The sequence below is a fragment of the Somniosus microcephalus genome, chromosome 2, assembly GCF_052327205.1.
Source record: "Somniosus microcephalus isolate GS21.2 chromosome 2, FLI_Smic_1.0, whole genome shotgun sequence".
In the NCBI taxonomy this organism is placed as follows: Eukaryota; Metazoa; Chordata; class Chondrichthyes; order Squaliformes; family Somniosidae; genus Somniosus; species Somniosus microcephalus.
The window spans coordinates 109,051,006-109,195,184 of record NC_140988.1 but is presented as its reverse complement, the minus strand read 5'-3'; positions in this window follow the sequence as shown (position 1 = coordinate 109,195,184).

The window sequence follows — 144,179 nt, the reverse complement described above, 5'->3', positions numbered from 1 at the left end:
CATTGGTCAATGCACCACACCCCCATCACTCACCTACCAACAGTCTCTACCAAACACGACTCGTATCTTACATTCATAGCTTCACCTCACCCGCACACACTTATCACTGCTGGAAGCCTCACACCCACATCTCACAGCTTGAACACACTGTCAGCTATTCAATCATGACAGGCATATCAACCAAACACTTTGCATCGCACTCACTGACACACTTCCCTTTCTCTTGCAGGAGAAGGTGGCTCATAACAGGAGACAGCAGATCTTAACCAGTGGGGGACAGGCTCGTCTGCATCACCTCACCCCCTTGGAGGAGGTAGTGCTGGCCATTCTTGGCAGGGGCATGGCTGAGGTGTAAGCATGCACCTCTTGCTTTCCACGCCTCCCCTCACCACAACCCTATGCCTGTGCCTTGCTCATTTCAGACACCCAAGAAATCCAGCCTGCCTTGCAAGAGGTTGAACAACAAGAGGGAGAGGAGAGTCAAGAAGAAGAAGAAGAAACACAGTCACTCGATTTCACACTCCCAGCCAGCAGCTCAGATACTGACACACCGCGTACTTTAGAGGATAGATTAGACACAGGATCTGCATATGGTGAGACACCGGGCATGAGTGGGCTGCAGCCAGGGCAGGGGGAAAGGGTAGCTTAGGTGCCAGCTCCCTGAAGGGTGTGGTCGCACATGAGTTCTGCTGCACAGGACTCAGATGAAGACCTCAATGGGGCGGCCTACAGAAGAATGCTGATGTGTATGCACAAGGAAATGCTTGGTGTATTGGCAGGCCTTCCAGAAAGCCTGAGTGCAATGTCAACACCCATGGAGGCGTCCAGCTCCAGCCTTGCTCAGGGCTTTGGGCAGAACTTGGAGCCCATCCTTTCCAGCGTGGAAGGGCTGGGCAGATCCATTAACACACTTGTGGACCCAACCATCATGCTGTGTTTGATGGCCGAAGTCTCAGCTTCCATTGCAGCACAGGCAGAAGCCACCCCACGTCTGAGTGTTGCAGTGGAAGCTCAGACCATCTGGTTCACTGTTGTCCTTTAGGGAAGGAGACCTGCCATCCTTACCTGGTCTGGCCTATATGTGACTCCAGACCCACAGCAATGTGGTTGACTCTTAACTGCCCTCTGAAATGGCCTAGCAAGTTACTCATTTGTACACAACCGCTACAAAACACAATAATAAGAATAAAACCAGACAGATTACCTGGCATTGACCTCGGCACTGGCTTCGGACAAGATAACAGCACACCCAGCCCAGTCGACCCTGCAAAAATCCTCCTCACTAACACCTGGGAACTTGTTCCAAAATTGGGACAGCTGTCTCACAGACTAGCTAAGCAACAGCCTGACATAATCATACTCACACAATCATACCTTTCAGCCAATGTCCCAGATTCCTCCATCACCATCCCTGGGTATGTCCTGTCCCACTGGCAGCACAGACCCACCATGGGTTGTGGCACAGTGGTATACAGTCGGGAGGGAGTGGCCCTGGGAGTCCTCAACATTGACTCCAGACCCTATGAAGTCTCATGGCTTCAGGTCAAGCATGGGCAAGGAAACCTCCTGTGATTACCACCTACCGCCCTCCCTCAGCTGATGAATCAGTACTCCTACATGTTGAACACCATTTGGAAGAAGCACTGAGGGTAGCAAGGGCACAGAATGTGCTCTGGGTGGGGGACTTCAACTTCCATCACCAAAAGTGGCTCGGTAAAACCACTACTGACCGAGCTGCCAGTGTCCTGAAGGACAAAGCTGCCAGACTAGGACTGCGGCAGGTGGTGAGAGAACCAACACGAGGGAAAAACCTACTTGACCTCGTCCTCAGCAATCTACCTGTCGCAGATGCACCTGTCCATGACAGTATTGGCAGCAGTGACCACTGCACAGCCCTTGATGAAATCTCATCTTCACACTGAGGACACCCTCCATCGTGTTGTGTGGCACTACCACCGTGCTAAATGAGATAGATTTAGGATAGATCTAGCAGCTCAAAACTGGGCATCCATGAGGTGCTGTGGGCCATCAGCAGCAGCAGAATTGTATTCCACCACAATCTATAAACCCATTGTAAAGTCCGTGCCTCAATAATACACGGACTTCGGGAGAACAGTTTAACAGGTACTTTACTGAACAAGAGGCAGCTTGAAACTGAAACTACAGAAGCCTGCTAGGGCTTTTTATACAGGGGTGGTCACTGCCGGTACTGCAGTCTAAGACCAGTTATCCCCTTAAAGGTACATACACAACAATTCCTCCCCTTTTAGATAAACAGTACATAACGTTCATTTAACAACTAAATAATAACTAATTACAATTACAATTTTCTCAGTAATATATACACCACCTGAAATAGTCATTTATAAGTTCAGTCTTTGAGGAGGCTTCCTGATCTGGACTGGATAGCGCCTTTCTCAAGTATCCTGTTCTGGCGGTGGAGTCAATTCTGGCTCATTGTCATTGGTTGGTTCGTCAGCTTCCAATACCCCTGCTTCTGAGGTAGACGCAATCTGTACTTCGGGCTCATTACCAGGTGCACATGCTTGTGGTACAGGTTTGGCTTGTTCCTGGGACTTTAGAATCTGGTCAGCATGACGTCTCATGATGCTCTCTCCAACGTCCACTGTGTACATTAGTGGTCCCTGCTGTGTGCATATCGTGCCTGGCTGCCATTTTTCTGTTCGGTAGTCGCGGGCCAAGACTGGTTGCCCTATCTTGAAGCTCCTGGTTGGCTTCTCGTTTATGTGCTGGAACTGCTTACCTTCAACATCTCGTCTTATGTTTGGTTTGAGCAAATCCAAGCGACATCTTAGTCTCCGGTTAAAAAACAGTACGGCTGGAGTTTGGTTGGTTACTGCATGTGTCGCATTCCGGTAAGCAAACAGGAAGTTATCCACCTTGTGTTGCAGTGGTATGTCGTCATTATACATTGCCTTTATGGCCTTTTTAAAGGTCTGAACAAACCTCTCAGCCAATCTATTTGTGGCTGGATGATATGGGGCAGATGTGTAATGTTTCACCCCATTATTCTTCAGGAACCTCCGGAAATCCTCAGACACAAACTGTGGGCCATTGTCGGAACAGATCTGTTCTGGCAACCCATTCCTGGCGAAGATGGTCCTTAGGACTGCAATAGTTTTCTCCGTGGTGGTGGAGGACATTTTAATGACCTCTGGCCATTTCGAATGGGCGTCCACAGCGATTAGAAACATTGAGTCCATAAATGGACCAGCAAAATCAATGTGTACCCGTTGCCATGGAGATGAGGGCCACTCCCATGGATGTAGCGGGGCCTGTGGTGGAGCGTTTTGGACCTTGTGGCATCCTGTGCATCTCTTGGTCATATCCTCGATTTCTTTATCGATTCCTGGCCACCACACAAACGCTCTGGCTAGGCTCTTCATTTTTACCCCTCCCAGATGACCCTCGTGAAGCTCATTGAGTACTCTATCTCTCAACTTGGGTGGAATTACCACTCGGGATCCACACATCAAGGTTCCCCGGCACACTGACAGCTGTTCCCTCCTTGGCAAGAATGCTGGCAACAGTGAGTCGCCATATGCTGGCCATCCCTTCACCGTCAAATCATAGACCCGAGAGAGTGTTGAGTCATTTCAGGTTTCCTTCTCAATACTTGCGTTTGTAACAGGCAAACATTCGACTATGGTCGCATGGAATATCTCCACTGGGTCCACTGCAGATGCTTCTTCCGCAGTAGGCAACAGTAGGCGTGACAGCCCATCAGCGTTTCCATGTTGTTTCGTACCTTTGTACTCTATGTCATACTGATGTGCCCCTAGAAAAAGTGACCATCTTTGCAGCCGTTGCGCCGTCATCACCGGAACGTCCTTCTTTGGGTTAAAAATTGAGACCAGGGGTTGATGATCAGTCAGTAGGGTGAATTTCTGCCCGTGCAGATAGTGATTGAACTTCTTCACCCCCCACACCAGGCTGAGGGCCTCCCTGTCAATCTGGGCGTAGTTACGCTCGGCTGAGGTTAGCGAGCGCGATGCAAAGGCTATTGGCCTCTCTGAACCGTCAAGGAATTTGTGTGACAGCACCGCTCCAATGCCGTAAGGTGACGCATCACATGCCAACCGAATCGGTAGTGTTGGGTTGTAGTGGGCCAATACTTCTTTTGAAGTGATTTGGCATTTACATTCCTGAAAGGCACGCTTACCCTCATCACTCCATTTCCATGTTACACCAGTTTGAAGGAGGGCGTTCAGTGGGTGCAGAATTGTAGATAAATTCGGCAAGAACTTATGGTAGTAGTTCACCAACCCGAGGAACGACCTCAGTTGCGACACATTTTCTGGTGCTGGAGCCTTGACTACAGCCTCAATCTTGTCCGGCGACTTATGCAACCCTTCCTCATCAATCATGTGGCCACAATACGAGATTTGTCTCCTGAAGAACTCGCATTTGGGACGGTTGGCTCGTAGCCCATATTCCTGCAATCTCGTGAGCACCTGTTCCAGGTTGGCAAGGTGTTCATTGTCATTTTCGCCTGTAACCAGGATGTCGTCCAAATAACACTGGGTCCCCGGGATCCCTTGCAGGACTTGTTCCATTGCCCTCTGCCACATAGCCGGGGCCGATGCTACCCCAAATACCAGTTGATTGTACTGGTAAAGGCCTTTGTGAGTGTTTATCGTGAGGTATTTCCTAGATGCTTCTTCCACCTCCATTTGTAGATACGCTTGAGCCAGGTCAATCTTTGTAAAACGTTTCCCTCCAGATAGTGAGGCGAAAATATCTTCTATCCGCGGAAGCGGATACTGTACTGTGTGCAGGACTGGGTTCACAGTCACCTTGAAGTCCCCACAGATGCGACCCTTCCTTGGCTCCCCAGGCGTGCTGCTCAATGCTTTCTTCATTACAGGAACGATGGGTGTGGCCCACTCGCTGCAGTCCACCTTAGACAGCACCCCCGAACGCTCCAGACTCTCCAGTTCAGCTTCCACAGCTGGGCGTATCGCGTATGGCACCGGTCTGGCTGTGAAAAATTTTGGGGTTGCATTATCCTCAATCTTTATGGTTGCCTTTACTCCTTTTAGAGTCCCAAGTCCTTGTTGGAACACCTCTTCCGCGTCAGATAGAATTTGTGACAGGCGTCCAGGTGCGACATCATCTTCTTTTTTGTCAGTCACAGTTAGTGCCTGAATGGAATGCCAATCCAATTGTAGTCTTCGGATCCATTCACGTCCCAATAATGGTGGTCCTCCATCTCGTAGTATATACATGTATAGTTTCTGTGTTTCCTTTCCGTTATATTCAACTGGCACCCTTATTTTTCCTCTGGGGTAGACCTTTTGCCCCGTGTATGTCTTCAATACAATGGACGTGTCCTTTAAGGGTATGTGTGAGAATAGCCGCTCATAGTCTCGTTGATTCATGACAGTTAGGGCTGATCCTGTGTCCAATTCCATCTTCACTGGGGACCCTGCTATCATGAGGGTGACCCAAATGGTTCGGTGATCTTCTTTTGCGATCACGTTGTGTAACTTTAAACAACTTAGTCGCCTGCTCCCGGAGTCCTTATCACTCTCCTGATCTTCTGAACTTCTATCTGTCAGTTTCTTTACTTTCCTGTACTGTTCCTTAGTAGTTCTTGTCGTGTTGGTCTTCTTTCCCGACCTGCAGACTCTTGCTATATGTGCCATTTTCCCGCATTGCCTGCATATTTTGTCTTTAAACCAGCAGTCCTTCTGCTCATGGGTTGTTCTGCCGCAGCGATAGCACTTTTCGGCTCCATACGCCATTTCGTTAGCGCTGTATTCTTGTGGTTTCTGTTGTATTTCCGCAGCTCCCCGTGCTGCTGCTTCGTAGGATACTGCCACGCTGAAAGCCTGTTCTAGCGTCAGGTCCTTTTTTGAAAGTAGTCGTTTCTGGGTTCCTTCGCTCTGGAGCCCGCAGACAAACTTATCCCGTAAGGTGTCTGCCAGTCCTGCTCCGAACTGGCAGTGCTTCGATAACTTGCGTAGTTCCGTAAGATAGTCAGCATTGCTCTCATCTTTGTGCTGGTTTCTTTTATGGAACTTGAATCTTTCTGCTATCAGCAGTGGTGTAGGGCTTAGATGTTCCTGTAAGATATGAACAATCGCCTCAAAACTTTTCTCCATTGGTTTAGCTGGGGTAATTAAATTCCGCAATAGGCCATACGTACTCGCACCCATCAGATTTAATAATACCGACGCCCTCTTTCCATCAGCCACCTCATTTGCCTTGCAGTACACTTCAATTCTTTCCACATACGTGGTCCAGTCTTCTACCTCGTTGTCAAAAGCAGTGATACTGCCACTTTTCGGCATCTTGGGCGATTTAAAATGGCGCCTCCCGCGCTTTTGCTTCTTCCCCAATGGAATAAAATGGCGCCTCCCGCGCTTTTGCTTCTTCCCCAACGAGATAAAATGGTGCCTCCCGTGCTTTTGCTTCTTCCCCTTACTGCCACGCTGCTCCTAGCGTTCTACGGGGTAATGGCGGCGACCCGCAGCTTCGGCACGTCTCGCTTTCCTTCCCCCTCGTTTAGTTTCTCTCCGCTGTCCTGTTCTCGAGCACCGACGTGCCCTGTGCGTTCCACCCTCTCTCTTGTTTTCTTTTCCCGGCGACGCTGCGCGGCCCGATTTGTAGAGCCGCTCGATCGAGCTTGAGCCCGCCGCAGTCCGGAAGGGTCAGCGCGCTACCTGCTACCAGCACGATTCGCTGGAACCACAGTCTCTCCCGCAATTCTCCAAACACCGATGGATTCTTTGGGCGGTTGCCCTCGGTCGACACCCGTTGCTCAGACTACGACCTTCCAGGACCTTCCTTTCAGGCGAGATCCCCGTGAGATGATGCCACACTGCAGGTGAGTTCGAACTTACTCGTCGCCACTGTAAAGTCCGCGCCTCAATAATACACGGACTTCGGGAGAACAGTTTAACAGGTACTTTACTGAACAAGAGGCAGCTTGAAACTGAAACTACAGAAGCCTGCTAGGGCCTTTTATACAGGGGTGGTCACTGCCGGTACTGCAGTCTAAGACCAGTTATTCCCTTAAAGGTACATACACAACACCCATGGCCCGGCATATCCCTCACCCTACCATTACCATCAAGCCAAAAAATCAACCCTGTTTCAAAGAGGGCTGCAGGAGAGCATGCCAGAAGCAGCACCAAGTGTACCTAAAAATGAGGTGCCACCTGGGGAAGCTGCAACACATGCATGCTAAACAGTGGAAGCAGCATGCTATAGACAAAGCTAAGCAATCCCACAATCAACAGTTGAGATCAAAGCTCTGCAGTCCTGCCACATCCAGTCATGAATGGTGGTGGACAATTAAACAACTAACGGAAGGAGGAGGCTCCAGGAATATCCCCATCCCCAATGATGACGGAGCCCAGCACACGAGTGCAAAAGACAAGGCTGAAGCGTTTGCAATAATCATCAGCCCGAAGTGCCGAGTGGATGATCCATATCGGCCTATTCCTGAGGTCCCCACCATCACAGAGGCCAGTCTTCAGCCAATTCGATTCACTCCACGTGATTTCAAGAAATGGCTGAGCGCCCTGGATACATCAAACGCTATGGGCCCCGACAACATCCTGGCTGTCGTGCTGAAGACTTGTGCTCCAGAACTAGCCACGCCTCTAGCCAAGTTGTTCCAGTATAGCTACAACACTGGCATCTACCCGACAATGTGGAAAACTGCCCAGGGACGTCCTGTCCACAAAAAGCAGGACAAATCCAATCCATCCAATTACCACCCCATCAGTCTACACTCACTCATCAGCAAAGTGATGGAAGGTGTCGTCGACAGTGCTATCAAGCAGCACTTACTCACCAATAACCTGCTCACTGATGACCAGTTTGGGTTCCACCAGGACCACCTGACTCCAGACCTCATTACAGCCTTGGTCGAAACATGGACAAAAGAGTTGAATTCCAGAGGTGAGGTGAGAGTGACTGCCCTGGACAGCATGTATAATGAGAAAGGGCTAATCAATAATCTTGTGGTAAAGGGGCCTTTAGGGACAAGTGACCATAATATGATTGAATTTTACATTAAGTTTGAGAGTGATGTAGCCCAATCTGAAACTAAGGTCTTCAATCTAAACAGAGGAAACTACAAGGGTATGAGGGACAAGTTGGACATGGTACATTGGGAGACTACACTAAAAGGTAAGAAGGTGGACATACAATGGCTGATATTCAAGGAAATAATGCATAATTTGCAACAAACATATATTCCTCTAGGGCAAAAAAAACAAAAAAGAAAAATGATCCAACCATGGCTAACAAAAGAAATTAAAGCTAGTATTAAGTCAAAGGAGGAAGCTTATAAAGTTGCCAGAAAAAGCGGTCAGCCTGAGGATTAGGATCTTTTTAGAAATCAGCAAAGGGGGACCAAGAAATTGATAAAGAAAGGGAAAATGGAATATGAGCACAAACTAGCAAAAAATATAAAAATGAATTGTAAAAGCTTCTATAGGTATGTGAAAAGGAAAAGACTGGCGAAGGTAAATGTAGGTCCTTTACAGTCAGAGACGGGAGAATTTATAATGGGGAATGAGGAAATGCCAGTGAAATTAAATAAATACTTTGTTTCTGTCTTCACGGAAAAAAACTTACAAAAATATGAGAAAACCAAGGGTGTGACGAGAATGAGGAACTTAAAGAAATTATTATTAGTAAAAAAACAGTACTAGCAAAATTAATGGGACTAAAAGTCAATAAATCCCAAGGACTGGATGATCTACATTCTAGGGGTTTGAAAGAGGTGGCCATTGGGATAGTGGACACATTGGGTCATCTTCCAAAATTCTATAGATTCTGGAATGGTTCCTGCAGATTGGAGGATGTAACATTTGCATACTGAATTATCATTGGCCCGCAGGCATCTGTAAGGAATACCTATTATATTCACATGTGATCACATGCTGAGTTGTCATTGGCCTGCAGGCATCTGTAAGGGGTCCTGACTCCATCTCGTCTCCACTGTGCTGTATGATTGAAATCACAGACCTGATGCTTCATAAAAGAGTTTAAACTGTAATACTGCGCTGTCCTGCAAGTTATTATTTTTGTACAAAGTGTGCAAAACAAGACAGAGGATAGCAAATGTAACCCCGCTATTTAAGAAAGGAGGGAGAGAGAAAACGGGGAACTACAGACCTGTTAGCCTCACATCAGTAGTTGGGGAAATGCTGGAATCTATTATAAAGGATGCAGTAACTGGGCACTTAGAAACTAATAGTAAGATTGGGCAGAGTCAACATGGATTTATGAAAGGGAAATCCTGTTTAACAAACCTATTGGAGTTCTTTGAGGATGTAACTAGTGGAGTAGACAAAGGGGAAGTAGTAGATGTGGTATATTTGGATTTTCAGAAGGCCTTCGATAAGGTCCCACATAAGAGGTTGGTAAACAAAATTAGGGCACATGGAATTGGGGGTAATATACTAGCATGGATTGAGAATTGGTTAATAGACAGAAAACAAAGAGATGGGATAAACGGGTCTTTTTCAGGATGGCAGGCTCTGACTAGTGGGGTACTGCAAGGATCGGTGCTTGGGCCCCAGCTATTCACAATCTATATCAATGATTTGGATGAGGGGACTAAATGTAACATTTCCAAATTTGCTGATGATACAAAGCTAGGTGGCAGTGTCAGTTGCGATGAGGATGTGAAGAGGCTTCAAGGGGAGCTCGACAGGCTCAGTGAGTGGGCGAGAACATGGCAGGTGGATTATAATGTGGATAAATGTGAAGTTATCCACTTTGGTAGAAAAAACAGAAAGGCAGAGTATTTCCTAAATGGTGAAAGATTGGGGAATGCAGATGCTCAGAGGGACCTGGGTGTCCTTGTACGTGAGTCACTGAAAGTGAATGTGCAGGTGCAGCAAGCCATTAGGAAGGCAAATGGTATGCTGGCCTTCATTACAAAAGGATTTGAGTACAGGAATAAAAAAGTCTTACTCCAATTATATAGGGCCTTGGTGAGACCACACCTGGAGTACTGTGTACAATTTTGGTCTCCTTACCTAAGGAAGGATATACTTGCCATAGAGGGAATGCAATGAAGGTTCGTGAGATTGATTCCTGGGATGGCGGGACTGTTGTATGAGAAGAGATTGAGTAAACTAGGCCTGTATTCTCTTGAATTCAGAAGAATGAGAGGGGATCTCATTGAAGCATACAAAATTATTACAGGGCTTGATAGGATGGATGCTGGGAGAATGTTTCCCTTGGCTGGGGAGTCTAGAACCAGGGGCCACAGCCTCAGGATAAAGGGTAGGCCATTCAGGACTGAGATGAGAAGAAATTTCTTCACACAGAGGGTGGTGAATCTTTGGAATTCTCTATCCCAGAGGGCTGTGGCGGCTCAGTCATTGGGTATAATCAAAACAGAAATCGATAGATTTCTGACTAGTTAGGGCATCAAGGGATATGGCGATAAGGCCGGTGAATGGAGTTGAGGCAGAAGATCAGCCATGATCTCATTGAATGGCGGCGCAGGCTCGAAGGGCCGAATGGCCTACTCCTGCTCCTATTTCTTATGTTCTTATTTGACTGAGTGCGGCATCAAGGAGCCCTAGTAAAATTGAAGTCAATCGGAATCAGGGGAAAAATTCTCCGCTGGCTGGAATCATACCTAGCACAAAGGAAGATGGTTGTGGTCATTGGAGGTCAATCATCTCAGCCTCAGGACATCATGGCAGTATTTCCTCAGAGCAGTGTCCTAGGCCCAACCATCTTCAGCTGCTTCATCAATGACATGCCCTCCAACATAAGGTCAGAAATGAGGATGTTCGCTGATGATTGCACAGTCTTCAGTTCCATTCGCAACTCCTCAGATAATGAAGCAGTCCATGCCTGAATGCAGCAAGACCTGGATGACATTCAGGCTTGGGCTGATAAGTGGCAAGTAACATTCGCGGCACACAAGTGCCAGGCAATGACTATCTCTAACAAGTGAAACTCTAATCACTGCCCCTTGACATTCAACGGTATTACCATCGCAAAATCACCATTGACCAGAAACTTAACTGGACCAGCCACATAAATACAGTGGCTACAAGAGCAGGTCAGAGGCTAGGTATTCTGCAGCGAGTGTCTCACCTCCTGACTCCCCAAAGCCTTTCCACCATCTACAAGGCAGGAGTGTGATGGAATACTCTTCACTTGCCTGGATGAGTGCAGCTCCAACAACATTCAAGAAGCTCAACACCATCCAGGACAAAGCAGCCCGCTTGATTGTTACCCGATCCACCACCTTAAACATTCACTCCCTCCACCACCGGTGGACCGTGGCTGCAGTGTGTACCATCTACAAGATGCACTGCAGCAACTCACCAAGGCTTCTTTGGCAACACCTCCCGAACCCACGACCTCTTCCACCTAGAAGGACAAGGGCAGCAGACGCATGGGAACATCATCACCTGCAAGCTCCCCTCCAAGTTGCACACCATCCTGACTTGGACATATACCGCCTATACTTCATCGTCGCGGTGTCAAAATCCTGGAACTTCCTCCCTAACAGCACTGTGGGAGTACCTTCACCACAAGGATTCCACCACCTTCTCAAGGACAATTAGGGATGGGCAATAATTGCTGGCCTTGCCAGCGATGCCCAAATCCCAGGAACGAATAAAAAAAAAAAGTAATGCAAGCACAGACTGCTGCCATCATGGCTGGGTTCATCAGTGTTGAATGGGGCTTGCAGGGTGTTGCAGCAGACCTGCCGTCTGTACTCCAGCAGATTATTAGGATTACTGAGGCGCTGCCTCTGGGGAGTGGCAATGGATCCATGGAGGATGACCCTGTTGTGCTCTCTCAAGATGACAGCTTTCGTCCTCCCACCACTGCCACACTGCCAGTGCCCTTGCTATTGCCTGTCAGCCAGCCAGCCTAGATTGCTGCCACCCATGCCGAGGTGGTGCAGTCGAAAGCCGGGCCTACTAGGCCTAGAGCTCCTCGAGGTTGTCCTGCAAGGCCATCTGCAGTCTCCCCCACTGAAAGTCAGCAGCCTTACACCAGCCATGCTGCAGCCACTGGGGTAGCACTGCTTAGAAGCACTAGCATAGGCAAAGACACATGCAAGGCAGTCAGTAAGGGAATGCACAAGGGTGATTAGTGGAACTTTTCATTAAATATTGGATGGATAAAGTTTGATTGGAAAGTTTGCTTTGTGGTGGCTTTTATTTCATTACTGTGGTCAAGTGACAGGATCGGACAAAGTCAACGTGGATTTACAAAAGGTAAATCATGCTTGACTAATCTACTGGAATTTTTTGAGGATTTAACTGGTAGAATAGATAAGGGAGAACCAGTGGATGTGGTGTATTTGGACTTTCAGAAGGCTTTCGATAAGGTCCCGCATAAGAGATTAGCGTGCAAAGTTAAGGCACATGGGATTGGGGGCAAGGTACTGACCTGGATAGAGAACTGATTGGCAGACAGGAAGCAAAGAGTTGGAATAAACGGGTCTTTTTCCGAGTGGCAGGCAGTGACTAGTGGGGTACCGCAGGGATCGGTCCTACGACCCCAGCTATTCACAATATATATTAATGATCTAGATGAGGGAACTAGATGTAATATCTCCAAGTTTGCAGATAACACAAAGCTGGGTGGGCGTGTGTGCTATGAGGAGGATGCCGAGAAACTCCAGTATGATTTGGACAGGTTGGGTGATTGGGCAGATGCATGTCAGATGCAGTATAATGTGGATAAATGCGAGGTTATCCACTTTGGTGGCAAAAACAGGAAGGCAGATTATTATCTGAACGGCAATAGATTGGGAGAAGGGGAAGTGCAACGAGACTTGTGTGTCCTTGTGCACCAGTCGCTGAAGGTAAGCATGCAGGTGCAGCAGGCGGTTAAGAAGGCAAATGGTATGTTGGCCTTCATAGCGAGAGGGTTCGAGTACAGGAACGAGGATGTCTTGCTGCAGTTGTACAGGGCCTTGGTGAGACCACACCTTGAGTATTGTGTGCAGTTTTGGTCACCTTATCTGAGGAAGGATGTTCTTGCCATGGAGGGAGTGCAGCGAAGATTCACCAGACTGATACCTAGGATGGCAGGAATAACGTATGAGGAGAGATTAGGTCGATTGGGCTTATACTCGCTGGAGTTTAGAAGAATGAGAGGGGATCTCATTGAAACTTATAAAATTCTAACAGGACTAGACAGACTAGATGCAGGAAGGATGTTCCAGATGGCGGGGGAGTCCAGAACCAGGGGTCACAGTCTAAAGATAAGGGGTAAGCCATTTAGGACAGAGATGAGGAGGAATTTCTTCACCCAGAGAGTGGTGAACCTATGGAATTCTTTACCACCGAAGGCAGTTGAGGCCAATTCATTAAATATATTCAGGAAGGAGTTGGATATATTTCTTAAGGCTAAAGGGATCAAGGGATATGGGGAGAAGGCAGGGACAGGGTACTGAGTTTGGATGATGAGCCATGATCCCATTGAATGGCAGAGCAGGCTTGAGGGGCCGAATGGCCTACTCCTGCTCCTATCTTCTATGTTTCTATGTTTCTATGTTTCTAAGTTGACACTGTGATAGTCAGTAACAGAGGGAATGTAATGTGTGGGACTAATGTTGAATGGGGAATTGCGATTGTGTTCACTGGTACCACAGGCAGATGATTCGATTCTGGATATCCCGGCGAGAAAGTGGCTGCCTCCTTCCTTTCGCTTCTGCTTCCTCCTCTTCTACCTCCTCCTCCTGCTCCTGAACTGGTGGCCATATCCCTGGTGGCAAGGGCTGTGCAGTCATGATGGCCAGTTTGTGGAGGATACAGCAGACCACGATGAATTGGGACACAGACTCCGGTGAGTACTGCAGGGTTCCTCCAGAGAGGTCCAGGCAGCGGAAGCGTTTAAGGACGCCAGCAGTCTGCTCTATGATGTTTCATGTGGCTGCATGGCTCTCGTTGTACGCATTCTGGCCACATGTGGTTGGGCTGCGAAGTGTAGTCGTCAGCCAGCTGGTTAAGGGATTGCCCTTGTCACCCAGTAGCCACCCTCTGGTTTGTCATGGTGGCTCAAAGACTGAGGGAGCAGCGGGCTGGTGCAGAATAAAAGCATCATGACTGCTGCCAGGATACTGGGCATTCACCGTCATGATATGCTGAGCATTGTCACACACCAACTGTACATTCAGCGAGTGGTAACCTTTGCGATTGCGGTACATCTCATCATTTATATACGGTGCCCGCAAAGCCACGTGCGTGCAGTCGATTGTCCCCTGCACCATGGGGAAGTCCGCTCTCCTGGCAAAGTCTCGTGCATGCTCCGCCTGCTTCTCTCTGGTCAGAGAGAAGACAATGAAGTCCTCTCTCCTGGCACAAAGAGCGTCTGTCACCTCACTTATGCAGCAGTGGATGGTGAACTGTGAGATGTTACAGATGTTGCCTGTTCCAGTCTCGAAGGATCCTGATGCAAAGAAATTCATGGCCACGGTTACCTTCACAGCCACTGGCTGCGCTGTCCTTGCCCTGGAGTGAGGCTGCAGGCCTGGTTGCAAGAGGTGGCAGAGTTCTGTGAGCACCTCCTTTGTAAAGTGCAGACATCTTACACACTGCTCCTGGCTCAGGCTGAGGTAAGAGAATTGCTCTCGGAAGACCCTAGGTGGGTAAGGCCTCCCGCTGAGAGCCCTTCTCCCCCTCCTCCTCCTCCCTCTGCGAGCAGCTTGTTCTCTTCTTTGCTGCCTCTGCTCCATCTCCCTGTCATGCTGCCGGCCAAGGGGGATGACAACTAGAGCACCCATGACTGGGAGCAAGTGGTCTGACCAGAACCCTTGAAGTCAGAAGCAAGGCCTTCTCCACTTTTAGCACCACTACCTGTCAACTCACCAACTTTAAACAATTCTAGAAAGCTCCAAACAGTTCCACAAACTTACACAGAGCCAGTAGAAATCAAAAAGCAAGTTAGCTGAAAGTTGTTGATGATCCCTTTAAATATGGCTGGTGGGGTGTCTTTCCTGCTAATGAATGCATGTTCAGCTATAACAGGTTATGAGAGGGTGTTTGCTCCAGCGATGATGACGAAAATGGCAGCACTGACAGCAAATCAGCGTCACAATCTGCCTACTTACCATAGCTCTTGTGCACGCTCCTAACGACCACCCTAACACACTCACCAAGATGACGTTTGACTCGGCTTGCACTAGATGTGTGCGCTGCTGCTCGGACGCCATTTTGGTCTCAATTCGGCAACCGTAGCGCCCAAACAACGGGCTCTCTCAAACTGAATTTCTAGGTGAAAATCTCTGATGCATTTGGGTTTTTACAGTAATGCAGCATCTTTCACAATCATTTTTGAGAAGCTAGTCTACGAATTACCAGATTTATTGAATTAATTTTACAGTTAATGATGGTGGGATTTGAACTTATGACCGCTGGGTTGTTAGTCTGAGGGATGTACTAATGTGCTGTATGAAATCCCAGTATTACTTTCAAATTCAAGTGAGTAAATTCAGATTTGAAATTAGTATTGGGGATATCAGTGAGTATGCAATGCTCACTTGACGCCCGATCTCCCATCTTCCTTTTGGCCTTCGAACTTACCGGCTGGAGAAAGCAACGACAGGTAGAGCTGGCGTGCAGCAGCAGGAAGCCGGCTCCAGCAATGATACTTATCCTCACCAATCACTCGCACCTGACAGGGGTTTGAGGTTTGAGTGGCTGTGTGCTACTTCCTGCTACTGCAAGAATTTTCTTTAGCCATTTCAAGGTTATTTGGTATCAGGGAGTTTTCTGGTAAGTACAAAACTGTCTCATTATTTTTGAAATGCTTCAAATTACAACACTTGTTAGAAGTCATGGAGGCTGTACTGGCAGTCGACCTCGCCCTCCAGGATCTACGGCTGAGGGAGCGGAGGCAGGGAGAAAGATGGGAACAAGTGCACAGAAGGAGGAGGGCCAGGAGGGCTCTCAACAGGAGGCCTTACCCTCCTAGGGTCTTCCGACATCACTTATCCTCCCTTCAATTAAGCGAGGAGCAGTGTATTAGGTGGCTTCGCTTCACCAAGGAGGTGGTCACAGAACTCTGCCACCTCCTGCAACCAGACCTCGAACCTCAGATCAGGATGACCACAGCTCTCCCAGTAGCAGCCAAGGTCACCGTTGCCCTCAATATCTTCACCAGCGGATCCTTCCAGTCTGCAGCAGGAGACATAGCTAACATCTCACAGTTCGGTGTCCATTGCTGCATCTGGAAGATCACTGAGGCTTTCTACACCAGGAGAAGGGACTACATTAGCTTCCCGATCACCAGAGAGAAGCAGGTCAAGCATGCATGTGGCTTTGCCAGGATAGCAGGCTTTTCCATGTTGCAAGGCGCCATCGACTGCACCCATGTGGCTTTGCGGGCACCACATAACCATCCTGAGATGTTCTGTAACTGCAAAGGCTACCACTCACTAATGTGCAGTTGGTGTGTGACCACAGACAGCGAATCCTCAATGTCAATGCCCACTATCCTGGTGGCAGCCATGATGCCTTCATCCTGCACCAGACTGGTGTGCCAGCACTCTTCCAGCCACCATGTCAAGCTCGAGGGTGGCTGCTCGGAGACAAGGGCTATCCGCTCTCCACCTGGCTCATGACTCCCCTCCGCAAACCCAACACTCATGCCCAACACTCATATAATGAGAGCCATGCTGCCGCCAAGGATGTTTTGCTACAGTTGTACAGGGCCTTGGTGAGACCACACCTTGAGTATTGTGTGAAGTTTTGGTCACCTTATCTGAGGAAGGATGTTCTTGCCATGGAAGGAGTTCAGCGAAGATTCACCAGGCTGATACCTGGGATGGCAGGAATAACGTATGAGGAGAGATTGGGTCGATTGGGCTTGTACTCGCTGGAGTTTAGAAGAATGAGAGGGGATCTCATCGAAACTTATAAAATTCTGACAGGACTAGACAGACTAGATGCTGGAAGGATGTTCCCGATGGTCGGGGAGTCCAGAACCAGGGGCACAGTCTAAGGATAAGGGGTAAGCCATTTAGGACAGAGATGAGGAGGAATTTCTTCACCCAGAGAGTGGTGAATCTGTGGAATTCTCTGCCAAAGAAAGCAGTAGAGGCTAATTCATTAAATATATTCAAGAAGGAGTTGGATATATTTCTTAAGGCTAAAGGGATCAAGGGATATGGAGAGAAGGCAGGAACATGGATGATCAGCCATGATCTCATTGAATGGCGGAGCAGGCTCGAGGGGCCGAATGGCCTACTCCTGCTCCTATCTTCTATGTTTTTAATTTTTATTTGTAAAATTCTAAGTTAAATTCAAAATGTTAAACTAAATTTCACTTTCTACAGCTTGTACTCAGCCAGACTCACCCAGTACTTACCAGAGACTTCTGCTCTTTCCAAATTCCCAACTTTAACACTCTGTTTAGAAGCACTGCATTTAAAATCACTCTATGCAGACAAGGAACTGTTGTTGGACAACCTCGATGAGGTTCCTCGTGGCAGCATGGCTATCATTATATGGTTGTTGGCCATGAGTGGTGAGGATACGGAAGAGTGTCATCAGCCAGGTGTAGAGCGGTTAGCCCTTGTCACTGAGCAGCCACCTTCGTGTTTGACGTGGTGGCTGGAAGATTGCTTGTACAGCGGTCTGGCACAGGATGAAGTCAGCATGACTGCTGCCAGGATACTGTGCATTCACCATCATGATGTGCTGGGTGTGGTCACACAACAACTGCACATGAAGAGAGTGGTAGCCTTTGTAGTTATGGTACATCTCAGCATTGATATGCGGCGCCTTCAAAGCCACGTGTGTGCAGTCAATGGTGCCCTGCACCATGAGAAAGCCCGATATCCTGGCAAAGCCACATGCGCGCGCCTCCTGTTTCGCTCTTTTCAAAGAGAAGACAATGAAGTCCCTTCTCCTAGAGAACAGAGCCTCTGTGACCTCCCAGATGTAGCGATGGACGCCGAACTGGGAGATTTTAACTATGTTGCTTGCTACAGCCTGGAAGGATCTGCTGGCGAAAAAATTGAGGGCCGTGGTCACCTTGAGGGCCACTGGCAGAGCCGTCATCGCTCTGACCTGAGGCTGCAGGTCTGGCTCCAAGAGGTGGCAGAATTCTGTGACCACCTCCTTGGTGAAGCGGAGCATCTGAATACACTGCTCCTAGCTTAGGTGCAGGTAGGAGAAGTTCTCCCTGAAGACCCTAGGTGGGTAAGACTTCCTACTGAGAGCCCTCCTCCCCCTCCTCCTCCCTCTGCAAGCAGCTTGTCTTTGCTGTCTCTGCTCCATCTGCCTGTCATGCTGCAGCATGAGGGGGACTGCAAGTAGAGCTCCCATGACTGGGAAAAAGTGGTGTAGTAAGAGGCCTGCCTTTAAGAGCCAACGCCTTCCCAATGTCCTGCCGCACTCCCTGCACTCTCTGCACACTTTAACAACTTTTGAAATGTCTTACACCAAGCCACTTCTCAAATAAACTATACAGGAACCAGTACAAAAGCAAAAAGCAACTTACCTCAAAGTTGCATGTGTCACTTTAAGTAGCGCTGGGGGGAGGGCCCGTCATGCAGCTGAACACAGGGTCAGCTGTGCGTGTTTAGGAGAGGGCGTACAGTGGAGTGGCAACGTCCAAAATGGCAGGTCTTGCATCAAATCAGCGTTACACGCTGATTGACATCACGATCTGCCTCATTTGATTTCTTCTCGTGTACGCAGGCAACACTATTGCCCTTCCCAAGATGGCGACCAGTGTGGGCCACGCTGGAAGTCGGCAGAAGCGTGGCGAGCGTCATTTTGTGCTTCAAACCGGCCATAACAGCCGGCACTAAGGTGCCGAATTTCCTGGCCCTAAAGTTTAAAACAATTTGAAGTCCTACAGCTAAATCTGAATAAACAGCTGCCAAAACATCTGGCCTGCATTGCAACTCCTGATGCAAGTATTTGTCCCCGCCCTTCTGAAAATATTAGTGCATGACAGGACACCTACATCTACTGCACAGGGTCACCCTTGTTCAACTCCAGATCCAATTCTTTTGAGGCTTGTAGGGGGTGGCGGGTGTGGTGCGTGCGCCCAGTCAGTTATGCCCCTGACTGTTGATGAGCGGTTCGAATCGCTCCCACGCCCCTGGGTTCTAGACACCGGACTTAGGTACAGGCGGCGATACAGAAAGACTCGAGTAGACAGGTGGTTTGGATGTAAAAAAACCAAGATTTTATTAAACAGAAAATAAAACAGTCTTATGAGAAGTCACTAGTATAAAAATACAGGCAAATTACAAAATAACTATACTTATACAGGGAATGGGGAACACACAGCACATCGAGGGAAAAACAATTACTTTAACAATCCCCTTAATCCTTATCCCACCCCTATACCTATCTAGATTAAGCTATGAGGGGCCAGAATTCATGCTCACCAATCCAAAACAAAGCCAACTGTTTGATGAATGCAGATTTTGAGGTTTGGTCTTTTGTCCTCTTAGGTACCCCGTCGCCACGTGGTCTCAGGGTGCGGTGCTGGAGCTGCTGCTGCGACACACCTTCTTCTCCTCCGCTGCCGTTGTCGACTCATTGCGATGGGTTCTCCTCTTCTTCTCCCTTGGACGGTCGTCGGCGGTAACGTTACATCAATGAGACAATTAACAGTTTTTACTGCTTAGATTTTACTACCCAAGCTTAGAACGCCAGCATATTCGTCATGGCGTGGACACCTGCGTTTATTCGCAATGTTCAACGAGAGGCTTGCCCCCAAGCACCAACTTAGTTGCAGGGTTTGCCCAACCAACTTCGTCTCACTGTCCTCAGATACTTTCTTCCCTGAGCGTCAGCTTATAACTCGGCGCTCGGGTTTTTAATTAATACGTCTTCTGCTGCCCTTCTCTGCTCTTTGTCGGGTCTACCTTACTCTTCGTCTCGATTCGTCTCGTCTCGTTCGGTTACTGTGCAAGCCCTGGGCTGCCCACTCAGTTTTGTCTAGCCCCTCTTTGTGGCCTGGGTGTCCTGGTTCCCCTCCCCTGCAATTGGTATGGTGTCCTTAGCTGTTGAAACTCTGCTACGGGGAGTGAGGGGAGAACCCGCCACGAGGCCAGGGCACGAGTACAGGCAGCCCAAGAGGCTGGAGCCACGAGAGCAGGAGCAAGGGCAAGAGCAAAAGAGAGATTGCAACCCGGGGCCTGCAGTTATACTCCTCTCGATAGCCCCTTATCTGCGCACCAAATCAGGTTAGTTCATTGTTTTAATTTTGGCGGGCTATTTTAAATGATTATAGCAATCTAAGTTAACTGGATTTAGATGGCCGTTTATCGCACCTAATGGACTGTATTGTTATTATTGCATTCTAATCGGCCTGGCCAGCCTTGATGGCTTCCATAAGCTGTTTCCGATTATTTATGCAGACAACTTGATGGCCTCAAGTATAGGCCTAACTGGTTTTGATCTGTCTACGATCTGGCTTAATGCATATTCAATGTTTGCTGTCTGTTTTACAAAACACAAAGTCCTATTTCACAGAAACTGCATTTTAGGTTTCGATTTCCCCCAAAAGCTGCTTGTGCTGCCACAGAGTCCAAGCTTTTAAAATCTTGCAGGCTTTTGGTCACAAGGTGCGGACGCCATCTTTGGGTACCCTTTTTAAAATGTCCATAGGGTCCCTTTTATTAATAACCTTGGGAGAATGTGGAAATTTTGCGAATCTTACAGGCTTCAAGTATACGTGCTACTTGACACTACAAAGACAGTAGGCAGCCCTAGCCAGCCTCAGAAGAAAGACATTCAGATAATCATCTAAAGGCAGACAATATTGCAACTGAAAATGAATGTTCTGCTGTCCAGATGTTATTTAGCAGACTCTGAAGATGGGACGTGAATGTTCCCATGGCCTTGATAATACAGTACTCACTTAAGGCCCTGAATTGTGAAAAGTTAAGCCGCAACATTCTAATGGTTCAAATTTTAGAAAAGGAATATTCTAAGACCTTTCAGTGTGCCGTGGAGTCAGGTTTGGAGGCGTGCGGGGGGTTAAATCCCCAAAATTGGGGGTCCCGACCCCATCCCGCCCCCAACCCACCTCCATGCCAGTTTCAAAGGAGGCGGGTACCCGCCCCGCACTGGGACCCGCCTACCCGAGGCGGGAAAGGATTAGTGCCAATTAACTGTCTGTTAACAGGTAGTTAACAGGCAGTTTTTAGCCTAATCCCTATTTTTAAGCTTGACCTGTGGGATTCCCGACGGCTCCAAACCACGCCAAGTTGGAGGAGTTGGGCCGTCGGGGTGAAGGGCTTGGAGGGGTCGAGATGTCGGTGTTCAGGTGAGTGATGTGCGCATGAGTGCAAAGGTAAGTGTGTTTGGTGTGTCTGAAGTGATTAAATAAGTTTTACATACATTTTCTTACCTTTTCAGCCTTCCTTCCTTTAGGCCCCGGGGGTCCGTCATCTCACCGGCACAGAAAGCAGAATGGCTGCGAACTGTCAAAAGTGACAGCCTTCAGCTTTCTGTGCAGGAGAGATTTCTAACTGAGTCTGTGGAGAAGAACTCAGGTTAGAAGTAAGACTGTCAGTGTTTGACAGCTTCAAACAGCTGTGAAACACTGATATTTCATCTGTCAAAACATCTTGACAGATGACATTTCAGTCTGTGATGTCACCTGTTGCCGGGTGGCCCTTAATTGGCCTGCTGAGCCCGCTGGGCGGGCTCAACAAGGTCAATCAAGTTAAAATCGCATGGATTGGCCACATCTCGATGGAGGCGGGACTACAACCCCAAAAGTTGTAGTCCCGCCTCCAACCCGACTTCTGAATGAAAATCCAGCCCTTATAGTCCCAAAACTCTTAGGCCTAGAAATTCATTGTAGCCACTTTTGGGGCGGTAAAGTCGGGCGGCCGCTAAAGTTTGCGCCCGCCGCCAAATCGAGGCCACTTCTCCGATATTCATTAGCTTCGCCCTAAGAGTTTGCTCGAGCGCTAAAACTGGCGCTGGACGCCTCTCTTTAGGCGCTAAGCCGGAGGTGCTGAGCGAGAGCGCCGAGGCCGGGCGCAGCGCAGGTGCGGCCATCTCGTGATTGACAGCAGACACCCTGGCGCCGGCCAGCTCTTAAGGGGGAAGGGTCGACTTGGTCTGCTGCCACGCCCTGGATAGTGGAGCCCTGCAGCTAGGCCTGAACACTGCTGCTGGACCCAAATAGCTCCTGAAGCCATGCAGAAGGCCCGTGAACGAGCGCAGCGCTTCTCAGAGCGTGATCTGAGTGTGCTGGTTGGTGGTGTGGAGAAGAGGCGCCATCTTTTGTACCCGGACAATGGCAGGAAGGCGCCGGTCCGCGTCTACCGGAGAGCCTGGAGGCATGTCGCCAGCAAGGTGTCAGCCAACAGCGAGGTCCCCAGGACCGGTGTCCAATGCCGCAAAAAGTTTAATGACCTCACTCGGATTGTCAGGGTGAGTACCCTTTCCAGTGTCCTCCTCATCCTTGCATGTGCACCTCACATTATGGGCAAAGAGACCTGAAAGCCCTAATGGCCAACCCTCATCCAGCAGCTATGGGACAGGCATGAACATCAATTGCAGATTCTGCACTTAACACACTGGCCAAGCTATTCCACCATGGGAGGCAGTGCACACAAGATCAGGGCTACACACTGGCCAAGCTATTCCACCATGGGAGGCAGTGCACACAAGATCAGGGCTACACACTGGCCAAGCTATTCCACCATGGGAGGCAGTGCACACAAGATCAGGGCGACACACTGGCCAGGCTATTCCACCATGGGAGGCAGTGCACACAAGATCAGGGCGACACACTGGCCAGGCTATTCCACCATGGGAGGCAGTGCACACAAGATCAGGGCTACACACTGTACTTAGAGGCCGTCCTTTCTCTTGCAGGCCAAGCTGGCCAATAATAGGAAGAGCCGGACTGCGACCGGGGGAGGCCGACCCCAGATCCAGCCGCTCACCGAGCTGCAACATCGCGTGGAGCGCATCATGGGTGGCCGGGTGATTGGCCCCGTTGCATGTGGAGATACCGACCCTGTTCTGGGCACCAATGGTAAGGACATCAACGTTTTGACCTCTCTCGTCCCACTTGCGCATCAGATCTACATCCTTTGCCACTGTCCGACCAATGCGCTGAATGCCACCACTCATGCATCCCTCGCTGACGCCCTCTCCTCACTCTAAAGCTACTCTTGTGCCTTCCTGCTTTCAGATGGTGAGGAGGAGGTCCCTGAAGTTGCCAGTGACAGCCCCTCAGAAGAGGAGGAGGAGGAGCAAGAGGAAGGCGGCCCATCAGGGGAACCCTCAGCCGTGGCAACCCATGCCAATGTAGGGGACACGTCTTCCCTGGAGGGGAGCGTGGCGGAAGTGTCAGAGGGGAGGGGAGCTCATGGGACCTGCGGCCTGCAGAAACGCGGGAGGGGGGTGCCAGCTCGGCGGCCTTCTCCCCAGAGGGGGGAAGGGTCGGAGGGGAGTCCAATTGCTGGGCCCAGCGGCGTCCAGCAATGCAGGAAGGGTCTGCCAGCTCGGCGGCCTTCTCCCCAGAGGGCGAGTCCGGCCTCCAGTCCGGAGGTGGTCTTCGCCGAGGAGATGGAACGCCTCGAGGACTTGTCCGCGGACTCGGAGCGCCAGCACACGGAGCTCATGGGGGTAGTGGCACGGTTGCCTGAGGCCATCGAGTCCCTCTCTCGGAGTGTCACCGACGTCGGGGCCTCACAGGCCATCAGTTTGCCGGAATTCGGGGCAGAGCAGGCAGCGAGTTGGGCGGCATTCGGGGCAGCTCAGGCAGCGAGTGGGCAGCTGATCAGTGGTGCCGTGCAGTCACTGGGTGCTCTGTTGAGGTCACTGAACAGGTCAACACGGGCACTCACTGCTGCCACACTTGCTGTGTCAGCCAGGCATCGCCAGGGCACCCGGCGTGCTGCAGCAGCACAGCGGTCTGTCCCTCGGCAGATTGGTGCGCATGCTGCAGTGCTGGCCCGGGCGAGTGCCAGTGTCTCAGGTGACCAGCGAGCGCCTGCCATCCGCCAGCTTGCCCCCATTCCTCCAGCCGCCACTGCCACTCCCCCAGTGGAGCTGCCAGGTGCTGCTGCAGTGACTGATGCTGGCCAGCCACAGCTGCAGCATTCAACAGCCACCCGCTCGACGGCCAGGCCTCGACTAGGCCGACCCCCAAGGGCATCTGCCGTCACGACATGTGCCCCTCTGGAGCCTGCCCCCAGCCTTGCAGCAGCCAATGGCCTTACTTTGAGGAGGAGCAGCAGGGCGGGCAGGGGCCACACAAAGATGGCCAAGGCATCGCCCTAGCGGGCCAAAAAGTCGAATGTGTGGTCAGTTGTGTTTGTTTTTTGAGGCCGAGAATTGGATGTTTGTTTTTTGAAGGCCGAGAATTGGATGTTTGTTTTTTGAAGGCCGAGGATGTGATGTTTGTTTTTTACGAAGGCCGAGGATGACGGCCATTTTAGTTGCACTGTTTTGTTAATCCTCTCCAGGTTGTGGGAGCGAGTAATGTGTTTGAGTGTTTTTTGGGGGTTTCGTCTGTTTTTGGTTTTCATGTGGGAAGGGCCCTGAGTTTGTACAATAAAGCATTTTATTTATTAACATTGTCCATGTTTGATCTTTGAAGTGTTTGTTGCCTTAACCGGCTGAGGGCTTGCGGAGCGGCTGCAATCATGTTCTTTCATTGGCACAAGCCATTCCCTGACAGGGGGCCTAGAAGTGACGTTCAATAAGCCGCCGACGGGCGGCCCTTGGACCTTCTGCCTCCCTCCTGGGCTGGTACTCCTCCTCCTCCTCCTCCTCATGCTCCTCCTGCTCCTCCTCCTGAGGTGGGGGTCCAACGTGAGGTGGCAGTGCCTGAGTCCTGCGGATAGCCAGGTTGTGCAGCATGCAGCAAACGACGACGAATTGGCCTGCGAATACTGGAGGGCTCCCCCGGAGCGATCGAGACAGCGGAACCGTTGCTTGAGGACGCCGATTGTTTGTTCTATGATGTTCCTAGTCGCTTGATGGCTCTCGTTGTATGCCTCTTCAGCAGGGGTCGTGGGCGCGCGGAGCGGGGTCATGAGCCAGGTACACAAAGGATAGCCTTTGTCTCCGATAAGCCATCCTCTTGGGTGAGGCTGTGCCTGGAACATGTCAGCCACAGTTGTCTGTCGCAGGATAAAGGCATCGTGGCTGCTGCCTGGAAAGCGGGCATTGACAGCTAGGATGCGCTGCCTGTGGTCACACACCGGCTGTACGTTGAGGGAATGGTAGCCCTTCCGGTTGCGGTAATCCTCGGCATGCTCCAGAGGTGCCCGCAAAGCCACATGCGTGCAGTCAATGGCGCCCTGCACCATGGGGAAGCCCGCTATTCTTGCAAGTTCCACTGCACGCTGCTGCTGCTTGTTCAGGATCATGGGGAAGGAGATGAATTGATGTCTCCTTGTGAAAAGGGCTTCGGTCACCTGGCAGATGCAGCAATGCACGGCGAACTGAGAGATGTTAGCGATGTCCCCAGCAGCGGATTGGAAGGAGCCGGTGGCATAGAAGTTGAGAGCCACCGTCACCTTCACTGCCACCGACAGAGACATCCTGCGCATCAGCTGTGGCTGCAGATCTCTGTGAAGCAGCTGGCAGATGTCTGCAACCACCTCCCTTCTGAATCGCAGCCTCCTTACACACATCGCGGCAGACATGGTCAGATAGGAGGACTGCTGGCGGTATACCCTGGGTGGGTAAGGCCTCAGTTGGCGACGCCTGTTGCCCGCTCTGCGTCTAGCCAGGGCTGCCACTCTCTCACGGCGTCTGTAAGCCCTTCTGGCATAAGGCAGAAAGTCAGCGTTGGCACCCAATGCAGCCCCCATTATATGCTGGCAAACACTGAGCCCTCAATGAAGGCAAAGATAATTGCTAAGCTCTGGCCTGAGCCAAAAATACCTAGTGTTGGTCCAAACCAGTAAGCTCTCCTCCTTGGTCTCTCTCCAAAAAACCATTGCACAAGAGTGAATGCTGCAAAATGGCTGGCCTTTATAGTGCAGGGTAAGTGCCCTTTAATTAGCGCTCCCCGCGGCCCGCCTCGGCTGTGTACCGTTCCACTTCACAGTCGTTAGGGCTGCCTGGCGCACAATGGGCCGGCGCGAGTGAAGTTCCGGTTTGGGGCGCACAAAGGGCGTTGCACTAGTAAATGACGTCATGATCTGCGCGCGCAGCAGGGCGCGCGCTAAGACTTTGCGCCGGCGCTAAATGTGTACTGAAGTTGGGGCGAGGCGCAGATCGCGCTGCGCCCGGGCGCTAAGCGCCTAGCGCTCGAGATCTACTCCTCCTAAGGCGCTAACGGCTGGCGCGCCCAACTGAATTTCTAGGCCTTATAGTCCCAATGCTGCAAGATTGCAACTGGGACATAACAGTGTTGTTCACTTAATCCCACTAGATAATGCAAAGATTTCATAGGATTTTATTCTATTCAAATTAAATAGGCAAGCTCTCAGGGCAGCAGCTATTAAAGGATAAAACTAAACGTTCAAAGTGAAAATTCAATTCTGACCCAATCCAACTAAATTTACCACATAAGAACAGCCAAAAAGATTCAAACTTCCTCGACCGGTGGAAGAGGAAGTAAACGGGGTTTGTTGCTATTCCATTTGGTTCAGTTTTAAAACCACACATTTGTGCTGTTGCACTATTTTTGTACAACGGTAATGCACAAATTCTACATTAAGGGACATAAAATTCAAACATTAGCTCATTCATATTAGCTAGTTTGAGTTTTCTGGGTCAGCTTGATATTCGTGACCAACAGGCTTCAATTTCTATTACAGTAATACCAATATTATAAAACGCTTTGATGCACCAGTTTTTTTATTTTAAATATAAGTACTAATTTGGAATCCCTAATTAATAAAAAGAATAAACAATGCATCATTATAATTTCTCCTTTATTGCACTGCTTTTTCACTTTAAGGCTCTTAAATGCAGTCAAATTACAGATTAGTGCAATTCACTGTTCATTATGCATCTTATTTAAGTTAGAAGTGTGTGGGTGTGCATTACATTAGATTTCTGAGGAACTGTGATTGATGTTCATGCTGATTGATGAAAGTATTGGAATCTTCAATAGCCTAAAGTCATTGCACTTAGTCATTCCTTATATAATCTGTAATATTTTAACAATTTCATTTCTGGGAAGGATTTTTCATTATTTTTCTTTTTTACCATGCACTTCAATTTATTAGTTCATTCTTTTAACAACAACAGCTTGCACTTATGTTGTGCCTTTAATGTAGAAAATGTGCCACAGTGCTTTACAGAGGGGGGGAGATAAATAAAGAGAGATAAAGGAACTGATGTCGAGCCACAGTGTGAGCATTAGGACAAGTGACCAAAAGCTGGGCCAAAGAGATGGGATTTTGAGAATTGGAGAGATGGAGGGGTTTAGGGAGGAATCCCAGAGAGTAGGGCTGAGGCAGCTGAAGGCTCTGCTACCAACGGGATGCATAACGTGCCAGAGTTCGAGAACTGAAGGGTGTGGGGGGCGGGTATAAGGCTGAAGGAGTTAGCAGAGATAGGATGGGATGAGGCCATTGAAGGATTTGAGATGAGAACTGAGGATTTTTTATCTAATGGAGGTCATTTTCAACTTTTCCACTTTGGCAATAACCTGGCAGACTGGATTACCCACCTGTTGTAGAACCCGCCTGACTTCTAGTACATTGCTCCCCCAGGTGGCAAAGTTGAAAATTATCCCCAATGTGCTGGGAACCAATGTAGGTCAGCGAATGCGAGGTTAAAGGGTATGGGGAACTTAGCATAGGATAGGATATGAGAGGGTACGTTTTGGACAAGTTAGAGCTTATGGAGGGTGGCGGATTGGAGGCTGGTAAGGAGGACAGTGGAATAAATTGAGTCTAAAAGTTACAAAAGCATGGATAAGACTTTCAATAGTGATGGGGCTAAGGTAGAGGCAGAGGTGGGTGATGGGCCAAATGGCCCTCTTCTCTGCTCGCTACTGGGCTGACAGGCACAGCCACCTGTTCGGTGGGTTCAATGAGATTGACAGAAAGAACTTCTTTAGTTCTATTAAATATTTGAAGAAGAGGAAGATACAGGTCTATGGAGAGAGAGTGGGGCAGCAAGAGTAGTTTTGGATTGCTCTAGGAAAGAGCCGGCAATGACAAGATGAGGTGAACGTCCTCCTTCTCTGCTGTAAATTCCTAAGGTTGTAGGAGATGGAGACAGAAATAAGCAGTCTTAGTAATGGATGAAATGTGGGTTTTGAACAGCGCTCCAAGTTTTCACATGGACCGGTTCAACCATAGTGAATGACCAGGGAGGGGAATAGAGCCAGTGGCAAGGAAATTGATATTATGGTGGGGATGAAAGTGATAGCTTTAGACTTCCCAATGTTCAGTTGGAGGAAATTTTTACTTATCCTTGACTTAATTTTACTTGACTCTCCATTCACCGCTGGGCTGACTTTGATCTGCTCCCGCTAGCTCCTATCCTGTTCCTATCCCTGCTGTTGAATGATCTCTGACCTGCCACTCCCTGCTCACATCCCATGACCGCTGACACTGCTATGTTCAGCTCTCCCTTCAGGACTTCTCCATCACCCTTCACTGGACTGACTTGGATTGCCTCCTCAGGATCCTGCTGCTGCTCCTGGCCCCATGTATTCCTTTCCATTCTACAGCTGTTCTTCGGACCATCTTCCTCATCCAAGTTGTTCTCCCTTCCCATGACTCCCCAATCATTGCTGCTCTTGGTTCCTTGTTTGCCATTGCTCCATGCCTGGTCTACTGGACCCAGTGTGACTGATAACACTCGAGGCTGCTCTTGCTGAACTCAGCCGTTGCCGCCTGCTACATAGGAACAGGAATAGACCATTCAACCCATTGAGCCTGTTCTGCCATTCAATTACATTATGGCTGATCTGCATCTTAACTCCATCTACCCGCCTTGGTTCTGTAACCCTTATTACCCTTGCCTAACAAAAATCTATTAATCTCAGTTTTGAAAATTTCAATTTACCTATCCTTAACTGATTTTTTGGGAGAGATTTCCAGATTTCTACTACCCTTTGTGTGAAGAAATTCTTGCTGACATCATCCCTGAATAGCCTAGCACCAATTTTAATGTTATGCCCCTTGTTCTGGATTCCCCACCAGAGGAAATAGTTTCTCTCCGTCTACCCTATCAAATCCTTTAATCATCTTAAACACCTCAATTAGATCACCCCTTAATCTATATGTATAAAAGGATAGTTCTGTCTGTCTGTCTGTACGCTCTATAACTTTTGAGTGATGCCCGGACAGACAGACAGACAGACAGAAATATCCTTTTATATATATAGATATCAAAAGAAAGCTTATGATTAGGGGAGTCTACTAGGCATCTTTACTTTTTGGTCGGACAAAAATTGTTCGGACAGTAGACAAAAAACGTTCAAAAAACGGAAAAAAAATCAGCTCATTAGCGGTTGACCAATCCTACCGCTCATTAGCATTGAGTGACGTGATGGTTGACCAATCCTACAGTTCAGTGACCTGATGGTTGACCAATCGGTGTGTCACGGGGGGCATTTCATGGCATTTGTGGGCGGGGCCTAATCCTTCAAACTGCTGTTACTGAGGTGAGTGGCGGCCATTACAGACCGGCCGGGCCTGAAGCTTAAAACATTTCTCTCTCTCTCTCTCCTTCCCCCCCACTCTCTCTCTCTCTCCTCTTCCCTCTCTCTCTCTCTCCTTCCCTCTCTCTCTCTCTCTCCTTCCCCCTCTCTCTCTTGCCATGAGTGCAGGACCGGGAAAACTGAGGCTTTCACACGAGCCATCCCCGACCAATATCGGACACGGGAGTCCGGAGCTAGAGGCGTTCCACTGCCGCCTGGCCAACCGGGTCCAAAGGCCCGCCGCGTTAACTATGAGGAACCCTGGGCTCGCTTCGGAGCGATGGGCACCCGGACTCCCGGTGTCGGATATGCTCCGTTCTGGTACTGTGGTGAGTCGGAGGGAGAGGAGAGGGAGAGAGAGGGGAGAGGGGAGGGAGGGAGAGAGAGGGAGGGAGAGAGAGTAGGGAGGGAGGGGGAGAGAGAGAGGGGCAGGGAGAGAGAGGGGCGGGGAGAGAGAGAGGGGAGAGACAGGGGCAGGGAGAGAGAGGGGGCGGGAGAGAGAGGGGAAGGGAGAGAGAGAGGGTGAGGGAACTTCCCGCCGACCTCACAAAATGGCGGCCGCCCTTCTTCACCCACAGTCTCTCTCTCTCTCTCTCCCCCCAGTCTCTCTCTCTCTCCCCCCCCAGTCTCTCTCTTCTCCCCCCCAGTCTCTCTCTCTCTCTCTTTCCCCCCAGTCTCTCTCTCCCCCCCAGTCTCTCTCTCTCTCTCCCCCCCAGTCGCTCTCTCCCTCCAAGTCTCTCTCTCTCCCCCCCCATCTCTCTCTTCTCCCCCCAGTCTCTCTCTCGATCCCCAGGGATCTCTCCCCCCCAGTCTCTCTCTCTCTCTCTTTCCCTCTCTCTCTCTCTCTCCTTCCCACACAGACAGACAGACAGACAAACTCATTTATATATATATAAAAATTATTTCTACTTTTTTCATAACAACATGCCCTCAAAAAACCCTCGGCACCGCCGGGCACTCCAGCTAGTCTTCTATATTCAAAGGAATACAAGCCTAGTCTATCCAACCTGTCCTTATAATTTAACCCTTTTAGTCCCGGTACCATTCTGATTAATCTATGCTACACACCCTCCAAGGCCAACATTTTGTGCCTGAGGTGCCACGTATCTTCCACCCCTTTAGATTCCAGCACCCTTATGATAAAGGCCAAAATTCCATTAGTCTTTTAAATTATTTTTTGTACCTGTCCACTAATTTTTAGTGATTTCTGTACTTGGACCCCGAAGTCTCTCTGCTCACCCACAGTTCCTCGCTTCTCAACATTTAGAAAATACTCTGATCTTTCTTTCTTGGGTCCAAAGTAGATGACCTCACACTTTCCCACATTGAACTCCAGTTGCCACAGTTTTTCCCACTCATTTAATTTGCCATTGCAACTTTCTGCTTCCATCTACATTATTTACTGTGCCACCTAACTTAGTGCTGGTCAACTCTACTCCACAGCAGCTCTCTGAATCCACCTCTTCAGATTTAACTTTTACCAGCATCTCAGCTGATACTCTGCTCCTCCAGTGGCCCCTTGATTCACCCACTCTTCTCTACTGATACCGAACCTAGGTAACGCTGCTTATTGTTTGGTGGCTGCTTGAAGCTGCCTCCACCTTGTCTACAAATGGGTTTAATTCCATTACAGCCTGTTGATGCTCAGACTATAATTCTGGACTTTTTCATATTGTCTCCTCCCTGTCTTTGGGGCTTAATACAATTACTGTATGTCTCAATTAACCTCTGGCACATGTATAGGAGCATTGGAACATACCAACATTATGAACATGAGTAGGTCATTCAGACCCTCAGGCCTGCTCCACCATTCAAGAGATCATGGCTGATCTGCACCTCAACTCCATTTTTCCAGCTTTGTTCCATATCCCTTGATAGCCTTACCTAACAAAAACCTATTTCAGTCTTGAAAGCTTCAATTGTCCTAGCATTTTGTGCGAGAGAGTTCCAAATTTCTACTACCCTTTGTATGAAAAAGTACTTCCTGATTTTGCTCTTGAATGGCCTAGCTCTAATTTTAAGATTATGTCCCCTTGTTCTTGATTCCCCCATCAGAGGAAATAGTTTCTCATTATCTACCTTATAGAATCCTTTTAACATTTGAAAAACCTTGATCAGATCATGCCTCAATATTCTATACTCCAGGGAATAAAAGCCAAATTTACGCAACCTGTCCTCATAATTTAATCCTCTGAGCACTTGTATCATTCTGGTGAATCTGCGCTGCATCCCGTCCAAGGCCAATACATCCTTCCTGAAGTGCGGTACCCAGAACTGAACGCAGTACTCCAGGTGGGGTCTGACCAAGGGTCTATACAACTGAAGCATAGCTTCCTCCCCTTTTTATTCCAGCCCCCTGGAGATAAAGGCCAACATTTCATTAGCCTTTATGATCGCATTTTGTACCTGTCTACTAGCTTTTATGCAACCCAGAAGACCCTTTGTGTCCAATCGCGTGCACGTTTTGACTACCACTCCAGACCTGAGACTATTACTTCTATTTCCCTTTTCCGGCCCTTGTCAGGCCCCACTCTCCTCTCCTCCTCTTCCTGTCACTCAGCCAGGATGTTTTTTATCACTCCACTTTCAGGTATTTTCCCCTTCTTAATTCCCCACCCCAACAATCACTACTCCTTGGCTTGCTTTCGCTCTTGTCACTGTCCCAGGCTTGAAACCCCTTCGAACACTCCAGAGTTACCGTCTTTGCCTCTCTCAATATTTTCCAATGGACCCGTAATGGCAGCTAGCCCTGCAACCCAAACTGCCGCATCCTCCACTCTCAAAACCTTCCTGCCCAGCATGTTCATTTGGGGCTAAAGTCATTTAGCTATCTTGTCTTACTTACCCCAAGCCACCATGATGGCAGGTTGTGCCTTATCACCTAGGCCTTTGCCCTACTCCTCTGGCATCCTCGAGCACTGACTATGACTTGTTCCACCCCTTTCACTTCTCATTTAAAATCCTTATCATCTATTGTCCACTTCTTGTAATGATCAGTAACCTGTCATTCTAGAATGGTACACTAGGTGGAGCTGTATGTTGCTGTATGTTTAGCTGTATATATAAGAGTGGACTACCCATGATGCACTAGGCTACCCAGAAGGCAGTAGTCAAGATGGATGCTGTACAGAAGTCCACATGGCATGAATAAAGTGACTAGCTAGAAGCTAGCTGTTCATAATGAAAACGATTAGTTATTAATGAACATAACATGGTACCAGGAGTGGTAAAATCTGCTGAATATTGTGAAACACGACATGGAGCAGTTGAAGCCACCGGAGGGTTTGAAACTCACGGGGAATGTTGACTGCAATTGGCGGACTTTCAAACAACGATTCGAACTCTACATTGCTGCCATCGGGTTCGGTACGATGCCAGACGCAAGGAAAATAGCGTTGCAGGCCCACAGGTGATAGAGGTATTTAATACATTTGTATTTAATCAAGAGGAGGACAGAGAAAAACTGGACGATGTGCTAAAGAAATTTGATACACATTGTTCTCCCAAAAAGAACGAGGCCTATGAGAGATACGTGTTCCGTTCATGGACACAGCAGCAAAATAAGACTTTTGATAGCTTTGTGACCGATCTGAAACTGAAAGCACAGATGTGTAATTTCTCTGATCTGAAATCATCCATGATTCGTGACCAGATTGTGTTTGGTATTCATGATAAAAAGGTCAGGGAACATCTGTTGAGAGAAACCGAACTAACATTGGAGAATGCTGTGAAAATATGCCATGCCAGTGAGCTAGCTCAGAAGCACGCGAAGACTTTCAGTGAAATTAATAATAATGCGACTGAAATGAGTGACTGTGCTGCTGTCGGTGCTGTGTCCTACAAAGGGAAGGAACGTGGACAGAACAGAAATGAAAAGCAATCGGAGGAAGGAATTCTTAATTGTAAATGCTGTCGTTATAAACACCAGTCAAGACAATGCCCAGCATTTGGAAAAATGTGCACAAAATGTCATGGAAAGAATCACTTTGCCAAACAATGCTTTCCAAAAGTAAAAACAAAGAAAGGGCAACAAGTCCAAGTCAATGTGATTGAGGACACTGATTTAAGTGAGACATTTTCTGTAGGAATGGTGTCATGTGACAATATCAAAAAGGATACACAAAATGTGCAGCCCTCAGGAATGGACAATGCTGAACATAAAGTTAATGCAGTAAAAGAGGACAAATGGATAATGCCACTGCAGGTAAATGGAGCATTAGTCACATTGAAACTAGACACTGGGGCAAAAGCAAACTTAATCAGTATGAGTGACATTAAATATATGAAAGAAAAGCCCAAAATACAGAAAAAGTCAGTACTACTGAAGAACTATAATGGACAGAAAATAGATAGCTTAGGTGTATGCAGACTTAAAGTCACAGTCAAAGACAAAGTGCATCATCTCATGTTTTCTGTTGTGGCTGAAGGACTTGATTCACTACTAGGTGAAAAAGCTTGTGAGGACTTAGAACTGGTCAAGAGAGTCTACCGTATAAACTGTGCCATAAGCAGACCAGATGACTCGGTGGATTCTGTAGTAGTAATTTCCAGGATGTGTTCAAAGGATTTGGAGTTCTACCATTCACTTACAAGATCCAGCTAAAGGAGGATGCTCAGCCAGTGGTACATGCTCCACGGAGAGTTCCAGCACCCCTGCGTGACCGGCTCAAGAATGAACTGGACAGAATGACCACACTAGGAGTCATCAAGAAGGTCGAAGAGCCAACAGACTGGGTTAACTCCATGGTCTGTGTAAAGAAAAAGAACAATGATCTAAGAATATGCATGGATCCAAAGGACTTAAATGCAAACATAAAACGTGAACACTACCAGATTCCCAAGCGAGAAGAAGTCACCAGTGAAATGTCAGGTGCCAGATACTTCCCTCACAAGGATTTTGGCAACTAAAACTGGATGAAGAGAGCACAAAATACTGTACCTTCAACACACCATTTGGCAGGTATTGTTTCCTCAGAATGCCTTTCGGGATAATATCTGCATCTGAAATCTTTCATAGAGCGATGGAACACTTAATTGAAGGTCTGGAAGGAGTTCAGGTCTATGTTGATGACATCATCACCTGGGGCTCCACACTGAAAGAACACAATGAGAGACTGACTAAAGTGCTACAGAGCATACGCCAGAATGGATTGAAGCGCAACAAAGCCAAGTGTAAGTTTGGCATCCAGGAAGTCACTTTCCTAGGAGATAATCTATCTGGTAAAGGAATAGAGCCAGATATGGAAAAAGTAAACACCATACTCAACATGCCCCGACCCACTGACAAAAAAGGAGTGCTATGCATCATGGGGATGATAAACTTCATTGGAAAGTTCATTCCTAACTTGTCAGCCAAGACAGCCTGTCTGCGAGATCTGCTACGTAAAACAAATGAGTTCGCATGGACAGAAAGACATGAACAAGAGTGGATGAATCTCAAAACAGTGCTGACAACCACACCTGTACTCACCTTCTTTGACCCAACAAAGAGAATCAAAGTGTCAACGGATGCATCAAAAGATGGCCTAGGCACGGTCTTGCTACAAGCAGAGGGTGAAGATTGGAAGCCTGTTGCCTATGCCTCCAGGTCTATGACTGATTCTGAGTGTCGATACGCCCAAATTGAAAAGGAATGTCTAGGCTTGGTAGTAGGACTAGAAAAGTTCCATGGCTACATATATGGACTTCCCACCTTCACAGTTGAGACAGACCACTGCCCACTGGTTGCCATCATAAAAAAAAATCTGAATGAGATGTGTCCAAGGATTCAACGACTCATGATGAAGCTGCAAAGATATGACTTTGAACTGATCTACACACCAGGCAAACACATAGGCCTAGAAATTGAGTTTTGGCTTAGCCAGGGCTTTAGCGCCGGAAGTTAGTGCCGGCGCTAAGTCCCCCTGCACGCGCCAAAAATTCAGCAGGGCCGCGCCCAAACGGCTGCCGGTGCTACTGAAGGGTCTTTGCGGCGGTAAATCGGCGCTAACTGCCGTTTCGCGCCGCAATTCCGGCGCTGCGGCACCCGATGCGGTGCGGCAGGCTCGGGAAGTGCAGGCCTCCTCCTTCCCTTAAGGAGGAGCTGCCTGCACCCGATCGCGGCCCGCGAAAATCTTTTAAAAAATGAGCCCGGCACCTCGGACAAGTGCCGGGCTTGCTTCTGTTCCGGGGGGGGTGGGGGGAAGTCCGGGGAGGGAGCTGCGGCCAGGCGGCCGGCGGGAAAGCGGCCGGCCGCCGCGGGGCCTTTAATGCGCCGGCGCAAAGACTCGTAAGACTCTGTTGCCAGAGTCTTAGTTGCGGCTGTCACAGGCGAGGCGGCCGCAACTGAATTTCGGCGCTGGGGCCCGTCGGCATGGCAACCGGGACGCTGCGCACACCGATGACGTCATCGGTGCCGGCGCAGCGCTACCGGTCTACCGCGGCGTAAGGGCCCCAGGCAATTTCGGCGCCGGCGCCAAATGCAGCGCTAGGCCCTCTAGCGCCGCAAAATCGGCGCTAAGGGCACTCAATTTCTAGGCCATAGTGTTAGCAGATGCACTATCCCGAGCACCCACAATGAGTCATGTGAACTGTACTGAAGAAGACGTGGATGTTCATGTGAGTATGGTCACTGCTGCGCTGCCCGTGTCAGACACAAAATCAAAGCAAATAGCAGAAGAAACAGTAAAAGATACAGTGTTACAAACAGTAATAGAGAACATTCATCATGGTTGGCCAAAAGGTTCCTGTCCAAAGTACTTTCACATCAGGTCAGAATTGAGTGTTGCAAGTGGACTATTACTAAAACAGAACAGAATAGTCATTCCACAGGCTCTACGTCAAGACATGCTCAAAAGGATTCATGAGGGACACCTCGGAATTGAAAAATGCAAAAGGAGAGCAAGAGACTGTTTATTGGCCTGGCATAAATAAGGACATTGAGAACATGATAGGCAAATGTGAGACACGTCAGAAACACCAAAACAAACAAGCAAAGGAACCAATGATAGTAGCTGACTTACCAACAGCACCATGGCAAAAGGTTGGTATGGACCTTTTTCATTTGAATGGTAAAGAATATCTAATAGTGATTGGCTACTATTCTAACTATCCTGAGATGGCGCTGCTCTCAAGCACCACAGCAAGCAGTGTCATAATGCATGCTAAATCCATCTTCACCAGACATGGAATTCCCAGGATTGCCGTTAGCGACAGTGGTCCGTGCTTCAACTGTAAGGAGTGGCAACAGTTTGCAGCACATTATGACATTCAACACATCACATCCAGTCCTTTGTATGCTCAGTCGAATGGTAAGGCAGAGAAAGGTGTTCAAGTTCTCAAACAGCTACTGAAGAAAGCAACAGAAAGCAAGTCTGATCCTTATCTCGGCCTGCTGAGCTACCGAGCCTCCCCTTTAGACTATGGTTCTTCACCTGCTGAACTCCTAATGGGTCGCAAGTTGCACACCATGCTACCCTGCTGTGCAAAAGAAAAGCAGAGTAAGGAACTGAGACAGAGACTTCAATTGTAATAGCTGAAACAGAAATCATACTATGATAAGTCATCCAAAACCCTAAAACCATTGACAAGGGATGATGTTGTCAGGATTGAGGATCCAGATGCATGGAACAGGAAAGCTACAGTTCTTGAGGAAGTAGGACCAAGGTCATACACTGTTAGAACTGAGGAAGGACAGATTCTCAGGAGGAACCGCCGTTCCCTCCTGAAAACACAAGAAACTATCCAAGAGCAAATCGATGACAATGCCGAAACTGAATCTTGTCACTCACCACCAGAACAGAAAACACAAGAAACTATCCAAGAGCAAATCGATGACAATGCCGAAACTGAATCTTGTCACTCACCACCAGAACAATCTAACACAAACATACATACAGGCTCTCATGAAAACATATCAGACTTACCTGTGCTGAGAAGATCCACACGTGAAGTAAAAAAGCCTGATAGACTTAATCTTTGAGTATAAAGTAAAGCTTTGAAAATGTGTTGACTGTTGTGAAAATGTTTATGTTTATAGAGCACTAACAAAAGTGTTACTGATATCATCTTTATCGTGTTTCTTGAAAGTTGATTGATATTGATTGATATTGATTTTGTTTAACCTCAAAGAAAGGGGGATGTAATGATCAGTAACCTGTCATTCTAGAATGGTACACTAGGTGGAACTGTATGTTGCTGTATGTTTAGCTGTATATATAAGAGTGGACTACCCACAATGCACTAGGCTACCCAGAAGGCAGTAGTCAAGATGGATGCTGTACAGAAGTCCACATGGCATGAATAAAGTGACTAGCTAGAAGCTAGCTGTTCATAATGAAAATGACTAGTTATTAATGAACATAACACTTCTGATGCCACTGGCCTTCTAAGGCCATGAACTAGCTTATCTGGGCCGCAACCTGATTTCCAGGCCTTCCTGCATACTCCCACATGAGTTTCAGTACGAATGCGCTAGAATGGAGAAGACTGAAGCCGTCATCCTCAGTTTACACAACAATTCCTCTTTCTAACCACTGAGCCCATCCCCTTCCCCAGCCACTGCCTCAAACTGAACTATACTATTTGCAGCCTCAGCATCCTGCTCAAGTAAGGACTCAGCTTCTGGCCCCATATCCTCTCCATCCAAAGACTGCCTGCTTCCACCTCTGTAATATCATCAGCCTCTGCCCCATCTCAGCCCATGTGATGCTGAAACCCTCATTCATGTCTTTACCTTCAAACTCAATTACTAAAATGCTCACCTTGCTGGCCTCCCATCCTCCAACCTGCATAAATTCCAGCCCATCCAAAATTCTGCTTCTTATTTTCTATCCCACAACTACTTGCCCAACACTGGTGTCCTCATTGAACTACATTGCTCCCAGTGCCCCAAATTTAAATCTTGCCCTTGTTTTTAAATGCCTCCATGGTCTCAGCCCTCCCTATTGCTGTAGCTAATTCCAACCCTATAACATCACCCACAAAACTCTTCATTGTACATCCCCCCTCCTATTGTCCCACCATTGGCAGGCATGACATCAGCTGCGAAGCATCCACTCTCTATAATTCCCATCTTAAACCTTTCCACTACTTAACCTCCCTTTCCTGCTTTAAGATAATCCTTAAAACCTATCTCTTCCTAATCTCTCCGTTGACTTGGCATCTATTTTCCCCATACCTCTGTGAAGTGCCTTGGGATGTTTTTCTATATTAATGCTGCCATGTAAATACTTAAGAACATAAGAAATAAAAGCTGGAGTAGGCCATTTGGCCCTTCAAGCCTGCTCCGCCATTCAACAAGATCATGGCTGATCTTCTATCTCAATTCCACCTTCCCGCACTATCGCCATATCCTTTAATTCCCCTCATTCCCAAATATTTATCGATCTCTGTCTTGAATACACTCAACGACTGAGCATCCACAGCTCTCTGGGGTAGAGAATTCCAAAGATTCACAACCCTCTGAGTGAAGAACTTTCTCCTCATCTCAGTCCTAAATGGCCGACCCCTTATTCTGAGACTGTGACCCCTGGTTCTAGACTCCCCAGCCAGGGGAAACATTTTCCCAGCATTAACCCAGTCAAGCCCCTTAAGAATTTTATATGTTTCAATTAGATCACCTCCCATTCTTCTAAACTCTAGGGAATATAGGCCTAGACTACTCAATTTCTCCTCATAGGACAATCCCCTCATTCCAGTCTAGCGAACCTTTGCTGCACTCCCTCTAAGACAAGTATGTCTTTCCTTAGTTAAGGAGACCAGAATTGTACACAGTACTCCAGGTGTGGCCTCAACAATGCTCTGCATAATTGTAGTAAGACTTCTTTATTCTTATATACTCTAATCCCTTTGTAACAAAAGCTAACATACCATTTGCTTTCCTAATTGCTTGCTGTAACTGCATGTTAACTTTCTGTGATTCATGTACAAGGACACCCAAGTCCCTCTGAGTGCAAACATTTCCCAGCCTCTCACCATTCAAAAAATATTCTGCTTTTTTGTTTTTCCTACCAAAGTGGATAACTTCACACTTCCCCACATTGTATTCCATTTGCCATGCTCTTGTCCACTCAGTCAACCTGTCTATATCTCTCTGCAGCCTCTTTGCATCCTCCTCACAGCTTACTTTCCCACCTAACTTTGTATCATCAGCATCTTGGATACATTACACTCAGTCCCTTCATCTAAGTCATTAATATAGATTGTAAATAGCTGAGGCCCAAGCACTGATCCTTGCGGTAGCCCACTAGTTACAACCTGCCAACCTGAAAAAGTCTCGTTTATTCCTACTTTCTGTTTTCTGTCCATGAACCAATCCTCAATCCATGCTAATATATTACCCCCAATCCCATGAGTCCTAATTTTGTTTAATAAACTCTTGTGTGGCACCTTATCAAATGCTTTTTGATAATCCAAATACACTACATCCACTGGTTCCCCATTATCCATCCTACTAGTTACATCTTCAAAGAGCACTAACAGATTTGTCAAACCTGATTTTCCTTTCATAAAACCATGTTGACTCTGCCTAATCATATTATGATTTCCTAAGTGCCTAATGCAACGTCCCTAATAATAGATTCTAGCATTCTCCCTAATACTGATGTCAGGCTAACTGGCTTATAGTTCCCTGTTTTTTCTCTTCCTCCTTTCTTAAATAGCGGGGTTATGTTTGCTACCTTCCAATCCTTGGGGACTGTTCTAGAATCTAGGGATTTCTGGAAGATTAATACTAATGTATCCACTATCTCTGCAGCTACCGCTTTTAAAACCCTAGGATGCCGGTCATTAGGACCAGGGGATTTATCGCCACTTAGTCCCATTAATTTCTCCAATCTTTACTTATGCTGATTTCTTTAAGTTCCTCATTCTCTCTAAGCCCTTGGTTCCCCATTATTTCTGGAATGTTTTTTGTGTCTTCTACCATGAAGACAGATACAAAGTATTTGTTTAATGTCTCAACCATTTCCTTATTGCCCATTATAATTTATCCTGTCTCTGCCTCTAATGGGCCCACATTTACTTTCACTAATCTCTTCCTATTTACATATCTATAGAAACATTTACAATCTGTTTTTATGTCTCTTGCTAATTTACTCTCATATTCTTTTTTCTCTTTCCTTATCAATTTCTTGGTCCTCCTTTGCGGAATTCTAAAATCCTACCAATCCTCAGGCTTACTACTCATTTTGACAACATTATAAACCTCTTCCTTTGGTCTGATACTGTCTTTAACTTCTCTTGTTAGCCACGGTTGGACCACTTTCCCTGTGGGGTTTTTCTGCCTTAAAGCAATGTATATTTGTTGTAAATTATGTATTATTTCTTTAAATGCTAGCCATTGTTTGTCTACCGTCATACCTTTTAATGTAGTTTCCCAATCTACCTTAGCCAATTCTCCCCTCATACCTACATAGTTTGCTTTGTTTAGATTCAAGACCCTAGTTTTGGATTTCATTTTCAAACTCAATATAAAATTCTAACATATTATGGCCACTCTTCCTTTAAGGCCCCTTAATTAACCCTTTCTCATTGAACAATACTAGATCTAAAACAGTCTTTTCCCTAACTGGTTCCTCAGCATACTGATCTAGAAAACTATCTTGTATACATTCCATGAATTCGTCCTCCACACTAGAAATATAGAAATGTAGAAGATAGGAGCAGGAGTAGGACATTCGGCCCCTCGAGCCTGCTCCGCCATTCAATGCGATCATGGCTGATCATCCAAATTCAGTACCCAGTCCCTGCTTTCTCCCCATACCCCTTGATCCCTTTAGCCTTAAGAAATATAGCCAACACCTTCTTGAATATATTTAATGAACTGGCCTCCACCGCCTTCTGTGGTAGTGAGTTCCACAGGTTCACCACTCTCTGGGTGAAGAAATTCCTCCTCATTTCTGTCCTAAATGGCCTACCCTTTATCCTTAGACTGTGTCCCCTGGTTCTGGACTCCCCGACCATCGGGAACATCCTTCCTGCATCTAGTCTGTCCAGTCCTGTCAGAATTTTATCAGTTTCAATGAGATCCCCTCTCATTCTTCTAAACTCCAGCGAGTACAAGCCCAATCGACCCAATCCCTCTTCATACGTCATTCCTGCCATCCCAGGTCAGCCTGGTGAATCTTCGCTGAACTCCTTCCATGGCAAGAACATCCTTCCTCAGATAAGGCGACCAAAACTGCACACAATACTCAAGATGTGGTCTCACCAAGGCCCTGTACAACTGCAGCAAGACATCCTTGTTCCTGTACTCAAACCCTCTCGCTACGAAGGCCAACATGCCATTTGCCTTCTTAACCGCCTGCTGCACCTGCATGCTTACCTTCAGCGACTGGTGCACAAGGACACCCAGGTCTCGTTGCACTTCTCCTTCTCCCAATCTATTGCCATTTAGATAATAATCTGCCTTTCTGTTTTTGCCACCAAAGTGGATAACCTCACATTTATCCTCGTTATATTGCATCTGCCATGTTTCTGCCCAATCACCCAACATGTCCAAGTCATCCTGGAGTTTCTCGACATCCTCCTCACAGCACACACGCCCACCCAGGTTTGTGTCGTCTGCAAATTTGGAAATATTACATCTAGTTCCCTTGTCTAGATCATTAATATATAGTGTGAATAGCTGGGGTCTAAGGACCGATCCCTGTGGTACCCCACTAGTCCCTGCCTGCCACTCGGAAAAAGACCCGTTTATTCCAACTCTTTGCTTTCTGTCTGCCAACCAGTTCTCTATCCAAGTCAATACCTTGACCCCCAACCCCATGTGCCTTAACTTTACATGCTTATCTCTTATGCGGGACCTTATCGAAAGCCTTCTGAAAGTCCAAATACACCACATCCACTGGTTCTCCCTTATCTATTTTACCAGTTACATCCTCAAAAAATTCCAGTAGATTAGTCAAGCACGATTTACCTTTTGTGAATCCATGTTGACTTTGTCCGATCCTGTCACTGTTTTCCAAGTGCTCTGCTATTACATCTTTTATAATGGACTCTAGCATTTTCCCCACTACCGATGTCAGGCTTACTGGTCTGTAATTCCCCGTTTTCTCTCTACCACCTTTTTTGAATAGTGGGGTAACATTAGCTGCCCTGCAATCCATGGGTACTGTTCCAGATTCCATCGAATGTTGGAAGATGATCAGCAATGCATCTACTATTTCTAGGGCCACTTCCTTAAGTACCCTAAGATGTAGATTATCAGGCCCTGGGGATTTATTGGCCTTCAATCCCGTCAATTTCCCTAACACCATTTCCCTACAAATACTGATTTCTTTCAGTTCCTCCCTTTCATCAGGCAGTATGTTCCCCGGCATCACTGGGAGGTTTTTTGTGTCCTCCTTTGTGAAGACAGAACCAAAATATGTATTTAGTTGGTCCACCACTTCTTTGTTCCCCATTATAAATTCCCCTGATTCTGACTGCAAGGGACCTATGCTTGACTTCACCAATCTTTTTCTCTTCACATATCTATAAAAGCTTTTACAGTCAGTTTTTATGTTCCCTGAAAGCTTACTCTCATATTCTATTTTCCCCTTCTTAATTAATCCCTTTGTCCTCCTTTGTTGAATCCTAAACTGCTCCCAATCCTCAGGATTACTGCTTTTTCTGGCCAATTTATATGTCCTCTCCTTGGATCTTATGCTATCCCTAATTTCCCTTGTTAGCCACGGTTGAGTCACCTTTTTTGTTTTATTTTTATGCCAAACTGGGATGAACAAATTCTGTAGCTCACCCATGTGGTCTTTGAATGTTTGCCATTGCCCATCCACCGTCAACCCTTTGAGTGACATTCCCAAATCAATCCTACCCAACTCACGCCTCAGACCATCATAGTTTCCTTTATTTAAATTTAGGACCCTAGTCTCTGAGTCAACAACTTCATTCTCCATCTTAGTGAAGAATTCGATCATATTATGATCGCTCCGACCGAAGGGGCCTCGTACAATAAGATTGCTAATTAATCCTTTCTCATTACATAATACCCAGTCTAAGATGGCCTGATCTCTGGTTGGTTCCTCGACATATTGGTCCAGGAAACCATCCCGTAAACACTGCAGGAATTCCTCCTCCACAGTATTGGTACTAATTTGGTTAGCCAATCTATATGTAGATTAAAGTCACCCATGATGACTGCCGTACCCTTATTACACGCTTCTTTAATTTCCCTCTTAATGCCATCCCCAACCTCCACATTACTGTTTGGAGGTCTATATACCACTCCCACTAACGTTTTCTGCCCCTTGGTATTTCTCAGTTCTACCTATACAGATTCCACATCATCAGAGCTAATATCCTTCCTTACAATTGTATTAATCCCTTCTTTAACCATTAATGCTGCCCCACCTCCCTTTCCTTTTTGCCTATCTTTCCTGAATATCAAATACCCCTGGATGTTGATTTCCCAGCCTTGGCCATCCTGGAGCCATGTTTCCGTAATCCCAACCAAATATTTACTGTGGCCATGTTTGATTTAAACCATTGATTTCTCTGACTGCCACTTTTGTTTTTCTCCTTCCTTTCTTTTGCTTTTATCCTTGTTTCCCTTTCCTCTGTCCCCCTGCTCAGTTTCCCAACCCCCTGCCATCTTAGTTTAAACCCTCCCCCAGAGCACTAGCAAACACTCCCCCTAGGACATCGGTTCCAGCCCTGCCCAGGTGCAAACCGTCCGGTTTGAACTGGTCCCATCTCCCCCAGAACCAGTTCCAATGTCCCAGAAACTTGAATCCCTCCCCGTTGCACCATTCCTCTAGCCACCTATTCATCTGAAATATCCTTCTATTTCTACTCTGACTAGCACGTGGCACTGGTAGCAATCCTGAGATTACTACCTTTGAGGTCCTATTTTTTAATTCACCTCCTAACTTCCTATATTCAGCTTTTAGGATCTCATCCCGGTTTTTACCTATGTCGTTGGTACCTATATGCACCATGACAACTGGCTGTTCATCCTCCCCTTCCAAAATGTTCTGCAGCCGCTCTGAGACGTCCTTGACCCTTGCACCAGGGAGGCAACACACCATCCTGGAGTCTCATTTGCGGCCGCAGAAATGCCTATCTATTCCCCTTACAATAGAATCCCTCATTACTATAGCTCTTCCACTCTTTTTCCTCCCATCCTGTGCAGCAGAGCCACCCCTGGTGCCAGGAAGTTGGCTGCTGCTGCCTTCCTCTGATAAGCCATCCCCCCCAACAGTACTCAAAGTGGTGCATCTGTTTGAGAGGGGGATGTCCACAGGGGACCCCTGCACTACCTGCCTGCGCCTAGTACCCAGCCTGTTGGTCACCCATTCCCTTCCTCCTGTCCAACCTCTACCTGTGGTGTGTCCAACTCCTTAAACGTGCTATTCACGACATCCTCAGCATTGCGAACACTTCAGAATGCATCCAATCGCAGCTCCAGCGCCGCAATGCGGTCTGTCAGTAGCTGCAGCTGGACACACTTCCTGCACACATAGTTGTCAGGGACACAGGAAGTGTCCCTGAGTTCCCACATATTGCAGGAGGAGCATACCACATGGCCGGGCTGTCCTGCCATGACTTACCCTTTAATTAATTGAAATTAAATTAAATCAAATCAATCCCACCAATTACACTACAGTTAAATGGTTTACCAACAGTCCCTGCTACACCACAGAGACCTTAGCAACTATAAACCACAGAGTTACAGTTTAAAAAGAGAGAAATACTCACCAACCAATCACTTACTTGCTTTCTGGTGATGTCACACTTCGATTACTTTTTACTTCTCTCCCTCCCTCTGAGCTCGGAGACTGCAGATTAGTAAGTCTACCTGGTCTTGGAGCCGCTTTTTAAACCGCCGCCTCGGTCGGCTCGTTCCCCGCAGGTCCGCCTGCCTGCCGCCACTGCTCTGAGGCATACCTGGTCTCGGAGCCGCTTTTTAAACCGCCGCCTCGGTCGCCTCATACCCCGCAGGTCTGCCTGCCTGCCGCCGGTGCTCTGAGGCCTACCTGGTCTCGGAGCCGCTTTTTAAACTGCCGCCTCCATCGCCTCGTTCCCCGCAGGTCTGCCTGCCTGCCACCGCTGCACTATTACTGCAAATTTGGTTTGCCCATTCTTTAGGTAGATTAAAGACCCCCATGATTACTGTATTACCCTTGTTACATGTGCCTCTAATTTCCTGATTTATACTCTGCCCTACATTACCACTATTGTTTGGGGGCCTATAAACAACTCCCACCAATGTTTTCTTCCCCTTGCTGTTTCTTAGCTCCACCCAAACTGATTCTACTTTTTGATTTTCGGAGCTAAAATCCTTTCTCTCTGCTGTCTTTATCCCATCCTTTATTATCAGGGCTACCCCTCCTCCATTTCCATTTTGCCTATCTCTTCTAAAAGTTAAGTATCCTGGATTATTTCGTTCCCAACCTTAGCCACTTTGCAACCACGTCTCCATAATGGCTATTAGTTCAAACCTATTAATTCATCTATTTTGTTGCAAATGCTTCGCGCATTCAAATATAGTGCCCTTAGCTTTGACTTTTTTCTATTTTTCCCTGATGTCACCTTAGTCGCTGATGCCCTATTACCTTTATTACTCTCTCTGTCCCTTCCTGACCCACTCTGCTTATTTTTACCCAAAACTCTACTCTGCTCTAGAGCCTTGACATTTCTCTTGCTGCTTTTAAATTTACTCTTTCCTGAATCCTCCCATCCCCTGTCTACTGCCCTAGTTATTCGATTTGCCAGGACACTGGTCCCAGCCCGGTTTAAGTGGAGCCTGTCCCAATAGAACAGCTCCCTCTTTCCTCAGTACTGGTGACAGTGCCCCATGAACTGAAACCCCCTCCTCCCACACCACTCTTTGAGCCACGCATTTAAACCGCTAATCTGTTTGTCCCTATGCCAATTTGCACATGGCTCAGGTAACAATTCAGAAATTATTACCTTTGAGGTTCTGCTTTTTAATTTGAATCCTAGCTCCTCAAACTACCTCAGCAGAACCTCATTCCTAGTTCTACCTATTTTGTTGGTTCCTACGTGGACCACGACTACTGGATCCTCCCTCTCCCACTCCAAGTTCTTCTCCAGTGGCGACGATATATCCTTAACCCTGGCATCGGGCAGGCAACACGACCATTGGAACTCCCGGTCGCAGCTGCAGAGAACAGTATCTATTCACCTGACTATACTGTTCCCTACCACAACTACATTCTTTTTCACTCCTCCCACTTGAATGGCCTCCTGCACCACAGTGCCATGGTCAGTTTGCTCATCCACCCTGCAGTCCTTGTTCTCATCCACACAGGTAGCAAGTACCTCATACCTTTTGGTCAAAGACAAGGGCTGAGGCTCCTCCATCACTGCATCCTGGGTCCCCATACCTTCCTGACTCGCAGTCACACTCTCCTGTCCCTGACCATTGACGAACTCTAAAGTACTACTTAATCTAAGAGGTGTGACTGCCTCATGGAACAAAGTGTCCAAGTAACTCTCCCCCTCCCTGATGCCCCACAATGTCTGCACTTCAGACTTCAGCTCAACAACTTTGAGCTGAAGTTGTTGTTGTTTGGTGCTGCAGCATGAAAAATGGGCAGCTTTACCTAATTGTTTGTCAAATAGTGATGTGATACTTTGTTTCCTGCTCTGTGGTTTTCAAAGCAATGATAATACCCAGAATAGTGTTGATATTGGTTACTGATTCCTACGCCAGATTATAATACACAAGATTTGGTGTATCATTGTGATCACTTTTGCACATAGATTATTAGTCCCATAATCTGATATATAGGGGGAAAAATTCGGTATCGACCATTTTGTGGCGCTAACTTTGGTCGGCGGCAAACATTAGCACCCGGCGCAAATTAGCGCAAAATTCATCTCCAGAGCCCCTGGAGGTGATTGGAGTGCTAAATCAAGCGCTACACACTTCTCTTAGGGTGCTAACATTGGGGAGCGGGGCGCTACCTCAGGCGCTGTCAATTACAAGTACTCAGACAGACTGGCGCCTTCCAGTTCTTAAAGGGGAGGTTCATTCATGCTGCACAGCCTCACCCTGATCATTGCTGCTTGTGACCTGGGCCTGGAAGGAGGTGCAATTCTTGAACCAGGAATATCATGGCTGCTCAGAGGCCCAGGGAGAGAGCTCGCCGGTTCAACGACCAGGCATTGGAGGCTCTGGTTGTGGCTGTGGAACGCCGATGGGCAGTGCTGTTCCCAGACACTGGCAGGAGGCCATTGCCCCAGGAGTTCACAAGGATGTGGAGGGAGGTGGACCATTATGTCACATCCAGAAGCCTGATCCAAAGGACTCACACCCAGTGCCGCAAGAAGTTCAACGACCTCATTCGGGTGGTCAGGGTGAGTAGATGCTTGAAATACCTCTACATCCCACCATCTCAACCTCACTCTGTGCGCAAAAGTGCCAAATCCCCAACACTCACCCAACAACTATGCCGATCTATTAAAAGTCACATCCACATCTCACACATTGCAGACATTAACGACTATTCAACTATGGTAGGGACATCTGCCAAACACATGGCTGCACACTCACTCACACGCTGTCCTTATTCTAGCAGGCCAAGCTTGCTCATAAAAGGAGGGAGCAACAATGCATGGAAAGAGGTCAGATGGAGCTGCACCCTCTCACACAGCTGGAGGAGTGAGTGCACAGAATAATCATGAGCCATGTCGTGGGCACTGTGGCAGTCAGAGAGGTCGACCCCCTTGGGGACAGCAATGGTATGTTCATCATCTCTCTCTCCTCTCTCATACCACTTCCCCCTCACAACACCAGCCCTTCCCACTTTCCATCTAAGTATATTGCCTCCATTCCTTGCTCCCTTCCTGTCACCCCTCCCCTCACATTAAACCCACTCTTGTGCTTTCCTGCTTTCAGATATTGAGCCACCATCTGAACAGCCTGTTCCTCAGCCTCCCAGTGGCAGCAACACGGGAGAGGAGGAGGAACACCAAGCCGGAGCCTCACCGCCTGCGTCTCCCGAGGGTGACACATCGGATACTGGGACCATGTGGTCACTGGAGGGGAGCAGAGGATTTGGCTCTGATGTGGGACCCAGCGGGCTGCAGCAACACCATGGGGAAAGGGAAGCTCAGGGGCCATCTCCCCAGAGGGTGAGTGCGCGCACGAGTTCTGCAGCAGAGGACTCGGATGAGGACCTCGATATCGCGGTGATGACCACACAGGCGATCAGCATGCATACTGAGCTCATGGGTGCAATGGCAAGGGTGCCCGAGAGCTTGGAAGCACTGGCTAAGAGTGTGGAGGAGTCCACCGCCAGTACAGCTGTCATCTGTGTGCAAACCCTCGAGCCCATCCTTGCCTCTTTGCAGAGGATGGTTGACTTGCAGGGAGAGCGTGGGAACCCAGAGCCCATGCCATGTGTAGTGGCAGCATCCATTGCAGCACAGGCCGAGGCAACGCAATGGCTTAGTGCTGGAATCGAGTCATTGTTTGGTGCCATCCTTTGCGGAAAACCTCTGAATTGTGATGAGGTGCCCGCAATGCCACATGTGTGCAGCCAATGGCGCCCTGAACCATGGGGAAGCCCGCTATCCTCGCGAAGCCATATGCGCGATCATGCTGTTTGTCTCGGGTCATGGGGAATGAGATGTACTCCCTTCTCCTTCTGTAGAGAACATTTGTGACCTCCCGGATGCAGCAATGGACAGCGAACGGGGCGATGTTCGCAATATCCCCTGTTGAAGCCTGGAAGGATCCATTGACGTAGAAATTGAGAGCCACTGTGACCTTCACTGCCACCGACAGAGACATCCTGAGCTGAGGCTGGAGCTCTGGTTGCAGAAGGTGGCAGAGCTCTGTGGCCACCTCCTTGCTGAAGTGGAGCCTTCTAAAATACTGCTCCTCTGACAGATGAATGTAGGAGAATTGCTCCCGGAATACCCTGGGAGGGTAAGGTCTCCTGTGCAAAGCTCTGTTGGCCCTCTTCCCTCTGGCCATGTTTTCCACTCTCTCTCTCTGTCTCTGCTGCCTCCGGCGGTGAAGCTGGAGGGCGAGGCCCCATGCCAGTACAGCCCCCCATTAACTCTTCTAAATGTGGTAATACTAAAGGTTACAGAAATGGGAACCTGACAAGTCCTGATGACGAGCAAAGCTCCTTCAAGTTGGAAACAGTGAAATCCCTCCAAACGCCTCTCTCCCTCTCTCAACCTGCGTAGGCAGAATTGATTGCCGACAGGAAAAAACAGGAAGTGCACGCCTTTAAATAGCACTCTCCCAGCTCCCAGCCGACTGCAAACCGTCCCCTTCTACCTGTTGTTCCTAGCGGCAGGCGCTGAGGCAGGGGGCGAGAATCAATTTCCGGTCCGGTGCGCTACCGGGCTGAAGTGCGCTTGGATGACGTCACGATCTCTGGGCACAGGAGATCGTGGTGGTAGAGTTTAGCACTACTGCAAACTGCCAGTTGAATTTTGTGGGCGGCGCTAAAATTGCCACGTTCGGGTGGTAAGTCGTTAGCGCCCCATTAGCGCCCCCCTGAAGGTGTTAATGGGAGGCGTTAACCAACCGAATTTCCCCCCATAATTTTTCACTTATTGTTATAGAACTGCTTATCCAACAGAGACTATTAATTTCAAAGTTGTTCTTTCACTCTATAACAGGATGACATTCAAAAATGCTCATTGATCATACTTATTCCCAGAGTACGAGATGGACAATTGGTTTGAAGGTGACCCAATAAAGGACAAATATGCTGTAGGCATGCAGCTGCTCCATTTGCCAATGATAGAATAAATAACACTTCTTTTACCTCTTTTCAGTAAGAACACTTTTATGTTTAACAGCTTGTTGTGCTTTGGATTATGAACAACTAATGTTGGCTGGTATAAAATTGCAGGACTATAAGTAATAAATTAATCTATTTTATTCTAAATTATTCTAAAATAGAATAGGATTTGAACCTATCAAGAGGTTTATTTTTCAGTCAATCCTACAATCTTTGCAAAAGCAAAGCTAGCAAATGACATCGTGTTGAGCTCTGAGACTGTTAGCTCAACAAGCGTGAAGTCCTTCACTTCAACGGTTGTCATTTGAACTGGAAGATGAACTGAAGAACAATCAAAGGCAGAGAAAAGGAAACCTGCTCTTCTGATTCTATCACTTCCACTGTTGATGTCAGAATTGCCTCCCTATGCTAAGTAACTACTGACATGACTATTGTGAGCAGCAATTCATCCAGAACCAGACTGTTTGCAACCTCGGTGTCCTATTTGATCCTGAGCTGAGCTTCCGATCCCATATCCTCTCCATCACCAAGACCGCTTACTTCCACCTCTGTAACATTGCCCGACTCTGCCCCTGCCTCAGCTCATTGGTGCTGAAACCCTTGTCCGTGCCTTTGTTACCTCCAGACCTGACTATTCCAGTGCTCTCCGGGCCAGCTTCCCATCTTCCACCCTACATAAACTTACGCTCATCCAAAACTCAACTACCCATATCTTAACTCGTACCAAGTCCTGTTCACCCATCACCCCTGTACTTGCTGACCTGCATTGGCTCCCGGTCCACCAGCGCCTCAATTTTAAAATTCTCATCCTTATGTTCACATCCCTCCATGACCTCGTCCCATCCTATCTCTGCAACCCCCTCCAGCCCTACAACCCTCTGAGAACTCCAATTCTAGCATCTTGTGAATCCCGCACTTCCTTCACCCTACTATTGGCAGCCGTGCCTTCAGCAAGCTAAATCCTAAGCTCGGGAATTACCTCTCCACCTCTTTCTCCTCCTTTAAGACGCTCCTTAAAACCTACCTCTTTGACCAAGCTTCTGGTCATCTGTCCTGTGGTCTCCTTCTTTGGCTCGGTGTCAATTTTTATCTGATTACACTCCTGTAAAGCACCATGGACATTTTTATTATATTAAAAGGTGTTATATAAATGCCATTTGTTGTTTTTATTGTTATCCTAATCCTTGTCATCCTCACCATTCCGATCTAGTCTAGCTGGATGGGAATACTGCAGGTTCTATATTAAAGTGTTTGTTTGCAAATTACCTTTCTCCATGTCAATTAACATTTGTGATATGAGAAGTCAACTTTCAGTTTGGATTTTGATGTTTAGGAATTTGCTCGATGATAGCACCCCACCCACCCGCCCCTTCAACCACCGTCTGCCCCACCTGTGACAGAGACTGTAGGTCCCGCATTGGACTCATCAGTCACCTGAGAACTCATTTTTAGTGTGGAAGCAAGTCATCCTCGGTTCTGAGGGACTGCCTAAGAAGAGGGGAGATGATAGGCCAACACTAATGGAATTGGTGTTAGCAGGAGTGAAAATAGTCTTTTTGACAGAAAAGTACTGTGGCTGACTTTCATAAAAAGTAAGAGGCCTCAAAGTTAGTTATCTCAGGAAAACAGCCATTAGTACTGCTGTAAGCAGCGAACACAGGCCCCAAGTTCATTTCAGACTTTTTGAATGATTGTTACCAACAGCCTGTTTGGAGAAGATGGGAGGGGCCCAGGTGTTCGTGTACAGGAGATTCCAGCCAGGCCTACAAACTAATTATGGGAGAATTTCTAGGCAGACAGAATTCTCTGGGAAGACAATGGGCCTGGGCTAGGTGCTCATAGAGTGACGAGCACCTAGATGAGATAGCCCCGAAGGTGGGAACCGGACAAAAGAAGGCCATTGTAAATTAATGGGAAGCCACTTAACCCAGGATCAGGTGAGAAGTGTGGCCCATCATCTGCCATTAACACAAGCACCTAGATGGGATAGCCCAAAAAGGCGGGAAACCAGACAAAGAAGACAAAGAAAGGTGATTAAAAAGACATCACTGCAACTACACAGACCAGAGTGAACTTTTAGGATATAGAGAAGGCAGCTTTGCCATTTTCTCTCTCTCTCTCTCTCTCACTTGCTTGAAACCACCATGAGCGACAAGAGCCTCGCCTTGCTCTTCGACTGTAGGAACGAACCTCGAAACTGGGACTTGGATACTGCATCGGCGATACGGAACCAGGAGACACGTTCTACACGGGAGCAGCGAGCAAGAAAACGGACAATCGGGGTGAGCATTGTCCAAGCCCACGCATCCTTAAGACCACCGGTACTGTGTGAGGGGGTGTTGTGTGTCCCAACCAAGCCAGAGGGGTTTAGTGGGGAGGTTCTGTGTGTATTATATAGTGTATGTTCCGGGGTTTGTGGGAAAGTCCATGTTATGCTCTGTATTACAACACAGTGTGATTTTAGGTGTATTAATACGAGACAGGGGCCTGTTCGATGAGCCAAATTGTATTGTTGTACTGTTTTGTTTTACGCCACCAGGCATTTTACGTACTGGAGACGGGTGTGTGTGTTAACCTTATTAAACACCATATGGTTGAGTCTGAAAAGCTTGTCTGTGTCCCAATCCTGTTCACCATAATTCCTGTCAGATAGAACTAAGTAGGAGGGGTCGGGAAACCCGGGAGGCCAGGTTTCCTGCAGGCCCCAACGACTTTAACAGCAGGGCCTGATTTGCATGTGAGGCCTCGGCTTTCTGCCCACAGCCAGACAGATTGAGAGGCTGGCTGGCTGCGGGCGGGGGTAGGCCTTCGACTGGACAGAGGAGGGAAGGCGGATTCGCGTGCAGGCCGGGCCGTTAAAAGGATCGGAGGGAGGGGGGGGAGAGAGGACCGGGGGTCAAGTAGACAATCGGGGTGGGGTGGGGGGTGGAGAGAGGGAGGACTGGGGATTGGGTGAGGGAAAGAATCGGGAGGGGAGGGGGGCAGCCCATTGGGGGGGCAGGGGGGAAAGCTGATCGGGGCCAGATGATCGGGGTGGCTGAAGAGGAGATCGGGGTGGCTGAAGAGGAGATCGGGGCCAGCACCTGCCCCTTCCCCTTTTTGTCTCGTGGTGCCGGCCGCAATTGCTCAGCCTGGCACAACTCTTGAGTGCCAGGCTGTTTTCACGGAATCCCGCTACCCAGTGATCTAGCAAGGCCCCATTGCGCGAAGCACTAGGCCACTGCCTTTTAATCAAGGGAGGAGGCCTGCAATGATGCTGCACTATGTGCCGACACACGTGGCGCTGTTGCACGTAGCGTCACGATTTTCAGTAGCGCTCCACCTCCTGCTTGGGGTGCTACTAATGAATTTCCAGCTGAGGGGTGCTAATTTTAGCGCCCCGGCAATGTTAGCGTCCCAAAAGGGGCGCTACCCAATTCCCCCCCACCCCGCAGGTTATAAGGAGCGTCTTAAAGAAGGAAAGAGAGGTAGAGAGATGGAAAGGTTTAGGGAGGGAATTCAAGAGCTTAGGGCCCAGGCAGCTGAAGGCACAGCCACATAGAAAAACATAGAAAACATAGAAGATAGGAGCAGGAGTAGGCCATTCGGCCCCTCGAGCCTGCTCCGCCATTCAATGCGATCATGGCTGATCATCCAAATTCATTACCCGGTCCCTGCTTTCTCCCCATACCCCTTGATCCCTTTAGCCTCGAGAAATATATCCAACTCCTTCTTGAATATATTTAATGAATTGGCCTCTACTGCCTCCTGTGGTAGAGAATTCCACAGGTTCACCACTCTCTGGGTGAAGAAATTCCTCCTCATTTCTGTCCTAAATGGCCTACCCCTTATCCTTAGACTGTGACCCCTGGTTCTGGACTCCCCGACCATCGGGAACATCCTTCCAGCATCTAGTCTGTCTATTCCTGTTAGAATTTTATAAGTTTTGATGAGATCCCCGCTCATTCTTCTAAACTCCAGCGAGTACAAGCCCAATCGACCCAATCCCTCCTCATATGTCATTCCTGCCATCCCAGGTATCAGCCTGGTGAATCTTCGCTGAACTCCTTCCATGGCAAGAACATCCTTCCTCAGATAAGGCGACCAAAACTGCACACAATACTCAAAATGTGGTCTCAGCAAGGCCCTGTACAACTGCAGCAAGACATCCTTGTTCCTGTACTCAAACCCTCTCGCGACGAAGGCCAACATACCATTTGCCTTCTTAGCCGCCTGCTGCACCTGCATGCTTACCTTCAGCGACTGGTGCACAAGGACAGCCAGGTCTCGTTGCACTTCTCCTTCTCCCAATCTATTGCCATTCAGATAATAATCTGCCTTCCTGTTTTTGCCACCAAAGTGGATAACCTCACATTTATCCACGTTATATTGCATCTGCCATGCTTCTGCCCAATCACCCAACCTGTCCAAATCATCCTGGAGTTTCTCGGCATCCTCCTCACAGCACACACGCCCACCCAGCTTTGTGTCGTCTGCAAATTTGGAGATATTACATCTAGTTCCCCTGTCTAGATCATTAATATATATTGTGAATAGCTGGGGTCCAAGAGCCGATCCCTGCGGTACCCCACTAGTCACTGCCTACCACTCGGAAAAAGACCCGTTTATTCCAACTCTTTGCTTTCTGTCTGCCAACCAGTTCTCTATCCAAGTCAATACCTTGCCCCCAATCCCATGTGCCTTAACTTTACATGCTAATCTCTTATGCGGGACCTTATCGAAAGCCTTCTGAAAGTCTGAAATAAAGAATAGATTTGTCTTTCTAATCTAGGCTTTATTAACTTAAAAGTCCTGTAGCACATCTTTCAACACCCAATCCCAACTAAAGGCTGGAAAGAACTGAATTTAAGATGGCCACCACAAATCACATGACATCAATTACCAATGAGATTACAGCATATATCCCAAGGCAGGAAACAAACAACCAATCACAATACTTCTTACTAAACATAAAGAATAATCACCACATTCACCCCTCCTTTTAAAATATACTCCAACCTAAATAACCTTTACAATTTATAATTAATTATTTACAACTAAAACTATGCACAGACAAAATAAAACTATTCAACATGACACAATACTAAGTGAGCAACAACAAATAGTAACATTGCACATAAGTATTAAGTATCTCTCAACTAAAACAATATAATATAATATTTCAACAATTTTAAAACATTACTATCAATTTAAAAGTCCATTTTCAATCGGTCGACCGGATATCTTGTTCGTGTCGACCTTCTTAACCTTGGTGAAATTCCTTGCCCTCCCACGCCAGGAGACACAGAAGTATCTTCTGCAGGAAGGCTATCCATATCCCGATTTTCAACGGTTTCCGGATTAGAAATCCCATCAGGAGGTAAACTGGGACGGTCATGAACATCCATCGAGGGCTGACTAATAGAAGTATAATTATCTGCAGTCGGATTGGAAATATTCATAGTATCTGTAACAGCATCCACATTATCTGAATCATGACTATTGTTAATATCCTCAGAAGAGGGCTGGCCACCACAAGGAGCCAAGTCTTTAATTGAAACGGTACTTTCTTTCCCATCTTGGAATCGAATATGAGCATATTGGGAATTTGCCTCCAACAGCTCCACCTCCTCCACTAAAGGATCATATTTTGACAATCTAACATGGCGTCGAAGCAGCACAGGTCCCTGCATAGTAAGCCATGAAGGTACCGAATATCCCGTAGTAGATCTCCGTGGATAGTTAAAGAGCCTTTCATGGGGGGTCACATTAGTAGCCGTTGAAAGCAATGATCTAATGGAATGCAGGGCATCAGGCAGTACCATTTCCCACTGTGTATTCTTAAGGTTCCGGGATGTCAAAGCCAACATAACTGCCTTCCAGATCACCCCATTGTATCGTTCGCACTGTCCATTACCCTGGGGATTATACGGGGTAGTTCTGCTAGTAGAAATTCCCCGACTCTGAAGGTATTCCTTCAACTGGGAAGACATAAAAGAACTTCCCTGATCCGAATTGATATACGCAGGCATCCCAAAGATGACAAAAAGTTGAGTCAGACATTTGATAACTGTAGCAGCTGATACATCTGCGCAAGGAAAAGCAAAAGGGAACCTTGAAAACTCATCCATAACAGTAAACATATATCGATTTTGAGTAGTTGAAGGAAGAGGCCCCTTAAAATCGACGCTCAAACGTTCAAAAGGAGAAGTAGCCTTTATAAGATGAGCTCGTTGAGGCTTAAAGAAATTCGGTTTACACCGAGCACAGATAGAACATGATGAAGTCATCCGCTTGACGTCTTCAACTGAAAAGGGAAAATTCTTACTGCGTACGAAATGTATCATCCTCGTAACCCCAGGATGGCATAAGGCATTGTGAAGATTAATAAGCGTATCTCCGTGAATCACAGAACAATAAGCCCTCGACAACGCATCAGCAGCAACATTATCCTTCCCCGGACGATAAACTATATCAAAATGGTAACATGCCAACTCAATCCTCCACCTCATTATTTTATCATTCTTAATCTTTCCAAAATGTTTGACATCAAACATAAAGGACACAGACTTTTGATCAGTTACCAACGTAAAATGTCGCCCCGATAAATAATGTCTCCATTTACGCAGTGCTTCTACTATTGCATACGCCTCTTTCTCTATTGAAGAATGCCTTTTTTCACTATTGTTCAAGGTACGTGAGAAAAAGGCCACAGGTTTTCCATTTTGTTTCAGAGTAGCCCCAATTGCAAAATCAGAAGCGTCCGTCTCAATCACAAAAGGAACCTGCTCATCAATAGAATGCACAACTGCTCCAAGGATATCCTTTTTAAAATTATCAAAACACGTCCTGGCCTCCCATGATAGAGGATATGTCGTAACCCGAATAAGAGGCCGGATCTTCTGTGAAAAATTTACAATCCAATTAGAATAGTAAGAAAACAGTCCAACAACTCGTTGCAAAGCCTTAGAATTAGTAGGACAAGGTAAATCAATCAATGGTCGCAGACGTTCTGGGTCTGGTTTAATCTTGTTTCCCGAGATAATATACCCCAGTAGATTTACCTCAGTGGTCGAAAAGGTACACTTCTCTTTATTAAAAGTTAAATCAACTTTTTCCGCAGCTTGAAGGAATCTTTCTAAATTAGAATCATGCTCCACCCTTGATTTGCCACACACCGTGATGTCATCTAAGTATGAAAAGGTGTCAGAGAGAGAGTTATCACTTATAAAAGCATCCATTGCCCGTTGAAAATAAGCAACACCATTAGTAACACCAAATGGTATTCGGCAAAACTGATACAGCTTTCCACCAGCCTCAAAGGCCGTATATGGTTGATCCTTCTTAACAATAGGAACCTGATGATAAGCACTCTTTAGGTCAATAGTGCTAAAAACCTTATACTGAGATACTTTATTGATAAGCTCATCAATCTTAGGCAAAGGGTACGCATCTAATTGAGTATACCTATTAATAGTTTGAGAATAGTCTATCACCATTCATTTCTTATGTCTCTCGTTAGTCGTGACAACTACCTGTGCCCGCCAAGGCGAACAACTAGGTTCAATGATTCCTTCCAATAAGAGACGTTGAACTTCAGAATTAATAAATTCTCTATCCTGACTGCTATACCTTCTTGACTTGGTAGCAATTGGCTTACAATCCGGCATCAAATTGGAAAAAAGTGATAATGGAGAAATGGATAAAGAGGTTAATCCACAAATAGATAAAGGTGGCTTAGTCCCTCCAAATGAAAGACTGAGAGACTCGTGTAACTGAAGCACATCATGACCAATCAAAATATCCGCACAGAGATTAGGCAAAACAGATAGGCGTATATCAGTATACGTATTACCTAGAAGAATCAATTTCACAAGGCAACAACCAGCTACTTGTGAAGTGAGAGTCGTCTGAGCCATACACACCTGATAGGAAACAGGCAAAATTTTCAAATGCTTCTCCTTTGCAAACTGAAGACATATAAAACTCTCGGTACTGCTCGTATCTATAAGGGCCTTCACTTCCAACCCATTAACTTGGGCCGTAACTATAGCTTTGTTTAGGCCATGAGCAAATGCAGCAGAAATTGATGCAATAAACGCCCTATCTAAAGGCTGAATAGTCACAGAGGAGGTAATTGAACCTGATGATTTACACACACGTGCGTAATGACCTCTCTTGCCGCATTTACTACACAGCCTCCTGAGCAGGACACTTCAGACGAGGGTGCCGGACGTTCCCACAAAAATAACACTTCTGAATCCTAGAGGCAACAGCCGCTGAAGTAGAAACTGTTTCAGAATCTAGTAAACCACTCCTATTAAGTCCACATAATTCCTTTTCATCCGGAACTGCCGAAACCACAGTCACAGGCCGATTAAAAAGAGCATAAGAATCTGAACTTCTCTGAGCCACATCCAATGTAGAAGCTTGCTCAAAAGCACTCTTAAGATCCAAAGTCTTATTTTCTAACAACCGCTGACGAATTGATCTAGACAGTAATCCATTAATAAAAGCATCCCGTACCGATTCTTCCTTATATTCTTCAGCCGTCACGGCCTTATAATTACAGTTAACACTAAGGCACCGAAGTGCTTGTAAATAAGTATCCAAAGATTCTCCCACCTGCTGCCTACGGGCAGATAGAAGGTGACGTGCAAATACCTCATTCTTTGGTTTAACAAAAATCTTTTCCAATGTAGAAATAACCACTTTGTAAGTTTTACAGTCCAAAATATACTTATACACATCCGGAGCAATGTAGTTGATCAGCATATTCAGCTTATTTAGAGACTCTTGATCCAACATGCCCAAAAAGTTTTTAAATGTACAATACCAGTGTTTCCATTTATCATCCACTCCTGCAGAATTAGGGTCAGCATTGAATCGTTCTGGTTGAAGATATCACTCCATTCTGACATAAAGTTAATAAATTGAAATAAAGAATAGATTTGCCTTTCTAATCTAGGCTTTATTAACTTAAAAATTCCGTAGCACATCTTTCAACACCCAGTCCCAACTAAAGGCTGGAAAGAACTGAATTTAAGATGGCCACCACAAATCACATGACATCAACTACCAATGAGATTACAGCATATATCCCAAGGCAGGAAACAAACAACCAATCACAATACTTCTTACTAAACATAAAGAATAATCACCACAAAGTCCAAATACACCACATCTACTGGTTCTCCCTTATCTATTTTACCAGTTACATCTTCAAAAAATTCCAGTAGATTAGTCAAGCACGATTTGCCCTTTGTAAATCCATGTTGACTTTATCCGATCCTGTCACTGTTTTCCAAGTGCTCTGCTATTACATCTTTTATAAAGGACTCTAGCGTTTTCCCCACTATCAATGTCAGGCTTACCGGTCTGTAATTCCCCATTTTCTCTCTACCACCTTTTTTGAATAGTGGGGTAACATTAGCTACCCTCCAATCCATGGGTACTGTTCCAGATTCCATCGAATGTTGGAAGATGATCAGCAATGCATCTACTATTTCTAGGGCCACTTCCTTAAGTACCCTAGGATGTAGATTATCAGGCCCTGGGGATTTATCGGCCTTTAATCCCATCAATTTCCTTAACACCATTTCCCTACAAATACTGATTTCTTTCAGTTCCTCCCTTTCATCAGACCCTATGTTCCCTGACATCTCTGGGAGGTTATTTGTGTCCTCCTTTGTGAAGGCAGAACTAAAATATATATTGAATTGGTCTGCCATTTCTTTGTTCCCCATTATAAATTCCCCTGATTCTGACTGCAAGGGACCTATGCTTGACTTCACCAATCTTTTTCTCTTCACATATCTATAAAAGCTTTTACAGTCAGTTTTTATGTTCCCTGCAAGCTTACTCTCATATTCTATTTTCCCCTTCTTAATTAATCCCCTTTTCCTCCTTTGTTGAATCCTAAACTGCTGCCAATCCTCAGGTTTACTGCTTTTTCTGGCCAATTTATATGTCCTCTCCTTGCATGTTATGCTATCCCTAATTTCCCTTGTTAGCCACGGTTGAGTCACCTTTTTTGTTTTATTTTTATGCCAAACTGGGATGAACAAATTCTGTAGTTCATCCTTGCGGTCTTTGAATGTTTGCCATTGCCTATCCACCGTCAACCCTTTGAGTGACATTCCCCAATCAATGCTACCCAACTCACGCCTCAGCCCATCGCAGTTTCCTTTATTTAAATTCAGGAACCTAGTCTCTGAGTCAACAACTTCATTCTCCATCTTAATGAAGAATTCTATCATATTATGATCGCTCCGACCGAAGGGGCCTCGTACAACATGATTGTTAATTAATCCTTTCTCGTTACATAATACCCAGTCTAAGATGGCTTGATCTCTGGTTGGTTCCTCGACATATTGGTCCAGGAAACCATCCTGTAAACACTCCAGGAATCCTCCTCCACAGTATTGTTACTAATTTGGTTAGCCCAATCTATATGTAGATTAAAGTCACCCATGATGACTGCTGTGTCCTTATTGCACGATTCTTTAATTTCCCTTTTAATGCCATCCCCAACCTCTGCCTTACTGTTTGGAGGTCTATATACCACTCCCACTAATGTTTTCTGCCCCTTAGTATTTCTCAATTCTACCCATACAGATTCCACATCATCAGAGCTAATATCCTTTAAGTGGTGTATCTGTTTGAGAGGGGGATGTCCACAGGGGACCACTGCACTACCTGCCTGTGCCTAGTACTCTGTCTGTTGGTCACCCATTCCCTTTCTGCCTGTCCAACCTTTGCCTGCGGTGTGACCAACTGATCAAACGTGCTATTCACGATGTCCCCAGCATTGCGAATGGTCCAGTATGAATCCAATCGCAGCTCCAGCGCTGCAATGAGGTCTGCCAGTAGCTGCAGCTGGACACACTTCCTGCACACATGGTTGTCAGGGACACAGGAAGTGTCCCTGAGTTCCCACATATCGCAGGAGGAGCATACCATGGCACTGGGCTGTCCTGCCATGACTTACCCTTTAGTTAATTGCAATTAAATTAAATCAAATCAATCCCACCAATTTCACTGCAGTTAAATGATATATTTAAGGGTCCTGGTTTACAAACAGTCCCCACTACACCACAGAGAGCTTAGAAACTACAAACCACAGAGTTAAAGTTTAAAAAGAGAGAAATACTCACCAACCAACCACTTACTTGCTTTCTGGTGACGTCACACTTCGATTACTTTTTACTTCTCTCCCTCTCTGTGAGATTGGAGGTTAGTACACTGTGAGGCCTACCTGGTCTCTGGGGGCCTTTTATAGCCCCGCTGCTGCCGCTGAAATTACCGCCGAATCTGTGAGGTCTACCTGGTCTCTGGGGGCCTTTCATAGCCCCGCTGCTGCTGCTGTAATTCCCGCCAATGCTGTGAGGCCTACCTGGTCTCTGGGGGTCTTTTATAGCCCCGCTGCTGCCGCTGAAATTCCCGCCGACGCTGTGAGGCCTACCTGGTCTCTTGGAGCCTTTTATAGCCCCGCTGCTGCCGCTGAAATTCCCGCCAACCAAAGGTTGAGCAATTATAATCAGGGATGCTCAAGAGGGCAGAATTAGAGGAGCGCAGATACCTCGGGGGGTTGTGGGGCTGGAGGAGATTACAGAGATAGGGAGGGACGAGGTCATAGAGGGATTTGAAAACAAGGATGAGAATTTTAAAATCAAGGCTTTGCTTAACCGGGAGCCAATGTAGGTGAGCGATCACAGGGGTGATGGGTGAACAGGACTGGGTGTGAGTTAGGACATGGGCAGCCGAATTTTGGATGACCTAAAGTTTACGTACCGTAGACTGTGGGGGGCCGGCCAGGAGTGTGTTGGAATAGTTAAGTCTAGAGGTAACAAAGGCATGGATGAGGATTTCAGCAGCAGATGAGCTGAGGCACGGGCAGAGACGGGCGATGTTACGGAGATGGAAATAGGCGGTCTTAGTTATGGTGGATCTGTGGTCGGAAGCTAATTTCAGGGTCAAATATGACACCAAGGTTGCAAACAGTCTGGTTCATCCTCAGAAAGATGCTAGGGAGAGGGGTGGAGTCAGTGGCTAGGGAACGGAGTTTGTGGTGGGAACCGAAGACAATGGTTTTGGTCTCCCAATAATTAATTGCAAACATTTCCTCTCATCCGGTAATGGATGTCGGACAAGCAGTCTGACAATTTAGAGACTGTGGAGGGGTCGAAACATGTGGTGATGAGGCAGAGCTGGGTGTCATCAGTGTATATGTGGAAACTGATGCTGTGTTTTTGGATGATGTCACCAAGGGGCAGCATGTAGTTGAGAAATAGGAGGGGGCCAAGGATAGATCCTTGGGGGACACCAGAGGTAACGATGCAGGAGCAGGAAGAGAAGCCATTGCAGGTGATTCTCTGGCTCTGATTAGATAGATAAGAATGGAACCAGGCGAGTGCCGTCCCACCCAGCTGGATGACGGTGGAGAGGCGTTGCAGGAGGATGGAGCAGTCAGCCATGTCAAAGGCTGCAGACAGGTCGAGAAGGATGAGGAGGGATAGTTTACCTTTGTCACAGTCACAAAGGATGTCATTTGTGACTTTGATGAGAGCCATTTCGATGCTGCGGCAGGGGCAGAAACCTGATTGAAGGGATTCAAACATGGAGTTCCGGGAAAGATGAGCACGGATTTGGGAGGTGACAACATGTTCAAGGACTTTGGAGAGGAAAGGGAGGTTGGAGATGGGGCGGTAGTTTGCAAGGACGGAGGGGTCAAAGGTTGTTTTTTTGAGGAGAGGTGTGATAATGGCAGATTTGAGGGAGAGGGGGACAGAACCTAAGGAGAGAGAACCGTTAACAATGTCAACTAACATGGGAGCCAGAAAAGGAAGTTGGGTGGTCAGCAGTTCAGTGGGAATAGAGTCGAGGGAGCAGGAAGTGGGTCTCACGGACGAGGTGAGCGCAGAGAGGTCATGAGGGGAGATCGGAGAGAAACTGGAGAAAGATGCAAGTTCAGGGCTAGGGCGTGGGGAACCTTGGAGGAAGTTTGGCCTGGAGGGCTAGGGGAAGGAAGGGACGTGGCAGAGGCAGCTGAACGGATGGTCTTAATCTTAGCGACAAAGATGCCAATGAGCTCCTTGCACTTGTTGTTGGAGGTGAGGGTAGAGGAGACAGGGGAGAGGGGTTTAAGGAGATGGTTAGCAGTTGAGAATAGAAGCCGGGGGGTTATCTTTGCAGTCCAGAATGATCCTGGAACAGTGGCCAGTTATGGCAGATGAGAGAAGGACCCAATAATGCTTTATGTGGTCCAGCTAGATCTGGCGGTGAATGGCGAAACCAGTTGTCCACCATATCCGTTCAAGTCTGCATCCCTTGGACTTAAGTGGGCGAAGATGAGGGCCGTACCAGGGGGAACAGCCAGGGTGAGAGAGAGTAATGGTTTTAATAGGGACTAGGGCATCATAGATGGTGGTGAAGGTATGATTGAGCAGATCGGTAGCTGCAGAAATGTCGTGGTGAATGGAGGGCCAAAGGCTGGACAGTTGGGATTTCGTAAGTGCAGTTGTAAGGTAGTTGGGAGAGTTTTTCAGGGGTGGACACAGAGGAAGTAGGCATGGGTTAGGAAGGGGGTGTGGGTGGAGAGCAATACGAGGAAGTGGTCAGAGATGACCTTATCTGCGATTGACACAATGGGAGTTGCGAGGCATTGAGAGATGGCAAGGTCAAGGGGGTGGCCGTGAATATGGGTTGGGGAGTTTACATGGAGGGAGAGATTAAGGGAGGATAGGAGGCTAGTGAACTCAGAGGAGAGAGAGTATGATGAATTGAGATAGAGGTTGAAATCACCGAGGATGAGAAGTCGCTCGGTGCAGAGGCTGAGGGAGGAAAGCAATGAAGATACTCGGTAATAACATTTTCATGATACTTGGGTGGGCAATAGAGAATGAGAATTTTCAATGAGAGGTGAGAGGGGTGGAATAAGGTGAGATGCTCAAATGAGGAGTAAATGCCGGAGGAGTAGAAGGACAGATCAAGGTGTGATTTGCTGATGAGAGCCACACCGCCACCAAAGCGGTCTTGGTGGGACAAGTGGTGGAAGGTATAGCCAGGCGGGGTGGCTTCATTTAGGGGTAAGGTGTCATCACCCCTCAGCCATGTTTCCGTTAGGGCCATGATGTTGATGCAATCATCCACGATGAGCTCATGGTTGGAAAGGGTCTTGTTCGCAAGTGAACGGACATTCTGGAGGGAGATGCGGAGAGGTTCGGTGATGGCTGATCCACTGCCAGCGTCCACAGGATCAGCGCTGGGAGCAGTGAGTTGGACGGGGTGGAAATTGGCAAGATTAGCCCCTGGTGGGTACGCTGGGCAGGATGATCGGCGAGAGAGTAGGATGGGACAGTTGGGGTTGCTGCTCATGAGGAGGCAGCGCTGAGTGCCTCGATGAGCCCTTCGTAGGATGCCAAGAGAGGTACAGAAGGAAGCTGTCTGCTTATCTAAGAGGGAGTTAAGCCTGGGACAGCGGCAGGAGAGTAGGAAGATCAAAGAGTAAGTAAGGGTTGGGGTAGGGATTTGGGAGGGCAAAATACCTGAGAGAGTAGAGATGAAAGGAGGCATGAAGGCAGGAGAGAACGGTTAGGGAGGGATGAAGAGAAAAGAAAAAGGGGGAGAAACATAGAAACATAGAAGATAGGAGCAGGAGTAGGCCATTCGGCCCCTCGAGCCTGCTCCGCCATTCAATGAGATCATGGCTGATCATCCAAATTCAGTACCCTGTCCCTGCCTTCTCCCCATATCCCTTGATCCCTTTAGCCTTAAGAAATATATCTAACTCCTTCTTGAATATATTTAATGAACTGGCCTCCACCGCCCTCTGTGGCAGAGAATTCCACAGGTTCACCACTGTCTGGGTGAAGAAATTCCTCCTAATTTCAGTCCTAAATGGCTTACCCCTTATCTTTAGACTATGACCCCTGGTTCTGGACTCCCCAGCCATCGGAAACATCCTTCCTACATCTAGTCTGTCCAGGCCTGACAGAATTTTATAGGTTTCGATGAGATCCCCTCTCAATCTTCTAAACTCCTGTGAGTTTAAGCCCAATCGACACAATCTCTCCTCATACGCCATTCCTGCTATCCCAGGTGTCAGCCTGGTGAATCTTTGCTGCACTCCTTCCATGGCAAGAACATCCTTCCTCAGATAAGGTGACCAAAACTGCACACAATACTCAAGGTGCAGTCTCACCAAGGCCCTGTACAACTGCAGCAAGACATCCTTGTTCCTGTACTCGAACCCTCTTGCTACGAAGGCCAACATACCATTTGCCTTCTTAACCGCCTGCTGCACCTGCATGCTTACCTTCAGCGACTGGAGCACAAGAACACCCAGGTCTCTTTGCACTTCCCCTTCTCCCAATCGATTGCCATTCAAATAATAGTCTGCTTTCCTGTTTTTGTCACCAAAGTGGATAACCTCACATTTATCCACATTATAGTGCATTTGCCATGTTTCTGCCCAATCACCCAACCTATCCAAATCGTACTGGAATTTCACGACATCCTCCTCACAGCATACCCTCCCACCCAGCTTTGTGTCGTCTGCAAATTTAGAGATATTACATCCAATTCCCTCGTCCAGATCATTAATATATATTGTGAACAGCTGGGGTCCTAGGATCGATCCTTGTGGTACCCCACAATCACTGCCTGCCACTCGGAGAAAGACCCGTTTATTCCAACTCTTTGCCTTCTGTTTGCCAACCAGTTCTCTATCCAAGTCAATATCTTGCCCCCAATCCCATGTGCCTTAATTTTGCACGCTAATCTCTTATGTGGGACATAATCGAAAGCCTTCTGAAAGTCCAAATACACCACATCCACCAGTTCTCTCTTATCTATTTTACCAGTTACATCCTCAAAAAATTCCAATAGATTAGTCAAGCACGATTTACCTTTTGTAAATCCATGTTGACTTTGTCCGACCCTGTCACTGCTTTCCAAGTGCTCTGTTATTACATCTTTTATAATGGACTCTAGCATTTTCCCCACTACCGATGTCAGGCTTACTGGTTTATAATTCCCCGCTATTTCTCTACCACCTTTTTTGAATAGTGGGGTAACATTAGCTACCCTCCAATGCATGGGTACTGTTCCAGAGTCTATCGAGTTCTTGAAGATGACCAGCAATGCATCTACTATTTCTAGGGCCACTTCCTTAAGTACCCTAGGATGTAGATTATCAGGCCCTGGGGATTTATCGGCCTTCAGTCCCATCAATTTTCCTAACACCATTTCCCTACAAATGCTGATTTCTTTCAGTTCCACCCTTTCATCAGACCCTATGTTCCCCGGCATCTCTGGGAGGTTATTTATGTCCTCCTTTGTGAAGACAGAACCAAAATATGTATTTAGTTGGTCTGCCATTTCTTTGTTCCCCATTATAAATTCCCCTGATTCTGACTGCAAGGGACCTACGCTTGACTTCACCAATCTTTTTCTCTTCACATATCTATAAAAGCTTTTACAGTCAGTTTTTATGTTCCCTGCAAGCTTGCTCTCATATTCTATTTCCCCCTTCTTAATTAATCCCTTTGTCCTCCTTTGTTGAATCCTAAACTGCTCCCAATCTGCAGGGTTATTGCTTTTTCTGGCCAATTTATATGCTCTCTCCTTGGATCTTGTGCTATCCCTAATTTCCCTTGTTAGCCACGGTTGAGTCACCTTTTTTGTTTTATTTTTATGCCAAAATGGGATGAACAAATGCTGTAGTGCATCTGTTCGGTCTTTGAATGTTTGCCATTGCCTATCCACCATCAACCCTTTGAGTGACATTCCCCAATCAATCCTATCCAACTCGCTCCTCAGACCATCGTAGTTTCCTTTATTTAAATTTAGGACCCTAGTCTCTGAGTCAACTACTTCATTCTCCATCTTAATGAAGAATTCGATCATATTATGATCGCTCCGACCCAAGGGGCCTTGTACAACAAGATTGTTAATTAACCCTTTCTCATTACATAATACCCAGTCTAAGATGGCCTGATCTCTGGTTGGTTCCTCGACATATTGGTCCAGGAAACCATCCTGTAAACACTCCAGGAATTCCTCCTCCACAGTATTGTTACTAATTTGGCTAGCCCAATCTATATGTAGATTAAAGTCACCCATGATGACTGCTGTGTCCTTATTGCACGCTTCTTTAATTTCCCTTTTAATGCCATCCCCAACCTCTGCCTTACTGTTTGGAGGTCTATATACCACTCCCACTAATGTTTTCTGCCCCTTAGTATTTCTCAATTCTACCCATACAGATTCCACATCATCAGAGCTAATATCCTTCCTTACAATTGTGTTAATCCCTTCTTTAACCAGTAATGCTACCCCACCTCCCCTTCCTTTTTGCCTATCTTTCCTGAATATTGAATACCCCTGGATGTTGAGTTCCCAGCCTTGGCCATCCTTGAGCCATGATATAAATCATTCTTGATAAGATTACTTAAGCAGCTTAAGCAAAGGGGAAAAGTTAAATATTTGGGATTCTGTTGGTTTAAGAAGAGTAAAACAAGGTTACACTGCAGTAGGAATAAATTGGCACAGCAGGCAGTGGAAACCAGTTTTCTAACCAATCAGCAGGGATGACTCATTTGGCTGTAAGCAAACAAACAGTATAAAAAGACCAGGCTAGTGCGAGTAAACACTGAGTGCGAGTCAGCAGAGAGTGCTGTGAGTTTGGGTAAGTGTGTGAGTTCTTTAATTGTTATTTCTCTTTAAATCATTCTTGATAAGATTACTTAAGCAGTTTAAGTAAAGGGGAAAAGTTAAATATTTGGGATTCTGTTGGTTTAAGAAGAGTAAAACAAGGTTACACTGCAGTAGGAGTAAATTGGCACAGCAGGCAGTGGAAACCAGTTTTCTAACCAATCAGCAGGGGTGACTCATTTGGCTGTAAACAAACAAACAGTATAAAAAGACCAGGCTAGTGCGAGCAAGCACTGAGTGCGAGTCAGCAGAGAGTGGTGTGAGTTTGGGTAAGTGTGTGAGTTAGGGTAAGTGGGGTGTTAGGTGCTCTTTTCAAACTTTAACTCTGTGGGTTGTAGTTAATAAGGCCTTTCTGGTGCAGAGTGACTGTTGGTAAACCATTTAACTGGTGTAATTATTGGGATTGATTTAAATTAAATCCAATTAATCAAAGGGGATACTAGCATCTATAATCGGGCAGAGGGTGTCCATAACTAACAATAAAAAATTTAATTAATTACATAGAATGGAGCAGGCGATGTGTTTCTGTTGCGAGATGTGGGAGCCGGTGAACCCCATTGAGGCTCACGGTGATTATGTCTGTGACAAGTGTCTGCTGCTACAGGAACTCCAGCTCCTTGTTGATGAGCTGGAGTCTGAGCTTCAGACACTGCGACACATCAGGGAGGGGGAGAAGTACCTGGACTCTGTGTGTCAGGAGGTGATCACACCTATGAAGTTAATTAATTCAGATGTAGCCCATGGTCAGGGACAGGATGGTGTGACTACTGGTGAGACAGGTACGGCGATCCAGGAGGTAGAGCTGGAGGAGCCGCAGCCCTTGCTCTTGTCCAGCAGGTTCGAGGTTCTTACTCCCTGTGGGGACGGGAGCAGGGACTGCAGGGAGGATGAGCAACCTGGCCACAGCACCGTGGAACAGGGGGCCATTCAAGAGGGGGGAGTAACTAGAAATGTTGTAGTGGTAGGGGATAGTATTATTAGGGGGATAGATAGAGTTCTCTGCAGCCGAGAGCAAGAGTCCCGAAGGCAGTGTTGCCTACCCGGTGCCAGGATTAAGGACATCTCCTCTGGGCTGGAAAGAAACTTGCAGTGGGAGGGGGTGGATCCAGTTCTCATGGTCCATGTTGGTACAAACGATGTAGATAGGAATAGGAAGCCGGTTCTGTTAAAGGAGTATGAGCAGCTAGGGGTCAAATTAAAAAACAGAACCTCAAGGGTAATAATCTCTGGATTATTACCTGAGCCATGAGTGAATTTGGCTAGGACAAATAAAATTAGAGAGTTAAATGCGTGGCTCAAAGACTGGTGTGGGAGAAATGGGTTTTGCTTCCTGGGACACTGGCACCAGTACTGGGGCAGGAGGGAGCTGTTCCGTTGGGATGGGCTTCACTTGGCCAGTGCTGGGACTAGAGTCCTGGCGGATCATATAACTAGGGCTGTAGAGAGGGCTTTAAACTAACTAGTGGGGGGGAGGTTCCTAGAGAGCAAATAATAAAAATTACAACAGAGAAAGTCATAGACTTAGGTAGCAGTGGGGAAATTAAAAACCAGAGCGTGTCAGGAAGGGGCAGAAGGTATGGAGTAAAAGGTAAAGTAATAAAAAGGGCAAAAGCAGGAACTAAGTGTCACAAAACATATTTGAAAGTTCTCTATCTGAATGCACGTAGCATTCGTAACAACATAGACGAGTTAATGGCACAAATAACTACATATGGGCATGATCTTGTGGCCATTACAGAAACATGGCTGCAGGATGACAATGCCTGGGAATTAAACATACCAGGTTATTTAACGATCAGGAAGGACAGGCAGGAAGGAAGGGGAGGTGGGGTGGCTATGTTAATAAAGGAAGGAATCACTGTAATACAGAGAAATGATATTGGGTCAAAAGGTCAGGATAATGAAACAGTTTGGGTGGAGGTAAGGAATAATAAGGGGAAAAAAACACTAGTGGGCGTAGTCTATAGGCCTCGGAACAGTTGCAACTATGTTGGACGGAGTATCAATCAGGAAATAGTTGAGGCTTGTAATAAGGGAACATCTATAATTATGGGGGATTTTAACTATCATATTAATTGGACAAATCAAATTGGGCAGGGCTGCCTTGAGGATGAGTTCATTGAGTGTATTAGGGATGGGTTTCTTGAGCAGTATGTAACTGAACCGACCAGGGGGCAAGCAACCTTAGATCTGGTCCTGTGCAACGAGACAGGATTAATTAAAAATGTCCTAGTAAAGGATCCCCTTGGAATGAGTGACCATAACATGGTTGAATTCCATATTCAATTAGAGGGTGAGAAGGTTGGATCTCAAACAAGCGTGCTAAGCTTGAATAAAGGAGACTATGAATGTATGAGCGTGGAATTGAGTCGAGTGGATTGGGAAAATAGATTAAAGGGTAAGACGATACATGATCAGTGGTGTACATTTAAGGAGTTATTTTACAACTTCCAAAAAAAATATATTCCACTGAGAAGAAAAGGGTGTAAAAGAAAAGACAGCCATCCGTGGCTAAGTAAAGAAAGTAAGGATAGTATTCGACTAAAAACAAGGGCATATAAGGCAGCCAAATCTAGTGGGAGGATAGAGGATTGGGAAAACTTTAAAAGACAGCAAAAAATAACATAAAGATTGATTAAGAAAGGGAAGATAGATTATGAAAGTAAATGAGCAAAAAATATAAAAACAGATAGTAAGAGTTTTTATAGTTATATAAAAAGAAAAAGGGTGGCTAAAGTAAATGTTGGTCCCTTAGAGGATGAGGCCGGGAAATTAATGGTGGGAAATATGGAGATGGCAAAAACACTGAATGAATATTTTGTATCAGTCTTTACAGTAGAAGACACTAAGAATATCCCAACACTGGACAAACAGGGGGCTATAGGGGAGCTAAACACGATCAAAATCACTAAGGAAGTGGTACTCGGTAAAATAATGGGACTCAAGGCGGATAAATCACCTGGACCTGATGGCTTACATCCTAGGGTCTTGAGGGAAGTGGCGGTAGGGATTGTGGATGCATTGGTCCCGGCAGACTGGAAAACTGCTAATGTAACACCCTTATTTAAAAAGGGCAGTAGACAAAAGGCTGGAAACTATAGACCGGTTAGTCTAACATCTGTGGTAGGTAAAATTTTGGAGTCCATTATTAAGGAGACAGCAACAGGACATTTGGATAATCATAATTTAATAGGACAAAGTCAGCATGGTTTTATGAAGGGGAAGTCATGTTTGACAAATTTGCTGGAGTTCTTTGAGGAAGTAACATATAGGGTGGATAAAGGGGAACCAGTGGACGTAGTGTATTTAGACTTCCAAAAGGCATTTGACAAGGTGCCACACAAAAGATTATTGCTTAAGATAAAGAATCACGGGATTGGGGGTAATATTCTGGCATGGATAGAGGATTGGCTATCTTACAGAAGGCAGAGAGTTGGGATAAATGGTTCATTCTCAGAATGGCAATCAGTAACTAGTGGTGATCCGCAGGGGTCAGTGCTGGGTCCCCAACTCTTTACAATCTATATTAACGATTTGGAGGAGGGGACCGAGTGTAACATATCAAAGTTTGCAGATGATACTAAGATGGGAGGGAAATTAGTGAATGAGGAGGACATAAAAAACCTGCAAGGGGACATAGACAGGCTAAGTAAGTGGGCAGAGATTTGGCAGATTGAATACAATACTGGAAAGTGTGAGGTTATGCACTTTGGCAGGAAAAATCATAGAGCAAGCTATTATCTTAATGGCAAGAAACTGGAAAGTACTGTAGTACAAAGGGATCTGGGGTTCCTGGTGCACGAAACTCAAAAGGTTAGTATGCAGGTGCGGCAAGTGATTAAGAAGGCCAATGGAATGTTGGCTTTCATTGCTAGGGGGATAGAATATAAAAATAGGGATGTATTGCTTCAGTTGTACAAGGTATTGGTGAGACCGCACCTGGAATACTGCATACAGTTTTGGTGTCCATACTTAAGAAAAGACATACTTGCTCTCGAGTCAGTACAAAGAAGGTTCACTCGGTTAATCCCGGGGATGAGGGGATAGACATATGAGGAGAGGTTGAGTAGATTGGGACTCTACTCATTGGAGTTCAGAAGAATGAGAGGCGATCTTATTGAAACATATAAGATTGTGAAGGGGTTGGATCGGGTGGATGCGGGGAGGATGTTCCCGATGATGGGTGAAACTAGAACTAGGGGGCATAGTCTTAGAATAAGGGGCTGCTCTTTCAAAACTGAGATGAGGAGGAACTACTTCACTCAGAGGGTGGTAGGTCCATGGAATATGCTGCCCCAAAAAGCTGTAGAAGCAACATCATTACATAAATTTAAAACAGAAATAGACAGTTTCCTAGAAGTAAAGGGAATTAAGGGTTACGGGGAGCGGGCAGGAATTTGGACATGAGTCTAGGTTCGGATCGGACATGGCCCTGTGGGTAGCGGAGCGGGCCCAGGGGCCGTGTAGCCTGATCCTGCTCCTATTTTGTGTCTCTAATTCTGTTAGATTCAGGAGATGGTTCTGTGATAGTAGATTGGCGGTTAGGATCAGATCAGTCATGATCTTATTAAATGGCGGAGCAGGCTCGATGGGCCGATTGGCCTACTCCTGCTCCTATTTCTTATGTTCTTATGTTCTTATTCCGTAATCCCAACCAAATCATATTCGTTTACCTCTATTTGCGCAGCCAATTCATCCACCTTATTACGAATGCTCCTCGCATTAAGGCACAAAGCCTTCAGGCTTGTTTTTTTAACGTTCTTAGACCTATTAGTATTATTATTTACTGTGGCCACGTTTGATTTAAACCGTTGATTTCTCTGGCTGCCACTTTTGTTTTTCTCCTTCCTATCTTTTGCTTTTATCCTTGTTTCCCTTTCCTCTGTCTCCCTGCTCAGGTTCCCAAACCCCTGCCATTTTAGTTTAATCCCTCCCCCAGAGCACTTGCAAACACTCCCCCTAGGACATCGGTTCCAGCCCTGCCCAGGTGCAAACCGTTCGGTTTGAACTGGTCTCACCTCCCCCAGAACCGGTTCCAATATCCCAGGAAGTTGAATCCCTCCCTGTTGCACCATTCCTCTAGCCACGTATTCATCTGAAATATCCTTCTATTTCTACTCTGACTAGCACTAGAAAAAAGTGCAAATAGAAGTGATCGGCTTGGGTCCGGAAGGCAGCCAAAATGCGCACACGAATGGACACGGATAAACTCAAGTTACATAGGCCTGGTTATGTTTCAATCATTGGGACACATATTTTCTGGTAGTGACAGGGATAGTTTGGAGACAATAGTAAGGAGTGCAGAGTTAATGTCAGCGGTCTCTTGGAGGGGAAAAAACTTGACGTAGGTAGGCTGGAGTCGGCATGGAGCATCGGTGAACTGTTGTCCAAGTTTGGAGACAGGTATAGCAGGCGAGTGAAATCCAGAAGCTATTTGAAGGGTAGAGAATTGGAGGATGGAGGTTATTCCCGTGGGAATGAGAATTGGTTGCAGTGCAAAAGGATGATGGCCAATTTGACGCGAAGTTGGAGGTCACCGTAGATCAGAAGTGGCGGAGAAATGTAAAATCACTAGCCAGCAGTCAACAAAGCTGAAAATCCAGTAGAACGAGTTACCCAGCTCAGCAGAGAAACAGCCACTAACAGACACCAACAAATCCATAAAACCAGTAGAACAAGTCACCCAGTGGGGAAAGATGACCAAATGGTTACTTTAAAAAAAAATTAGCAGCAGAATCAGAGACACCGCACATGTCTTACCGTGTAATCCAGTGTAGTCCAGTGCAGAAGCATAGTCTTGAAGTCCAGGAATTCGGAAACCAAATTTGAGAAGAGAATTCAGCAGCTCAGTGAGAGAAGCAGAGAGCAGAGGGGTGGGGGATGGGTAACGGCGGTGTAAAGTAGCAGCTAACTTGTAGTTAACTTGTAGTTAACTCGTAGTTAACTCGTAGTTAACTCGTAGTTAGGGATAAAATGCACCAACTAATGGAGCCAGGGGAACTTGAACAGTGGAAGCGAGGAGATTTGGGAGAGAAAGGGCAAAGGATGGCAGCAGGTTGCCATGGATAGAGGTGAAGCAATGAAGAGCTCACCTTTGGAACTGCCAGCCTAGCAGCAGCCACCTTGATCTTCATGATCTGCCTACCCTGTATACTGCCGGCGCGCAGACGTCCTGCCAATGCTCTTGCCCTCACCAAGATGGTGGTGAGCGCGAGTCGCACTGGAAATGGGCGGAAGCGAGGCAGTCGCTATTTTTCTTTCCAACCTGGCCTTAACTGCTGGTGCTAAGGTGCCGAATTTCGCTGTCTAGGGTTTTAAACAAGGTGGCTGCAGAGATAGCAGGGACAGGGTACTGAATTTGGATGATCAGCCATGATCGCATTGAATGGCAGAGCAGGCTCGAGGGGCCGAATGGCCTACTCCTGCTCCTATCTTCTATGTTTCTATGTTTCTATAGTGGATGCATTGGTCATCTTCTAAAATTCCCTAGATTGTAGAATGGTCCTATCAGATTGGAAGGTAGCAAATGTAACCCCACTATTCAAGAAAGGAGAGAGAGAGAAAACAGGGAACTACAGACCAGTTAGCCTGACATCAGTCGTCAGGAAAATGCTGGAATTCATGATTAAGGAAGTGGTAACAGGGCAGTTAGAAAATCATAATGGCCCAGTAATTCCGGGCACAACGCGCGAGTACGGACGGGGTACTCACGCGTGTGCCCGGAGGAATTGCCGGTTTTCAGCATGCACAGCGCATGCGCTGAAAACCGGCATTTCCTGTCCTCTGACCCAAGGGGTTAAGAGGCAGAACGCATGCGACTTGTGATGCAGCGCGTGCGCAGTGAAATTCCTTTTTTTTTTCAGAGTTGCCCGAGTGTAAAGGCCTCCAGTTTTTACGCGTGGAAAAACCAGACGTAAGTACTTAGTTTTACAGGTAAGTGGGCTTTTAGTACAATGTAGAATTTTTTTTTCCACAGGTTTATTATTTTTAAAGTAAGTTTAGTTTTAGACCCTATTTTTTTTTAATTTATTTTTTTCAAAAAATTGATTAATTGTTTAAAACATTTTTAAAAACTTATTTATAGTTAATATAATCAGTGGGATGTTTTTTAAATTTTTATTTAAAGTTAAAGTAGTGTTTTGGCAGCCCATACTTTTCATGAGTTTGACAGCTCTTACTGTCAAACTCATGAATGAGTTTCCCCTCCCCTGATTGGCTGCACAGTGCTCACCTGATCCCAGCCGGCACATCGCACTAACTACGCCGCTGGATCAGGTAAGCACATCGCGCCGACATCGGAACCGGGCCAGTGACAGGAAATGCGAGCAGGCCCGGGCTTCAGATGTCGGCGTGCAGGGTGAGTGCAGATCGGGGGCTTGCACGCGCGGCAAGCTCCCGATCCTAATTTCAGGGCCAATATGATTAAGCAAAGTCAATGTGGTTTTATGAAAGGGAAATCGTGTTTAACAAATTCATTAGAGTTTTTTGAGAATGTAGCTAGCAGGGTAGATGAAGGGGAACCAGTGGATGTAGTATATTTGGATTTCCAAACGGCATTCAATAAGGTGCCACATAAAAGGTCGCTGCGCAAGATAAGGGCTCCTGCGGTTGGGGGTAATATATCAGCATGGATAGAGGATTGGTTAACAGAGAGAAAACAGAGAGTAGGGATAAACTGGTCATTTTTCAGTTGGCAGGTTGTAACTAGTGGTGTGCCGCAAGGATCAGTGCTTGGGCCTTAGCTATTTAGAATCCATGTTAATGACTTAGATGAAGGAACCGAGTGCAATGTATCCAAGTTTGCTGACGATACAAAGCTAGGTGGGAAAATAAGCTGTGAGGAGGACAAAAGAGTCCTCTTTGTGTCCTCTAAGGAGTCCTCTAAGACACAAAGGGGGAGAAATTCAGTATCGCCCCATTTGGGGCGCGATTATCGGCCGGGCGCAAAGTTTAGCGCCTGGCGCTAATTATCACCTCCGATTGCAAACTTGGCTTTTATCGCCTCTGGAGGTGATTGGAGCGCTAAATCAGGCGCTGCACACCTGTGTTAAGGCGTAAAGGCCGAGGAGCGAAGCGTTAACTCAGAGTGCGGGCGCAGCGCAGGTGATCTCAGTTAGCGATGGAACACAGACACACTGGCGCTGGACAGTTCTTAAAGGGGAGGGTCAATCTTGCTCTCCAGCCACACCCTGCTCATTGGAGCCTTGAATCTCGGCCTGGAGAGACCTGTGACTACATTTTCCAGCCAAGGACTATGGAGAGGGTGAGAGAACGAGCTCAACGCTTCAGCGAGCGGGCCTTGGAGGCTCTGGTTGGCATGGTGGAGCGCAGAAGATCTATACTCTACCCTGAGAGTGGCAGGAGGCCTTTGCTGTGCACCTACAGAACAGTGTGGAGGGAGGTGGCTCAGCACGTCTCCTCCAGGAGCATGGTGACCAAGACCCATATACAATGTCGCAAAAAGTTCAACGACCTCACTCGGGTCGTCAGGGTGAGTGGCTTTTTTTCAATACCTCTCCATCCCTCCATCTCAACCTCAGTCTATGGCCAGAGGGTCTTAAAACTCCAATGCCCAACACTCATCCAGCACCTATGGCCCTCTCATGAAACACACATGCACATTCCACACTTTGCATACTGTAAGGGCTATTCAACTATGGGAGGCACATCAGGTAAGACCATGGCTGTATATTTACTCAGACGCTGTCCTTTTTCTTGCAGGCCAAGCTATCTCATAATAGGAGACAGCAGCAACGGACGGGTGGAGGGCGGCCTCAGCTGCAACCCCTCAGCAATCTTGAGGCGCACGTCCACATGATTGTGGCAAGCCGGGTGATCAGTCCCGTCGCCACTGCAGACGCCGACCCCGTTCGGGACAGCAATGGTAAGGTCATCAGCTTTCTCTCCTCTCTCGTTCCACTTGTCCCTCACAACACCTGCCTTTGATACTTTCAATCCAACTTACTAAATCACTCCACTCCTTCCTCCCTTACTGCCCCCCTGTCCTCACGCGAAAGCCACTCTTGTACTTCCCTGCTTTCAGATGGTGATTCCCAGCTGAGGAGATGGGCCCTCAAGCTGCCAGTGGGAGTGAAGCTGCAGGCAAGGAGGAAGAGGAAGCCGGAGCATCAGCACCACCCTCTCCCGAGGAAGCCCATGCCCACACTGGGGACACGTCTTCCCTGGAGGAGAGCAGGGGGGAAGGGTCTGATGAGGGTGAAGCTCCAGGACCCAGTGGGCTGCAGCAATGCGATGGGGGTAGGGAAGCTCAGGGGCCTTCTCCCTGGAGGGAGAGTAGGCCAGTGAGTCCTGCTGCACTGGACGCAGAGGAGGAGTAGCTCATCGCTGAAATGAAAACCCAGGCGGTGGACATGCATACTCAGCTCATGGGTGCAGTGGGAAGCGTGCCCGAATGCATTGATGCACTGGCAAGGAGTGTGGAGCACTTCGCTGTAGCACAGGCGGATGCCACGCTAAAGCTTAGTGCTGCAATTCAGTCACTGGCTGGCGTGATCCCATCCCAGACTGCTCTCATGCAGACTCAGATTGAGGCCACGCAAGCACTGACTGCTGCCATTGTTGCTGGTTCGGACACATTTCCCCGGGGCTCTCACCACACCACAGCAGGACAGCAATCTGTGCTCCAGCAGGTTGCTCCGAATGCTGATGTGCTGCCCCATGGGAGTGCCAGTGTCGGTCAAGCAGGGAGTTGCTGTCCTCTCTCAAGATGACAGCATTCCTGCTGCCACCACGGTCACTTCCCCATTGCACTTGCCACCGCCTGTAGCCCAAACTGCTGCCGCCCATGCAGAGTTGGTGCAGTCTGCAGCCGGGTCCTCCAGGCCCAGAGCTGGTCGAGGCCATCCTTCAAGGGCATCTGCAGTCTCAGGTTCTGACAATCAACAGCCTTCCACCAGCCTTGCTGCAGCCAGTGGGGTCCCATTACGGAGGAGCAGTAGCGTGGGAAGAGGGGAAGTGCGCAAGGGAAGGAGATCACCCTCGAAGGGCAAAAAGTAGGAGGTGTGACAAAATGTTGGTCAATTTTTTATTAAAGGGCAAGGTTCATGTTCAAACTTTTGTTTAGTGTTTTGGACATTATCTCCAGGTTGTGAGAACCAGTTATGTTAATGAATGATTTTTTGTGTTAGTTTCTATTAGTTTGTCATGAAGATATGATACAGACAGAGTTTGTAAAATAAAAAAGTTTTTGTATTCAAAATGTACAGATTTGGCCTTTGGAATCATTGCTGCCTTGGCCGGCTTAGAGGTTGCGGGTTGGTTTCATTCATGTTGTTCTCCATGCCAGAAGCCATTTCCTCAGTAGGGGCCTAGAAGCAGCTTGTTATCAGCTGTTGATGGGCAGCCCTTGCAGTTTCAACATTGTGGGCCTCCCTCCCGCCTTGGTGCTGCTGATGATCATCCTCCTCCTCTTCCTCCTCCTCCTCTGGTGGTGCTCCAAGGCCTGGTGGCATTGGCTGGGTCCTGAGGATTGCCAGGTTATGCAGCATGCAGCACACAACTATGAAGAGGGAGACTCGCTCAGGCGAATACTGCAGGGCTCCTCCTGAGTGGTCCAGACAGCGGAACCGTTGCTTGAGCACGCCGATCGTCTGCTCAACGATGTTCCTGGTGGCGAGATGGCTCTCATTGTACTGCAGCTCAGCAGGGGTGTTGGGGTTACGGAGCGGTGTCATTAGCCAGGTGCACAGTGGATAACCCTTGTCGCCGAGGAGCCAACCACTTGGCTGATGCGGTGCCTGGAAAAGTTCTGGCACAGCAGTCTGATGCAGGATGAAAGTGTTAGATCCGTGGTTCAGTGGATAAATAATTACACGGATGCTGTACATAAACAAACAACAGGTCTTTACTGGAGGAGGGTCATCTCTAGACTGGGGTACAGAGGCATGCGCACAGCTTATATACCGGTGTGGTTACTGCCGGTACTACAGTATACAGGAGCTGTAAAAAGTAGTTCTGACTTAAAGCACATACACTACAATTCCTCCCTTTTTAGATTAATAATACCCCCTTAATATTCAAATAACAATTACATTTTTACATGTACATTTAGTAACAAAAGTCCATTTATAGATTCAGTCTTTGGGGCGGCTTCCTGACCCTTTCGGGATAGCGCCTTTCCGGAGGTTCTTGTTCTTGGTGCAGAGGCGGTTCTGACCCCTTTTCATCGGGTAGTTCATCGGTTTCCACTGCTACTGGGTCTGAAGTAGATGCTACCGGTATGTCGGGTTCATCCTCAGGTACTCGAGACATGGGGTTGACGCCTTCCTGTGACGCTAAGATCTGATCGACGTGGCGTCTCACAATGTTCTCCCCGACATCCACGGTGTACATTAATGGCCCCTGCCTTGTACATATCGTTCCGGGTTGCCACTTCTCTGTTCGATAGTCACGGGCCAAGACTGGTTGCCCTACATTGAAGCTCCTTGTCGGCTTCTCATTGATGTGCTGGAATTGTTTGTCCTCAACATTTCTTCGCACATTTGGTCTGAGCAAGTCCAGACGAGATCTCAACCTTCGGTTAAAGAACATCATGGCCGGGGTCTGGTTGGTAACTGCATGTGTCGCGTTTCGGTAGGCTAATAAGAAATTGTCCATCTTATGCTGTAGTGGAATTTCCTCGTCGCACATGGCCTTTATCGCCTTCTTAAAGGTTTGTACGAATCTCTCAGCCAATCCATTGGTGGCTGGATGATACGGGGTGGATGTGTAATGCCTTACCCCATTCCTTTTCATGAATTTTTGGAACTCGTCGGACACAAACTGTGGTCCATTATCAGAGCAGATCTGCTCTGGCAAACCGTTTCTGGCAAATATGGTCTGTAGGACTGCAATCATTTTCTCTGTAGTGGTTGAAGACATCTTTATCACCTCAGGCCACTTTGAATGAGCATCCACTGCTATTAAGAACATTGAGTCCATGAATGGACCAGCGAAATCAATGTGCACCCATTGCCATGGAGAGGAGGGCCACTCCCATGGGTGTAGAGGGGCATGTGGTGGTGCATTTTGGACCTTCTGGCATCCTAAGTTAGGTCTTCGATTTGTTGATTGATTCCCGGCCACCACACATAAGCCCTAGCAAGGCTTTTCATTTTCACTCCCCCCAGATGACCTTCATGTAGCTCCTTTAGCACTCTCTCCCTTAACTTGGGTGGAATCACCACTCTGGATCCACACATCACTGTCCCCTGGCATACTGACAGCTGTTCTCTTCTGGATGAGAATGCTGGTAACAGTGAGTCGCCATGTGTTGGCCATCCCCTCACCATCAATTCATATACCCGTGACAGCGTCGGATCATTGCGGGTCTCCTTCTCTATATCCGCGTTTGTTACTGGCAATCGTTCAATTATCGACGAATAAAATATCTCGATAGGGTCCACTGCTGGTGCTTCCTCCACCATAGGCAGTGGCAGGCGCGATAGCCCATCAGCGTTCCCATGCTGTTTCGTGCCTTTATATTCTATTTCATATTGATTCGCCCCTAGAAACAGGGACCATCTTTGTAACCGCTGTGCAGTCATTACTGGCACGCCCTTCTTAGGATTAAAGATGGAGACAAGTGGTTGGTGGTCAGTCAGCAAGGTAAGCTTCTGCCCATGCAGATAATGGTTGAATTTTTTTACTCCCCATACTAGACTGAGGGCCTCCCTGTCAATCTGGGCGTAGTTGCGCTCGGCTGAGGTTAGTGACCGAGGCGCAAAGGCCACTGGCCTCTCCAACCCGTCTGGGAATTTGTGCGACAGCACCGCTCCAATGCCGTAGGGTGATGCATCACATGCCAAACGAATTGGTAGTGCTGGGTTGAAATGGGCCAACACCTCTTTTGATGTGATCAAGTCTTTACACTTCTGGAAAGCTCGTCTACGTTCGTCATCCCACTTCCATGGTACCTCTGTTTGCAGTAGGGTGTTCAGCGGGTGTAGTACCGTAGACAAATTTGGTAAGAACTTGTGGTAATAGTTTACCAGCCCGAGGAACGACCTCAGTTGTGACACATTTTCCGGTGCTGGAGCCTTGACTACTGCCTCAATCTTGTCAGGGGAATTACGTAACACCTCTTCATCGATGACGTGGCCGCAATACGAGATCTGTTTCTGGAAAAAATCGCACTTGTGGCGATTAGCTCGTAGCCCATATTCCTTTAATCTGGCGAGCACCTTCTCCAAGTTAGCGAGGTGATCACCGTCATTTTCGCCCATGACCAAGATGTCGTCCAAATAACACTGGGTCCCTGGAATCCCTTGCAGGACCTGATCCATCGCCCTTTTCCAGATAGCCGGAGCCGAGGCTACTCCAAACACCAGCCGGTTGTCTTGATAGAGACCTTTATGGGTGTTGATCGTAAGGTAATGTTTCGAAGCTTCTTCTACCTCCATTTGCAAGTACGCCTGGGCTAGATCAATTTTGGTGAAGCGTTTACCACCAGATAGCGAGGCGAAAATATCCCCAATTCGTGGAAGCGGATATTGCACCGTGTGAAGGACTGGGTTCACTGTCACCTTAAAATCCCCACAGATGCGGACCTTCTTTGGTTCCCCAGGCGCATTACTCAACGACCTCTTCATTACAGGGACGATGGGTGTAGCCCACTCACTCCAGTCCACTTTGGACAGTACTCCTGAATGTTCCAACCCTTCCAGCTCTGCTTCAACCGCTGGTCTGATCGCATAAGGCACTGGTCTGGCCTTCAGAAACTTTGGGCTTGCATTATCCTCTATTTTAATTGTTGCTTTTATTCCTTTTAGTGTTCCTAGTCCCTCCTGGAACACTTCTTTTGCGTCAGTTAGCATTTTTGACAGTCGTCCAGGTGTGACGTCGTCATCCTTTTTGGCCTCCACCTTCAGTGCCTGTATGGAATGCCAATCTAAATGTATCTTCCGGATCCACTCACGCCCTAGCAGTGGTGGTCCTCCATTTGGCAATACATATATATCCATTTTAGGTATTTCCTGACCTTTATATGTCACTTTCACCCTTATTTTTCCTTTGGGGTAGACTTTTTGCCCCGTATACGTCTTCAAGACAATCTCTGTAGCTTTCAAGGGTATGTGTGAAAATAGCCGCTTGTAGTCTCTTTGATTTATGACTGTTAGAGCTGACCCTGTGTCCAATTCCATTTCCACTTGGACTCCGTCTATCTTGAGTGTAACCCAGATAGTCTGGTGATCCTCTATTTCGGTTACATTATGTAGTTTCAGACAACCCCGCTCCTTGCTTCCGGAGTCTGTGTCACTTTTCTGTGCGTCTGAACCACTGTCCATCACCTGGTGTACCTTTTTGTACTTCTCCTGTGGAGATTTCTTACTGTTGGTTTTCTTCCCAGACCTGCAGACTCTTGCTATGTGTCCTGCTTTCCCACACTGTCTGCACACTTGGTCCTTGAACCAACAATCTTTCTGGTCATGTGTTGTTCTGCCGCAGCGATAGCACTTCCCTGTTCCATAGGTCATTTCGTTGGTGCCGTATTCTTGCCGTCTCCATTGTATCTCTGCAGCGCCCCTTGCGGCTGCTTCGTGTGATACTGCCATATTGAAAGCTTTGTCCAGCGTAAGGTCCTTTTCTGATAGAAGCCGTTTCTGGGTTCCTTCACTTTGTATCCCACACACAAACTTGTCCCTTAACGTGTCTGCTAGTCCCGCTCCAAACTGGCAGTATTTCGATAGCTTGCGCAGTTCTGTTAGGTACTCAGCATTGCTTTCGTCTTTGTGTTGGTTCCTTTTATGGAACTTAAATCGTTCTGCTATCAGCAGCGGTGTGGGGCTTAAGTGGTCCTGTAGGATTTCTACTATGCTTCCAAAATCCTTGTTTACCGGCTTCTCTGGGGTTATTAGATTTCGCAATAACCCATAAGTTTTTGCACCCATGGAATTTAACAGAACCAGTGCTTTATTAGCATCTGGCACTTCATTCGCCCTGCAGTACACCTCAATACGTTCCACATATGTCGCCCAATCTTCGACTTCATTGTCGAACGTAGAGATACTGCCACTCTTCGGCATCCTTGGTTGTGCGTTAACTATCCCCAATGGTGCCTCCCGCGCTTCCCCTTCTTCTCCGCTGGCACAAAATGGCATCTCCTGCGCTTTCCTTCCTTCCCGCGCTCGCCCGTCTTCTCCGCTGCGGCTTCGCAAAATGGCGTCTCCCGCGCTCTTCCTTCTTCTCCGCGGCTCAATGGCACCTCCCGCACTCTCCCTGCTTCTCCGCGGCTCAATGGCGTCTCCCCTTGCTTCACCCCGCGGACCCTGATCAGCCCGTGATCCCTGGCTGTGCTCTGCGTGTTCTTCTCTTGATATTTGTCGACGCCGCTCAGTCTAGTACCCGGCTGTTTCTTACCCTCTCTCTCTCCGGTTTGCAGTATTTTTCCTCGACGCCGCTCGGTGATCAATCCCCGGCTGCGCCCTGCTCTCTTCACCCTCTTTCTTACCCCGTCGACGCTGCCCGGCTCTCTCTCTGCCGTCGGTCGGCTCCAGCCGCCGCTGCTCGGGAAGGGTCTGCTCTGGACCTGTCATCGGTCTCTTACTGCTCGTTGTGGCTGGGGAACCAAGCCCGGCTCTCCACAGCCTCCCCAGCGAAGTTGGATCTCTGCCTGACTGCTGGGCAGTTGCTCGCGGTCGACGCCCGTGTTCCTGGACTCGACTATTTTTTTTAAATTTTTTTATTTTGCAGGTTGATTCGCATCAACACTCGTCGCCACTGTTAGATCCGTGGTTCAGTGGATAAATAATTACATGGATGCTGTACATAAACAAACAACAGGCCTTTACTGGAGGAGGGTCATCTCTAGACTGGGGCACAGAGGCATGCGCACAGCTTATATACCGGTGTGGTTACTGCCGGTACTACAGTATACAGGAGCTGTAAAAAGTAGTTCTGACTTAAAGCACATACACTACAGAAAGCATCGTGGCTGTTGCCAGGATAGCGGGCATTGACTGCGAGTATCAGCTGTCTGTGGTCACAGACCAACTGAACGTTTAAGGAGTGGAACCCCTTGCGGTTTCGGAAAATCTCTGCATTCTCATGCGGTGCCCGCAATGCCACATGCGTGCAGTCAATGGCGTCCTGCAACATGGGGAAGCCCGCCATCCTCGCAAAGCCCCATGCGCGTTCATGCTGTTTGGCCCAGGTCATCGGGAAAGAGATGTACTGGCGTCTCCTTTTATAGAGGGCATTTGTGACCTGACAGATACAGCAATGGACCACGAACTGGGAGATACTGGCGATGTCCCCAGTAGCTGCTTGAAAGGAGCCGATGGCATAAAAGTTCAGAGCCACTGTGACCTTCACTGCCATCGACAGAGATGTCCTGGCCCTCAGTAGAGGCTGCAGATCTGGCTGCATCAGGTATCAGAGCTCAGTGACCAACACCTTGCTGAAGCGTAGCCTGCGCAAACACTGCTCCTCAGACAAATTAATGTAGGAGAATTGTTGCCGAAATATCCTGGGAGGGTAAGGTCTCCTGTACAGAGGCTGTTGGCCCTCCTCCGTCTGGCCATGATTGCCACTCTCTCTCTGCATCTCAGTTGCCTCCGATTCTGCAGGCGCAGGACGACGCCCCGAATCAGTGCAGCCCCCAAAGTCTCTTGGTAATCGAAGTAATGAAGGTCAAATCAAAAAGTACCTGCAAAGTGATGCTCAGTAGCCAAAATTACTTCACGCAGCATTGACTCTATGCAGAAGTCTCTCCTTCTCCCTCTCAGAATCTTTCTCTTTCAGAACGAGTGGTGCAAAAATGTCTACCACAGAAAAAGCCAGGAAGAGGCCGCCTTTAAATAGCACACCCCCAGCCGCTCAGCAACTGGGAAACGTTCCAGTCTCTCTGTCGTTGCTTGCGCCAGGCGGAAAGGAGGGGGGGGGCGCCACTCAATATCCGGTCCAGGGTGCCACAAGGACATTGCACGCTCGACTGACACCAAGATCTGTGGGTGCAGGAGATCAAGGCGGTAGTGTTTAGCGCCGCCGCAAAATATCTTAATTCAATAATTAAGAAGGGGAAAATAGAATATGAGAGTAAGCTTGCAGGGAACATAAAAACTGACTGTAAAAGCTTTTATAGATATGTGAAGAGAAAAAGATTGGTGAAGTCAAGCGTAGGTCCCTTGCAGTCAGAATCTGGGGAATTTATAATGGGGAACAAAGAAATGGCAGACCAATTCAATACATACTTTGGTTCTGTCTTCACAAAGGAGGATGCAAATAACCTCCCAGAGATGTCGGGGAACATAGGGTCTAATGAAAGGGAGGAACTGAAAGAAATCAGTATTTGTAGGGAAATGGTGTTAGGGAAATTGACGGGATTGAAGGCCGATAAATCCCCAGGGCCTGATAATCTACATCCTAGGGTACTTAAGGAAGTGGCCCTACAAATAGTAGATGCATTGCTGATCATCTTGCAACATTCGATGGGATCTGGAAGAGTACCCATGGATTGGAGGTGTAAGGTTCTCAAAATTCCCACATTCCCCCAAGGTTATTAATAAAAGGGATCCTGTATGGGCAATTTGAAAAGGGTATCCAAAAGATGGCATCCGCACCTCATGACCAAAAGCCTGTAAGATTTTAAAAGCTTGGACTCTGTAGCACAAACAGGCAGCTTTGGGAAATCAAAACTTAAAATGCATTTCTGTGAAAAGGACTTGAAAAGCCAGACAGCTAGGCAAACATTGAATATGCATTGTGTCAGTTCGAAAAAGATCAGCCCAGTTAGGCCTAAGCGTAAGGCCATTAGTTTGTCCGCATAAATAATCGGAAACAGCTCAAGGGAGCCACCAAGGCTGGACAGGCCGATTAAAATGCATTAATGACAATACAACCCGGACATCGGGGCCATTAGTTGTGATAAACGGCCATCTAAAGCCAATTAACTTAGATTGGTATAATCATTTACAACAGCCCGCAAAAGTTGGACAATAGACTGACCTGATTTGGCGCACAGATAAGGGTTTTCAATGGGAGTATAATTATAGGCCCATTGGTAGCCATGTTGCGGGCTCGGTCTCTCTTCCTCCTGCGCTTGCCACCTAGCCACTGCCCGTGGCTTCCCCAAATCCATCAGGGACGCCAGCACAGCAGCAGGCGAATGCAGGCAGACCAAGCCAGGCCGGGCCAGGTGACGAGACGAGACGAGATGAGATGAGACGAGATGTGACAAGATGAGATGAGATGAAATCAGACGAGATGATTTTGAAGAAGATTGAAGAATGCTTCTAATAATCGGGCCTTCAATCCAGCCGACTGTCGACTATCTTCATGCAACATTCAACCGCCACCCGAAGAAGAAGAACCATCATCCCTGCGAGGTAAAGTACCCAAGCAAAGACTTTAATCTCGGGGTACTTTACCGGGATGACGTCCTTGCCGCGCCCTGAGACCACGTGACGACGGCAGGCTCCAGAGAGCACAAAGAGCGAACCCAAAAACCCCACAACCGTTATAACTCAGCAGATTTTGACTTGGTGAGCATGAATTCCTGGCCCCTCTTAGCTTAATCTAGTTAGGTATTATAGGTGGGATAAGGGTTAAGGGATTTTATTAATGTGTGTTGTTCCCTCGATGTTCCGTGTGTTCCCCATTCTCATTTGAGTATATTCTTTTGATAAGCCTGTAACTACATAGTGATTTTTCCAGTATTTGTAATTCTTACTTCTGTTTTAATAAAATCTTGGTTTTCTCACATCCATACCACTTGTCCACTCGTTTTCTGTATCGCTGCCTGTACCTAAGTCCGGTGTCGAGAACGCAGGGATGGGGGAGCAATTCGAACCGCTCACAGGCAGTCAGGGGCGTAACTGACTGGGCACACGCCACCCCCTACAGAGGGTAGCTAATGTTACCCACTATTCAAAAAAGGTGGTAGAGAGAAAACGGGGAATTACAGATCGGTAAGCCTGACATCAGTAGTGGGGAAAATGCTAGAGTCCATTATAAAAGATGTAATAGCAGAGCACTTGGAAAACAGTGACAGGATCAGACAAAGTCAAGATGGATTTACGAAAGGTAAATCGTGCTTGACTAATCTACTGGAATTTTTTGAGGATATAACTGGTAAAATAGATAAGGAAGAACCAGTGGATGTGGTGTATTTGGACTTTCAGAAGGCTTTCGATAAGGTCCCGCACAAGAGATTAGCGTGTAAAGTTAAGGCACATGGGAATGGGGGCAAGGTATTGACTTGGATAGAGAACTGGTTGGCAGACAGAAAGCAAAGAGTTGGAATAAACGGGTCTTTTTCCGAGTGGCAGGCAGTGACTAGTGGGGTATCGCAGGGATCGGTCCTTGGACCCCAGCTATTCACAATATATATTAATGATCTAGACAAGGGAACTAGATGTAATATCTCCAAATTTGCAGATGACACAAAGCTGGGTGGGCGCGTGTGCTGTGAGGAGGATGCCGAGAAACTCCAGGATGATTTGGACAGGTTGGGTGATTGGGCAGAAGCATGGCAGATGCAATATAACGTGGATAAATGTGAGGTTATCCACTTTAGTGTCAAAAACAGGAAGGCAGATTATTATCTGAATGGCAATAGATTGGGAGAAGGGGAAGTGCAATGAGACCTGGGTGTCCTTGTGCACCAGTCGCTGAAGGTAAGCATGCAGGTGCAGCAGGCGGTTAAGAAGGCAAATGGTATGTTGGCCTTCGTAGCGAGAGGGTTTGAGTACAGGAACAAGGATATCTTACTGCAGTTGTACAGGGCCTTGGTGAGACCACATCTGGAGTATTGTGTGCAGTTTTGGTCGCCTTACCTGAGGAAGGATGTTCTTGCCATGGAAGGAGTTCAGCGAAAATTCACCAGGCTGATACCTGGGATGGCAGAAATGACGTATGAGGAGAGATTGGGTCGATTGGGCTTATACTCGCTGGAGTTTAGAAGAATGAGAGGGGATCTCATTGAAACTTATAAAATTCTGACAAGACTGGACAGACTAGATGCAGGAAGGATGTTCCCGATGGTTGTGGTGTCCAGAACCAGGGGTCACAGTCTAAGGATAAGGGGTAAGCCATTTAGGACAGAAATGAGGAGGAATTTCTTCACCCAGAGATTGGTGAACCTGTGGAATTCTCTACCACAGAAGGCAGTGGAGGCCAATTCATTAAATATATTCAAGAAGGAGTTGGATATATTTCTTAAGGCTAAAGGGATCAAGGGGTATGGGGAAAAAGCAGGGACAGGGTACTGAATTTGGATGATCAGCCATGATCGCATTGAATGGCGGAGCAGGCTCGATGGGCCGAATGGCCTACTCCTGCTCCTATCTTCTATGTTTATGTCTGGTCAATTTTGCGAGCGGCGCAGACATTGCCGCGCCCAGACGCTAGTTGCTTTGAGCCCCATTAGTGCCCTCTTAAGGCACTAACGGGAGGTGCAATCCAACTGAATTTTTCCCCCAAAGGGTTATAGACAGGTTAAGTGAGTGGGTAATAAGGTGGTAGATGGAGTGTAATGTGGGAAAATGTGAGGTTATTCACTTTGGTAGGAGGAATAGAAAAACAGAATATTTTTTAAATGGTGAGAAACTATTACATGTTGGTGTTCAGAGAGATTTAGGTGTCCTCGTACAGAAAACACAGAGAGTTAGCATGCAGGTACAGCAAGCAGTTAGGAAGGCAAATGGCATGTTGGCCTTTATTACCAGGGGGTTGGAGTACAAGAGTGAGGAAGTCTTACTACAATTGTACAGGGCTCTGGTGAGACCACACCTGGAGTACTGTGGACAGTTTTGGTCTCCTTATCCAAGGAAGGATATAATTATCTTAGAGACAGTGCAACAAAGGTTCACTAGATTAATTCCTGGGATGAGAAGGTTGTCCTATGAGGAGAGATTGAGTAGATTGGACCTATAATCTGGAGTTTAGAAGAATGAGAGGTGATCTCATTGAAACATTTAGGATTCTGAAGGGGATTGACAGGGTGGATGCTGAGAGGTTGCTTTCCTGGCTGGAAAGATTAGATCTAGGGGGCATTGTCTCAGGATAAGGGGTCGGCCATTTAAGAATGAGATGAGGAGGAATTTCTTCACTCAGAGGGTTGTGAAACTTTGGAATTCTCTACCCCAAAGGGTCGTGGCTGCTGAAACGTTCATTATATTCAAGGCTGAGATAGATTTTTGGACTCTGGGGGAATCAAGAGATATGGGGATTGGGCGGGAAAGTGGAGTTGAGGTCGAAGATCTGCCATGATCTTATTGAATGGCAGAGCAAGCTTGAGGGGCTGTATGGCCTACTCCAGCTCCTAATTCTATTGTTCTTATATTCCGCTCCCTTGACTGCTCGGGTGGAGCTCATCTGCACTCGGGTGTCCTAATTTGTGGTGGTCTGCTGCATCATCCACAACTTGGCCATCATAAGGGCACAGCCCGTGCCACCATGTGTTCCGCTACCACCTCAGGAGGAGGAAGAGGAGGAGGAGTAGAAAGGGAGGAGATGGCCTGCAAATCCCTGTTCTGGATGGGCTGCCCGTGAATGCATCAGCAGACTCTGGTTCCCCTGACTGAAACCCCAGATCCCTGTTGCTCAACACTTCTCACCTTACCATCCCTCTGTCATAGAACATCACAGCATTCTCTTGGGCACAATGCTGAAATAAAAACCACCACAAAAAATATTGCAAATAAATAAATAATTCCAATATAACATTACAAAGTCAACTAACCACCCTTGTGCAATCCCTTCATGCTCCTTTGCCTATTCTACTGCTCCTACGCAGTGCTACCCCAGTGGCTGTAGCATGGCTGGTGGAAGGCTACTGAGTTTCCATGGGGGAGACAGCAGATGGTCTTGCTGGATGTCCTCCAGCAGCTCTGGGCCAAGAAGGCCCAGCTGTAGACTGTACCACCTCGGCATGGGCGGCAGCAGTCTGGGCTGTCTGGCTGACAGGCAACTGCAATGGCACTGGTGGGGTGACAGGGGTAGGAGTACGAATGCTGTCATTCTGAGAGAGGACAGCAGATTCTTGCATCACAAAGCCACTGCCATTCACCAGGGGTGGCGCCTCAGCATTTCTAGCCATCTGTTGGAGGACAGATTGCTGGACTGCTGTGAGACTCTGCAAGCCACTTTCCACAATCGTAAACTCAGCCACGATGGCAACAGTCTGATCTTGCGTAGCAGCAGGCTGAGCCTGCATGACAGAAGTCTGAGCTTCCACTGCAGCACTCAAGACGTTGGGTCGCTTCCATTTGTGCTGCAATGGAAGCTGCGACATCGCCCATCATACCCAGCATCATGGCTGGCTCCACAAGGTCTCTGCTGGAGTTTTCCATCATTTCCATCCTGGAAATCATGGGCTCCAATCTCCACACAAAACCCTGTGCATTGTTGGACCCAGACTCCTCCATACTCCTTGACACTGACAAGAGGCTCTCTGGCACGACTGGCACCTGTGCCTCCCTTTCCCCCTTGGCTGGCTGCAGCCCACTCGTGCCCGGTGACTCACCACGTGCAGATCCTGCCCTTATACTACTCTCTAAAGTATGCACAGTGCCATTTTCTGAGCTGGTGCCTAGGAGAGTCAGATCGAGTAACGGTGCCTCTGCTTCTCCATCACTCTCCTCCGCTACCTCTTGCTGCACAGGCTGGGCTGTTGGCAGTTCTTGGGTAACTGAAAGGATAAAGGCACAAAAGTTGGGTTGTGGTGAGGGGAGTGGGGGCGGGGGTGGAAAGTAAGATGGCCACGCATACACCATCAGCAGCTTGTAAGTGAGAAGAGATTGTGAGACGAGGGGGGAAGTGGAATGTGAGAAGAATGATTAGGTATGAGCAAACCGTCATCATCAATACTTTCAGCCTTGCCCAGTGCCACAGCCTCAGTGACTGCCCCTCCATTGAGCTCCAGCATAGTGTCCTCCATGGGGGTTAGGTTGTGTTGCCATGATTGCCCCCCTCCCCCGCCTGTTTGTTCCTGCTCTCTCCTTTTATGAGCCACCTTGGCCTGCAAGAGTAAGGGAAGTGTGTCATTGTGTGTGGTGCAATGTGCTTGGGTAATGTGCCTGTCATGGTTGAATGGCTGGCATTGTGTGCAAAGTGTGAGATGCGGGTGTGAGGCTTGCAGCAGTGGTAAGTGTGTGAGAGTGAGCTATGATTGTGAGGTATGAGTGGTGATTGTTAGAGATTGATGGTCGGTGAGTGATGGGGTGTGTTGCATTGAGAAGTGTGAGGCTAGTGGTGCAGTTGGTGAGATATGGCATTTGAATATGCATTTACTCACCTTAACCACTTGAGTGAGGTCATTAAACTTCTTCCGGCACTGGATCCAGGTCCTGGGGGCAACACACGTGGCACTGACGGTTTCTGTGATTTCCTCCCACTGCCTTCGCAGTGAGTCTGGAAGGCCTCCTGCCCCTCTGCGGGTAAAGGACCTGTCTCCTCCTGTACAACCCCTGCACCAAGGCCTCCAGTGCTGCATCTGAGAACCTTGGAACACTCTCTCCCCTGTTGAGACATATTGCTCCAGCTCCACCAACAATGAGATTCTTCTGCATTAAAGCACCTCCCCTTTAAGAAGTGCAGAACAGCCCGTGACTTTGCAGGCAACCTTTAAATAGAAAGCAGACTCCACATGATATTGGGCCCACTGTTGAGTGCTGAGCCAACCAGCACCACATTTAATGTGGAGTTTAACTCTGCAACCATGGTAATGAGCAGCCAGCACAAGTGTTGCATGCTGCCTGTACTAATTTCAATGGGCGTGGCAGATCATGCATCGTGATACCGCGCCTGTTTTCGGGCCTAATTGAATTTTGCCCCTTGATCTTTACATGATATTATGGAGTGGGAATTGCATAGCACCAACCTGCTGGCGCAAACTGGGAATGACCCCTGAGCTGGAAAATGGAGGCTTGAGGATTGCAAGAAATTGGTCCTCGGGCCTCATCTAAATATTCAGAGTGATCTGCTGGTCGTGCCTTCACAGGCAGCTTGCTTGATTGAAGCATACAATTTTGAACATCCGGCAGCAGCCCTCAGGTAAGTCCTGGGGAAAGGACAGCGGGAGGGGTCCGATCATGGCCAGCAGTGTCCGTTGGGAGTATTGTAGAGCCAGGAAGAGCATTCATACTCCTTCTGGCTCCAAAGAATTTAAAAGAAATATTTTACTTGCCTTTATGGTTCGTGGCCACTGGCTAGGCTGCATCCATATCCTGAAAACCCGAGCAGAGCAGGCTTGAGGCTTCAGGGTAGCCTGATTTCTTGTAAGGGTCCTCAAACCCGTGTTAGGCTGCTCGTTAACATATGCAATGGGCCTAACGCCTGTGGCTGCCTGTAAAGTGTCCTAACCCAATTTCAGGTTGGACATGTTTTGGATGTCCTTAGGGTGCAGGACGTTGCGGTCTGAAATTGGTCCTTTTTGCGCCTGTTTTACAGGTATTAAACTGATGCATTGAGGACCAATTTCTACCTCTATGTTTTCAGACTTTGTTGAAATACCAATTATTTGGAAACATGGCACTCATTTAAGAATCTACCATATAAGCCTTTTTGAGTCAGAACAGATTTGCAATTCATATAAACTAAAAAATATCAGTATCACATCCCATTATTTTCTATGAAAAATATTAATATTTGTTATAGCATTTGGTTGTCATGTTATCTGCTTTAATAAATATCTCAATGTTTTACTCCTTTTTAGATAATTTCACATATGCATACACACAGCACATAAAACATTGGTAAAATATTAGGATAGAAACTGACTGGATTCCTACATTTACAGTTAACATTAGAGGTGGAAAAAGGTGGGATAAATGTTCATTTTCACCACTTGGGTTGCAATCTGATGGAGTGGATCACCTGCCCACTGGAGAACCGTCACAATTTTTATTTCATTGATTTCAATCGAATAAAAACCGGGTATGTTCTACAATGGGCAGGCAATCCACTCCATCAGATTAACATCCAAGTAGTGAAGATGAAGATTTAGCCCAGAAAAATCAAGGCTCCATCATATTTCAAAGTTTGATTGATTCAGGTATTTCGATTTTAGTCAAAGGGAAATACTGAATCAAGTCTTTGGCCTAAAAATTCAATACTTTAACACTGGCCGTTAAGGCCAGTTTTATAGAAAAAATGGCGGACGCCTCACTTCCGCCCGCTTCTGGTGTGGGACACGGCGACCGTCATTTTGGTAAGGGCCATAGTGCTGCCGTTGACAGCGCTGGCCTCTCAAATTTAAATAAGAAGATTGTGACGTCAATTGGCGTGCAACGACTGATTTGACGCCATGACTGCTATTTTGGACTTTCTCACTGTCCATTACGCTGTGCCCTAACCACGCACAGAAAAGCATGCGTGAAGCAGCTCTGCAGAGGCACTGTCAGCGCTTCTTAAAGGGACACACACATCTTTCAGGTAAGTTTGGATTTAAGCTTTTGTACTTTTTAAATATTTTATTGAAGCAGTGGCTTGGTGCAATAGATTTTAAAAGTTTTTAAAGTGTGCAGGGAGTGCAGGGAGTGCTGCTGGATGCTTGCAAGGCTTCAGATGGTAAAGAAAGGCCAATGAGAAGACAGAAAATGCTGGAAATACTCAGCAGGTCAGGCAGCATCTGTGGAGAGAGAAACAGAGTTAACGTCTCAGGTCAAGATGCTGCTAATCTGCTGCGTATTTCCAGCATTTTCTGCTTTTATTTCAGATTTTCAGCATCCACAGTATTCTTCCTTTGAGAAGACCACTTGCTCACAGTCCTGGGGGGCACATGGAGATGAAGCAGAGGCAGCAAATGGGACAAGCTTCCCGTAGAGGAAGAAGAAGAAGAGGAAGAAGCAGAAGCGGAAGAAGCAGAAGAGGAGGAAGCAGAAAGAAGGATGCAACCCAGACAGCCCCTTTCTGGTTGGGATATCTGGGATCAAATGATCCGCCTGTGGTACCAGTGACCACAACCCCAATTCCCCTTTCAACATTTGTCCCATGCCTTACCTACCCTGTGTTACTGACCATCACAGCATCCTCTTGGCCACAATGCTGAAATAAAAGCTACCACAAAGCAAACATTCCAATCCAACTTTATCCATATATGCATCCAATATGACATCAAGAAATCAACTCATCACCCTTGTGCATTCCCTTAGTGACTGTCTTGTGTGTGCATTTGCCTATCCTACTGATGTAACGCAGTGCCACCCCAGTGGCTACAGAATGGCTGGTGGAAGGCTGGTGACTTTCAGTGGGGACACTGCAGATGGCCTTGCAGGACCACCTCGAAGCTGGGAATGTCAAATTGAGTGACGGTGTTTCTTCTTGTTCTTCTTCACTCTCCCCTCCCTCTTCTTGGTCAACCACTGGCTGAGCAGGCTGCATTTCTTGGGTGTCTGAAATGCACAGCTTGTATATCAGAAGAGATTGTGGGATGAGAGGGAAGTGTAATGTGAGAAGGAGGATAACGTATGAGGATACTAGCACCTTGTATCCTTTCAGCCCCGCTGCTGGCCAAGGGCTCAGCCATGCCCCTGCCAAGAATGGCCAGCACCATCTCCTCCAAGGGGGTAAGCTGAAGCTATGAATGTGGGGTATGCCTTGTTTTTGGTAGAGATTGTTGGTAGGTGAGTGATTGGGGGGGGGGGCTGCAGGGGTCGTGTAATGAGCAGTGTGTGAGGCTTGTGGTGCAGTTGGTAGGAGACAGCTTCTGAAGATGTATTCACTGACCTTGACCACTGGTCTGAGGTCATGAAACTTCTTTGGGCACGGAAGCCAGGTCGTGGGGGTAACATTACTGGCAGTGACGGCCTCGGTGATCTGGTCCCACATCGTTCTTTCTGGAGGCCCTCCTGACCCCTGTGGGTAGAAGATCTCTCTTCCAGTGTTGACCCCCTGCACAAAGCTGACAGGCAACTGCAAGGGCAATGATGGCTTGGTAGGTGAGGGAGCAGGAATACTGCCATCCGGAGAGAGGCCAGTAGCGTCCTGCTCCATGATTCCCATGCCACTACCTCAGGATTCTGTTCAGCCAGCCCAGTGATCTGCTGGAGGACAGATCTTTGGGCAGCTGAGCCCCTTTCAATGAAGGAGCCCAGAGCCACCCTGTCAGCTGCCTGAGCTTCCATTGCAGCACTTTGCCGTTCGATGATCGTAGTGCAAGGGAAGCTGTTTGGGCTTCTATTGCAGCACTTTATCATTCCATGCAAGCTGTTTGACATTCCATGGAAGCTGCTATGACTGAGGTGGAAGCTGCAACCTCCGTCATCAGATGCTGCATGATGTTGGGCTCCACAGGTCGCTGGATGGAATTGGCCAGCCTCTCCACACTGAAGAGGATGGGTTCCAGGCTCTGCGTCAAGCCATGGGCAGAGCTGGAGACGAACTCCTCTTTCCCACTAGCCAGGACCCATAAGCTTTCAGGAAGGCTGTCCATTGCAGCAAGCATTTGGTTTGTCAGACCCATCCACCTCCTTCTGAAGCTTGGCCCTGCGAGGTCCTCATCTGACTCCTCTACAGCAGAACTAGTATTTGACCTTGCCTCCCGGAAGTAGGGATGCTCGCTGATGATTTCATACTGTGCAGTTCCATTCACAACTCCTCAGATAATGAAGCAGCCCATGCCCGCATGAGCAAGACCTGAACGACATTCAGGCTTGGGCTGATAAGTGGCAAGTAATATTCGTGCCACACAAGGGCCAGGCAATGACTATTTCCAACAAGTGAGAGTTTAACCATCGCTCCTTGTCATTCAATGGCATTAACATCGCCAAATCCCCCAATATCAACATCCTGGGTGGGTCACCATTGACCAGAAATTTAATTGGACCAGCCAAATAAATACTGTGGCTACAAGAGCAGGTCAGAGGCTAGGTATTCTGTGGCTTGTGTCTCACCTCCTGACTCCCCAAAGCCTTTCCACCATCTACAAGACACAAGTCAGGAGTGTAATGGAATACTTTGCACTTGCCTGGATGCATGCAGTTTCAACAACACTCAAGAAGCTCGACACCATCCAGGACAAAGCAGCCTACTTGATTGGGATCCCATCCACCACCTTAAACATTCACTCCCTCCACCACCAGCATACCGTGGCTGCAGTGTGTACCATCTACAAGATGCACTGCAGAAACTCGCCAAGGCTTCTTCAACAGCACCTCCCTAACCCTAATCCTAACCCTCTTCCACCTAGAAGGACAAGGGCAGCAGGTGCATGGGAACACCACCACCTGCAAGTTCCCCTTGAATTCACACACCATCCTGACTGGGAAGTATATTGCCGATCCTTCATCATCCCTGGGTCAAGATCCTGGAACTCGCTCTCTAACAGCACTGTTGGAGTACCTTCACCACATGGACTGCAGTGGTTCAAGAAGGCGGCTCACCACCACCTTCCCAAAGGAAATTAGGGATGGGCAATAAATGCTGGCCTTGCCAGCGACGCCCACATCCCAGGAATGAATAATTTAAAAAAATTGTCCCTTCCACCCTGTGTAGCTGCTGCCCACTAGTGCCCGGTGTGTGCGGATCCGTGTTCTACCCTAGCCTCTAAGTTACGCATGGTGCTGGTCTCTGAGCTGGTGCCTGCGACAGTAGTAGCGATTGACGCAGTGCCATCTTCCTCTCTCTCCTCCTCCTCCAGGGGGCGAAGTGGCTCTTCCTCCTCTTCCAGTTCCTCGTGGGAGGGCAAGGTGGATGTTGCTCCTGGGAGCCTTTTATGATAAAGCTAAAAGGATTAGGGTGCAGCACTTGCGACCACTTTAGGAGAATGTGTGTGACAAAACCATATGGAGCTTGTGAGTGAGGATATTTTTGGGGATTAGGGGTTAGGAATAGTAAGAAATGTAAGCAAGCTGGAGTGACCACATACCTCTAGGCGAGATGTCCCCTAATATGTCTGTGGCCACAACATCTGTCACACCCTGTCCAATCACTGCCTCCTCAAAGGGAGTGATCTCATGCAGTTGTGCTTCCCCACCCCCAGTCAGGTTCTGCTGGTGCTTGTAATGTGCTATTTTGTCTTGGAAGAGAAAGAGTGGTGATTGTGACTAAGTGTATTAGAAGGTATAATTGAGTGTGTGTGATGCCTCACATGATTGAAGAGCTGTGAGATGTGTCTAAGGTGTAAGTAGTACCTGTGAAGGATGCAATAGTGTGGGGTGTGTGAATGTTAATGTAGAGTTAGATGTTGAATGAAGTATGTTGAGGTTGTGATGCTGGTGGTGGTGCAGCACAACCTCAACAGAAATGTATTGGTGAGATGGGATCTTACCTTGACCACTCGGGTCAAATTGTTACGTTTTTTTGCAAATTCCGGGCCAAAAAGAAAAAAAATGCAAATGTTGGAAATCTAGAATCAGTACAGAAAATGTTGGCAATGTACAGCATATCTGAGAACCTGTAAAATGAAAAGACGTGTTAGTGCTTTGCATATAGACCCCTCATAAGAACATCAAATCCTTCTGATGGTCTACAGCTGATAATTATATCAGATACATCCAGGATGTTTATAATTTGCTGTGGATATAAATGCTGAAGTGCAAAACAATAGTTTAAGAGTAATTATGAAATATTTATGCAGTATAGACAGTTCTCATATATTGGTTGGATTATGAGAAGATGTATCAAAATTCTAGTTTTTCTTTAATTTAACTGGAATGAGACCAATGTTTCACACTGCAGAATCTTGGGTGAGATAAAAAAAAAAACCAGAGGGCTGAGCGGAAACATTAGGTTAGGAATCTAAAAAATCTCAAGATTGGCTTGGAGTTCAAAAGCAGCATTTAAAGAATCGAGACAGCTTTGCTGTAGCCAAATTTGCTGATAATACAAAGATAGGTGGGAAAGAAAGTTGTGAAGAGGACACAAATAATCTGCAAAGGGATATAGGTAGGCTAAGTGAGTGGGCAAAAATTTGGCAGATGGAGTATAATGTAGGAAAATGTGAGGTTATCCACTTTGGTAGGAAAAATAAAGAAGCAAATTATTATTTAAATAGAGAGAGATTATAAAATGCTGCAGTACAGAGGGGCCTGGGGGTCCTTGTACATGAAACACAAAAAGTTAGCATGCAGGTACAGCAAGTAATTCGGAAGGCAAATGGAATGTTGGCCTTTATTGCAAGGGGTATGGAGTATAAAAGTAGGGAAGTCTTGCTACAACTGTACAGGGTATTGGTGAGACCACACCCGGAGTACTGTGTATAGTTTTGGTCTCCTTATTTAAGGAGGGCTATACTTGCATTGGAGGCAGTTCAGAAAAGGTTCACTCGGTTGATTCTTGAGATAAAGGGGTTGTCTTATGAAGAAAGGTTGAGCAGGTTGGGCTTATACTCATTGGAGTTTAGAAGAATGAGAGGTGATCTTATTGAAACATATAAGATGCTAAAGGGGCTTAACAGGGTAGATGCAGAGAGGATGTTTCCCCTCGTGGGGGAATCTAGAACTAGGGGACATAGTTTCAGAATAAGGGGGCACCCATTTAAAACGGAGTGGAGATACCTCATACGTTGCAGGAAAGGATGCCCCAGAGCATGGTACATCGGCGAGACCATGCAGACACTGCGACAACGGATGAACGGATACCGCGCAACAATCGCCAGGCAGGAGTGTTCCCTCCCAGTCGGGGAACACTTCAGCAGTCAAGGACATTCAGCCTCCGATCTTCGGGTAAACATTCTCCAAGGCGGCCTTCGAGACACATGACAATGCAAAATCGTCAAGCAGAAACTGATAGCCAAGTTCCGCACCCATGAGGACGGCCTCAACCGGGATCTTGGGTTCATGTCACACTACATGTAACCCCACCTGACGTAGGGTCATCCAGACTCGAGTCGTCGTTGGCTTGTTCTCGCTACACAGATGTGGCCGGACCTGCTGTGATTTCTAGCAAAAAAAATGTTTTTTGTCTGTTTTTTTGTTTTTCATACAGACCCCAGCATCTGCAACATTTGACCCCTTGTGACCCCACCTCATTGTTCTTTGATGTAATGTTTTCCTGACTGACCTGTTTGGACACCATTCACACCTTTGATTGCTGTGATTATCTCTCTGCCGAGGTGTGATAAATGGCAGTTAGAAAGATTACCTGTAAACATCTGACATTATTCTCTGACTATATAAGCTGTGTCTTTATACATTTCTCCACTTCACCTGACGAAGGAGCAGCGCTCCGAAAGCTTGTGATTTCAAATAAAGCTGTTGGGCTATAACCTGGTGTTGTGTGACTTCTTACATTTAAAACGGAGATGAGGAGGAATTTCTTCTCAGAGGGTCGTGAATCTGTGGAATTCTCTACCCCAGAGAGCTGTGGAGGTTAGCTCATTAAATATATTTGAGGTGGAGATAGACAGACTTTTGAATGGTAAGGGAGTCAAGAGTGATGGGGAGCTGGCAAGGAAGTGGAATTGAGGCCAAGATCAAATCAGCCATGATCTTTAGAATGGCGGAGCAGGCTCGAGGGGCCAAATGGCCTACTCCTGCTCCTATTTCTGATGTTCTTATGTTCTTTTTTCCGACATGAATGCAGCTTAAGTATTTAGCTTCAGTTCAAATTGCAGATAGTTTTAATAAGCTCTTTTTGCTGATGTTCATATGCATCTTCTTTACTCTTCCTCCATTTTGTAATTTGAGGATGTACATCAGGAAGCAGTGGAGTGGAGAAAAAATATGAGAACCGGCTGTACAAAAATATCGGGCCGATATCCGCCAACCTACCAACTAGGATTGCCAACTTTTATTGGCCGTATTCCTGGAGGTTTCATCACTGACATCCGACCTCAAACCACCCTGCCTCTGCACTCCCGCCATTGGTCAATTGGTCGACCAACATGTCCTCCTAGTGCCGCGCTGCCTTCCCATGCTAATTAGAAAGTTAACAGACTGTTCCTTACTCGAATGGATGATTCTTGACTGTCAGTCAAACAGCCATTTTTCCCTCATCTCCAATAACTAATATACAAAAGTGTTCAAAGAAAATTAAAAAAAATACAATTTTATTTTAATGCCTCTATGATTTTTCTCCAGGGTTGCTTTTAGCAATGTCCAGGAGATTGATCTTTAATTCCTGGAGCCTCCAGGGCAATCCTGGTTGGCAACCCTACTAGCAATGTAAACGGGACAGTAGGCTGACAAAAATAATTTAAAAATCATTGAACTACTGCTGGAAGCCAATCTGGTTTTCGGACAGGCCTTGATTTAGGCAGCCAGCTCTTCCACCCGAAACTGGCAGGGGCCTAACTTATATATATTAAAATGAGGGTCCTTGACGTATTTAGGACTCAAACACCATTTTCATCTGACTCAGTGCTGACATCACTACTTCCTGAACGTGCCCACAATTCATGGATGGCACAGTATGGGAGGTTGCCAGTTCACTTCTTAAAGAGACACACACTTACTTTAATTTAAATCATTGTAAACATTTGGCAGACATCTTACTGTTAGATCACAGTTGCTTTTGGGTGAAAAATTGCCCAGGGCACATATTAACCCACTTTCACTTTCCTTGAAGGATAAGCTTGCACACAACAGCAGGGAGCACAGGAGGACGTCATACTACAAATAGTCACTTCAATGGAAAAGGCTGCCCTGATGTCAAAGGAAAAAGCACAGCAGTCAGCATAGTGAACCTAGAGGTCTGGCATAGCAGAGTTTGTTGGCACATTGCTTTCCTCTTCTCTTTGTCATTAATCTCTTGAACATGAGAACCTTGTGTTTCATTGCATTTCCACTGCTTGCCCTCGCAACGACATCATAACTTTGACCCTCTCCCCCTTTTTTAGGCCAATCAAAAGTCTCAGTCACTAGTACCAGACAGACCAATGATGAAAACCCTGATAACTATGCACCCTGATTTACTCTTACCCTGCCAACCACCACCATAGAATGTGGCATTGGTGTGACTTAGATAGTGAGTTTGAGGGGACACCACTGGGAGATTCACTGAGCAAAAGTGAGCAGGATCAGATGAGGTGGTGAGGAAGGCCAAGGGAAGAGCTAACTGGAAGGCCAACTTATGTCTTAGCTCTGAGGCCACCAATAAGGAGCCTCTCATGAGCCCTTGACTGAACCACAGCAACCTCTCTGCTCCCATATTGCACCACTGGGGAAGCATCTCATAGAAACACTGAAGTAGGTAAAAGCTCTATTTGCTCCTTCCACCTGCTCCTCTGCTTCCTCCTTCTCCTCCTCCTCCTCCCAGATTAGGATTCCTGGAAGGGCCCTGTTGTATCTACGCTTTAATGCGTTCAATCAAGTATGTAGATACGTCGAATTAAATCAGAGTCAGGCAGACAGGCTTATAACTGCGATGTTCACTTTATTGCGTAAAATGGCTGACTGCCGTTTTCCCGGGTAATTCCCATAATGCAATGCACATTACATTACTGTATTGACTGGCGTCAAACTCGCAATCAATACACGATATCCCCCTTTTCCTTGGAAACAAACTTGCAGTTTACAAACAGTTGCTTACAATAACACTACATAACTTATTTGGTTTATAAACTTTTTACAAACTTGTGTCTTACCACACCACTAAATAATTCCCAGGTTTAAACATTTAACATCACCCATGCAGTTCTTGCACAGTTTATGTTGTGACATATCAGACAGCCTTTGGGGTTTTCTTTTAACTCTGAGGTCTGGCTGTATTGGGTATGTCTGACATGTTGGTGTCAGTGGGTATTGCCTGTGTCACAGTGGTATGTGTGTCAGGGTCTACTATACTGTCCTCAGTCCCTCGTGTTTCCTCCTGCTCATGGAGTGTCTCCTTTGGTCCATTGGTTCTGTATTTCTTCACAAACGCAGTGTTACTCGAGTAGCGTGCTCCGTCTGGAGATTCTACTACTACTTGACTCCCTGTTTTACTCAAAACTTTGTGGGGTGTGGCATTAAAAGGAGTGGTGAACTTGTCCACTTTGTCCTGCCGTACCAGCACTGTGTCGCCAACTTCCACCTCTGAGTATTGTGTTCTCCGCTGTTCATCTGCGTACAGTTTGGACTTGCCTTTTTGTTCTGCGTCACGGTCACGTACTTCCATGTCTGCGTGCAACTCTGTGATGTCTGGCAGCTTTCCTCTCATTTTCCGTTTAAAGAGCAGCTCTGCCGGGCTCTTTCCTGTCATGGCATGGTCAATGCTCCTGTACACAGTCACATATTTTCTAAGTTTACATTTCCAATCTAGTCCTTCTGACTGAGCAATTCTGATTCTCTTCATCAGCGATGCATTCTGGTGCTCGACTTCTCCGTTAGCCTGAGCCCATTTTGCTGTCATTTTCAGGTGTTTGATCCTGTTGTTTTCACAGTATTCTTTGAATAATTCAGATCTGAATTGGGGACCATTATCAGATTTGCAGGTGATTGGCAAACCATGACGGCTGAAGATTGACTCTAAACTATCAATAACCTTCTCTGTTGTTGTGGAGGTCATGATGTCGTATTCATAGTAGTGACTATAATAATCAACTACCACAAGAATGGAGTGGTTGGATGGCAAGGGTCCCAGTAAGTCTATAGCTACATCCTGCCAGGGGCCCTCCGGTAATGGTGTTGGTCTCAACGGTTCAGGTGGGTCGGGTCTGGCTACTATCTGACAGCCGTGGCACGCTTTACAGTGTTTTTCAGCTGCCTTGTCCATGCCAGGCCACCAAACTTTGGTTCTGAGATGTTGCTTTGTTTCAACTATTCCCAAGTGTCCTTCATGTGCTAACACCAGGGCTCGTGCGTGTAACACTGTGGGTAGCACAATGCGTGTTCCCCGAAGAACTAGGTACCCCACTACGCACAACTCGTTTGCAATTGCTGCATAAGCTTTACAGTTCTCAAAATGTCCATTTGTGATTGCCTTCCGTACCTCAATCAGCTCTGGGTCGGTAGCAGAGGCTTCCTCCACCTCTCTAGTAGTGAGTGCTTTTGGTGTCGCACTCACAGCTACAAATCTCACGTATTCATCTGAGCCATGAGAATGTCTCTCCTGTTTTGCTGTCTCCCCCAGCAATCGTGACAGTGGGTCTGCAATGTTTTGCTTGCCTGTAATGTGTATCACCTTGAAATCGTACGGCTGTAATCTAAGTACCCATCTCTCTATACGGGCACAGGGTTTAGAGTGTGGGCCGTATATCACTTGTAATGGCTTATGGTCAGTTACCAAGTTAAATTTTCGGCCATACACATACGGATGCAGCCTCTCACAAGCCCATACAAGAGCTAAGGCCTCTCTCTCTGTTTGAGAGTATTTCCTCTCTCAGTCTGTTAAACTACGACTTACATAGCATATTGGCACCTCTTGTCCCTGTTGGTCCTGAACTAGTACTGCACCTAAACCTACAGGACTGGCATCTGCTATCACCTTGGTTGGTGCGTTCATATCAAAATATGCTAAAGTGGCCAACTCTTCCTTGAGTGCACTGAATGACTGTCTCTGTTGTAATCCAAATTTAAATGGTGTGTCTTTTCTCATCAGGCATCGCAGTGGCTCTGATAGCGTTGCAAACTGCGGGATGAATCTGCTACTGTACCCAACGAGTCCCAAGAAATTCCTCACCTCTCTAGCATTCTCTGGTTCCCGAGCTTCTGCTACTGCTCGCACTCTCTCTGCTGTTGGTCCGATGCCCTTTTCAGACAACAGGATCCCCATGAAAATCAATCGGTCCATGTTGAATTGGCACTTCTCTGAGTTTAGTGTCAGTCCTGTGGTGTATGTGCCTTTAAGAGCCCCTGTGTACTGTAATGCCGGTAGTGGCCACTCAGGCTATATAAGCCTGCATAGTGTCTTGTATCTGTTAGTTCACCTCCAGACTTTGTTCAGTAAACACCTGTAAACCAACTCCTGCATTCCGTGTCTCCATTAACACACGGATACAACAGTGGCGACGAATTAGAAACGGACTTACCTGCAATTCGGCAGCACCTCAAGGAGATCGATTCCTCAGACGAAGGTCGAAGAAAAAACTGTGGTTTCGCCAGCTAGCCGGGCTGGTGGCAGGTACTGCAATAATCCTTCCTGGGCGGCGGGCTGTGGCTCGATCGGCTGGCTCTGCAGCGGGGCCAAGCAGCGAAGGCGGAGGCAAACAGAGACGGAGGGTGGAGCACTTGGGAGACGGCCAGCGCTGCAAAGCAGGTCGGCGTTCGGACCAAGCAGAGGGAGGGAAAAGTCCCAGAGAGTCCGGCGGGAATGAGTCTCCAACTATTAAAAAAAAAAAAAAATATCTGTATAGATAAAAACCGCGGAGAACAGCGTTGTCAGCAGCGGCAGCAGCGGGAAAGCGCGGGAGGCGCCATTTTTTCTCGGCAGGGAAGAAAGGAAAGCGCGGGAGGCGCCATTTTTTTTTCAGGATGCCTAAGACTGGCAATATTACTGCTTTCGATAGTGATGTAGAGGATTGGACCACATATGTGGAAAGAGTGGAGGTATATTGCACAGCGAATGAAATAGAGGATGATAAAAAAGCATCGGTACTTCTAAATCTAATGGGCGCAAGGACATACGGGCTGTTTACAAAACTTAATCACTCCAGCCAAACCGATGGACAAGAATTTTAAGGAGATTGTTGATACCCTACAGGAGCACTTAAACCCAACACCGCTGCTGATAACGGAACGATTCAAATTCTTCAGGAGGAATCAGCACAAGAATGAAAGTAACGCTGATTACCTCACCGAATTAAGGAAGCTGTCAAAGCACTGCCAATTCAGGGCAGGACTGGCAGATCCTCTTCGAGACAAATTCGTCTGCGGTCTCCTAAGTGAAGGAACACAGAAAAGGCTACTTTCTGAGAAAGATTTAACACTGGACAAGGCTTTCAGTGTGGCTGTATCATACAAAGCAGCAGCAAGAGGAGCTGCAGAGATACAGCAAAAGCCACAGGACTTCGGCACCCATGAAATGACACAGGGTTTCGAGAGATGTTATCGCTGCGGCAGATCCACCCATGACCAGAGGGACTGCTGGTTCAAGGACAAAGCATGCAGGCAATGCGGAAAGATGGGACACATTGCATATGTATGCCGATCTGGAAACAAAAAATCCACTGACAGAAAAAAATCAATAAGGAAAAATACAGAAAGGTACAAATGATGACGGACAGTAGCCCCGAAGACCAGAAGAGCGATAGCGACTCCGGAAACAAGAGACTAAGCTGTCTCAAATTACATAATGTAATTGCCAAAGAAGATTACCAGACCATTTGGGTTACCCTCACAATAGTGGGGTCCCCAGTTAAAATGGAGCTAGATACAGGATCAGCTCTGACCGTCATAAGTCGACGGGATTACGAGCAGCTATTTCCGCATATACCTTAGAAAGACACAGCCATTATCTTGAAAACATATGCGGGGCAGAAAGTATACCCCAGAGGGAAAATAAGGGTGCCTGTTGTATACAACGGCAAGGAAATACAGAAGTTGTATTTATACGTTCTGCAAGATGGTGGTCCACCGCTGTTGGGACGTGAATGGATCAGGAAGATACGTTTAGACTGGCACTCCATTCAGGCACTGACGGTGACCAGTAAGAAAAAAAATGATGATGACGTCATACCTGAACGATTAAAAGACATCTTGGCCAATGCCAAAGAAGTGCTTCAACAGGAACTAGGAACCTTGAAAGGCGTCACCGCCTCGATAAAAGTGGAAGATGCGGCAATTCCCAAGTTTTTTAAGGCAAGGCCGGTGCCATACGCAATTCGTCCAGCCGTCGAGGCAGAGCTGGAGAATTTGGAAAAGGCAGGCGTGTTATCCAAGATAGATTGGAGCGAGTGGGCAACACCCATCGTCCCGGTCATGAAGAAAACGTTGAATAATGATAAATCTGAAGAACAGAGAAAAATTTGCATCTGTGGGGACTTCAAGGTGACTGTAAACCCGGTCCTTCACACGGTACAGTATCCTCTTCCGAGGATAGAAGATATTTTCGCCTCACTATCCGGAGGGAAACGTTTCACCAAAATTGACTTGGCACAGGCATATCTACAGATGGAGGTTGAGGAGGCCTCTAAAAAGTATCTCACAATAAACACACACAAAGGCCTGTACCAGTACAATCGACTGGTTTTCGGAGTAGCATCAGCTCCAGCTATCTGGCAAAGAGCTATGGAGCAAGTCCTGCAAGGGATTCCGGGGACTCAATGCTACCTAGACGACATCCTTGTAACAGGAGAAAATGACAACGAGCACCTTGCCAATTTGGAGCAGGTGCTCACTAGGCTGAGAGAACGGGGCCTACGAGCAAATCGCCCCAAGTGCGAATTTTTCCAGAAACAAATATCATATTGTGGCCACATAATGAATGAAGAAGGGTTGCGTAAGTCACCTGAAAAAATTGAAGCGGTCATAAAAGCCCCAGCACCTGAAAATGTCTCACAATTAAGGTCGTTCCTGGGATTGATAAATTACGATCATAAATTTTTACCGAACTTGTCAACTGTTCTGCACCCTCTTAACGCACTGCTACAAACGGGAGTAATTTGGAAATGGAGCGAAGACTGTAACCGTGCCTTCCATAAATGCAAAGGCTTGATCACGTCCAAGGAAGTTTTGGCTCATTACAACCCATCACTGCCAATCAGACTGGCGTGTGATGCATCCGATTACGGCGTAGGAGCGGTATTATCGCATAGATTCCCTGATGGCTCGGAGCGGCCGATAGCTTTTGCGTCACGCTCATTGAACTCAGCTGAGCGTAACTATGCCCAGATCGACAGGGAAGCACTCAGCCTGGTATGGGGAGTGAAGAAATTCAACCATTACCTACACGGACAAAAATTTACCTTGTTGACTGACCATCAACACCTCGTCTCCATATTCAACCCTAAAAAGGGCGTTCCCATTATGACAGCGCAAAGGCTACAGAGGTGGTCCTTTTTCCTAGGGGCACACCAATATGACATAGAATACAAAGGATCAAAACAGCATGGAAATGCTGACGGTTTATCGCATCTACTGTTGCCAACGGTAGAAGAGACACCTACAGTGGACCCAGTGGAGATGTTCCACTCAACCATAGTGGAATGTCTACCAGTAACAAATTCTACCATTGAAAAGGAAACGAGAAATGACCCGACTCTCTCACGAGTCTACGATTTAATGGTGAAGGGATGGCCAGCACATGGCGAACCACTGTTGCCAGCATTCTCGCAAAGAAGAGAACAGCTGTCAGTGTGCCGAGGAACCTTGATGTGTGGATCCAGAGTGGTGATTCCACCCAAACTCCAGGATAAAGTGCTAAAGGAGCTTCACGAGGGGCATCTGGGTGGAGTGAAAATGAAGAACCTGGCCAGAGCGTTTGTGTGGTGGCCAGGTATCGATGGAGACATCGAAGAAATGACCAAGGGCTGTCTAGGATGCCAGAAGGTCCAAAACGTTCCACCACAAGCCCCTCTACATCCATGGGAGTGGCCCTCATCTCCATGGCAAAGGGTACACATCGGCTTTGCTGGTCCATTTATGGACTCAATGTTCTTAATCGCAGTTGATGCATACTCCAAGTGGCCGGAGGTAATAAAGATGTCCTCCACCACCACGGAAAAAACCATCACACTATTAAGGACCATATTTGCCAGGAATGGGCTGCCTGAACAGATCTGTTCTGATAATGGACCGCAATTTGTGTCCGAAGAATTCAGGAAGTTCTTAAAAAACAATGGGGTTAAGCACTACACGTCCGCCCCATACCATCCCGCCACCAATGGATTGGCTGAAAGGTTTGTCCAGACCTTCAAGAAGGCCATAAAGGCCATGGGTAATGAAGACATAAATCTACAGCATAAGGTAGATAACTTCTTGTTTGCATACAGGAATGCAACACATGTGGTTACAAAACAAACTCCCGCCATGATGTTTTTCAATCGAAGACTAAGATGCCGGCTGGATTTGATCAAGCCAAACATCAGAAGGGACGTAGAGAACCGGCAATTTCAAGGCATGAATGAAAGGCCAACTAGAACCTTCCAGATAGGTCAACCAGTTTTGGCCCGGGACTACCGTACCGAGAAATGGCAGCCTGGAACTATTTGCACACGACTAGGACCGCTGATGTATACCGTGGACATTGGAGAAAGCATAATAAGGCGCCATGCTGACCAGATCATAGAGTCATCCGAAAAGGGACAACCTACACCACAACTCTATACGCCTAATGATGAAGCAGTGATACCCATAGTATCTACCTCCGATCCGGTGATACTGGAACCAGATGAACCCGACACTGGCATTCAAGCCGAATCGACCTTGCCAAAAGAACTTACTGCACCACCGAAAACTACTACACCACCGAGGCGTTATCCAGACCGAGTCAGGAAGCCTCCAGAGGGACTGACTTATAATTGATTAACTGCAGCAAATGTGTAGATTATTGTTCTTGTAAACATGTTAATTAATGATTACTTAAAATGTTATGTACTGGTTGTCTAAAAGGGGAGGAATTGTGGTGTATGTGCCTTTAAGAGCCCCTGTGTACTGTAATGCCGGTAGTGGCCACTCGGGCTATATAAGCCTGTATAGTGTCTTGTATCTGTTAGTTCACCTCCAGACTTTGTTCAGTAAACACCTGTAAACCAACTCCTGCATTCCGTGTCTCCATTAACACACGGATACAACAAGTCCACTTTCCATTAGTCTGGTCATGACAGCGTGCAGGCGTCTGTCGTGCGTTTCCTGGTCGTGTGCATGCACGATAATGTCGTCTGAGATGTTTTCAACACCCTCTATTCCAGCTAAGGCATTAGCTATCTCGTGCTGATATTGATCACTAGCTGAAGATACACCGAATATCAGCCTCTTGTACCTGTATACTCCGTTATGTACTGCAAATGTTGTGATTTCTCGTGACTCAGGGGTCAGTTCTAGCTGGTGATAACCCCATTTCAGGTCTAGCTTACTAAACACCGTCGAGCCGTTCATACCTTGGAGTATCTCATCAATGGTGGGGGTTGGATATCGTTCCCTCACTATTGCCTGGTTTGCTCGTCTCATGTCTAGGCATAACCTTACATCCTTATCCGCTTTTGGTACAATAACCACAGGATTTACCCATGGGGTGGGACCAGTTACAGGTTCGATAATGTCCATGTCCCTCAATTGTTTTATTTTGGCCTCTACTGCCCCCCTTAAGTTGAATGGTATATGCCTGAGTGGCTGCGCCACAGGCTTCACTTGTAGGTCGATATACAAACTGATCTGTTTTGTGTTCAGCCTTCCTACTCCCTGGAACACCTTTGGATACCGTTGTTCTAGTAGCTGTCTTACATCTACCACAGCTGAGACATCTGCGCCTATTTTTAAAACTCCCAGTTTCATGGCTGTCGCCCTTCCTAGCAACGGCTCTCCATGGCCTTTAACCACAATGAACTCCGCCTGCTCAGTTCTCTTACCTATTTTAATCCCACATGTGAATACACCTTTAACTGACAGTGGTCGGCTAGAAGCATAAGAGAATAACTTTCTCTCTGTCTTAGGGACATGTGACTGACACTTAATGTGTTCTGACTTTAATCCTTCCTATGTATTCTCATCTATCACATTACTAGTTGCACCCGAATCAATTAACATTCTCAGGTTTACTCCCCCCACACAAAAGGTAAGTCTCTCTGTCACGTTATTTCCAGTAACAGCAAATGCAAAGTCATTTTGTTCCTCTACATTGTTCACACTGTGTTTCTTTGTACCCTTTGTGCGGCATACTTTGGAGAAATGATCCTTTCCCTTGCACTTATGACACGTCTGTCCGCATGCTGGGCATTTCGGATCTCTGCCCATGTGGTCTGTGTGTCCACATCTGTAACATTTCCTTTCATTCCTATCGCCATTTCCCTTTGGTTTCCCTGTCGAGCTTTTCGCATAATACCCTCTTTTCTGTGTAACACGACGAACAGTATCTGTCTCCGCCTTCTCTGTACATGACATGGCTGACATCTGCTCCTCGACGTTTTCACATTGTGAGGCCAATTGTAACGTGCGGGCGAGCGTTAGACCTTGCCCTTCCTCTAGCAATTTCCTCCGCACACAGGCTGATGTGCACCTACTCAGGATAGCGTCTCTTATTTGATTATCCGCATCCCCCCCAAAAGCACAGTCGTTAGCAGCCTGCCGCGAGCGAGTAGCAAATTGTTGCAGTCTCACCTGTCTTCTGGGACAACTTATGAGAAGTCTGTCTAGCAAATGCTGCATTGACCTGGGGCACGAAGTAATGATTCAAAGCACTAACTGCCGCCGTGTAGTCTGCTGGCTCTCCTGTGTCCGATAGTGTCGAAAAGGTATCCTGGACATCTGGTCCTGCTAGGTGTAGAAGTAGAGCTCTTCTCCTCTGCTTTGTGGCACCTGTAGAGGTATCGTCGATAATGAGTCCTTTGCCATCGGCATAAAGCTCAAAAGATGTTAACCACTCGTCCATCTTGGACCCAACGTGGCTGGCTCGGCGAAGCATGCAAAATTTTGAATGCCGGTCTTCTCCATCCTAGCTAACTAAAGCTTGGGCAACTACCTATCTAAAATGATTCCATTTGTTATCCTCGTCGCCAATGTTATATCTACACTTTAATGCATTCAATCAAGCATGTAGATACGTCGAATTAAATCAGAGTCAGGCAGACAGGCATATAACTGCGATGTTCACTTTATTGCGTAAAATGGCCGACTGCCGTTTTCCCGGGTAATTCCCATAATGCAATGCACATTACATTACCGTATTGACTGGTGTCAAACTCGCAATCAATACACGACAGGCCCCATCAAAAAATAATTGCAATGCCTGAAGTCCCTTAATAGTTCAGAGCATACAATCGTGACAACAAGCACTTTCAAATCCTTTAAGGTCATAAAACCCTCGTTACTGCAAGAAAATTGTCTCCAAAAGCTCTTTACAAATTTACATGAGGACAGCTGAGGACGTCTTTAAAAAAGCATTTGTATGGGCTACCTCAGGACTGGTGTCACCCATGGTTGATGCGTGAGAGCAAGAAGTGGTATTAGTCAGCCAGTCTGAAAACCCCTTTGAAACAGAGCAGGGGATTTTCCTCCATGCAAAATGGAATGATTCACCATCACAAATTCTTAGAATCATGGAATCATAGAATGGTACACCACAAAGGAGGCCATTCGGCCCAACGTGCCTGTGCTTTGAAAGAGCTGTCCAATTAGTCCCACTCCCCTGCTCTTCCCCATAGCCTTGAAAATTGTTTCCCTTCAAGTATTTATCCATTTCCCTTTTGAAAGTTATTATTAAATCTGATTCCATCACCCTTTCAGGCAGCGCATTCCAGATCGTAACAACTTGCTGCATAAAAAAAATTCCCCTCATCTTTCCTCCGGTTCTTTTGCCAATCACTTTAAGTCTGTGTCCTCTGGTTACCGATGCAATGCAATTGGGAGCCTGATTTAAATTTAACAGTTGCCCCGCGGGTTTCCCAGGGGTCGGGAAACCCGACCGTAAAGGGAAGGTGGGAGCTGCCGGCACAAGACGGTAAGTGGTTTTTACAGCACTCCTTGTGGGCCAGGAGGAGCAGGTGTGCTCCCTCTGGCCCCTCAAGGAAGTCTTTGGCCACCCCTCTGCTTTTCTCCCACCTCTGCTGTAACTGCTGACCTCCCCCACAAGCCCGATCTCTTGCTCCCTTACCAAAATGCAGCGCTTCACACTTCTCTGCGTTAAATTGTATCTGCCATGTTTCTGCCCAATTCACCAGTCTGTCTATGTCCTCCTGAAGTCTGCTACTATCCTCCTTACTGTTTACTACATTTCTGAGTTTCGTGTTATCTGCAATCTTTGAAATCTTACCCTGTTTACCCAAGTCCAGTTTATTAATATATATGAAAAAGAGCAGTGGCCCTAATACGACCCCTGGGGGACACCAATGCACACTTCCCTCCAATCTGAAAAACAACCGTCCACCAATAATCTCTGCTTTCTGTCTCTTTTGTATCCATACAGCCACTGCCCCTTTAATACCACCTTTTCATCTTTTAGCAGTCTGGTAGAGAATGAATCATTCAATATTTAAGTAACAAATTAACTTGACATTTACTGGGCAGATAACTGTTGACCTACTAGACAGCCCGACTGAAATCCTCTGTTCAGGGTTTGAGGCTTTTCCCTTTCTATCTGTATTTTCTTTTTATATACTAGCTATGTTATATATAGTGTATATCATATTAAATTAAAAATAACATAGGAACAGGAGTAGACCATTCAGCCGTTTTTTTAAATGTATTTGTTCATGGGATGTGGGCTTCACTGACAAGGCCAGCATTTATTGGCCATCCCTAACTGCCCTTGAGAAGGTGGTGGTGAGCTGCCTTCTTGAACTGCTGTTCCTTGTGGCGGTTTAGTTGGCCATTTTAGAGGACAGTTAAGAATCAACTATATGGTCTGGAGTCACATATAGGCCAGACCAGACCAGGCAGATTTCCTTCCCTAAAGGACATTAGTAAACCAGATGGCTTTTTACAACAATCCAGTAGTTTCATGGTCACTAGTACTGATACAAGCTATTTTTTAAATTTATTAACTGAAATATAATTAACTGAATTTAAATTCCCCACCTGCCATGGTAGGATTTAAACTCACGTCTCTGGATCATCAGTCCAGGCCTCTGGATTACTAGTCCAGTTACATAACCACTATGCTACTGTTCCTAGCCTATCTATCTGGTTCCGCCATTCAATTAGATCAGGGCTGATCTGTATCTTAATTCCATCTACCCGCCTTGGTTCTGTAATCCTTAAAAGCCTTGCATAACAAAAATCTATTAATCTCAGTTTTGAAATTTGATCTAGCCTCAACAGCCTTTCTGTGGGAGAGCGTTCCAGATTTTCACTACCTTTTGTGTGAAGAAATGCTTTCTGACATCACTCTTGATCAGCCTAGCTCCAATTTTAAGGTTATGCCCCCTTGCTCTGGACTCCCCGACCACTCAACCTACCCTATCATCTCATTTGATCATCTTAAACACCTCAATTAGGTCACCCCTTAAAGTTCTATATTCAAAGGAATACAAGCCTAGTCTATGAACACTGGAAATTGCCCTCAAGTAGAAACATAGAAGATAAGAGCAGGAGTAGGCCATTTGGCCCCTCGAGCCTGCTCCGCCATTCAATGCGATCATGGCTGATCATCCAAATTCAGTACCCTGTCCCTGCTTTCTCCCCATATCCCTTGATCCCTTTAGCCTTAAGAAATATATCCAACTCCTTCTTGAATATATTTAATGAATTTGCCTCTACTGCCTTCTGTGGTGGAGAATTCCACAGGTTCACCACTCTCTGGGTGAAGAAATTCCTCCTCATTTCTGTCCCAAATGGCCTACCCCTTATCCTTAGACTGTGACCCCTGGTTCTGGACTCCCCGACCATCGGGAACATCCTTCCTGCATCTAGTCTGTCCAGTCCTGTTAGAATTTTATAAGTTTCAATGAGATCCCCTCTCATTCTTCTAAACTCCAGCGAGTATAAGCCCAATCGACCCAATCTCTCCTCATACGTCATTCCTGCCATCCCAGGTATCAGCCTGGTGAATCTTCGCTGAACTCCCTCCATGGCAAGAACACCCTTCCTCAGATAAGGTGACCAAAACTGCACACAATACTCAAGATGTGGTCTCAGCTAGGCCCTGTACAACTGCAGCAAGACATCCTTGTTCCTGTACTCAAATCCTCTCGCTACGAAGTGTAAGGTTGAAAAATTTCTGCACAACTCCAGAACAGAAGGAAAGTCATTTTTAAAATGATTTTTGGGAACATCACAGAAGAAATCTGTAAAAGGGGTAAAAGTGTGGTTGGGCCAAACAGAAGATTTCAAAGAGTTGATTAAGGAAGAGACTTTTGGACTGTTTCAAAGAGTTATTGGGCAAAGGGGATTTAAAATAAAAATCCCAGGAAGTTTGGCTGGTTTAAAAGACATGTTCAGGCTTGCAAAAGGCTGGAACAATGGGGAGGCGGGGTGGGCCCCCGAGGTTTGGATATTGGACTGTCTAAGGAATGTCCAGGGCCGCCCCAGTTTTACATAAGGACAATGAAACCTGTTTTCCCGCCGAGAATTCGCAAAACCAGGTATCGAATAAACAGGACATGACCCCAGGAATACAAAGGAAGGAACATTAGCCCTACAGGTTACCGCAAACAAACCACAGTCCAAAGTCAATTAAAGAGATTGACAAATGTTTTGCATTTTAAAACTGGTTTCAAGGCAATCCCGAAACCAGTTAAAAGCCGTTAAGTTTGGATGTGCCATCCCCGAAGCTCGTTAAAGTTTTAAAACACGTTAAAAATAACGAGCCCGCCAAATTTAACAAAGAAACCCGAGATTTGGCGGTCAGATAAGCCAGGCCCCAAATTAGTATAATTGAGGCCTGCCTTTTCAGTTCAACAGTCAAGACAAGAGTACAGTTAAGTTCGTCACCGGTTTGAGTCAGCTCAGGAGACAAGACAGTACAGTTCAGCCCAACGGTCAGCTCGTCAGAAGGTCAGAGAGAGCACAGTACAGCTCAAGAGAGAGATCATCATCGGAGACTCGAAGGAAAAAAGAAGAAATGGAGATCGCGGCAACCAAAGGCCTACAGAAACCAACAACCGCCAATATTACCACCAACCAGGTAACATTGGGCCATCGCGACCAACAAGAAACCAACCGCTAAAAAACTCACGAACCAAAGACTTGTTTCCACTCTACAGGCTAGTCTGACTTACCCCTGGGTAAGATTTGGACATAAAAGACTCTAAAACTAGCCCTAACCAAAGAAATTTGGGTACTTACCCGATAGATCCAACAGCGCGACTAACCGCATCAGCGGACCAACCCAAACTGAAGACCCAATGCAGGTGCAGTCTTCTACCACGTCCGAGGTATGGCAGGCCCCAACTGCCACAACTAAAGAGAACCCTGAAATCGCGAACCTCTACATCTGTCAAGAAAGTCATTTTGGTGAGCATTTCCTGGTCTTCTGGATTCCAGCCTAGCTAGTGTAGTGGGGTTGGGAGGGTAAGGGTTTTTGTGTATTGTAATTCTCCCACGCTTATTTCCGAGTGTTCCCCACCCTTTTAAAGTACAAGTTTTATTGTATTGTACATTTTCCTGTCTCAAAATAAAGATCTGAATTCTTTTTGACTAACCCAGGTGTCTGTTGCAAGTTTATTACGACCCCCAAATAAGTCCAAAGTCTAGAACAAAAGGGAGTGGGAGCGATTCGAACCGCTCCAAGGAATCAGAGGTGAAGCTGACAAACAACACCCACACACCACCCCTTACAGAAGGCCAACATACCATTTGCCTTCTTAACCGCCTGCTGCACCTGCATGCTTACCTTCAGCGACTGGTGCACAAGGACACCCAGGTCTTGTTGCACTTCCCCTTCTCCCAATCTATTGCCATTCAGATAATAATCTGCCTTCCTGTTTTTGCCACCAAAGTTGATAACCTCGCATTTATCTACGTTATATTGCATCTGCCATGCTTCTGCCCAATCACCCAACCTGTCCAAATCATCCTGGAGTTTCTCAGCATCCTCCTCACAGCACACACACCCACCCAGCTTTGTGTCATCTGCAAACTTGGAGATATTACATCTAGTTCCCTTGTCTAGATCATTAATATATATTGTGATAGTAAATCTTGTCAAAAAATAGTAAGCTCCTCTGTAGAAGAGTGATAAAGATGGAAATGTTGAGGGTATAAACCGAATGCAATTCTAAAAGGCCTTTACAAAGATGTAATAGAAACAAATAGTTCAGGCTTCATCATAAACTTCAAGAGCAACATATAATCATTATCTGAAGCCTGATATGATGTTTTAACCAATTATTCTTTGCTACACAGTGAAATATGGTTAAATAATGGGATGCTGGATTCTAACATATGAAGGGTAAACTCAGTCAGCTTTACAATTATATGGAAAGGCCATTTCACTGTGTGAATAACATTATTATATTCAGACAAATGTTAAATCTCCTCAGTGATTTTTTCATTTGAAGTTCATACATGGCATGTTCCATGGAAATCAATAGACTTTAGGTAAACAGAGGAAATGGCTTTTTCACTTTCCCTTATTGGGATACTGGGCTAGGTTCTTCTTTCATTGGTGGGTGAGCAGCGGAGTGGGAATAAAGCCTGCCGAAGTGACTCCGCCGCTAACCCACTGCAGTATACTCTCAGGGCCATCTTTTGCTACGCAAGGTTGGATTGGAGTGGGGATATCGCTCTGGGAGGCACATTCAGAGCTGCAACATTAAAAACGCTACAGCAATTTAAAGGGCCGCAGGTCTTTCTGCAGCGCATCAGACAGCAGTAGGCGGCGAAATGTCTGAAAGTGCTGCAGCCTAGGGGGAGGGGGGTGGGGTCAGCAGCTGGATGGATCCCAGATTCTCTGACACATTCATGGAAGTCCATTTGGTAGCTATGAGGGCCAGAGATTCTTGGGTACAAGGCAGGAAAAGGATGAAGAAAGAACTTTATATCGTGCCTCCCACAGCCTCAAGACATCCCAAAGCACTGCACAGACAATGAGGTACTTTTGAATTGTCATCACTGTTGTCTTGTAGGCAAACGCAGCAGCCAATTTGCGCACAGCAAGGTTCCACAAACAGCAATGAAATAAATGACCGGATAATCTGTTCTGGTGATTTTTTTTTGAGGGATTAATTTTGGCCAGGACAACTCCCTGTTCTTCATCGAATAGTACCATGGGATCTTTTACGTCACCTGGACAGCCAGAAAAGGCCTCAGATTAATGTCTCATACAAAAAGATAATGGGGGGAATTTGAACCCCAAAAAACAGGTTAGTTGTGGTCGGGTGGGAGGTTAAAGAGTTAAAAAACTGAATCCTGACCCCCTATCCGCCTCCAACCCTCCCACGTCCGGTTTTAACGGAAGCAGGATGGGAGTGGGCAGCCAACCCGTTCGCAGGAGGTGGGTTGGCACTTTAAATATTATAATGAGACTCCATGTCCTCATGGTGGTCCACCATTTAAAATTTTACTGTGGGCAGCCGGGTTTCCCAGGCCTCGGGGAACCCGCCAGCTAAAGGAAGGCGAGAACTACTGGATCCAGGAGGTGAATGCCTTTCCATTTACCTGTTAGATACAACGTTCCTGCTTCACCAACCCCCCAAAATCAGACATCCCGACCCTTCTGATCTCCCCGTCCCCTGACCTCCCCTCCAAGGCCTCCAACCCCTGCCCCCCAATAAGGCCTCTGATGTCCAATCCCTCTCCGGCCCCCGATCACCCTCTGGCCTTCCCCCTTTGGCCCCTGATCCCCCTCCAGCCTCCAATCCCCCTACCTGCCCCGCACCACCCGATCACTCCCTCCCTCCTCTCTGTGGCCTGGTGCCGCAGGTCTAGCCTCCCGAAAGCCAGCCAGCCTCTCCATCTGACTGCGGGCGGGAAACATTTATTCCAAATGTTAATCAGGCCCTGATGTTAAATGCGGCAGGGCCTGCAGGGAAACCCGTTCTCACAGGTTTTCAAACTACTTTCCACGCCCCCTCACTCCCTACCCGCCTTCAATTTAAAATTCCGGCCAATACCTCTGACAATGCAGAACTCTACTACACTGAAGTTTCAGCCTGTATTATGTGGTCAAGGTTCTGGAGTAGGGTTTGAGTCCACAAATTTCTGAGTTAGAAGTGAGAGTGCTAAAGCTGACACATAAGCTACAGCAAACAACAACAAAAAATAAAACCGGACGGACCACATGACATTGAACTCAGCACCAACTTCGGACATGACAACGGCACACCCAGCCAGTCGACCCTGTAAAGTCCTCCTCACTAACATCTGGGGACTTGTGTCAAAATTGGGAGAGCTGTCCCACAGACCAGTCAAGAAACAGCCTGACAGTCATACTCACAGAATCATACCTTTTAGCCAATGTCCCAGACTTCTCCATCACCATCCCTGGGTAGGTCCTGTCCCACCGGCAGGGCAGACCTACCAGAGGTGGCAGCACAGTGGTATACAGTCGGGCGGGAGTGGCCCTGGGAGTCCTCAAAATTGACTCCAGACCCCATGAAGTCTCATGGCTTCAGGTCAAGCATGGGCACGGAAACCTCCTGCTGATTATCCACCTACCGCCCTCCCTCAGCTGATGAATCAGTACTCCATGTTGAACACCACTTGGAAGAAGCACTGAGGGTAGCAAGGGCACAGAATGTACTCTGGGTGGGGGACTTCAATGTCCATCACCAAGAGTGGCTCGGTAGCACCACTACTAACCGAGCTAGCCGAGTCCTGAAGGACATGACTGCCAGACTGGGCCTGTGGCAGGTGGTGAGAGAACCAACACAAGGGAAAACCTACTTGACCTTGTCCTCACCAAACTACTTGTCGCAGATGCATCTGTCCATGGTGCATTGGTAGCAGTGACCACCGCACAGTGCTTGTGGAAACGAAGTCCCATCTTCACACTGAGGACACCCTCCATCGTGTTGTGTGGCACCACCACTGTGCTAAATGGGATAGATTCAGAACAGATCTAGCAGCTCAAAAGTGGGCATCCATGAGGCGCTGTTGGCCATCAGCAGCAGAATTGTATTACACCACAATCTGTAACCTCATGGCCCGGCATATCCCTCACTCTACCATTACCATCAAGCCAGGGGACCAAACCTGGTTCAATGAGGAGTGCAGAAGAGCATGCCAGGAGCAGCACCAGGCGTAACTAAAAATGAGGTGCCAACCTGGGGAAGCTGCAACACAGGACTACATGCATGCTAAACAATGGAAGCAACATGCTAGAGACAAAGCTAAGCGATTCCATAACCAATGGATCAGATCAAAGCTCTGCAGTCCTGCCACATCCAGTTGTAAATGGTGGTGGATAATTAAACAACTAACGGGAGGAGGAGGTTCCATGAATATCCCTATCTTCATTGATGGCGGAGCCCAGCACACGAGTGCAAAAGACAAGGCTGAAGCATTTGCAACCATCTTCAGCCAGAAGTGCCAAGTGGATGATTCATCTCAGCCTCCTCCCGAGGTCCCCACCATCACAGAAGCCAGTCTTCAGTCAATTCGATTCACTCTACGTGATATCAAGAAACGGCTGAGCGCACTGGATACAGCAAAGGCTGTGGGCCCCGAAAACATCCTGCTATCGTGCTGAAGGTTTGTGGCCCAAAACTAGCCAAGCTGTACTGGTATAGCTACAACACTGGAATCTACCCGACAATGTGGAAAACAGCCCAGGTGTGTCCTGTCCACAAAAAGCAGGACAATTCCAATCCGACCAATTATCGCCCCATCAGCCTACACTCAATCATCAGCAAAGTGATGGAAGGTGTCATCGACAGTGCTATTAAGCACCACCAATAACCTACTCACCGTGCTCAGGTTGGGTTCTGCCAGGACCACTCGGCTCCAGACCTCATTACAGCCTTCATCCAAACATGAACAAAGGAGCTGAATTCCAGAGGTAAGGTGAGAGTGACTGCCCTTGACATCAAAGCAGCATTTGACTGAATGTGGCATCAAGGAGCCCGAGTAAAATTGAAGTCAATGGGAATCAGGGGGAAATCTCTCCACTGGCTGGAGTCAAACCTAGCACCACAGAAGATGGTTCTTGTTGTTGGAGGCCAATCATCTCAGCCGCAAGACATCGCTGCAGTCGTTCCTCAGGGCATTGTCCTAGGCCCAACCATCTTCAGCCCTCTTCATTAACGACCTTCCCTACATCATAAGGACAGACATGGGGATGTTCACTGATGACTGCACAGTGTTCAGTTCCATTCGCAACTCCTCAGATAATGAAGCAGTCCATGCCCGCAGGCAACTAGACCTGTACGACATTCAGGCTGAGAAGTGGCAAGTAACATTCGCGCCACACAAGTGCCAGGCAATGACTATCTCTAACAAGAGAGAGAGAGTCTAACCACCACCTCTTGACATTCAACGGCATTACCATCGCCGAATCCCTCACCATCAACATCCTGGGGGTCACCATTGACCAGAAACTTAACTGGACCAGCCACATGAGCTGGTCAGAGGCTGGGTATTCTGCGGCAAGTGTCTCACCTCCTGACTCCCCAATGTCTTTCCACCATCTACAAGGCACAAGTCAGAAGTGTAATGGAATACTCTCCATTTGCCTGGATGAGTGCAGCTCCAACAATACTCAAGAAGCTCAACACCATCCAGGACAAAGTAGCCCGCTTCATTGGCACCCCCTCCACCACCTTGAACATTCACTCCCTCCACTACTGGCGTACTGTGGCTGCAGTGTGTATCATCTACAAGATGTGCTGCAGTAACTTGCCAAGGCTCCTTCGACAGCACCTCCCAAACCTGCGACCTCTACCACCTAGAAGGACAAGGGCAGCAGGTGCATGGGAACACCATCACCTCCAAGTTCCCCTCCAAGTCACACACACCATCCTGACTTAGAAGTATATCGCAGTTCCTTCATCATCACTGGGTCAAAATCCTGGCACTCCCTCCCTAACAGCATTGTGGGAGTACCTTCACCACATGGACTGCAGCGGTTCAAGAAGGCAGCTCACCACCACCTTCTCAAGGACAATTAGGGATGGGCAATAAATACTGGCCTTGCCAGCAACGCCCACATCCCACGAACGAATAAAAGAAATACTTTGTAATACTTTGTAATAAGCAATAGCTCCGATGTAAGGAATAATGAATTTGCTGGAAAAGCTATGTTATTTTATGACAGATTCTGGAAAATAATTCTGCACAGACTTAAATTCTGTAAATTCAGCTCCAGAAGTGTTTCCAGTCCCCCATGTGTATTTTCATTTTTAACATCTATAATAAGGACAGAAAACATAAATAAAGAGGCCTTATCAAAGTGAGGCAAGACTATCGTTAAACTTTTTCGTGCCATATAGCTGGCAGGCAAAATGACGACACATCTCCCGCTGCACTGGTGCCTGTGGAAGCAGAGAAAGCTTATTAGTAATACAAATCAAGTTAAAATGAAATCCTTCCATAGCTAAATCATGTTTGTATTACTGACTAATGGAAAGAGGTATTGCAGCAGAAGCATGTTCAGATTCAATTACAGCAAAATATTTCAAATCCGAAGACTGCGCTACGTAAGCAGTGGTGATTATTACACGCACCTTAGTGTAGTTGAAATGACTCAAAAAGTCTATAAGGTTATAATCTGATTTCAAGTACATGAAGGTCATGCTCATAAAAAGTCATCAGCTAACCCTGCAGAATATCTAACACACATAGAATACTGACACTACTCATAGTATTTTTATGCATTTCTTTGACACAGACACTTCTGCTCCTTTTCCGCATTCTCATCTCCCGTCCTCCTTCACCCTGTGCTTGAATCTGTGTAGAGTTTACAGTCGGTGCAAATGACGGCTTCATTTTTAATATTCTATCACTAAAAATATTAGAAGGGACAAGGTATGTACCAGGTGATGGTAAAATGAATAATGTGTTTGTTTTTAAAGTATGGTTGAAGTAGTACATGATGCAAGAAGGCCTATCAGGGAGCTCATCAGCTACCAGAAATTAATTGCCTGCACTTACCATTATGCCACCAATTGTATCTGTAGGCCCTACCTAGCAATTTCCAGAGACAACTGCCTCCTCGGGTCAGCAGGGAAGCAGTGACGCAGCTGTGCATTCTGCTGCAAAGACACTGCCAGCAACCCGTACCATAGGAACAGCACTGCTGGCAGCAGTCAAGGTAATCATAACTCTCAATTTTTCTGCCTATGACCCCTTTGTGGCTAACATAGGCATTATTTGGAGCAGTGGTTAATGTACTCCCACCCATTAAATTGATCATCAGTTGAGGTGCAGATCAGCCATGGTCTAATTGAATGGCGGAGCAAGTTTGAGGGGCTGAATGGCCTACTCCTGTTGTTAATGATCCTATGTTCTTAGGTCCAGCACTTTCATCTTCTTTCCCACTGAACAGGAAGAGGCGCATTACATGTCTGCCAATTTCACCGCACTTTCCAAAATACAGGGGGTCATTAACAGCAGCCATGTAATCATCTAGGCAACAGGTTCACACTCCTCCTCAGGCACTCCCACTTGTTCCACCTCACCTGTGCACTGTGATTTACCCAGTGCTACCTCTGCAAGCTCGCTAACTGCATCCTCTGGGATGTGTGAAGCTGTGCCAGTGCTTGCAAACATTGATGAGAGGGGAGGCAGGGTTCTGTTAAGTGCTGTCTTGTTCTCTGCCATGGCAGTTCTGGCAGGCTGCTCTTCCAGGCCTACAATGACAAAAAGGGTATAAATGTGTTGGCTCCAAGAGACATCTTCAACCACAGCTTTCATTGCAAGTGTAGGAAATGCTCAAGGTAAAAGATTAATCACAGTCTGGGATATCCTCATAAGATACATAAGGCATACATTCTGGTATAGCCAGACTTAAATAGCATTCTTGTACCAACTTGAGCTGGGCCTCCTAGCAATGAAGAGCAAAGGTCAATTCATGTGCTGTGAGTTAAACAGATGACACTTAATGGGACATTCAGAGAGCTGCTATCACAGCACATCTCCAGGCAACCCCTTAATGAGCTATTTGAGATCTTAAAAGAAAACTGCTATCAGAGGAGATGCCTCCTTGCTAGTGACTTAAGGTCTGGGAAGGAATAAAGGAATAGAGAGATAATGGGAAATCTGAGTTTTGTAAACTCCATTCAAATCTGGCAATTCTCATTTCTGACACATTTCTGTTTAGAAGAATGATACCTTGGAAAGTTACACTGGTGGCTGAATTGGTTCTCTGACTAAAGTGGGATCTCTTTTAGATATTCTAAGGAAAAAACTTTACAAACTCAAGTGGTACATTTGCCACTCTTTTACTGCCCCCACAGCCATTTTAACACTGCTGATTTCTTGGGCAGTTGATGCGCCTGCTTGACCCAGGCGGAAACCTGGTGAATACATGTGAATACAAGTAAAGGCATTCTAATGACATATTGGGTGGAGCATCTGAGGCAGACAGTCCACTCATTAAAAAGAAACGGAGGCCTTTCCAGTTAAATGTAAAAATGATTTCTGTTGGTCCAGGAGGAGCAGGAATGCTCCTCCAAGCCCCATAAAGAAAGCCTTTTGCTGCTAACATTCCTGGTCCCCTCCCACGCATTTGCGAAGCCTTCCAGCACCCTCAAATGACTTATCTGTGTAACATTTGCATATTGGTTTATCATTGGCCCGCAGGCATCTGTAAGGAATACCTATTATATTCACGTGATCACATGCTGAGTTGTCATTGGCCTGCAGGCATCTGTAAGGACTGCTATTGTTTAGAAGACCCAGGGGTCCTGACTCCATCTTGTCCACATGGTGCTGTATTGATTGAAAAAGCTTACAGACCTGATGCTTCATTAGAAGAGTTTAAACTGTAATACTCCATTGTCCTGCAATTTATTATTTTTGTACAAAGTGTGCCAAACAAGACAAGGTGTCAAAACAGGGATTTGAAATGGACATTGTTGGAGCTCCCTTACCTCGAATGAATTGGGGATCTTTGAACTTACATAGAGAATGGTACAAGTTCAAGCAACACGTGGAATTGATGTTCTCGGGTCCACTGAAAAGCAAAGGGGAGGAAGAAAGATGCAGTTACCTACTCTTGTGGATTGGAGAAAAAGGGAGAGACATTTTTAACACATGGTCTCTCACCACGGATGAAGCAAAGGTACTGAAAAGTTATTTTGACCGTTTTGAAGCATATGTGATGCCCAAGACAAATATGATATTTGCTAGGTACAAGTTTCAGGAGAAAGTACAAGGAGCTAGTGAGTCATTTGAACAGTTCGTGACTGAGTTAAAACTGCTGGTAAAAGACTGTGTATATGCAGATAAAGATGAGATGGTCAGAGACCGCATCGTGTTTGGAATACATTCAGCTAAAGTGAGAGAGAAACTTTTGAATGTTGGGTCCGGGCTAACGCTGGACAAAGCTATGGACATAGCTAGATCGCACGAGATAGCCCAAGCACAGTTGAAAACCATAACCGGCGCCACGAGCAGCTCGAGTGAACAGACAGTGCACGCAGTTAATAGACACACACCAAAGAACACTGTCCAGAGAGCGTGTTTCAGAACAGAAAGAACAGCCAGAGTACTAAAAATGGGCGACACAGACATAAAACGCTTCAAAAACTGTGGATATTGTGGAAACAACTGGCATGGAGAAAAGGAGTACTGCCCTGCCAAAGGAAGGCAATGTACTAAATGTGGTAAACGGAACCACTTTGCTAAAGTTTGCAGGACTGCTTTTAGAAAAGCAGTACACACAGTGAGTGACAGCCAAATGCCAGATAGAGAGCCAAATGCAGAGGAACTGTTTATTGATTCTGTGTCACAGAAAAAACAGATTTCAGAGACTGAGCAAGCTTTTGCCAATATTGAGATAGGAAAACAGGGCAAAGAGCTTAAGTTTAAACTAGACACTGGAGCTCAGGTTAATATAATTCCCCTGAGTGAGTATCACAGCTTGAAGGATGAGTGTGAGCTACAGCCCACCTCACGCAGACTGACCGGCTATGGGGGTGAGCAGCTCATTGTAAAAGGCACATGCGCGATGAAATGCAAGTACAAAGAAAGCGACATGATGTTGGACTTTTACATTATTGACACTTGAGCACCTCCAGTGCTAGGTCTAAAGGCATGTTTAGACATGGACCTCGTCAAGCTAGTGCTATCATTGACAGCACCAGTTGAGAAGCAGACAGTCATGGAGGAGTTTGCTGACGTTTTCAAAGGAATCGGACCATTCCCAGGTGAATGCACTATTCACCTTGACCCAGCAGCAACCCCTGTGGTTTGCCCACCGAGAAGGATACCCCTTGCTCTACATAGTCGCCTGAAGGAGGAGCTGCAGAGCATGGAGAATACAGAAATCATCGTCCGGGAAACAGAACCGACAGAGTGGGTCAACGCATTAGTAGTGGTTGAGAAACCACGTACAGGCAAGCTCAGAGTCTGTCTCGACCCCAGAGATTTGAACAAGGCTATCAAATGCCCTCACTACCCTCTACCAATGCTAGATGACATCACACCCAAGCTAGTGGGAGCACGTTACTTCAGTGTAATGGACGCACGATCAGGATACTGGAATATCAAGCTCACGGAAGAGTCATCTAAGCTAACAACGTTCAACACACCATTTGGACGCTACCAATTTCTGCGTTTACCATTTGGTCTTATCTCAGCTCAGGATGAATTCCAGCAGGAGATCGACAAAACCTATGGAGGCCTCGACGGAGTAGTCGCAATCGTAGACGACATCCTCATCTATGGCAGGAATAGAGAGGAACATGACAGGAACCTCCGTGCGATGCTACAAAGATCACGGGAGAAAGGTATCCGGCTCAACCCCGAGAAAAGCATAATCGGATCCACAGAGATCAGTTATTTCGGGCATCGCCTCAACTGATGGCATTAAGCCGGATCCAGAGAAAATCACCGCCATCAAGAAGATGGAGCCGCCGAAGAACCGCGCAGAGCTAGAGACAGTACTAGGCATGGTTAATTACTTAGCCAACTTTGCCCCGAGCCTCTCCGAAATCAACGCACCCATGCGTCAGTTGCTCAAACAATCCAATGAGTTCTTGTGGGACAAACAACATGACACAGCATTTCAGAAAATGAAAGACCTAATCGCCAGAGAACCAGGACCAGTTCTTGCCTACTTCGACCCCAACAAAGAGCTCAGACTACAAGTGGACGCGTCAAAGTACGGACTAGGCGTAGTATTACTGCAAGAAGGAAAGCCCATCGGCTACATTTCCAGATCTCTCACAGACAGTGAAATCAACTATGCTCAAATCGAGAAAGAGTTATATGCAATTCTGTTTGGATGTAAGCGTTTCCACCCGTACGTCTATGGCCGACAAGTCATTGTGGAATCTGAACACAAGCCCCTCGAGTCAATCATGAGGAAACCACTAGCCGCAGCCCTACCAAGGTTACAGAGAATGATCCTTCAGCTACAAAAGTATGACTTCACAATCATTCACCGTCCAGGCAAAGATATTCCTGTCGCAGACACGCTCGCCAGAAAGTCTCTTAGCTACCAGGACAACAGCCTCAGTGAAGGCATGGATGTGCATGTGCAAATGGTGTACAACAGCTTAACTGTGAGTGACTCAAAACTGAAGGAGATCCGAGCAGAAACAGAGAAAGATGCAAAACTCACACTGCTGAGCAAAGTCATACATGAAGGATGGCCTGAGGAAAGGAGGAAATGCCCTCAGAGCATATCTGAATTCTGGAACCACGGAGACGAACTGTCACAAATCAACGGAATCGTCTTCAAAGGGCAGAAACTCATCATTCCTACCAGTCTCAGAGAAGAGATGTTGACAAAACTTCATGCTGGACATATGGGCATGGAAAAATGCAAACAAAGAGCACGTGACATTATGTTTTGGCCCGGAATGTGCAAACACATTGAGGACATTGTCGGAAAATGTTCCATTTGTCTAGAACGCCGCCCATCAAATGTCAAAGAGCCCATGATACCTCACCGTATCCCAGACAGGCCCTGGCAGGTCGTCGGCTGCAAGCAAGTGCATGCAAAACGTGTACAGAGACAGCAACACCAAAAGAGATACTATGACAGGTCAGCTAGACTACTGCCGCCGCTGCACAATGGAGAATCCGTCAGAATCCAGGAGCATGCTCAGTTCCATACCACACAAGGTCGGGATGAGAGGTCAAGCCTAGAGTTATCCTTGACTTGTGAACTGTCAAAGGGTGTAGGCGGATCGCTGCCCTAAAAAATAACTGTACATCATTATTGAAACATTGAGATATTTTCAGTGCTATTTAAATGTTGAGTTAACTTATATGTTGATGCTACTGAGAACATTATGTAGAAGAAAGGTTCAAAGGTAATGCATAACATTTTTCTTTTAAAAGAAATGGGATGTAACATTTGCATATTGATTTATCATTGGCCCACAGGCATCTGTAAGGAATACCTATTATATTCACGTGATCACATGCTGAGTTGTCATTGGCCTGCAGGCATTTGTAAGGACTGCTATTGTTTAGAAGACCCAGGGGTCCTGACTCCATCTTGTCCACATGGTGCTGTATTGATTGAGAAAGCTTACAGACCTGATGCTTCATTAAAAGAGTTTAAACTATAATACTCCGTTGTCCTGCAATTTATTATTTTTGTACAAAGTGTGCAAAACAAGACAATCTGAGTGCTGGCTGGCGGCCTCCGGGCCACCTGATATTTTCTGGCTGGAACTTGGTGCACTGCCTCTGGGCACTTGTTTTGGTGGGCAACTCATCACATCTATGTTAATGAGGCCTGGTCGTTAAATTGGGCCGGGCCTCTCGCAGCACATCCCGGGTGACAGTTGTGTGCATTTCGTCGATCGACCGCCTGGGAGTTAAAATTTCCCCAACACAGTTAGCTAAAGCTAGGAAGAGAAGATCAAAGAAAGAAAACAATGGCCACAGATAAATACCCATTGTTGGTGTCCCCAGAGGGAAAGCCAAAGCAACCCAGAGAAAAGTAGATTTGCCTCACACCAGAACAGTCTAATACTCAAGGAAAGAGGTTGTGTAACTTCATGCTCACATCACAAAGGAATAGCCATAACACTGGAAATCTGTCAGTGATACTTTGAATAACGAGTGTAAACTGAAGTCCACATTGCAATCTTAGATATCAAATGTAATTTAGTTATCCAGTTACTAAGCGAACCCAGTTATAGCTGAACCATTGTGATGCACTTGTTATTACGGTGCTTATGGTGATTTAGAATCTGCTTAATATTATATATCAGCTTACTTTTAGTGTAATTATCAATACTTGACCTTGTAATGGTATTAATTGTAGTTTTGCGGATTGGGTGGGATCTATTATGCGTGTGTGATCCTCCTCATCCAATTTTCCTGTTGTGGCCTTTGGCAGTTGGTTTAAATTTAGCCCCAAGATGGGATGAGGTCTCCTATCTTTGATGGTAGTATATGAGCCACGTGTAAAAATGATTTGGGCAACCTTGGTCCCATGCCTAGTGTTTCCACCTCACAAAGAACTGTTCCAAGCTTAGAGGATACATTCAGTGATCCTGCACTGCCAGCTCAAAGAAAACACAGATCAGTGAGTCTGGGCTGCTGTGTTGGGGGCCTTTCTTTGACGAGTGCTGCCTTTGAGCAAGGATTCCCCATTGCAGGTGAGGGATTGGCAATTTACCTGATTGCCAGCAGCACAATTCTGGACTGTCATTAAGGCCAAATGGACAGAAAACTGTGGCAATTACACTAACTTACAGTCCAGCCATTAGGAAGTAACTTTCTGCTTTTTCAAATGATAATTTATTGCCCAAAATAGGTTAAGACAGCTGATGCAATGGCTACATAATCATGCAAATTAAACAACATAACAACTGAAAAGGATCCACTTGACTTTTGTTAATAAGTATGGCTGTGTGTCTGGTATTGAAGGTAAATGACAGAAAACAGTGATTGCAGGTTACCTCCAGAAGCAATAACATTACTGCAGAGAGGATTAAAAATACACCTAGGCACTCTGAATCAGAAAAGCCACAACTTAATTGAATAGCGAGGTATGTTTTACAAATAGGGCAAATTGGACAATCGGGCACAGGGATTGGTGTGTACAATTCCCAGCCCACCCGATTTACCAACTAGGAGGGCCACAAATCAGAAGCACTAAGCTCCAAGCCCAGTTCTTCAATTGTCTTGTCAATTGAGACTCTACATCTGAAGTTCTAAGTCATACAATTTACCCCAAAAGCCATATGTAATTGAACTATCCCTGTTAACTCTTTTGAGTTTGGAGATGAGGCAGTGCTGGGGTTATGCAGGTAAGCTCCACTTGAGAGCAAGTCCATGCTCGATATAACCTTTCAATGCTTAATAGAAGTTGATGTCAATAAAATTGTCCCTATTGATAATTAGCACAATGCACAAAAGAGTTTATAAACCACCATAGAAACATTTACCTATTGAAGAATGAATCATGACACTCCATAAGGACCGCACATTCTAAACCTTGTGATTAAGATGGCCAAAGAGGTGCTTTAGAAAAGGTACCTTTTGGAGATCATATTGTGTTATGATTTATTCACAGATAATAATCCTTAATGGAGTTTATTGTTTTTCCACAGGGCTCACTGAACATTACAAGTCTAGTTGGGAAAAATAATCTATAAGGAAACAATTAGGTTGTCCTCCTTGCAACAGAGTTGATCAACATTGTAACGTCCATGTGTAATTGAGACACGGACTGCAGAAGTTGGTTATAACAGGTGTTTACTGAATGGAGACAAAACTGGAACTACTATACAAAGTTACTGCACAGGCTTATATACAGGGGTGGTGACTACTGGTACTGCAGTATACAGGGGCTGCAGAATATAGTTCCTTCTTCAAGGTACATACACTACAATTCCTCCCCTTTTAGCTAAACAGTACATAACATTCGATTAATAATTAAATAACATATTTACAATTACAGTTGCTATATACATTAGCTGAAGTTAATCAATTATAAATTCAGTCTTTGAGGAGGCTTCCTGATTCTGTCCGGATAACGCCTCTTTGGGGTATCAGGTTCTTCTGGCAAAGTTGATTCGGGATCAACGTCGTTTGGTTCATCTGCTTCCAATATCACCGATTCTGAGGTAGATGCAATTGGTACTTCGGTTTAATCACCAGGTGTATAGGATCGTGGTGTAGATTTGACGTTTTCCAGTGATTCTAGGATCTGGTCAGCATAGCGTCTTACAATGCTCTCTCCAACGTCCACGGTATACATTAGAGGTCCTTGCCGTGTGCAGATCGTTCCTGGCTGCCATTTCTCTGTGCGGTAGTCCTGGGCCAAAACTGGTTGACCTATCTTGAAACTCCTGGTTGGCCTTTCATTCATATTCTGAAACTGCCTGTTCTCCACATCTCTTCTGATGTTTGGCTTAACCAAATCCAAGCGGCATCTTAGTCTTTGATTGAAGAACATCATGGCTGGAGTTTGGTTGGTAACCGCATGTGTCGCATTCCGGTAGGCAAACAAGAAGTTATCCACCTTGTGTTGTAGGGGTATGTCTTCATTACACATAGCCTTCTTGAATGTTTGAATGAACCTCTCAGCCAATCCATTGGCGGCTGGATGATATGGGGCGGATGTGTAATGCTTAACACCATTGTTCTTTAAGAACCTCCGGAACTCTTCAGACACAAACTGTGGTCCATTGTCAGAGCAAATCTGTTCAGGCAGCCCATTTCTGGTGAATATGGTTCGTAAGACTGTGATAGTTTTTTCTGTGGCGGTTGAGGACATTTTTATTACCTCTGGCCACTTTGAATGTGCATCCACCGCAATTAAAAACATCGAGTCCATAAATGGACCAGCAAAATCAATGTGTACCCTTTGCCATGGAGATGAGGGCCACTCCCATGGATTTAGAGGGGCTTGTGGTGGGGCGTTTTGGACCTTCTGGCATCCTGTACAGCTCTTGGTCATCTCTTCGATTTCTCTATCGATTCCCGGCCACCACACAAACGCTCTGCCTAAGTTCTTCATTTTTACCCCTCCCAGATGACCCTCATGAAGCTCATTGAGCACTCTATCCTTCAATTTGGGTGGAATTACTACTCTGGATCCACACATCAAGGTTCCTCGGCACACTGACAGCTGTTCTCTTCTCGGCGAGAATGCTGGCAACAGTGGTTCGCCATGTGCTGGCCATCCCTTCACCGTTAAATCATAGACCCTGGAGAGTATCGGGTCATTTCATGTTTCCTTTTCTATGTTTGCATTCGTCACAGGTAGACATTCGACTATGGTCGAGTGGAATATCTCTACAGGATCCACTGCAGGTGCTTCTTCCACCGTCGGCAACGGTAGGTGCGACAATCCATCAGCATTCCCATGCTGTTTAGTTCCTTTGTACTCGATGTCATATTGATGTGCCCCTAGGAAAAGGGACCACCTCTGTAGCCGTTGTGCTGTCATTATCGGGACGCCCTTCTTAGGGTTGAAAATGGAGACAAGAGGTTGATGATCAGTTAGTAGAGTAACTTTCTGTCCGTGCAGGTAGTGATTGAACTTCTTCACCCCCCACACCAGGCTGAGGGCCTCTCTGTCAATCTGGGCGTAGTTACGCTCGGCTGCAGTTAACGAGCATGACGCAAAAGCTATCGGCCTCTCTGAACCATCAAGGGATTTATGTGACAGTACCGCTCCAACGCCGTAGGGAGACGCATCACACGCCAGTCTTATCGGTAGTGATGGGTTGTAGTGAGCCAATACTTCTCTTGAAGTGATCAGCCCTTTACACTTCTGAAAGGCCCACTTATATTCATCGCTCCATTTCCATGCTACTCCAGTTTGTAGCAGGGCGTTCAGTGGGTGCAGAATTGTGGACAAATTCGGCAAAAACTTATGGTAGTAATTCACCAATCCGAGGAATGACCTCAGTTGCGACACATTTTCAGGCGCTGGAGCCTTAACTACTGCTTCAATTTTGTCAGGGGACTTATGTAACCCCTCTTCATCAATCACGTGGCCACAATACGATATTTGTTTCTTAAAAAATTCGCACTTGGGCCGATTGGCTCGTAGCCCATGTTCTCTTAGTCTAGTGAGCACCTGCTCTAGGTTGGCAAGGTGTTCACTGTCATTTTCACCCGTCACTAGGATGTCGTCCAAGTAACACTGAGTCCCCGGAATCCCTTGCAGGACTTGTTCCATCGCTCTTTGCCATATAGCCGGAGCTGATGCAACTCCGAATACCAGTCGATTATATTGGTAAAGACCTTTGAGAGTGTTTATCGTGAGATATTTCCCAGAGGATTCTTCAACCTCCATCTGCAAATATGCTTGCGCTAGGTCAATTTTTGTAAAACGTTTCCCTCCAGATAGTGAGGCGAAAATATCTTGTATCCTCTTCCGAGGATACTGTACTGTGTGAAGGACTGGGTTCACAGTCACCTTGAAGTCCCCACAGATGCGAACCTTCCTTGGCTCCTCAGACTTATTGTTTAACGTTTTCTTCATGACAGGAACGATGGGTGTCGCCCACTCGCTCCAGTCTACCTTAGTTAACACGCCTGCATTCTCCAGATTCTCCAGCTCTGCCTCGACGGCTGGGCGAATTGCATACGGCACCGGTCTTGCTTTGAAAAACTTGGGAATTGCATTCTCTTCTATTTTTATTGAGGCGGTTACGCCTTTAAGAGTTCCCAGTTCTTGTTGAAATACCTCTTTAGTGTTAGCCAAGATTTTTTGACAATCGTCCAGGTGTGACGTCGTCATCCTTTTTACCAGCCACAGTCAGTGCCTAAATGGAGTGCCAGTCTAAACTTATCTTTCTGATCCATTCACGTCCCAATAACGGTGGTCCACCATCTTGCAGTATGTACAGATACAATTTCTGTATTTCCTTGCCGTTGTATTCGACAGGCACCCTTATTTTCCCTCTGGGGTATACTTTCTGCCCTGTATATGTCTTCAAGACAATGGATGTGTCTTTCAAGGGTATGTGTGAGAATAGCCGCTCGTAGTCTTGTCGATTCATGACGGTCAGGGCTGATCCTGTATCCAATTCCATTTTGACTTGGGACCCTGCTATCGTGAGGGTCACCCAAATGGTTCGGTGATCCTCTTTTGAGATTACGTTGTGTAGTTTGAGACAGCTTAGTCTCTTGTTCCCGGATTCACTATCGCTCTTCTGGTCTTCGGAACTACTGTCCGTCATCTTTTGTACTTTCCTATACTTTTCCTTAGTAGTCTTTTTGTTGTCGGTAGTCTTCTTCCCGGACCTGCAAACTCGTGCAATGTGTCCCATCTTTCCGCATTGCCTGCATGTTTTGTCCTTGGACCAGCAGTCCTTCTGGTCATGGGTTGTTCTGCCGCAGCGATAACATTTTTCAAATCCCCGTGTCATTTCATGGGTGCCGTATTCCTGTGGCTTTTGTTGTATTTCCACAGCTCCCCTTGCTGCTGCTTTGTACGATACTGCCACGCTGAAAGCCTTATCTAGCGTCAGCTCTTTCTCTGAGAGTAACCTCTTCTGGGTTCCTTCACTCAGGAGTCCATAGACAAATTTGTCCCGTAGGGTATCTGCCAGTCCTGCTCCGAACTGGCAGTGCTTTGATAGCTTGCGTAGTTCCGCAAGGTAATCAGCATTGCTCTCATCTTTATGCTGATTTCTCTTGTGGAATTTAAATCTTTCTGCTATCAGCAGCGGTGTAGGATTTAGGTGTTCCTGTAGGATATCAACAATTTCGTTAAAACTCTTCTCCATCGGTTTGACTGGAGTGATCAGGTTCCGCAATAGGCCGTACGTTCTTGCGCCCATTAAGTTTAGTAGTACCGATGCCTTTTTCTCATCGGCTACTTCATTTGCCTTGCAATATACTTCGACTCTTTCCACATACGTGGTCCAGTCTTCTATTGCATTATCGAAGGCAGTGATATTGCCAGTCTTCGGCATCTTGGAGATCTAAGATGGCGCCTCCCGCGCTTTCCCTTCGTTCCCGATTGAACAAAATGGCGCCTCCCACGCTTTGCCTTCTTCTCCGCTGGATTAAGATGGCGCCTCCCGCGCTTTCTGTCTTTTCCGCTGCTGCCAGCGCTGTTGCTGGCATTTTTATGCCTTGATGGCGACGCCCTATGGTCTTCGCGCACTTCCCCCCGCGCTGCTGCCAACGCCGCTCTCCGCGGTCCCCGTGGCAAACTGCAGCTCCTCGTGGCTTTCTGCGCTTCTAATTTCTTTTATTTTAATTACTGTTCCCGTCGTCAGAGCAGACCCTATGGGACACTTTCCTCCCTCTTCTCGGGTCTGTACGCTGCCCGGCTTCGTAGCACCGGCCGCGCCCTGTGTGCTCCACCCTCTCTCTCTCTCTCCTCTTCCCGACAACGCTGCTCGGCCCCGTTGAAGAGCCACCCGATCGAGCTCTAGCCCGCCACAGCCCAGGAAGGATCAGTGTACTACCTGCCACCAGCCCGATTAGCTGGAACACCGTAGACTGGAGAACCAAGCCCAGCTCTCGACAGCCTCTCCTGCAAATCTTCGAATTCGATGAATCAGAGGGCGGTTGCCCACGGTCGACGCTCGTTTCTTCTGTTTGTTTTTTTTTTCTTTTTGGATTTCTTCCTTCTGGTCTCGACCTCTAACAACTTCGCTTCAGGGATGGATCCCCGTGAGGTGGTGCAGAACTGTAGGTAAGTTCGGATCTGTTCGTCGCCAATGTAACATCCGTGTGTAATTGAGACACGGACTGCAGAAGTTGGTTATAACAGGTGTTTACTGAATGGAGACAAAACTGGAACTACTATACAAAGTTACTGCACAGGCTTATATACAGGGGTGGTCGCTACTGGTACTGCAGTATACAGGGGCTGCAGAATATAGTTCCTTCTTCAAGGTACATACACTACAAACATACATTGAAAATTAATTAAACAGTTTTAAAAACAGAATACAGATAAGATTGATGGACAAGTTTGGGGAGAGGGAAATTAATTGCAAATACAGCTTGGTCTAGTAACCATTTATTGTATTCAGCATTTGTTTAGCCTGTGGCGGAGACCACATAGGGACAATAACACAATGTATAGCCAATGCTGTTATATGTACCTAAACACAATTCACTATTTATAGCAATGTTGTGATATGTACATGCTGGGTTGGGTTATCGGTGCAGGGTCCCTTTAAGAGCATCGGTAGCGTGATGACATCATGACGTCGGGTGCGTGATGACGTCATAGCCCCTGCATGGGGCTGAGCTTTCAGACCTCGTGGAGAATGATTAAAGTAAGACACATTTTGTTTTGGCTTAAACAAAAGTCTCTGCCTGTTGTTTTCTACTGATCCCAACATTGGTGACCCCGCTGCTCTTTTGGACGATTCCAAAGACCTCATCTGAAATGGCGACAAATGCCGTTTCCATCAAATTACCCGAGTTTTGGGAACAACAGGCTGCCGCTTGGTTCGTCCAGGCCAAGGCTCAATTTGCACTCCGGCACATCCGAGGACAGCATCAGTTTCTTGGATTGTTCAAATGAAACCCTCTGTTCCTCTTTCCACTGCCACTGTGTCTCCTTGCGCAGTAGTTTGTGAAGAGGTGCTAACACTATTGACAAGTTTAGCAGTCCCAGGTAAGCTTTTAACTCAGTCACATTTGTAGTATCTGGGGCCTCCTGCAGTGCTTGTACCTTCTCCTTGAGTGGATGGAGCCCGGTGGCATCCACTCTGTGTCCCAGGAACACGGCCTCATTCCCCATGAAAGTACACTTACTTCTCTTGAGCCGTAACCCAGCCTTATCCAATCTTTGCAGTACCTCTCAGAGTGCTCAGATGCTCCTGGTCAGTTCTTCCAGTCACCAGAATATCATCCAGATAGATCGAAACATGTGGAATCCCTTGCAGAACACCCTCGATAGTCCTCTGGAAGATAGCTAGACTAGATGAGACACCAAATGGTAAGTGGTTATAGGTAAACAAACCCTTGTGTGTATTTATGGTTACATACTTCTTGGATTCCTCATCTAGTGTAATCTGCAAGTAAGCATGACTCATATCCAGCTTTGTGAATGTCTTCCCTCCAGCCAGGTTTGCAAAAAGATCCTCAGTTTTAGGAATAGGATACTGTTCCAGTTTAGACACCCTATTTACAGTCAATTTATAATCTCCACAGGTTCTTACCAAATTGTCCGGTTTTAAAACAGGTACAATTGGAGCTGCCCATTCTGAACATTTCACGGGTTCCAGAATGTTCTCCCGCAACAGACGATCAAGCTCAGCCTCTACCTTTGGTTTCATGGCATAAGGCACAGGTCGTTGTTTAAAAAATCTTGGCAGTGCCTCCTTGTCGACATAAATCTTAGCTGGGGGGCCATTAAATGTTCCAAGTTCTTCCTTGAACACATTCTCATGTTCAATCAACACATCTTGCAAAGACAACTGTTTGCCTCTCCATTTGATTTATTGCTCCCCAATCTAATTTAAGTTCTTTTATCCAGCCCCGACCTAACAAGTTTGGTCCAGAACCCGATACTACAACTACAGGTAGCTGTTCCACGGTGTCCCTGTGTTTCACAGTTACAATAGCTGTACCCAAGGTTGCCACTCGTTTACTGGTATAGGTTTTAAGCTTCATAGAGCAAGACTTTAACTCTGGAACTTTTGCACGGTTCCACAATTTTGAGTACGCTTCCCTGTTCATTATGGTAACACCACATCCAGTATCCACCTCAAAGTTGACCTTAGTGTCATTTACTATCAGTTGCAAAGTGATAGGATCCACTTTAGGAATGTCCTTTACCATACTATGCATTATGAACACGTCGTCTTCTTCCTCAGCTTCTCCACTGATGTGATGTGCTCCCTGTTTTTTCACTTCTCTTCCTAGGTTTTGCTTTTCTCCCCCTTTAGGTTTGTATACCTCCAGGGTAGCTTTTGCTCTACATGCATGGTTTATATGTCCTTTTTTCCCCACACGTGGCACTTTTCCTCCAGAAACCTGCATTCCCTTGCCAGGTGATCTCCATTGCATCTATAACATGCCTTTAAATGCGCACATTGTGGTGTACGACTCATATTTAACTTGTGCACCAGCGTCTGACCTGCAACTTGCTTCGTAGTAGACCAGTCTGAACCTTGTATTTCTTTCACATCACGGTTAGCTGTCTCTATGGCTTGAGCAAGTTCCAATGCTTTTTCATACGTAAGCCCAGTCTCGGATAATAATCTCCTCTGCATTCGAGCATCCATTATTTCGCAAGCCAGCCTATCTCTCAGCATGTCTTTCAAGCTGTTCCCGTAATTGCAATCATGTGCCAGTTTTCTCAACACCGCTACATAATCCAACACAGTTTCTCCCGGTATCCTGTTCCATGAATTAAATTTGAAACGCTGTACAATCTCACTCGGTCTGGGATTGAAATGTTCCTTTAGCAAATCCACTAATTCAGTAAATGATTTATCTCCAGGCTTTGCAGGACTGCATAAGTTTCTCAGTAAATTATACATCAGACTTCCCACCGAAGTTAGCAAAATAGCTCTCCTTTTTCCAACATCGACAATATCATTTGCTACAAAGAAATGCTCCAATAACTCACTGTACTCTTCCCAAGTTTGATTTTGAACATCAAAAGCAGAAATCTCTCTTACACAAGTAGCCATGATTCAGATGCAGTGATCTTGTATTTTCCCTTCTTCAAGTTGATATCTGTTTATTCTCGTCGCCAAATGTTATATCTGAGTAGTAAGGTCCAATTAGTTGATATAAGTGAGACTTCAGGAACTCAAAACTTTACTTTTAAATTTACACAGAATAAGGAGAGAACAGAGCTCTTACAAGCTACAGGCATGCACTTCTAATTCTACTGCACGATGTATCCAAGATGGATGATCCTATGCGTCATTCCCACAATGCAACATTACCTTAAAATACTGGTAAATGAACCCTTTGCATTTGTCTCCCTCTGGTGGATAACTTAAGCATTACATCCAAGATTACTATAGAGTGGAAGCCCTTGCGGTTGACAAATACACCTGGGTTGTGATGGGGTGCCCTAATGTCCACATGTGTGCAGTCTACGATGCCCTGCACCCTTGGGAAGCCTACCAGATTGGCAAACCTAACCGCATGCGCGGTTACACTTGCTTCATCCGTGGAGAAGTGGATGTAATTGTGCGTCTTTGTAAAGAGGGCATCGGTAACCTGCATGATGCAGGTGTGTGCAGCTGATTGGGAGATGCCGCTGATGTCTGCTGATGATCCCTGGAATGACCCTGAAGCAAAGAAGTTGAGTGCGGTGGTGCCTTTAACAGCCACCGGTAGGGAGTTTCCACCTGCTCCTCTGGTCTCCAGGTGTTGGTGCAGCATTGTACAGATGTCAGCGACTACCTCTTGAAAGTCTCAGCCTCCTTTGGCAGTGCTGCTCACTCATGTTGAGGAAGCTGATCCTCGGCTTGTAAACCCTGTGTTGGGGGTATCTCCTGCGGCGTGATGCAGCCCTGCGCTGATGGCCTCTGCCCTGTGCAGCATCAGGTGGGTGAGGAGAAGTTTGGCACTCCTGTTGTTGCTGCTGCTGTTGTGCGTCATTCTGCTGCTGTCACGGCTGCTCTTCCTCCGATTCTGAGGACCAGGATGAGAGGGTATATAGGGTTCCCATTCCGCTGGTATATATCTCAGTTGTGGAAGAGATGTTATAAGTGCTCAGTCAATGTGGCCAGAGGGTCATCCAAGGTGGTCAAAGTGCATATGGATCTCAGCTTAAACACTCAAGCTCAATAGACCTGCAAAAAGTATTCCAAAACCTCAAAACACAAAGCTCTGTCATCTGAAAGTCAGCCATGTTGAACCTCCGCTTTTATGCTGCAGGAGCAGCTGTCATGAATTGAGATCCTTGCTGAACCCGGCACAATCAGCTGGCGTGTTTGTCGCACTATGGGCAACATGCTGAAAATTTCTTAAAATGGGAAGAGCCAGTTAAAAAGGCATTATGTAGGCAATTAGCAAACTGTTAACTGCCTGAAGTGCCTCTCCCGCCGCTTGGTGTCGGGTCTGATCAGGACTCGCAGACCCGACACTTTGCAAAGTTGCGTGGAGGTGGGTTAGCAACCCGCCTTCAATCATTTTGATTTTTACTCCCGACCCGCCTCCAAACCCGCCCTCTGAGCATCGGCAAAATCGCGGCCATGCTCTCTGTATCCACTCTATCAACACCTTTCATAATTTTAAAGACCTCTATTAGGTCACCTCTCAGGCTTCTTTTTTCAAGAGAAAAGAGACCCAGCCTGTTCACCCTTTCCTGATATGTATGTCCTCGCATTTCTGGTATTATCCTTGTAAATCTTCTCTGCACCCTCTCCAGCGCCTCTATATCCTTTTTATAATATAGAAACCAGAACTGTATGCAGTACTCTAAGTGTAGTCTAACCAAGGTTCGATACAGGTTTAGCGTAACTCCCCTACTTTTCAATTTTATACCTCTAGAAATAAATCCTAGTGCTTGTTTGCTCCTTTTATGTCACAACTTTTAGTGATTTGTGTATTTGTACTTCGAGATCCCTTTGTTCCTCTACCCCACCGAGACTCGCACCCTCCAAGTAATTCCTTTGTTCCTCTACCCCACCGAGACTCGCACCCTTCAAGTAATAAGTGACCTCCCTATTCTGCCTACCAAAATGTAATACCTCACAATTATCTGTGTAGAATTTCATTTGCTAATTATATGCCCATTCTGCAAGTTTATTAATGTCCTCCTGTAATTTGTTGCAAACTTGGAAATATTACATCTAGTTCCCTCGTCTAGATCATTAATATATATTGTGAATAGCTGGGGTCCTAGCACCGATCCCTGCGGTACCCCACTAGTCACTGCCTGCCACTCGGAAAAAGACCCATTTATTCCAACTCTTTGCCTCCTGTCTGCCAACCAGTTCTCTATCCAAGTCAGTACCTTACCCCCAATCCCACGTGCTTTAACTTTACATGCTAATCTCTTATGCGGGACCTTATCGAAAGCCTTCTGAAAGTCCAAATACACCACATCCACTGGTTCCCTCTTATCTATTCTACCAGTTACATCCTCAAAAAATTCCAGTAGATTAGTCAAGCACGATTTACCTTTTGTAAATCCATGTTGACTTTGTCCGATCCTGTCACTATTTTCCAAGTGCTCTGCTATTACATCTTTTATAATGCACTCTAGCATTTTCTTCACTACCGATGTCAGGCTATAATTCCCCATTTTTTCTCTACCACCTTTTTTGAATAGTGGGGTAACATTAGCTACCCTCCAATCCATGGGAACTGTTCCAGAGTCTATAGAATTTTGGAAGATGACCAACAATGCATCTACTATTTCCAGGGTCACTTCCTTAAGTACCCTAGGATGTAGATTATCAGGCCCTGGGGATTTATCAGCCTTCAATCCCGTCAATTTCCCTAACACCATTTCCCTACAAATACTGATTTCATTCAGTTCCTCCCTCTCATTAGACCCTATGTTCCTTGACATCTCTGGGAGGTTACTCTCACACTACTTTCCCCCTCTTAATCAATCCCTTTGTCCTCCTTTGCTGAATCCTAAACAGCTCCCAATCCTCAGGTTTGCTGATTTTTCTGGCTAATTTATATGTCCTCTCCTTGGATCTTATGCTATCCCTAATTTCCCTTGTTAGCCACGGTTGAGTTACCTTTTTTGTTTTATTTTTATGCCAAACAGGGATGAACAAATTCTGTAGTTCATCCATGCGAGCTTTAAATGTTTGCCATTGCCTATCCACCGTCAACTCTTTTAGTAACGTTCCCCAATCCATCCTACCCAACTCGCGCCTCATATCATTGTAGTGTCCTTTATTATAATTCAGGACCCTAGTCTCTGAATCAAATACTTCACTCTCCATCTTAATGAAGAATTCTATCATATTATGATCGCTCCGCCCCAAGGTGCCTTGCACAACATGATTGCTAATTAATTCTTTCTCATTACATAATACCCAGTCTAAGATGGCCTGATCTCTAGTTGGTTCCTCAACATATTGGTCCAGGAAACCATCCCATATACACTCCAGGAATTCCTCCTCCACAGTATTGTTACTAATTTGGTTAGCCCAATCTATATGTAGATTAAAGTCACCCATGATAACTGCTGTGCCCTTATTGCACGCATCTCTAATTTCCTGTTTAATGCCATCCCCAACCTCAGCATTACTGTTTGGGAGTCTGTATACAACTCCCACTAACATTTTCTGCCCCTTGGTATTTCTCAGCTCTACCCATACAGATGCCACATCAGAGCTAATATCCTTCCTTACTATTGTGTTAATCTCCTCTTTAACCAGCAATGCTACCCCACCTCCCTTTCCTTTTTGCCTATCTTTCCTGAATATTGAATACCCCTGGATGTTGAGTTCCCAGCCTTGGTCACCCTGGAGCCATGTTTCCGTAATCCCAATCATATCATATCCGTTTACATCTATTTGCGCAGCTAATTCATCCACCTTATTACAAATGCTCCTTGCATTAAGACACAAAGCCTTCAGGCTTGTTTTTTTTAAACACTCTTAGACCTTTCAGAATTATTATTTACTGTGGCCATGTTTGATTTAAACCCTTGATTTCTCTGGCTGCCACTTTTGCTTTTCTCCTTCCTGTCTTTTGCTTCTATCCTTGTTTCCCTTTCCTCTGTCTTCCTGCACAGGTTCCCAACCCCCTGCCATTTTAGTTTAAACCCTCCCCAACAGCACTAGCAAACACTCCCCCTAGGACATTGGTCCTGATCCTGCCCAGGTGCAAATGGTCCAGTTTGTACTGGTCTCACCTCCCCTAGAACCGGTTCCAATGTCCCAGGAATTTGAATCCCTCCCCCTTGCACCATCCCTCTAGCCACGTATTTATCTGAAATATCCTTCTATTGCTACTCTGACTAGCACGTGGCACTGGTAGCAATCCTGAGATTACTACCTTTGAGGTCCTATTTTTAAATTTACCTCCTAACTCCCTATATTGAACTTTTAGGACCTCATCCTGGTTTTTACCTATATCGTTCGTACCTATATGCACCACGACAACTGGCTGTTCACCCTATCCGTCCAGAATCCTCTGCAACCGCTGCAAGACATCCTTGACCCTTGCACCAGGGAGGCAACATACCATCCTGGAGTAACAACAGAAAATGCTGGAAAAACTCAGCAGGTCAGGCAACATCCGTGGAGAGAAATTTGAGTTGACGTTTCGGGTTGGACCCTTCTTCAAAACTGGAAAGAAAAGAAACTAGATCGAAGGCAGGGCTGCGATCAGTCCGTAAGGGTGACCCCGAGCTTCCGGTCACCTGTCATTTTAATTCACCGCTCCATTCCCACTCGGACCTCACTGTCCTTGGCCTCTTTTATTGTTCCACGGAAGCTCAATGTAAACTCGAGGAACAGCACCTCATCTTCCGATTAGGCAGTCTGCAGCCTTCCGGACTCAATATCGAGTTCAACAATTTCAGATCATAAGCTCGGCCCCCATTTCATTTTCTCTTGTAATTGTTCCACTCCTTTCCCCCCCCTCCTTTCCTTTTGTTTCTCACACCTGGCAGCTATCTTTTGCCCTGCCAGTACACTTTACACCTAATCCCAGCCTATTACCATCTCGTCTAGCTTCTAATCTCTTTTACTTCTTTTGTTTCTTTTATTCTTTTGTCCGATCGCAGCCCTGCCTTCGATCTAGTTTCTTTTCTTTCCAGTTTTGAAGAAGGGTCCAACCCGAAACGTCAACTCAAATTTCTCTCCACGGATGTTGCCTGACCTGCTGAGTTTTTCCAGCATTTTCTGTTATTTCGGATTTCCAACATCTGCAGTATTTTGCTATCATACCATCCTGGAGTCTCATTTGCAGTCGCAGAAACGCCTATCTATTCCCCTTGCAATAGAATCCCCGATCACTATAGCTCTCCCACTCTTTTTCCTCCTGTCCTGTGCAGCAGAACCACCCATGGTGTCAGGAAGTTGGCTGCTGCTGCCTTCCCCCGATAAGCCATCTCCCTCAACAATATCCAAAGCGGTATATCTGACCCCTGCACTACCTGCCTGTGCCTACTACTCTGCCTGGTGGTCACCATTCCCTTCCTGCCTGTGCAGCCTTTACCTGCAGTGTGACCAACTGATAATACATGATATCCACGTCATCCTCAACATCGCGAATGCTCCAGTATGTATCCATTCGCAGCTCCAGCGCCACAATGCGGTCTGCCAGTAGCTGCAGCTGGATACACTTCCTGCACACATGGGCGTCAGGGACACAGGAAGTGCCCCTGATTTCCCACATAGTGCAGGACGAGCATGCCACTGGGCCGAGCTGTGCTGTCATGACTTACCCTTCAATTAATTTAAATTAACTTAACTCAAATCAATACCACCAATTACACTACAATTAAATGAGATACTCAAGGGCCCTTGGTTACTAGCACGTCCTGATACACAACAGAGATCTTAGAAACTATAACCACAAAAATTAAGACATTCTAAACTTTATAAACTATTAACCTTAACTGTCAAACTATAGAGTAGGATAAATACTCACCTGGCTGTACTCACCCAATCAGCTGCTTCCTCTTGCCTGCATCACTTTTGGAATCATGGAGTGGCTCTGGAACACTGCTGCTGGTCTGCGAGATTGACCGGTCTTTGAGAAACAGCCCGTGAAAGTGAGTTTAAAAACTCGCTACTCTCCTGCTGCTCCCGACACCGGCCTCTTCCTACAGGGTGAAAAGTTAAGAAAAACAAAGGCGAAGCAAGGGAACTCCTCCTTCTACTCCTCACCTAACCCTGACTCACCCAACTAACAGCACTCTGTGCAAAATTGCACTTCAAAGCCTGTTTTATAGGCCCTGAAACAAGGGAGACTTGCTGAGACTTGTTGAACCCAGCTACAGGAGAAGCAGCTTAATCTAGTTTCCCTAATTAACTGCCTTCAGCTGCTCTGAATTGTAGGCCTTGTATATCCCTCTATTACCCTGCTTAACAGTCTATTTGCCTCCCAGGCCGCCTGTTTGTTCTGCGGCCTGGAGGAGTCCGTTTTTCACATTTACACGGAGTGTGAGAGGTTGCAGCCCCTCTTCCATTATTTGAAGGGGCTGCTCCTCGATTTTTGGTTGCACTTCAGTCCCACGCTCTTGATCTACGGTCACCCGGTGCGGAGGGGAGCGGGCAGGTTGGAGGACCTCCTCGTGGGTCTGCTCCTGGGCCTGGCTAAAAAAGCCATCAATTGGTCCAGGCAGCGGGCGGTCGAGGGGGTCGTCCAGCCAGATTGTCTCCCTCTCTTCCGCGGCCATGTTCGCGCCCGGGTGGCCCTGGAGATGGAGCACGCGGTGTCCGCCAGCATGCTCGAGTACTTCCATGACCGGTGGGCGCCGCGGGGACTGGAGTGCATAATTGATTTGGACAACCAAATTTTAATTTGATTTGTTAACGTTTATTTAAAGTTCTATTAGTTACAGTTTATTTGTTTATTTTTGATTGGTCCTACCAAAAGAGGAACAGTCTATTTGTTTATGTTTGGTTCAACCAAAAGAGTACCCTGCTTAAAGTTGGGAAATTTAGATTTTAAACAATAGACAGTCACAGTAAATGTGGAGAGAGACACACAGGCTGCGAGATTCTCAGCAGCTCAGCTCTGCTTGGTGTCGTGTGAACTGGCTGCTCCACACCCCGGCTGCTCGCGGGGAATGCCAGTGCGGAGGGCCCAGGGTGGAAGACCCAGAGGAGAGTCTCCTAGGCAGGAGGCCCAGCATGGAGGACCCCAGGCGGGGGGCCTAGGGCGGAGCGGCTGG